The 141,319-nt window shown below is 48.1% G+C and overlaps 4 protein-coding genes across 5 annotated transcripts in view; 2 read left to right on the forward strand and 2 right to left on the reverse strand.

Annotated features, from left to right (window-relative positions):
- The first annotated feature begins 52,367 nt into the window (after window positions 1–52,367).
- On the forward strand, window positions 52,368–56,531 carry CUNH4orf54 (chromosome unknown C4orf54 homolog). Its single transcript, XM_056114303.1, has one exon. The coding sequence runs from the start codon at window positions 52,368–52,370 to the stop codon at window positions 56,529–56,531; it is 4,164 nt and encodes a 1,387-aa protein (XP_055970278.1).
- A 12,149-nt stretch (window positions 56,532–68,680) lies between these two features.
- On the reverse strand, window positions 68,681–100,031 carry MTTP (microsomal triglyceride transfer protein). Its single transcript, XM_056114161.1, has 18 exons — window positions 99,905–100,031; window positions 93,687–93,874; window positions 92,203–92,346; window positions 88,080–88,187; window positions 87,000–87,116; window positions 86,615–86,754; window positions 84,693–84,843; window positions 83,340–83,497; window positions 82,636–82,804; window positions 81,599–81,706; window positions 79,375–79,587; window positions 77,820–78,031; window positions 77,143–77,240; window positions 76,890–77,011; window positions 76,229–76,456; window positions 73,621–73,745; window positions 70,814–70,984; window positions 68,681–69,612 (listed from the first exon to the last, which is right to left on the reverse strand). Exons 1-18 carry the CDS (start codon window positions 99,963–99,965, stop codon window positions 69,435–69,437), a joined length of 2,691 nt encoding a protein of 896 aa, XP_055970136.1. The 5' UTR covers window positions 99,966–100,031; the 3' UTR covers window positions 68,681–69,434.
- An 8,698-nt stretch (window positions 100,032–108,729) lies between these two features.
- TRMT10A (tRNA methyltransferase 10A) lies at window positions 108,730–122,912 on the forward strand. Of its 2 annotated transcripts, XM_056114114.1 has the most exons (8): window positions 108,730–108,865; window positions 112,195–112,389; window positions 112,555–112,717; window positions 113,562–113,633; window positions 114,999–115,073; window positions 117,128–117,277; window positions 119,547–119,652; window positions 120,944–122,912. In XM_056114114.1, exons 2-8 carry the CDS (start codon window positions 112,205–112,207, stop codon window positions 121,162–121,164), a joined length of 972 nt encoding a protein of 323 aa, XP_055970089.1. In that variant the 5' UTR covers window positions 108,730–108,865; window positions 112,195–112,204; the 3' UTR covers window positions 121,165–122,912. The 2 variants fall into 2 exon arrangements, with proteins under 2 accessions (XP_055970089.1, XP_055970088.1); XM_056114113.1 differs by lacking the exon at window positions 114,999–115,073 and having other exon boundaries at window positions 108,742–108,865.
- Window positions 122,913–130,301: 7,389 nt separating this feature from the next.
- The window catches only part of CUNH4orf17 (chromosome unknown C4orf17 homolog), a 22,265-nt gene continuing 11,247 nt past the window's right edge, over window positions 130,302–141,319 (reverse strand). Inside the window, exons 4-8 of the mRNA XM_056114304.1 lie at window positions 139,272–139,415; window positions 136,857–136,938; window positions 133,386–133,530; window positions 131,915–131,958; window positions 130,302–130,504 (exon numbers count right to left, since the gene is read on the reverse strand). Of these exons, the coding sequence (XP_055970279.1) occupies window positions 130,302–130,504; window positions 131,915–131,958; window positions 133,386–133,530; window positions 136,857–136,938; window positions 139,272–139,415 (618 nt within the window). The remainder of the gene's footprint in view (window positions 130,505–131,914; window positions 131,959–133,385; window positions 133,531–136,856; window positions 136,939–139,271; window positions 139,416–141,319) is intronic.

Consider the following 141,319-nt stretch of genomic DNA (forward strand, 5'->3'; position numbering starts at 1 on the left):
GCTCAGCCTCCCCTGCCCTGTGTGAGGTGGGAGCCAGGCAGGGCAGAATGCAGGGCTGCGGCGGGGCGGGCCAGCGCTCTCCCTCTGGGCGTAAAACTTCTCCAGGGCAGAGTTTTTTTGTCACTGACCTTCTTTGGGGTCTCTGCTCCCCAGGGCTAGGAAAGGCAGACTGACCTCGCCTGGGAGATTGAGTAGCCATTTTGGTCACTATGGGACCATTCACCCCAACCTCCTACCACACCCCACCTCTGACAGCTCCCCAAGGAGACTCCCGTTTGGAGGAAAGTTCTCCTAAGTCACTGTCAAGGTTCCTACGCACTATGAGAGAGAGCCTTGGGGAATCATCTCGGGTGACTGGTGACCCTTCTGACCAATCGACCTGGAACTTTGTGTGAAAGCTGGGGAGCATTTCTAGAGAACCCCCTTATCACAGCGCACCCACATGCTGTGGCAGTGGTTTGAGAAAAACACAAGTTATTGTGGGGTAAGAAGAGCACTGTATTTAGGAGTCTCCCAGTTCCCAGAAGGGCACTATGGCTTTCATGTCCAGCCTCTCTGGGGACAGCCGCCTTCCCGGGCTAGGACGACACTTTGGAGGGTCAGTGTGACAGGACTGCTTTTGTTGGTGAAGGGAGGCCTCCCCACCTGGAAATGTCACACTCAGTCTCTTGGCGCTGAGTTTTGGACCCTGAAACTCCGAATCGAAGGGAACCTTGAACACAGTAGCGCTGTCCCCTCAACAAGGCAGCCCCTGCCCAACACGTCAAACTCCACAAGGGCCTCACATGGCTCCTTTGCGTCTCTGAGTGTGTCTTAATTTGAAAGGTCCCTTCTCCTGCCCCTGGGGTGGATGGTCAGCTGGGGCATATTTCGGAGATACTCTAGCTTACTCGACCTGAGACGGGGGCTAGACCAGCTCTGGAAAAAAGGCCGCCTTAGGAGCGCCCGAAATGTGTGCAGCCCAGCGAGCATTCAGAGTGTTTCGGAAGCTAAGCAGTGCAGGAGGTCTGTGGCCTTTCACGAGGCTACAGTCCCCCTGGTGCGGTCGGCTGGGCAGAGGGGCTGGAGAATGACAAGGACTTGCCTGGGCTCTGCGGCTGGTGGTAAGCCTCGCCTTACCACAGGACTCGGCTTCCTGGTCTTTCTGGATGTAGTGATTTGAAACTCAGCACGCTTCAGTGTTTTTTAGAAAATGCTTTTAAAACCAAATGGTGTTTTCTGGCCTTTGATTAAGACCCGGTGAGGCTGGAGCCTCAGGTGCACACTGTCTGTCCCTTGGGAGCTGCGGGGATTTCAGAGACCGCCACAGAGTGAGGACTGGGCTGTGCACATTCTTAATCTGACTCCTTTTGAAGCAGTTTCCACACTCACATGCTCTACAGAAGCCTCTGGAGCCCTGAGCACTGAGGAACAGGAAATGGGCTTGAGTTTCCTGTGGCTGAACAGCTGGCGTGCCCCACCCAGGACTCCCGGCCTGTGCTGCCTCCAGTGGGCATCAGCTGCAGGCTTTTCTTTGAAATTTATTGCTTCTCGGGCAGGCACTTTCTCCTCTCTCTGTCTCTGTCTCCCTCTATCTGTCTCTCTGTCTCTATCCCTCACTCTGTCTTTCTGTCTCTGACTCTGACTCTGTCTCTCTCTGTCTCTGTCCCTCTCTCTGTCTCTCTGTCTCTGTCTCTGACTCTGTCTCTCTCTCTGTCTCTATCCCTCTCTCTGTCTCTGTCTCTGTCTTTCTCTGTCTCTGTCTCTCTCTGTCTCCCTGTCTCTGACTCTGTCTTTCTCTCTGTCTCTGTCTCTCTCCGTCTCTCTCTCTCTGTCTCTCTCTCCCTCCCTCCTTTTGGGCATTATGGTTTGCAATACAGACACTGAGAGGCCATTCGCTTGGTCCTTTATCTACCTTCAGCGCACATCTCCTATCCTGAGCGACCCCTCTAGCCATCACTGTCCTAATGGTCCCTTCTCTATCCCAGCTGCCTCCTCCCCCAGCTCATGAGGCAGGCTTCCAACTGTGGACCATTCATCCTGGCCCTTGTTTCTACTGTCCTTGGGTGTTAGTCTCATGCCATGTTATTTTATATTCCACAAGTGAGTGCACTCATTCTATGTCTCTCCTTCTCCTTCTGACTTGTTTCACTTAGCATGAAACTCTCTATGTCCATCCATTTATATGCGAATTTTCATGACTTAAACTTTTTCCTGGGCTGGAGCGATAGCACAGTGGGTAAGTTGTTTGCCTTGCATGCAACCGGTATGGTCGACCCGGATTCGATTCCTCTGCCCCTCTCAGAGAGCCCAGCAAGCTGCTGAGAGTATCTTGCCCACACGGCAAAGCCTGGAGAGCTCCCCATGACGTATTCAAAATGCCAAAAACAATAACAACAAGTCTCACAATTTTTTGTGAGACGTTACTGGTGCCCACTCGAGCAAATCAATGAACAACGGGAGGACAGCGCTACAGTGCTAATTTTTTCCTAACAGCTGTATAGTATTCCACTGTGTAGATGTACCATAGTTTCTTTAGCCAGTCGTCTGTTCTCTAGCACTTGGGGCACCCTCTGAAACTGCAGTCTTAGCTCTGACTTTAGAGCCAATTAGAATCAGGGTGACCATGTAGCTCTTTATCAAAGATGCCAAATGTGAGCTAGTAATCACACACAATACTTTTTTCATAGAAATGCATTCAAGATGAAATGAACAGGTGATTCAGGTTGAAACCGTCACCTTTCTCATCAAGTTTACTTGGTTCTGTTCTCACTTTCTTTCTCTTGAAAGCGTCAGAGGCTTTGCCAAAAGGATCTGAACATGTAAGATGTCAGTTGAAAACAAATCACTGTATCACGGTCATCCCGTTGTTCATCGATTTAGTCAGGCGAAAACCAGTAACATCTCCATTCATCCCAGCCCTGAGATTTTAGCAGCCTCTCCTTACTCATCTTTCCCAATGGTGCCGCATTGGAGGCTCTTTCAGGGTCAGGGGAATGAGACCGGTTATTGGTACTGTTTTTGGCATATCGAATATGCCACAGGGAGCTTGCTAGGCTCTGTCATGCAGGTGGGATACTCTTGGTAACTTGCCGGGCTCTCCTAGAAGCATAGACATATATTTCCCTCTATGATTTGTTGCCTACAGTCTGAACCCCATAAAATATGGTGTGGTAATTTTGGAGAATGGGTAATGAGTGTCTTATGATGTATCCAGGAATATGTTCACTCATATGTGAGGCTCGGCCTGAGCATGTGGAAAGCGACCTGGAGCATGGCAGCAGTTGGATAGTGGAGGTTGGCTGCTGGGGCTGGGTCCCTTGGGGTCGGGAGGGCTCTCACCCACCCCTTTCTGGGGTGCCCCATGTGAAAGAAAACAGCCTGGTGCGGAGTCCGGTGGCATGGTTATGGGGGCCTCATTTTATTTATTTATTTATTTATTTTTATATAGGAGTATATAGGAGTGGGCTGGAGCGATAGCACAGTGGTAGGGCGTTTGCCTTGCACGCAGCCAACATGGCCAACCTGAGTTCGATTCCTCCAATTCCCTCTCAGAGAGCCAGGCGAGCTACCGAGAGTATCTCGCCCGCACAGCAGAGCCTGGCAAGCTACCCATGATGTATTTGATATGCCAAACACAGTAACAACAAAGTCTCCAATGGAGACGTTACTGGGCCCGCTTGAGCAAATTGATGAACAACGGGAGAACAGTGACAGTGATATATAGGAGTACTGCTACCCATTCAGCCACTGATTAGACTGATTGAATTTTGCATGAACTCCACCTTACTCTTCCCCCCACCCCATTTTTTATAATCTTATTTATTGAATCACCGTGAGAGCAGTTACAAAGTTTTCGGGTTTAAGTCTCGGTCATACAATGAAACACCCGTACCTTCACCAGTGCCCATTCTCCACCTCCAAAAACCCCAGTATACATCCATCCCATACCCTCCCCCTACGTGTGGGCCAGATGATTTCCAATCACTCTCTCTATACTTTGATCACATTCAACATTTCGACACCATACCCACCATTATTATTTGGGATTTTACCCCAACACTCAGATCTGCTGAAAAGGCAACAGTAGACAATTTGTTTTCTATTGCTGGTCATGAATAGTATATGATGTCCTGTGTTTGCAGTAGTGACTGTGCAATTTTGAAATTTGGAAATTTCAACAATAAAATCTGGAGAGATTTTCTGCCAAAACCTGCTAGGTTCCGAGATCTGTTCCTGAGCCTCTGGGATCATGGCTGTTAAGTAGCTTGATCAGGAGCCAGAGAGGTCATTTGTGGGTGGCGACTCAGGGTCTCGTTGGGACGGGGAGGAAAGGGCCGGCTTCACCCCCATCCCATGAGGCCCTGTGTGTCTCGTCACTGCAGACCCAAACCTCACTGTCCACTGGCCTCTGGAAGATGGCGGCCACCGAGCCACCTAGGGGGAGCAGGGGGAGGGACAGCACCCTTTCCCCCCTGGGGTGGCCCGGCAACAGTAACCTACTGTGTGGCCCACACACATTTCTGCCAAAAGCTGCTGGGTTTCAAGATTTGTTTCTGAGTCCCTGGGATCATGACCATTACGCAGCTTGATCAGGAGCCAGAGAGGCTGTTTGTGGATGGTGACTTGGAGTCTCCTTGGCATGGGGAGGAAAAAGCCAGCTCCACCCCCATCCCGTGAGGCCCCGCGTGTCTTATCACTGTGGGCCCAAACCTAACTGTCCAGTGGCCTCTGGAGGATGACGGCCACCGGGCCACCAGGGGGAACAGGCCAAGGCACAAAACCTATTTTCACCTGAGGTGACCCAGCACCAGAAGCCTACTGCAGGGCCGGGCACATTTCTGCCAAAAGCCATTGAGTTTCGAGATTTGTTTCTGAGACTCTGGGATCATGGCTGTTAAGTAGCTTGATCAGGAGCCAGAGAGGCCGTTTGTGGGTGGCGACTCAGTATCTTGTTGGGCTGGGGAGGAAACGGCCGGCTCCACCCCCATCCCATGAGTCCCCACATGTCTCATCACTGCAGGCCCGAACCTCACTGTCCAGTGGCCTCTGGAAGATGGCAGCCACTGAGCCACCTAGGGGTAGGGGTAGCAGGCAGAGGGACAACACCCTTTCCCCACTGGGGTGGCCCGGCAACAGTAACCTACTGCATGGCCCACATGCATTTCTGCCAAAAGCCACTGGGTTTCGAGATTTGTTTCTCAGTCTCTGGGATCATGGTCATTAAGCAGTTTGATCAGGAGCCAGAAAGACTGCTGGTGGGCGGCTTCTCAGGGTCTTGTTGGGACAGGGAGGAAAGGGCCAGCTCCACCCCCATCCCATGGTGGGGTCCTCATTTTATGCTCCCTTCCGGGAGAAGCAGCCGTGAGTTCTGGAGGGTGACTGATGAGATTATCTGGCACCAGTAGGGGGTGGCTTCTGGGTGTGACCCCTGGGTCGCCAGATCCTGGGGGAAGCAGGCAGAGCATCTCTGCTCCTGGGTCCCATTAAGCCAAGGTCACAAAGTTCCGCATTAGCTGGGTTCTGTAGGACTTCACTCATGTGTCAACAAAATCTCCCTGAAAATAGCTCCCAACCTCTGAGGCCCAGGAAGGTGCCCGTCTCTGAGAGATCACTCTCGCCTCCCTGTGCCGCACAGTGGGGACTGTGGGGCACTTGGGAAGGACTCGCTGAAGGGCTGTTTGGGAAAAGACACAAGAGACCTATGAACTCATCTGTGCTCCTCAGCCTGAGGGCCTGTGGCCTGGACTCACTGTTGGGAGTCCCTGAAGGAAAGCTCTCCCTGCACCCCAGTGAAGGCCAGTTTCTCCCTAACCTGCTGTATTTCCTCAGTCTCCCGCCCTCTGAGGCTGGCTCTGATAGTGACTCAGGGTAAGTGGGCCTCTAGCCTTCTATGGAAATGGAGACCCCTGCCCCCATAAATGTCCTTTCTGTGGAAATGGAGACACTCTCACAAGTGTTTTTCCTGTGTGATAGAGACCCTCCAAGTGTATGTCTCGTGGAGACAGAGACCCCCCACAACTGTATCCCCTTGGAGATGGAGACCCCTCATAAGTGACCTTCCTATGGAGGTGAAGGCATTCTGAAAGAGTGGGCTCTCTTCTCTGTGTGTGTGTTTTTTTGGGGGGAGGGGTGCAGAGAGAGAGTCAGTCTGTGAAACTGAGTCGGTGAGGGTGTCCCCAGGAGCTCAGGGAAGAATGGACCTCAGGGTGTCCCTCCTCCAATGGCAGAGGGTGACGAGGGTCAGATTCAATCATCTGAGCAGGAACAGCTTTGTTTGGATACCTGGTCCTTTGGGTCATGAGGTAACTGATAGCTGTGAGCTCCTACGTGCCCAGACAGGCTTCCAGCCCAAAAACCTGACTAAAATTATCCCGGACAGATCTATTTGAATCTGACATTTGTCCATTACGCTTCTCCAAGACATGGTGAAAGGACCCAGGGACACTCGCTGTTGCTCTGGGGGTGGCCTTCCCTGGTTTCTGTCCCTGATTTATACAGGCTTTAGTCTTGTGGTGCCTTCAGGGTACTCCCGCACTATGGAGGGAGGGAGACGACAAAAGCTGAAGACTTTTTATCTTCTGCTGGGAATCATTCAGCAAAAAACACCTCACTTTTGTCTCTGCAACTTCTTTTAGTTACAGCACTGTTTCAGCCTGTCCGCCTAATCCTGGCCACCCCTAAATTTTAATGGAGACACAGCTCCCTTCCCTGCCCCCTCTCTGTGGACACGGACATGCTCCTGTCCCGCCTTTGACCTGCCCCTTCAGCTGTAGAGGTGTTCGGCTCATCCCCTCTGCCAGGAGACAGGCTTTTCAAGGACTGAGATCAGGTGTGTCCGTGGCTCACATGGTAAATCCTTCTTGGAAGCCACTGAAACCAAATTGAAAATATAATGCAATTGCAGCTTCAACTGCTGGAAAGGTCTTTTTACAACACTGAAACGTTCTTTAGATATTGAAAAGTACACCCAATTGCTTTTTATTTTTTGTTTTTATTTATTTATTTATTTATTAAATAACAAGTCCCCATTTGTTTATTTATTTATTTATTTTTGCTTTTTGGGTCACACCTGGCAATGCACAGGGGTTCCTCCTGGCTCTGCACTCAGGAGTTACTCCTGGCGCTGCTCAGGGGACCATATGGGATGCTGGGAATCGAACCCGGGTCGGCCACGTGCAAGGCAAACGCCCTACCCGCTGTGCTATCTCTCCAGCCCCCCAATTGCTTTTTAATAGTGTCGATAGAAAATACTGCAACAAGGGATCTCCCCCTCACCCCCCGCGCCACCCCGACCCCCCCAGCCAGCAGTGCTAGAGGATCAGGTGGTACGGGAGCTTGAACCAAGCTTCTGCCTTCACGGCATGTGTTACAGTCCTTTGAGCTATTCTGCTGGCCCTCAACGAGAAATATTACCCTGTGACTTGTGGGCAGTTTCTATCCAGTATGGGTGATATTCATGAAATCTTGACTAAGTAGTTATAGTCATGCCAACTGTGTGGCATAGATGAAGCAGCAGCAGGGAAGAGAGAGAGAGAGAGAGAGAGAGAGAGAGAGAGAGAGAGAGAGAGAGAGAGAGAGAGAGAGAGAGAGAGAGCGCCCTTTGGAAAGAACCAGACTGGCCCAGAGGTTGTCCTGGGGCACCCTGCAGAGAGATGGAGAGGGGGAGCCTCACTTTCCCCCACTGCAGGCACGGGCAGAGTCAGTCACTTTAAAATGAGATTCTCAGCTGTAGATTCTAGCTCAGCGTTGGGTCACTGAGCTCAGAGAAGACAGTGCTGCAGCTTTGGGACCCTCTGGCTGAGGAAGGAGCTATGAGAAGCCTCCAGCCTTTGCTGTCGATCTTTCTTCTCTTGGGCCAGATGAATAATCAGAAATAAAGCATGTCTTAGAAGAGGGATGTAGGAAGTAAGGGGAAAAATTCTCTGAAGTGATGGCAAAGAAAGAAGTGAGGATAAAAAGGGTAGGGTGCTTGCCTTACATGTGGCTGGCCCGAGTTCAATCATAGACATCCCATATGGTCCCCCAGGAGTAATTCCTGAGTGCAGAACCAGGAATAGCTCCTAAGCATCACCAGGTGAGTGACTCCCCCCCCCCCCCAAAAGGTCTCAATTGGTGTCCCAGAGTGAAGAGCCCAACTAATGGCCCAACTGACAAGTAAGAACAGTAATAAAATGTACAACTCTGTCTCATCCTGAGAAACCTTCATGTATGTAACAGGGACTGGTGCTCACATGTGGAAGTGATAGCCTAGGCCCCAGAGTCTGAGTCCACATGCAGCCTGTCCTGCTCACCATGAGTGTTGGATGTTTACACTTAGGCAAACATGAGAAGACAAATCAGCAGTGAAATCAGTGTCAGAAACAATAGTAGCCCTAATTCTGCAGTTCTGTAGCAAAATAAAACATAGTAGACAAAAATATTAGGATCTATTCAACATTCAGTTGGGTAATTTTTCAGGGTAAGTACAATTTACATATATTTTAAGGTAAGATATACAGCAAAACCCTTTATTTTTATATAAAATTTAATTATGCCATTACTTCAGTAATAAAAATCAGTAAGTTGGCTATTTATAGCCTCTATTTTATTTATTTTGTGGGGGGATATATCTGTATTTCTTCTAAGTGGTATTCAGGAGGTCACGGGCCCCTCTGGTGGTTCTTGGCCAATCAGGCAGTAATTCAATGAAAGTAGTCCTAGGATGTGGTGCTACTTAGCCTCTGTGATATTGGGGCTTAGCTGGGCCACCCTGGCACTGCTCAGGGGCTTCCATTGTTGCAGCCAGAGATTGAACCTAGGTCAGACATATGCTAGCCATGTGATCTAACTATTGTACTATCTTCTAGTTCCTAGATTCTCTAATTTAAACAAACCTTTGTTTTTGTTTTTGGACCACACCTGACAGTGCTCAGGGTTTACTCCTGGCTCTGTGCTCAGGGATCATCCCTGGTGGTATTCAGAGAACCATACGGGGTGCTGGAGATCAAACCTGTGTCCTTTGTGTGCAAAGGCAAACACCCTACCTGCTGTACTCTCTCCACCCCCCAAAAAAACTTTGTAAGGTGAAAAATTAGAGGAGAAAATGATACTGCTGTTAAGACTCCAAGGAGAATCTCTTATAAAAAAAAGTCTGAGGATGAAGGAAGTATTAGTGTAAAGCACCTTAGAAGACAACTATTTGCTAAGAAAATCTGAGAGCAGTCTACTGGTCGTAAAATACCTGGGCAAACTCCAGAATTTTACAAATTTGAAGAATTTTTTTTACAGGATGTAAAGAACTTAAAGAGGATGATATTTGGGCAGAAAAAGCTGATGAGAGAAGTGTTTTGGAGGTAAAAGATGTGTGGAAAACACTTTTGCTTGTTTGTTTTGGAGCCATGACCAAATGTGCTCTGGGCTAATCCTGGCCTCTGATCTCTCCTGACAGTGTTGGGAAAGCCAAATGTGGTACCAGGGATTGAATTTGGGGTATATATGTGCAAGGAAAGAGGAAACTCTCTGAGGAGCAAATTGTGAGGAGTAAAATATTTTGAATTTAAGTACTCTGAGGGGAACACTAACTTGGAAGCAAATTCTGAACTAAGGTATCTGCTAGATGTCAAGAACCTGAATAGAAAACTCTCTCAGGAGAAATTCTGAAGGGAAATGTGCATTGGGTGTAAAGAACTTGAGAAATAAAACACAAAGAGCAAATTTTGAGAAAAAAAATTCTACCAGATGTTTAAAAGTGAGACAAAAATACTCACAGGAGCAAAATCTGAGGGGGCAAATGTCCTTTGGATATAAAAAAAAATGTTAAAAAGTCCCTCAAAAATCAGTTTCTGAGAAAAATATTTATTGGGAATAAAAACCCAAGGAGGAAAATACCTAAGGAATGATTTTGTAACCTAAGGTGAAAATTTTTGGAAGAGCACATTCTTACAGAAAATGTATTTGAGTGTAAAGAATCTAGGGAGAAAGATCTCTGATGAGCAAAATATGAGAAAAATGTTCAGTAGGTATAAATAGCTGAGGAGAGCAGACACCTCAGGAGCAAATCTGTAGAAAATGACGGCTGGTAGTGAAAATATTGAGAAGCAAATATTGAGGGGAAATGTTTTTTTATGTTTAAAGAAACAAAGGCAAAAAATTTAGATTAGTAAATTCTGAGGAAAAGTATCCAAAGGATACAAAGGATCAGAGGAGAAATGTGCCTAGGATCAAATTCTGAGGATAATGTATATTGGATACAAAGAATCTGAGGAGAAAAATCCCCAGGGAGAATATTCTAAATAATTAAGTCCTAGGAGGCACAAAGAATCATCATCATCATCACTGTATCATCACTGTCCTCCCGTTGTTCATCGATTTGCTCAAGCGGGCCCAGTAACGTCTCCATTGGAGACTTTGCTGTTACTGTGTTTGGCATATTGAATACATCACGGGTAGCTTGCCAGGCTCTGCCGTGCAGGAGAGATACTCTCGGTAGCTTGCCGGGCTTTCCGAGAGGGGCGGAGGAATCGAACTCGGGTCGGCCATGTTGGCTGCGTGCAAGGCAAACGCCCTACCACTGTGCTATCAGGCTGGAGCAATAGCACAAAGAATCTAAGAAATAAAATTTCTAGGGAGCAAAATCTGAAGGAGAATGTCTTTTGAGTCATAAGAACCAGGAAAAACTCTGTTGAATAAAATTTTGAGGAAAATTTAAATTAGGAGTAAAAAAAAACTGAGGAGACAACTCTTTGAGGAGTGTATTTAGAAGGAAAATAATAGTTTTCTATAAGAGCATGAACCTGCTTTCCAAGGAGTTAATTCTGAAGAAATATGTCTACTGAGAAAATTCTGAGGAAAATGTCCACGATTGGGTAATAAAACTGAGGAGAGAAAAAAATTTCTAATTCCCAGAAACTTATTCTGAAGAAAAAGAGTTTTGTTTTCTTTTGTTTTGGACTCATACCCAACTGTGCTTGGGACTTACTCCTGGTTCTGTGCTTAAGGATCACTTCTATTGAGGTTCAGGAAACCATTTAGAGCTCTGGGAATTGATCACAGGTCAGTTGCAAGCAAAGCAATGCCCTACCCACTATACCAACACTTTGGTCCTGAAGAAATTTTTTACTAGTGATAAATGTCTGTGGAGAAAACTCTCTGAAGAGAAAATTCTGAAGTAAAAATGTCTATTGAGTGTAAATAAACTGAGAAGAAAACCATGAAGAAGCAAATTCTGGGAGAAAAATATCTTCTGGAATAAAATATTCTGAAAAAATATTTTTGAGTAGCAAATTCTGAGGAAAAGTGTCCTTTGGATATCAAGAACCCATGGAGTAAACCCTCTCAGGAGCAAATTCTTCATAAATATGTCAACTGGGTGTTAAAAGTGAGGAGAAAACCCTTAACCAAAGGGGTCTTTTAGATATAAAGAGCCCAAGGATAAAAGAAGTCTGAACAAAAGGGTCTTTTGATATAAAGAACCCAAGGAGAAAATATGAGTAGACAACTCCCCAGGCAGAAAATTTTGAGAAAAAAATTGTATTTTTGGTATGAAGAACTTGAGAAGAAAGCTTTAAAAAGCAAATATTTTGTTTGGTGGAGAAAGTCTTTCTTGTGTAAAGAACTGGAGGAGAAACCATCTCAGAAATAAATTCTGAGGGGAAAATGTTTATTGGGTGTTAAAAGTTGAGGAGTAAATAAGCCTGAATTTGAGTACATAGGCTGGAGCAAGAGATCACTGGACATAAAGAACCTGAGGAGAAAACTCTGTGAGAAACAAATTCTGAGGAGAAATATGTTGGGTGAAAAGAGAATAAAGAGAAAACTATAAGGAGTAAATTCTTCTCTTTCAAAGTTTATTTCAATGCTATGACTTTAAAATTTATTCGTAATACAATTGTTTTGGACATTCAATGTTCCAATAACAATCCCACCACCAGTTGTGACTGTGACCCACCCACCCTTCAAACCATCCTTCTTAACAGGCACAAAATAATTCATTTTAATTGCTGGTTATAACAAATGACAAATGTAATTATTTTAAAAAATAGTTAAGAAAAAGAAGGTAAAGGTAAAGGTAAAGGCCCTCCCGTTGATCGTCGATTTGCTCGAGCGGGCCCAGTAACGTCTCCATTGGAGACTTTGTTGTTACTGTGTCTGGCATATCGAATACTCTCGGTAGCTTGCCAGGCTCTCCGAGAGGGGCGGAGGAATCGAACTTGGGTCGGCCATGTTGGCCGCGTGCAAGGCAGACGCCCTACCCGCTGTGCTATCGCTCCAGCTGGAGCGAAGAAAAAGAAAATGTATAAAATTGTTATATCTCACAATAGTGTTATTAAATTCATTTATTATCTGATGATTTACAGAGCTGTTTGTTGCTACTTGAGCATTCTGTGTTATCATTTTTGCTTATTGATCTTAATGGGTTTCTACACTGTTTTCCCGTATGATTTGCTGTGCTCCTACTGGGCTGTCAGTATTATGACATCTAGAGGTGTCACTCAGCTATATATATATATGCAGCTGTGCACTCAAGGAGCTGGAGAAGTGGGACAGTTTTTTGACTTAGTGTTTCTTGAGATAGTCATGAAGCTATGAAGGTGGGTCATTTATATGTTGAAGGCTTTGGGGTGTGGAGGGGGCTGTTGGGATTTCAACATGGCGATATAAAGAAACTGAAGAGAAAATTCTCTCTTCAGGAAATTATGAAGAAACTCTATGAAGGGTATTTCTGAGGAAAATGTTACCTGTTAAAACACACTGAGACCCTCTGAAGGAAATTTCTGAGGAGAAATGCATGCTGGGTATAAATAATCTGAAGACAAAATTCTGATTTATTCGTCCATTTGAATCCTATGTCTCACACATGCAAGTCAATTGCTCTGCACTAAGTCCCATCCTGATGCTGAAAAGAATGCTCTTTATATTGGGGTTTTTGTTTGTTTGTTTGTTTAGGGGCAATACACAGGGATGCTCAGGGGTTACTCCTGATTCTGCACTCAGAAATTACTCCATGGCAAATCTTGGAGGACCATATAGGATTCCAGGGTTCTAATCCAGGTCAGCTGTGTGCAAGGCAAACACCCTACCTGCTGTACTATTACTCTGGTCCCTAAAGAGAAAACTCCTTAAAGAGAAAATTCTGAAATAAAAATTCTATTGGGTGTAAAGAACATAGAATAAAACTTTTTAGGAGTAAATCCTGAGATCTTATTGAGTTTAAATAACATAAACAGAAATCTCTCTGAGGAGGATTGAGAAAGAGAAGTGCATTAGGTGTAAAGAGAAACTAAGGAGTTCCCTTTAGGGAAAATGTTTATTGAACATAAACAATTTGAATAGAAAATTCCCTTAGGGTAAATAATGAGGAGAAAAGTCTATTTGTTATAAAGAAACGCTGGAGAAATAGATTTCCTCTAAGGGAATAGTCTAAAAAGAAAAGTCTTCTGGCCATAGAATAAACTATTATTGGGTGTTAAGTATCTGTGGAGAAAACTCTCTGAGAAACATTTCAGAGAAAGAAAAATGACCGTTGGATATAAAGAACCAAAGGCAAAAACTCTCAGGGAAATACCAAGCATAAAAGTCTATTTGGTAAAGAACTTGACGAAAAATCTCTCTGCAGGGAAAATCCTGTAAAGTCTATCTTATGTAAACAATCTAAGAAATCTCTCTGAGGAAAAGGTCTTAAGGGGTGTAATGTACCTGAGGAGAAAATGATTTAAATAGCTTATTGTGAGGATAACTGTGCATTGGGTGTAAAGAATCTAAGCAAAAACACTGAAAGCAATTTCTGAGAAGCTGGAGAAGAAAACTACATACGAAATTCTGAGGAGAAATATACATTGGGTGAAAAGAAACTGAGTAGAAAACTCTTTGGGGAGTAATTTCTGAGGTAAATAACTGTTCTTTGTTGGTAAAGAATCTACGGGGGAAGTCTTTATGGAGAAAATTCAGATGAGAAAACATTATTGGGTGTAAAATAATTTGATAAGTAAACACTCGGTGGAGAAATTTCTTAGAAGACTATTGTGTATGAAAAAACAGGAGAGGAAAATCTGAGAAGGCTGAGAAGAACTGACTATTGAATATGAGTATCTAAGGAGAAAATATTTTAAGTGAACCATTTTGGCAGAAAGAGTCTATTGGGTTTAATAATTCTGAGAAAACACTCTGAGGAACACATTCCAAAGGAAAAAAATCTTTTGGGCATAAAGAACCTGAGGAATAAAACTTTTATGGAACAAATTCTGATGGAAAATGTCTTTACAGAATTTGGGTATAAAGAGCCTAGATGGAAATGTCAGTGAAAAAAGTTGAGGAAAATATAGAGTATAAGTAATCTAAAGTGAAAACTTGAACAATTTATGAGAAGAAATAAATAATCCAAAGAGAAATCTTATTTAGGAGAAAACACTAAGAAAATCCATTTATTGTATATAAACAATCTAAGGGGAAAACTCTTTCATGGGAAAATTTAAAAAAAAATGTCTACTGGGCATAAAGAATCTGAGGATAAAATTCTCTGTGAGAATGTTGAGAGCTTCTGAAAAGTCTACAGAGGGGAGGAGAAGGGGTAAAGAGAGGGAGAGAGGGAGGGAGGGAGGGAAGGAGGGAGGAAGAGAGAAAATTCTATGTGAGGAAAAAACATTAAAGTGGAAATGTATTGGGTGTAAAGATCTCAAGAGAAAATTCTTTAAAAAGAAAATTCTGAGGAGAAAAGACTAGTGAGTGTGAAAAACCTGTTAAGAAAACACACCACGCAGAAAAATTTACAAATCTACTCCTCTACAGATCTGTCTGAGGAGAAAAAGTATCAGATAAATCACTGTTGGATGTACAGAACCTGAAGATAAAACGCTTTGAATAGCTAATTCTGAGGGGAAATTACTACTGTATTTAAAGAATCTGAGGAGAAACTGACTGAGGTGCCAATTCTGAGAGAAAACTTCTTTGGGATATAGTAAAAAGAAATAGAAATATTTCTGATGAGTAAATTCTGCAGGGGTTGGGGTGGGGGGGTGGGAAATATATATATGGTTTGTAAAGAACCTGAGAGGAAAGTTTCTGAGGAAATTTATTTATTTATTTAGTATTTGGAGAAATCTACTGGGTGTAAAGAATCTGAAGTAGAAAACTCTTTTAATTTATATTTGTAAATCTACAACTGTACCTCATGTTGTTTCACTAATAAAAAAGAAAAAAAAAAGTACCGTCAATAAATTTTTCAATCAAATTCAAAAAAAAAAAAAAGAAAACTCTTTTAGGGCAATTTCTTTTCTTTTTTTTCACGGATTTTGGGGTCACACCCAGTGGTGCTCGGGAGACCAAATGGATGCCAGAGATTGAATCCAGGTCAGTGGCAGGCAAGTGAAGAACAATTTTTGTTGGGTATGAAATATCTTATGAGAAAAATATCCAAAAGAGGAAATATATCCAGGTGTAAAGAATCTGAGATGGAAATTCTCAGTGGAGCAAATTGTGGGAGAAAATATCTACTGGGCTTAAAGAATCTAAAGAGAAAACTATTTGGGGCTGGAGAGATAGCACAGCGGATAAGGCGTTTGCCTTGCATGCGGCTGACCCGGGTTCGATTCCCAGCATCCCATATGGTCCCCCAAGCACCACCAGGAGTAATTTCCGAGTGCAGATCCAGGAATAACCCCTGTGCATCGCCGGTGTGACCCAAAAAGAAAAAAAAAAAGAGAGAGAGAGGAAAACTATTTGAGGAGAATCTTCTTTAAAAATGCCTATTGAGGGGCTGGAGTGATAGTACAGCGGGTAGGGCGTTTGCCTTGCATGCGACCAACCCGGGTTCGATTCCCAGTATCCCATATGGTCCCCTAAGCACCCCCAGGAGTAATTCCTGAGTGCATGAGCCAGGAGTAACCCTGTGCATTGCCAGGTGTGACCCAAAAAGAAAAAAAAATGCCTATTGAATCTGAGGAGAAACTGTATGAGGAGCAAATTCTTAGGTAAAAATATATTTGTGAAAAAAAATCTGAAGAGAAATTCTTATGAAGAGAAAGGTCTAAAAATTCAGAGGATAAAACTGAGTAGCAAATTGTGAGGAGAAATATCTATTGTATATAAAAGAACCCAAGAGTATTGAGTAGCAAATTCTTGGGAAAAAATATCTATTTGGTCTACTGGGTGTAAATAACTCAAAAGAGAGATACTGAAGAGGAAATGCTCTTGTGTATAAAGAATCTGAGAAGAAAACTATCTGTGGAGTTTAATTCTGAGGTGAAGTTTATTTGGTATAAAAACTACCAAGGAGAATTTCTCTAAGAAGAGTCTATTTGGTATAAAGTAACTGGAGAGATAACTCTAATGCTCACATTTTGGGGAAAAATGTTATTGTATGTGAAATAACTGAGGAGAAATATCTATTTGGTATAAAGAGCCTGAGGAGAAAACTCTGAGGAAAAATTACATTCATTGTGAAGAACATGAAACAAAATTCCTTAAGGAGCAAATTCTAAGGAATATATATATATATATATATATATATATATATATCATAAAGTATCTGAAGAAAAACTTTGTGGATTGTTTATGAGATAAAATATTCTTTCCTATAAAGAAACTAAAGTTGGACTAATCTCAAAAGAGATGCTAGACTGATGGAACTCCCAGGTATAGCCATCTCAGAACCCTGGAGCCTTCATGGGAGGGGAGTGGGCAGCCTCCCCCAACCCCTATACTGCTAGAAGTCACAGAAACCCACCCATACCTAACAGCATCAAGCATATAAGTGACCCAACTTCACAACTAATTCCAAGAAACACCAAACCAAAAACCTGTCCAGTTCTATACCTCCTGGAGCCTTAAATATAATTGTAAATATAACTGCACAACACCTTCAAATTACACAATACTTGCAGACCAGTAGGAGTATGGCAAATCAGATGGGAAAGTAGCATAGGAGCCCACTAAGCTCAATAAGTGAAAGTAATAACACAGAAGGCTCAACTAGCAACATACAGCTCAGTAAATCCTCAGATAATCCTCAGTAAATCCTGAGTGATTTTGATAACACCACTGTGAGATATGACAATTTTCACAAATTTCCTTTTAGTGAACTATTTTTTTTAATAATCCCATTTGTCATTTGTTGTAAAATCAGGAATGGATAATAAATTATTTTGTGTCTTCTAAGAGGGAAGGCTTGAGGGGTGGGTGGGAAACTTGGGAAAATGGTGGAAGGAAAGTCACAACTGGTGGTGGAATTAATGTAGCAACATAGGATGCCTGAAACAACTGTATTAGGAACAACTTTTAAACCATGGTGTTTAAATAAACTTAGAAGAGAAAAACAAACTAAGATTAAAAACTGAACAAGTCTGAGAAGAGTCTATTGATTGTACAGAACCTGAGAACCCCCTTAGAAAAATATGAGGAAAGATGTAAAAATGATTTAACAATAATTTTAAATCTATTGGTATAAAAAATCTTTCTGAGAAGAAACTCTGCATGGAAAATTCTGAAAATAAATGTCTACTGGGTGTTAAAAAAAAATAAAACAGCAGAAAACCAAGGAGCAGATTTTGAGGAGGAATGTCATGGATGTAAACAACATGAGGAGAAAACTATTTGACTAGCAACTTAAAAAAAATGTCTATTGAGCGTAAAGAACCCAAGGTGAAAACTCTGTGATCAAGTCCCGAGGTGCTTTTACACTTCAAATTAAAAACAACTTGAAGGAAAAACTTTTTTTTTGTAGGAGTACTGCTATTTATTCAGCCACTGATTAGCTGATTGAATTGGGCATGAACTCCACCTTAATTTTTTTTAATTTTTTTATTTTTATATTTATTTATTGAATCACTGTGGAAAAAGTTACTAAGCTTTCAGGTTTAAGTCTCGGTCATACAATGATCAAACACCTTTCCCTTCACCAGCACTCATTTTTCACCACCAAGAACCCCAGTATACCCCCGCACCCCTCCAAATGCCTGTGAGGTAGATGATTTCTACTTAACTCTTTTCTACATTGATTACATTCATTATTTCAACAAAAGATGCACCATTATTGTTTAGAATTTCCCTGCAAACAATCAGAATTGCTGAAAAGGCATTGTGAAATATCTTGTTTTCTATAGCTGGTTATCAGAATCATATAATGTCACGTGGCCACGATTTTGGATTTCTGCAAAGAGCGAGATAATTACGAGATTGGTTTCTGTGTGTCTGGTGTTATGGCTGTGCCGGAGAACCGCTCGTGGAGGGTAACTCATGACCTCGGTAGGGCGTGAAGGACGAACTGGTACCACCCCCCTTCCCATGGGACTGCAGTTGCCCCTTCATCGCTGGTTCATACCTGGCTTTCCCAATAAGCTCTGAGTTGGCGGCTACCTTGCTGCCAAGGGGGAAAAAGGTGGAAGGGAGCAACACCCTTTCCCTCCTGGGGAGGCATGGTGCCGTAGTTTAACGCATGGTCCATTCACTTTTCTGCCGCAAGCTGCCGGGTTCTGGATTAAGTCCTTTTGCCTCTGAAGCCTTGGCCATGCCAGAGAGCCGCTTGTGGGGGGCAACTCGTGATCTCGGTAGGGTGTGAAGGACGAGCTGGTACTGCCCTCCTTCCCATGAGACTGCAGTTGCCCTGTCACTGCCGGCTCATACGTCGCTTTCCAATAAACTCTGAGCTGGCGGCCACCTTGTATGCAGTCCAGATGAGATGCATTTCTGCCAAAAGCCACTGGGTTTCAAGATTTTTTTCTGAGTCTCCGGTATCATGGCTATTAATCAGCTTGATCAGGAGCCAGAGAAGCCGTCTGTAGGCAGCGACTCGGGGTCTCGATGGGATGGGGAGAAAGAGTCGGCTCCACCCCCATGTGGTGAGGCCCCGTGTATCTCATCACTGCAGGCCCAAACCTGACTGTCCAGTGGCCTCTGGAGGATGGTGTTCACCAGGCCGCCAGGGGGAACAGGCCAAGGCATGAAACCTATTCCCACCCGGAGTGGCCCAGCACCAGTAACCTACTGCAGGAACAGGACGCATTTCTGCCAAAAGCCTTTGGGTTCCGAGATTCGTTTCTGAGACTCTGGGATCATGTCCATTAAGCAGTTTGATCAGGAACCAGAGAGGCCTTGCCTCCAATTATATAGCTGAGCCGGAGGTGGTTTGTGGGTGTCTCCCACATACCTAACTTTTGGCCATTTACTTTCTTGGTAAACTTTGCCGCAAGTATTTGGGGTCTAGACAAAGGCACAGCAGCAATTTTGGGGTATCTGAAAGTCTGACGTTGCCATCAGGTTGCTGATGCACTCACCTCACAGGTATAGATTGACCTGAAGGAAAAACTTTCTAATAAGGAAATTCTGTAGGGAGAAGTGTCAATACTTGAAGACTGAGTAGAAAACTCTACAGATAAAATTCTGAGAGGTCTCTCCACTGTTGTCACTGTCACTGTCACTATCCTCCCGTTGTTCATCGATTTGCTCGAGCGGGCCCAGTAACGTCTCCATTGGAGACTTTGTTGTTACTGTGTTTGGCATATCAAATACATCATGGGTAGCTTGCCAGGCTCTGCCATGAGGGCGAGATACTCTCAGTAGCTTGCCGGGCTCTCCGCGAGGGGTGGAGGAATCGAACTCAGGTCGGCCATGTTGGCTGTGTGCAAGGCAAACGCCCTACCGCTGTGCTATCGCTCCACTGTTAGAAACTGAGAAATCTCTCTGGGGAGGAAGACTGAGGGGGAAAAAATACTCTATTGGGTGTAAAAAAGCTCAAGGAGTCAATGATCCAGAGAGATAATCCAGAGAGAGTAGAGTGTTTGCCTTGAATATTGCCAACCCTTGTTCGATTCCCAGCATCTAATGTGGTCCTCCAAGCATTGTCAGGATAATTCCTGCAGAACCAAAAAAATAAAACAACAACAACAAACTCAAGGAGCTAAAAGAAATCTGAAGAAAAAAATCATGGGTGAGAACATGAGAGAAAATGCTGAGTAAAACTTTTTGTGTAAACAACCTGAAGAGAAAACTGAGGAGAAAAGTCTGTTGATAAATATACATTGGACTGAAAGTCTCTGTATAGCAAAATTTAAAGAGAGAAATCTATTGTGTGTAAAGAACTTGAGAGAAACCTGAGGAGGAAAATTATCTGGTGTAAAGAAACTGAGGGAAAAACTCTAGGGAAAGAAATCTATTGTGTGTGAGAAACTTAAGTGGAGAATATCCTAGGAGAAAAATCTGAGGAGACTGGTGTATTTGTTGTAAAGTATCATGAGAAAAAACTCTCTGAGGAAAAAATTTTTATGAGAAAAATTTATTGTGTATAAAGTAGATCATCCACCTTGATGATAAATATCTGAGAACAATGTATTTGCATAAAGAACCTAAGGAGAAAGCTCAGTGAGGATCAATTTCCAAGAAAATATTTTTATTGAATATAACATCATCATCAAAAAATCCTGTGTGGAGCAAAATTTGTATGAATTATGTATATTGTGTACACAGAACCTAAGTAAAATCTCAGACTACAAGTGTATTGTTTGCTAATTGTGTGATAAAAATTTTCTGTAGAATAAAATGAGGTGTTTTTTTTTAACCTGTCTGGTATACCAATCCTGAGAAATATTATTCAGAAGATAATTCTGTTTTGTCTAATTATCCTGATGAGAGAACTTTCTGAGGAAATAATTTGAAGAGTAATATCCACTGGATTTATGGATGCTGAGGATAAAGAGAAGTTTATTGGGTTTAACAACCCTTGGGAGAAATCTCTGTTAGTTATAAAATTTGAGGAGGAAAGTTTGTTTTGTGTAAATTTGATAAACATATTTAAGTAGAAATCTTAATGGGAAATTATTTAAGGAAACTTCTCTGAGAAAAAATACTTGTGAGGAAAAAAAAATAGGAGGAAAAGTCTATGGAAATTTAACCTCTTGGAGAAATTAACTCATTATAGCAATTCTGATCTGGATTTTTGGGTTAAATTAGCAACAGTGCCAGGTAAAAGATACATCCCTTAAAAGATGAACACATATTTTCCTATTGCTGTCCAGTAGGCTGATCTCAAAATAGAGGTGCTTGTAACAAATTGCCAAACATGCCTGGCTACATCTGTTCCCCAACCTTTACAATGTAACTATGATTCATAGCGAGATAAAATTCTACAGTGAATCACTGAAACTCCATCTGGAAAGAGAGGTTGACATTTGTCTTTCCAGAGAGTGATACTGAGAGAAGCAAGTTCAGTTCAGAAGCAAGGGCAGTTCTCAGCTCACCGCAGGCCTAGATGGCTGGTTTCCAAATGTCATAATTTCCCTACAGATTCAAAAGCACACCTGTCTTCTTGTATATTGTCTTGTCGGAACGCCTGTGTGAATGATAGCTGCACTTTCATTAGCCAGATTTCTACATCCTTAACTGAAAGTTAGTTGAGAAGGAAAGCTAGTACCCTGAAAACGTCTTGAGTTAGCTGTCATCCCCAAAAGGGCTCACAGGGCTGAGACTTCCTTAGGGATTACTCACAGCAGAGAAACAGTCAGCTTCATGCATGGAAAGATTGAAAGCTACTAATCTACAGAACTTAATTTAGAAACAATCTGCAAAAGATCGTTAGCAACTAATGAACGTTAACTGAACCCTCTCTGGGGAGGTACTGCTGGCTTAGCTCTGACTGTATCTGTTACACTCAGCTGGCCAGACTGGGGAGGAGGACCACAGGACACAGACCTGCTCTCAGTCCCTCCAGTCACTCTGCTCAGGAGGAGACCAGGACAACCTCAGAGACACTTTCTCAGAGGAATATCCATGGCCATTCTCTCTAGGTAAAATCCTGGAGGTGCAGTCATTAGCAGACTCAATAGCTTTCTTTTTCTTATGAGAAGCCTTGATGTTGGAACATAGCAAGCTATAAAATTAGGTTGGTATTTGGGCCACTTGATTCAGAGTTTTGAAAGAAACTCCTCTATTAGATTACTTTTATAAGTAGAGAATTGGTAGAATTAACATTCCTTTCTCTGTTTGGTTTGGGTTTGGGGCCACACCCAGGACCTCCCACTGTGTTGTTTGTTCTTCCCAATGCAATGGTAACATGATTTGATTATACCACCTGAGAGGTAATCTCTACAGAACTGAGCTGGTCAAAGCCGGAAGGTGTAGGTGGGGGGGGAGGGGGAAAGGAGGCATGGGTGAGGACTCTTAAAACAATGGTGGAGGAAGAGGTCACTGGTAGGTGTGGTATTGGAATCTTGTGTGCATGAAACCCAATCATTAACTGTATTGTAAATCAGGTGCCTCAAGTGAAAAAGAGAGGAAGGAAGGAAGGAAGGAAGGAAGGAAGGAAGGAAGGAAGGAAGGAAGGGAGGGAGGGAGGGAGGGAGGGAGGGAGGAAAGAGGAAGGAAGGAAGGAAGGAAGGAAGGAAGGAAGGAAGGAAGGAAGGAAGGAAAAAGGAAGGAGGAAGGGAGAAAGGGAGGGAGGGAGGGAAATATTCATGTCAAAATACAAGTAGAAAAGAGGACAATGATTTTTTTCCCAGGAACTTACTGGTTCTATCAGCTCCTAGACCCAAATACTCTTTATTTTATTTATTTATTGCTTTTTGGGTTACACCCGGCAATGCACAGAGGTTACTCCTGGGTCTGCACTCAGGAATTACTCCTGGTAGTGCTCAGGGGATCATATGGGATGCTGGGAATAGAACCTGGGTCGGCCGTGCACAAGGCAAAGGCCCTACCCACTGTGCTATCGCTCCAGCCCCCCAAATACTCTTTAAATATATAATACACTCTTTAAAACTAGTCTCTTTGTTGCTTATAGCATTAATCTTCTGGTTTAATGTGTGCACAAAGCAATCAGTGAAATAACTTGTTTGTATTTTCTTTCCCTGATGCTTTGAACTCAGGAGCTAGAGGACTTGAGAGAGCATAAAGTCTTAAATAGCATGCCCCTTTACCGGGTCCCAGCACCTCTTGGCGGAATATAAACGACTCTGATGCAATTAAATTGTATGACGGTGAAGTGTTAAGAGAAACGCCAGTGTCTGCTGCCTGTGATGTCAGGACTGTATTTTCCCGTCATGCTGTTTTCTTCTTGCACAGGGTTCCACATCCCGATCAGATTATTACGAAGACCACAGTGTAACTGAGTAGAGGAGTTCATTTGACAAAACACCATCACACCAGATTATAGGGCAGTCTGGGTTTATTGATATTCTCAACTCCAACACATTCTGTCTGATTCTGATGCCATTTCCTGGGCCCTCTGGACCATACTGACTGTGTTCTGATGGATGGACCTTCTATCTGAAAAGCCATGTAGCAGAAAGGACTTTTTCTTTCAATGTCTCCAAAGAACTTTTCAGAAAAATATCTTGCTAAGGCCAGAAAGAGACCATCTCTATTTAATTCTCTCACTGAGCTCCATCTAATGGCAATGCGGTGTTTCACCAGGCAGGGACGTTCACACTGCAGCAAAGGGCGCCCTCCCCCATCCCCACAGCACCCAGGGAGCTGAGGAGGGACTTTTCTCAGCAGCTGCCATAACCTCAAGGTTAATCATTTGTGGCATCAGGGTTTTACAGATTGGATGAATTGCGCGAAGGTAAACAAAAGGAAAAGCATTAGCTTGTACTTGAACGTACTGCAAAGCAATACCCGCTACCGCCCATGGATGGCTCCGAGCGATACTTGGCAGAGTTTGGAGCCATCCAGCTGTTCTCAACGTCAAGTCAGAGAGCAAGTTGCAGGATGGTGAGTTAAGACAGCAGGAGGCCTCGCCAGCAGGCAAGAAATAATTTGCAACATGATGATTTCATAGTGTGAGAACAGGCAGGCGTGTAAGCGCAAAGGGAGCAGGAGGATGACACCATGGCCCCCGGCTCCCCCAGCAGAGACCTCACCCAGAGCTCCCCAACTCACTCGACTCACTCGTGCTGCTGAGTCACCAGCCTTGGCGCGACACGCAGCCACCTGGTAAGAGGGAGAGAGGAGAAGCCCACTTGGCTCCCTGAGCTAGCGGGCAGCTTCCTAAGAAGGCAGGGGGCAAAGCAACCCTTTCCTCTCGCAGTCTGACGTGGCACCAGTGGGGATCTCACAGAAGCCTCCCCACAAGTTTCTTCCCTCACTTTCCCTTCTTTCCAAACGTACGAGCTACGGGCACACACACTCGCACTCCCGTCCCTGGCTCTGGGCCCAGCTGGCCGGCCTCAGTGGGGGCCAGAGGCTGTCCCAGGAAACTGCAGCCTCCACCAGCACCTTTACAGCAACTTCTTTAAAGGGGCAGAGTTCTCCCTCCCCTGAGCGACCCGATAAACATTTCCGCCAAAAGGCTGTGGAAGGTGGGAACGAAATATCCGGAAGCAGCTGTCTGAGCTCACCATAGGGCCAGCTGGAGGTCCTTGACCATCTCTTTGTTCTGGATGTGTGGTTGCTGCCTACAGAGGCACCTTCAAAGGACTGAACTCTGCGTCTCGCTATATTTACCAGCAGTCAGTGGGGGGGGGGGGGGGGGACCTTCTATCTTCAGTCAGTTGTGTGCGATTATTATAAAGATGCACCAGGGACTGGGGTACTCTGGAGGAGAGGTAGGAAAAGAGGTCAGAGATCTCCCTCGCAGTATCACCCTCACTGGACAAACCAAACACGCCCACTGTAGTGGTGTTGGCCTGCTGTCACATTTGTTTGCTGATAAGGAAATGCATGTTCCACAACGCTATGCTTGTGAGGAAACCTGGATTTACAGAATGGAACGTGTGGTCTGTAGTGGTCAACAGCCCTGTAGGTGCTGACCCATTACTGACCACTTCAGGTCTCCACTACACACACACACACACACACACACACACACACACACACACGCACTTCACACTAACACATACTTCACCCACACATGCATGTGCTCAGACTCAAGTATACTAATACATACTCACATTCACTCACACAGTCACACTCAAGCACACTAACACAAACTCAGATTCACACACAGATTCACACACTCAGTAACTCTCTCTTTCTCTCTCTGCCTCCCCCCAGGGGCTCTACAACCATCACCCAGTTCATCCCAGGTCAACAGTAGCAACACAGGCCCATCCTACTCTTCCTTCCCTAGGCAGAAGGTGTTTCCTCCATTCTTCTCAGTCATCCGCCCACAGAGATCGGTGTAGAGGTAAAAGGCTCAGGATCTCAGGCACAGCCTCTGAGCCCCATCGCCCTCGGCAGACGGCCACTCGCTATGCAACCAGAAACACACTTGGCACCAAAGAACAGAGAACTGGCCCCAAATTGGCTGGAATCCACCGGGCGCCTTTTCCAGAAATCCCCACTTTTCGTCTCATTTTCCACATGCTGTGTTTGTGTCGCTTTGCTGCCACCAGCTCTGGGGGAGGCCAGGAAGAGGACCTCTAGCACGTTGCTGCCTGGGACAAGATCAGTTATGGGGGGTGGGGGGGGCAGGTGACTGTTGAGACCAGGACCACACTCTTCCTGGCCAGAGTGCTTGGCTGACTTTGTGATTAGGGCAGACGGGATTGAGCAGAGGAGGAACACTCACCGGAGAGGATGGCCCTCCCGGGGCTCGGGTGTAAGGACGGAGTGGGGCCCTGAGAGAGGTTCCTACCTTGCCAGTGTGCCCAGCAGAGACCTGGCCGGACTCTCTGGCTCCTGTCTGTTGTAGAGAGGGGGGCATGTGAGCACCCAGGGCTCGGGGACAGAGACATGTGTGCCTCTCTGTGACTGTTCTCCTCCTCGGGGGCCTTGGCAATGCTACTTCCTGTGTGTGGAAGCCACGACCAGTTATGAAAGATAGAAAACTGCTTCCCGTGGGGGCTTAAAAATACAGATAAAGTTTGTGTAATTTCAGCCAATGCCTTTAGAGCCGCCCCCCCCTCCCCGCAATTCTGAGGCATCGGCCAGGTGCTGGCTTCGTATAAGGGCTCTAGGAGGGAAACACTGTGGATGATTGTTCTTATTTGCTTCAAAACCAGACATAGACCTAATGAGGCAACAAGCAACCAATGAGTAGACTGGAGCTTGTTTCTACCTCTATCTTAAGCTGCTAGTTTATTTGGGAGCACTATTCGCAGGGCCCTATAACTGAGTACCACAGACTTAGGCCCCCTAACTGAGCCGGGCCATGCAGTTTGCAGGGGCAAGTGGGAACCTGAAGAGCTGACCTCTCCCGTACCCCTGGGGTGAGTCAGGAACTTCTCCCCGAGGCCTTTCTCAACAGCCCTCAGCCCTGGGGTACTTGACTCTTCTAACAGGAACCTCAGTCCTATTGGGTGGAGACCTACCCTAATGACCTCATCTTCTCGTCATCACCTCTTCAAAGACCCCACTTCCGTTGACCTTCACTCTGAAGTACTGGGGGTTAATACTTCAACCTATGAGTATTATCGTCAGAGTATATCGTCAGAGATGAATAGATTTCTGTCCATGGGAGTCACCGACCAGGAGAACATAGCTACAAAGTACACACGTTCATGAATCATGCTGCACATAGACCTAGAGGAGTTATTATACATACACTATTCCAGGCACTTCTCCCAGTAACTCTAGCAGCTGGCCTGTTTGACTATTGAGAAAATTTGGGCAGCTTTCTCGGAGCTGCCAAAAGAAACTGTGGAGACGGCATCGTGAGTGGTCTCCCGGCCACATTTGCGTCCATCCCAGGAGCTGGGAGGCAGCTCCGACATCTGCGCTCCCTCCTGACTTGTGAATATCACACGACAGTGGTTTCTCACTGCTCCAACTGTGAACAGTGTCACACGGTGGTTGCTTCTCCCTGCTCTGCTCATCACGGATACCCTGAGATGTCCTCCTGCCGGTGTTGGCTTTCTCATGTTTCGAGGCTTTCTAGAGCAGGATGTGCTCTTAAAAAAAAAAATTATTAGCGACAAACCAAGAGGTACAGTTGTACACTTACAAATTTTTGTGCTTGGGTTTCAATTATACAACGATTAAGTACCCATCCCTCTACCAATCCCCATTTTCAACCACCATGGATCCCACTATCCCCCCCCCCCATTCCCCCATCCTATCCTGCCTCTGTGGCAGGGCATTCCCTTAGGATGAGCTCTTAGAAAGCACCAGTGCTTCACTTGTTAACCTGGCGAGCTGGTGATCAGCCTCCTAGGGTTGACCCACACTATGCCACGATGTGGGAGTTTTCTTTTAATCCTGGGATGATCCTGGCTTTAGAAACAAATATTGTTTTCCTGTGCGGAGGTGGGTAAGCGCACTGAGTGGTTACACCTGGCACTGCACTCAGGGTCACTTTGGGCAGACCTCAGAACCATGTGTGGTGCAGGGGTTTATCCAGGGTCTGTCGCGTGCAAGGCAAGCACCTGCCTGCTGTCCTATCACTATGGTCCATAGAAATAAATAGTTAAAAATAGGAAACCACCTAAAAACCACAGAGCTAGTCCTCTGGAGGCGTGTAAGATCGGCTCAGGGACAAGGGTCACAGACGACTGAGGCACTGGGATAGAAATAGACTTGTTCCCGGCCATCAGCAGAAATGAGCCTTTACCCACAACTGCAGTGGCCTCTTAGCTGCAGCCAGTGGCCCAGGACACAGAGCTGGCAGTCCTGGAGGCTAAGGAGGTCTGCAGCAAACAGTCCAGATGGCCGAGGCAAGGCTGAGCCCTGACAGCACCCCTAGTGTTTGTCCTTGCTCCCATCTAAGAATGACCCTCGGTGCATCCCGACATCACACGAGGGCTCACTTCCCTTTGGCCCTCAGCCAGTGTGGGATTGCCTCCACCTTCTCTTGAGGTACTGCCAGACACAGGCCTGGGTGAGCAGCCCTCGCTCGCTCCATGCTGGGCCTTGAGTCAGCTCCACACTCCCTCACAAGGGTCACTGCACGCCAGCTCCCGCCATGGAGACACCTGCTGGTCCCTCGCTGCCCCGGGAACTGCCAGCTCCTCTGCCTGCTGCTATAACCCTGGCTCTGCACTCCCTTCCCCTGAGTTTGGGGAGAAACCCCCAACTGAGCTGCCGTGACCGAGGTGAAGACCCCCCCCCCCCCCCCCCCGTAGTGCAGAGCATGGTGATGTGCGGAAGGACTATTCTCGGGAGGAGCCCATGGACACAGCTTCACTTAGTGTGTGTGTCTGTAAAACCAGCTGGCAGCAGGGAAGGGGCTTCTGAGAGGGCTTGTCTGAAAGGCCTTCCTGAGCCTTGCTGCAGAGCTGAGCCCTGTGTGCGGAGGAAGGCTGCGTTCTCCCCGACCCTTCTAACCAGAGGAAGGCAAAGCTCTAAGGATCGCTCAATCGAATTTTGACTCTAATCATCCTATTACTGGGCTCTTCTGGATAGAAAGTCTTGTTAATTAAATTTCAAGTGAGTCATGATTTGGCTTTCTCCCACCTTATAGCAAAGGCAGCATTTTACTAGAGATTTCCAAACGGTTGGTCCTGTGAGTCCACGCGATTCTTTAACGCTCTCTCAGGGTTTCTCAGCTCCTTCTGAGCTGGATTCCTCCCCTGCTCCCTGCCCCACCCTACTGGTCGTCTCCTAGACTAGCTGGTAAGACCCCCCACTTACACAAATTTTATCTGAGGGCCCATGAAATACCCTGAGGGCCCCTGGTTGAGAACAGCTGCTCTGACAGTACCAGTCTAAGACAAAGAATAATGCCACTCTCCCTCATTTTTCATGGAACATTTTCATGAATCCATTTTTCATGAGACTCCTTGGGATATTTGATTAATTGTTAAGACTTAGTGCCAATCTGTCATGATCTGATTTTCGTTTTCCCTCCGCTTCTCAGACTGTGGGACTGCCTGTCGTGTAGAGAGTCTGATTTCCAAGGTTGGACTGTTGTGTGAAAAGTCCCTGACTGAGCATCTGCATCAGGAGAGGAAGTTCAGAGGCAGTCATTCAAGACCTCACTCCCCTAACCAGTCTTCGGCACATGGCAACCCCAGGTCTTTAGTGCAGTGGGTTCTGGAGGCAAAGCCTTGGGGTCTGTCTCCCAGAATACCACTCATGAGGAGGGATAGTACGGGGTTAGGGCTTGTGCCTCTCACGCACTGACTCTGGTTCGAGTCCCAGCATTACATGGCACCACAACCATCAGCAGGCACCGTCCCGGGGGTCCCCTGAGCACTGCTGGGAAGAGCCCACTGTCACTGCACCCCAAGGCCTGTGCAGCACCACGTCCTCAGCTTCAGCTGAACTGCAGGTCCCGGGGACTGAGGCTCCAGGAGACACCCCGCTCTCAAGCCATCCCTAAACTCCAACATTTTCTTCATTTTTTGGTGCCACTAAGCAAATCATTAGTCATTTTTCCCCAAATATTTTTTTCTAATTAGAAAACAACTTGCTGGGGGTATGGTGCCGCCAGCAGGTTAATCTGTACCTGTGAGGCGAGTGCATCAGCAGCCTGATGGCGCCTTCAGACTTCCAGATACCCCAAAATTGCTGCTGTGCCTTTGGCCAGACCCCAAAAACTTGGGGCAAAGTTTACCAAGAAAGTAAACAGTCAAAAGTTAGGTATGTGGGAAACACCCACAAACCACCTCCAGCTCAGCTATATAATTGGAGGCAAGGCCTCTCTGGTTCCTGATCAAACTGCTTAATGGCCATGGTCCCAGAGACTCAGAAACAAATCTTGGAAACCAGCGGCTTTAGGTAGTAATGTGTCTGGTCCCTGCAGTAGGTTACTGGTGCTGGGCCAACCCAGGTGAAAATAGGTTTCGTGCCTTGGCCTGTTCCCCCTGGCGGTCCAATGGCCGCCATCCTTCAGAGGCCTCTGGATAGCCAGCTTTGGGCCCCCAGTGACGAGACACACAGGGCCTCACGGGATGGGGGTGGAGCCGAGCTTGTCCTCTCCACCCCAATGAGACCCCAAGTCATTGCCCACAAATGGCCTCTCTGGCTCCTGATCCAGCTGCTTAACGGCCATGATCCCAGAGACTCAGAAACAAATCTCAAAACCCAGTGGCTTTTGGCAGAAATGCGTCCGGACCCCATAGTACGTTACTGTTGCCGGGCCACCCCAGGGAGGAAAGGGTGTTGTCACTCCACCTGCTCCTTCTTGGCGGCTCGGTGGCCATCATCCTCCAGAGGCCTCTGGACAGTCAGGCTTGGGCCCACAGTGACGAAACTTGTTGGGCCTCACGGGATGGTGGGGAGCCGGGCCTGTCCTCCCCTCCCCAGTGAGACCCCAAGTCATCGCCCACAAATGGCCTCTCTGGCTCCTGATCAAGCTGCTTAACGGCCTTGATCCCTGAGACTCAGAAACAAATCTTGAAACCCAGCGGCTTTTAGCAGAAATGTGTCCGGACCCTGCAGTAGGTTACTGTTGCCGGGCCACCCCAGGGAGAAAAGGGTGCTGTCCCTCCGCCTGTTTCCCCCTGGTGGCTCGGTGGCTGTCATCCTCCAAAGGCCACTGGACGGTCAAGCTTCGGCTCACAGTGACGAAACTTGTTGGGCTTCACGGGATGGGGTGGAGCCGGGCCTGTCCTCCCCACCCCAATGAGACCACAAGTCATGGCCCACAAATGGCCTCTCTGGCTCCTGATCAAGCAGCTCAACAGCCATGATCCCAGAGACTCAGGAGTAAATCTCGAAACCCAGTGACTTTTGGCAGAAATACCTCCAGATTTAAGTGTTAAAATTTCGGAATTTCAAAATCACATGACCCTACTGCAGCCACGCGACATCATATGTTATTCATAACCAGCAATAGAACACAAATTGTCTATTGTTGCCTTTTCAGCATATCTGAGTGTTAGGGTAAAATCTCAAATAATAATGGTGGGTCTGGTGTCGAAATATTGAATGTGACCAGAGAGAGAGTAATGTGGAAAACATCTGCCCCACAGGTGGAAGGAGGGTGTGGGATGGGGGTGTACTGGGGTTTTTGGTGGTGGAGAATGGGCACTGGTGAAGGTACGGGTGTTTCATTGTATGACTGAGACTTAGATCCAAAAGCTTTGTAACTGCTCTCACGGTGATTCAATAAATAAAATTATAAAAAGTGAAAAAAAAAAGTAAGGTGGAGTTCATGCACAATTCAATCAGCTAATCAGTGGCTGAATAAATAGCAGTACTCCTACAAAAAAAAATTAAAAAAAAAGAAAACAACTTGCAAAACAGTTGAAGAAAGAGCCTCATTGGCCGGCAGCAGGGCTCCCAGTGAGATGGAAGCTGGGTGTCTCCTCCGTCTGCTTTCCCAGACTCACTCTCATGGGAGAGACCTACTGAGCCTCCGAGACAGCTGTGGAGCGCGGGAGGGGGGCGCGCATGTCTCTTTCTTTGTAATATTTTCAATTTAACTAAAGAACAGTGACTTACAAAGTCACTGAGAGTTGAGTTTTAGCCATGTGATATTCCAGCACCAGCCCCACCACCAGTGTCCACTTCACTCCCCCGTGTCCCCCCTTGGAACCAGGCTCCACCTTACCTCTGTGTCCTTCTGGGTCATCCTGCCACACACAGGCAGCCCAGTGACCCTCATTCGCCTCCTGGACTCAGTCCTGGCAGGGGAGGTCTGCCCGCGGAGAGCCAGGCCAGAGCCCTGGGTAACAGGAGGGGCAGGGGCGGGTGTGGAGTGTGGGGCAGGGCCGTGGTGGGCAGGGGAGTCCCTGCAGTTGGAACCGGGCATTGTGCTTGCAACAGTCAGAACCGTGAGGCTGCTTTGGGGAGTCTACTGGAGAAGCCTCATTTTCTTTCTTTCTTTTCTTTCTTCTTTCTTTCTTTCTTTCTTTCTTTCTTTCTTTCTTTCTTTCATCCTTTCTTCTTTCTTTCTTTATTTTTTTAAAATTTTATTGAATCACTGTGAGATAGTTATAAGCTTTCATGTTTGGGTGCAGGGGGACCCGCGGGGTCGCCTCCCCGACCTGCAAGGAGGATTCCGGGTTCCATACGTGCCAGGAGGGATCAACCGAATGAACACGCAGATGCAAGAAGAGACAAGAAGCTATGAGAGAGGATAGGACAGGACAGATTTTATTTAGGGCAGCAGGGGCTTATATACATATCAGTACAGGAAACTATGCATACAAAGCATGAGGTAGTTACACAAAAAGATCATGTCCATACATGGTTAGGAAAGTTACAAAGTCTATACGTTTCACATACATGGTTAATCATTGTCAGTTACTTCTTGTTTTTGCGGACAGTGATGACAGATGTTTCCTCAAGGTAACCATACATAGCACAGGATTTGCCTGCCGCAGGTCACGTAGGCCCTTGGTCAGTTAAATGGCCAGCTTCCCACATTTGGGTTACAATCACACAATGATCAAACACCCGTCCCTCCAACAGTGCACATTCTCCACCACCAATATCCCCGATGTACCTTCCCCCCCTTTCCCACCCTCTCCCTGCCTCCATGGCAGACATGATTCCCCATAGCCTCTCTCTACTTTTGGGCATTATAGTTTGAAATACAGATCCTGAGTGGTTATCATGTTTGGTCCTTTATCTACTTTCTGCACACATCTCCCATCCCAACCGGTTCTTCAAGTCATCATTTTCTTAGTGATCCCAAGAAGCCTCGTTTTCAAAGATGGAATTGGGCAGGTGGGCCGGAGGCCTGGGCCCCGCAGGGTCGCGCTTGCCCTTCTGAGCCAGTCCCCACCCTGCTGGACACTGTCTTCTCTCCAGGCTTGGCTCACAGCTCGGCTGTGTCTAACAGAGGACGAGGAGAGAAGGTTCTGGAAGCACAGCTGTGCTCATGAAGCTGTCGTTTGTCTGAGGGAGGAGGGCAGAGGAGCTTTGGTTCTCCCCCTGGGGGAGAAGGGGTCACCGGGCGGGTGGACGCCTGATGAGGGGTCCAGGGAGTGGCCTCTGCCCTGTTTTGCCTTTGGCTTGGCTGTGACGCTGGTTCTGCCTCCGGACCAGGACAGACGTCACCCTCACACAGCTTCGCTGCCACCAGCTGAGGAAAGTCGCCTCATGGCAGCATCAGAGACGGGCGCAGCTTCTGACTCCTCGTGGAATCAGCTCGTGTCTGACCGACCCTGCTCACACGTGCCTGAGCCCAGACCAGCCTCATGGGTCACCCTCTGTGTGTGGGGGGCTGACCAAACAAGCAAACTTGCAGGTGGGGGGTCGGCACCACCCAGAGCGGCTCCTCACCTGTCTCTGCCCACGTGCTGGCCAGGGAGAACAGCGGCTCCTGTGTCTTGAGGCAGGACCCAGGTGACAACCCCTGCCTGAGCGCTGGGTATGCAGCCACCATGGTGACCAGGGCCTCATTGGTTTCAGCCCACGTGATTCCTGGTGCCTTACAGAGAGAGGGGAGAGGGAGAAAGGGAGAGGGAAAGATAGAGTGGCGAGAGAGAAAGAGAGGGAGAGGGAGAGAGAGAATGGGGAGGGTGTGGAGACAGGGAGAGAGAGGGAGACAGAGAGGGAGAAAGAGAGAGAGGGAGCAAGGGAGAGAGAGAGAGAGGGAGGGGAAAGAAGTGGAGAGGGAGGGAGAGAGAGGGACAGAGGGAGAAAGAAAAGGAGAGAGAGGGAAAGAGGGAGGGGAGAGAGAAGGAGGGAGGGAGAGAGAAGAGAGAGGGAGAAAGGAGAGAGAGTGGAGAGAGAGGGAGAGACAGAGGGAGGGAGAGAGGGAGAGACAGAGAAGGAGAGAGAGGGAGAGACAGAGAAGGAGAGAGAGGGAGAGAGGGAAAGAGGGGGGAAGAGAGAGAGAGAGAGAGAGAGAAGCGCATGCGAGTGCCTTCGTTCCTTCCTCGCCTCCCCTTCAAGCAGCTTCAGGCTGTGAGCAGGATCATCACCCGTTTCCTTTGCTGGCAGGTGTGTCTGGCCCTGAAATGTGGGTCTGTCTTTTTTCATGTATTGGTTCAGGTCCTGCCCAGAGCTGAGCTCCCTGCAGGGACGCTTCTCTCACCCAACACTCTGCCATGACTGCTGGTTCCCAGCACGGCCCCACGCTGGACGCCACGTAAATGCACCACGACGGCTCTGAGCAGGAAAAGGGAGTCAGCAGTGGGGACAGCTAAAGCCACAGTGGGACGTGGGAAGGACCCCACAGCTCTTACCTGACTTTTAAGGTTTTTGTTTGGTTCTCAGGCACAGCCAGGGTACGCAGGGCTTGTTCCTGGCTCTGGGGTCATTCCCAGCAGGGATCACGGACTGCACGTGATGCCGGAGATCCGACTGGAGGTCAGCCATGTGCAAGGCCAGGGCCTGGCTCCCTGTCCTATCTCCCAGCCGTACACATACGGGCAGGAAGCATCTAGGCAGAGAGAAGGATGGGGCAGAGGGGATGACGTGACAGATACTGCTTCACCCCTGGCAGCACAGGGGTGTATCCTGAGCACTGAGCATTGTAGCTGGGCCTGCCCCCACCTGCCCAGGCAAAGTAATTTTCTTATTTATTTATTTATTTATTTATTTATTTTTGCTTTTAGGATCATACCCGGCAATGCACAGGGGCTACTCCTGGCTCATGGACTCAGGAATCACTCTTGGCAGTGCTTGGGGGACCATATGGGGTGCTGGGAATTGAACCTGGGTCAGTCGTGTGCAAGGCAGATGCCCTCCCTGCTGTGCTCTCGCTCCAGCCTCTGCAAAGCAATTTTCTAGGGCTGGAGGGATGGTGCAGGGATTAGGTGCAGGCCTCACGTCCTTCCCTGAGCACCACCAGGGGTCACGCCTGGGAACAGAGCTAGCAACAGTGCCTGAGCACCCCTGGGTGGGGCTCCCAAGCCCAAAACAAAGCAGAAGAGATTCCCTGTAGGCACAAGAGGCCCCAGTTCTTGTCTCTTGCTGTCTGCAGGGAGAGGTAGCATGAGACCAGGAGAGCAGGGTCGGCTGTGGATGTGGGCGTGGCCCTGAAGACGGCTCCGTCCCTGCGTGCATGCAACCACCTCTGTGTGGCTCTGGCTGGACCTCATAAGGCTCTACAGAGCCTCGTAAGGCTCCCGACAACGCTGCCTTGCCCCTCTGGTACAGGCCAGGAGCACCCCTCCCCCCCCCCCCCCCCCCCCCCCCGCCCCGAACGGTTCCTGGCTCTGGCCTCTCCTGCACTGCCCTCAGGCTTGTCTCTGCTGCAGAGGTCAGAGTTGGTCACACACTTCTCTTTCAGAAACCACACGTCCCTTGCAGGCTGGACACACTGGGGCTGCTCCCGTGGTCTGCTGATCATCACACCGGGTGCTGTGGTGTCAGCTGCGTTAGGAAGTCATTGATGAATTCATCGAAGCCAATGAGCCCTGAGGACTTTGAGCTTCCTGTGCCCAGGCCGGGTGACGCTGCCAGCCATCTACAGAGAGCGGCACCTCGTCCTGGGCCCAGGCAGTGCCCGCCTGAGCTGCACGCAGGGCCACTGGCACGGCCACTCTTTTCGGGTCGAGGGTTTTCTCTCTGGGATCCCGCAGCCCCCGAGGCAGGGCGCATTCAGCTGGCTCTGGGCCGGGCACAAGCCGTCCTCCTGTCTCTCCTTGCTCAGAGCCAGATGCAAGGTAGGTCCTGTTCCCCGGTGCCAGCCTTCCTTTCTTCCTTCCCCTGCTGCTCTGGGAGGCTCCAGACAGGCTGAGAGCAGACTTGCAGGCAGAGGCCGTGGGGAGCCAGGAGAGAGAAGTTCATGGAGATTTCCAAATGAAAACAAAGACTTGAATAAAAAATAATTTTTTCTGTAGGTCTTATTTCTCATTCTTGTACACCTGACATTGTGCGGAACAGCAGCTGGAATTATTCGAGACCCTTCGGGGATTGGTTCTGATTTTCACACATCGCTGAGCCTCACTGCCTTGCAGTAGGCAATTTTGGCATACAGCCTGGTAATGAGAGAAGTTCAGGGTCTCTGCAAGGAATCTGGGCAATTTAAAGGTGTCTAAGAAAAGGAAAGAAAAAAACCTCTTCTGTGTGTTTAGCTATCTTTCTCTTAACATATGCTGCCTGCGTTTTAGAAAATATAATTGAAATGATACCACATAGGAAATTTATCCTTCCAGGGCTTGACAACTAACCCTACACAAACAACTTTTGTGATGAAAAAAAATTACTTATATATTAAATTGTGTTTTACTGTAAAATTAAACTATGCTTAGTGCAGAAAAAAATTGAAGCTTTGGAAAGCAAATGGCTCAAGGTAATGAGAGGTAATCACTGATAATATGGTCAGGCCTGAAGCACAAGCCAGGGTTTTATACTGAAAAACTTTGCTTTTTTGATCTTGAAAATGAAGATGACACTGCATCTTTCTACGTCTGATGTCTATGTAAATGCAGGCTGTTTCCACAGTGCCAGCTGTATCACAAGTGTGCATGCATTCCCACACTTGTGCACACACGCAGATGCGCACACAGCGCACACATGCGTGCACACTCATGGACATGCACACACGCATCCACACACATACGCACACACACAATTTAACTCAAACTACTTTATTTATGTATTTAATTATTAGCATAACAAGATCTATTTTTTATATCTGAGCAAACAAATCTGCAATACAGTTTGGATCATAGCAGAGACTTCCCTTCTTTGGACTATGGCACACGTAGAAGACGTTTAGATGCAGGGTTTAGGAGGCTGTATGGTAGCCCAGTTCATAGGTGAACAATAATGCATCTGACTCCTTCTGTAGTCTGTGTGATCCGGCTGCCTGAGGAAAGGAGGTCATGTTAGCAGCAGTAAAATCTAGTTCTCTGTATCTTTTCCAACTTTCTCTTGCTGAGATTCAGGCCCTTTCCTCAAATGCCCAAATGCCACCAGTGCAAAGTTCTGCCCAAAATTCTGAACTGGGGCAAGGGGGTTTCTCACCCATGGAGCTCATGGCAGTTCCCCCAGAGACGTGAGTGGCCTGAACAAGGGACATGCTAACCCGTATTAGACAGGAGTCCTGGGCATCTGCTCCACCGGCAGAGCTCACACTCTCCAACCAGTGCCCGGAGGAGGTCAGCCCGGGACAAGCTGGAGCTGGACACTCCCCCAGCACAAAACGGTTCTGTCCTGCAGGAGCCTGAGCGTGTGTGAGACTTGACAGTGGAACAGCCCAGTTTTAAAGAGATAACTCTTCAGAGTCAGACCTCCCTGGCCGTCTCTGCACTTCCCACGCTGCCAGCCCTAGACCTGTCATATGTGCCTGTTGTGTCTGGCTGTCTCTTCAGGATGTGCCTATTGTATCTGACTGTCTTTTCAGGATGTGCCTATTGTATCTGGCTATCTTTTCAGGATGCGCCTGTTATGTCTGACTGTCTCTTCAGGATGTGCCTGTTGTGCCTGGCTGTCTCTTCAGGATGCACCTGTTGGTCTGACTGTCTCTTCAGGGTGCGCCTGTTGTGTCTGGCTGTCTCTTCAGGATGTTCCTGTTGTACCTGGCTGCCTTTTCAGGATGATCCAGCTATGCCTGACTGTCTTTTCAGGATGTGCCTACAATGCCTGGCTGTCTTTTCAGGATGCGCCTATTGTGCCTGACTGTCTTTTCAGGATGCGCCTGTTGTGCCTGGCTGTCTCTTTAGGATGTGCCTGCTGTGTCAGGCTATCTCTTCAGGATGCGCCTGTTGTGTCTGACTGTCTTTCCAGGATGCGCCTATTGTGTCTGACTGTCTTTCCAGGATGTGCCTGTTGTGTCTGGCTGTCTTTTCAGGTTGCGCCTGTTCTGTCTGACTGTCTCTTCAGGATGTGCCTATAATGCCTGGCTGTCTTTTCAGGATGCGCCTTTTGTGTCTGACTGTCTTTCCAGGATGCGCCTGTTGTGTCTGACTGTCTTTCCAGGATATGCCTGTTGTATCTGGCTGTCTTTTCAGGATGTGCCTTTTGTGTCTGACTGTCTTTCCAGAATGCGCCTGTTGTGTCTGGCTGTCTTTCCAGGATATGCCTGTTGTATCTGGCTGTCTTTCCAGGATGTGCCTGTTGTGTCTGGCTGTCTTTCCAGGATGTGCCTGCTGTGTCTGGCTGTCTCTTCAGGATGCGCCTGTTCTGTCTGGCTGTCTCTTCAGGATGTGCCTATAATGCCTGGCTGTCTTTTCAGGATGCACCTATTGTGTCTGACTGTCTTTCCAGGATGCGCCTGTTGTGTCTGGCTGTCTTTCCAGGATATGCCTGTTGTATCTGGCTGTCTTTCCAGGATGCGCCTGTTGTGTCTGGCTGTCTTTCCAGGATATGCCTGTTGTATCTGGCTGTCTTTCCAGGATGTGCCTGTTGTGTCTGGCTGTCTTTCCAGGATGTGCCTGTTGTGTCTGCTGTCTTTCCAGGATGCCCATATTTTCTCTGTAAAGTAAGACTCGTGTGAGCTCAATATTGCTTATGCACGAAGAAGAACATTGACACAGACTGTCCTGTATGTGGAGTTGTTTACTATGGCACAGCTTAAAGAATAAGATGCTGGAACAGGATGATGGCTCGGAAAGGCTTGTGTGAGCAACACGAGCGTTCATTACCAGCTGACTGAAGAAGGCAACTATGGCATTTACACACAGTGAAACACTATCTGGCTATTTTAAAAAGGGTAAAATCAAGCAATTTGCCACTACACGGATGGGACTGGAGGGAACCATGGAGGGTGAAGTCAGAGGGAGAGGGAGAGACACAGGATGATTCCCATATGTGGAGAGTAAGGAAGTGCAGTCGAGAAATTACAAAAGGCCAAAAGCAACGGAATCCAGGAACTCACCCACAAAACTGAGCAAACCACAGTGGTGAGGTGTGGGGGGACGCAGCAGCTGGGGGTGCTGATATGGGGTGGGGAGGGAAGGGGGCCTGAGGGGACCAGACACTGGTGGGGGTTGTGTGGGCACTATTATAAACCACAGGGACTAAAATTAAATTTAAAGACTCGTGTGGATATGCTTAATAATGTCTGCATATTAGTGTAAGTATTTATATAGAGCCTCTCTCCCTCTGTGTGTGTATGTGTGCGTATGTGTGTATGTGTGTGTATGTGTGTATGTGTATGTGTGTAGGTGTGCGTATGTGTGTATGTGCGTATGTGTGTATGTGTGTATGTGTGTATGTGTGTATGTGTGTATGTGTGCGTATGTGTGTATGTGTGTGTATGTGTGTATGTGTGTGTATGTGTGTATGTGTGCATATGTGTGTATGTGTGCGTATGTGTGTATGTGTGTGTATGTGTATGTGTATGTGTGTACGTGTGTGTATGTGTGTACGTGTGTGTATGTGTGTATGTGTGTGTATGTGTGTGTATGTGTGTGTGTGTGTGTGTGTGTATGTGTGTGTGTGTATGTGTGTAAGTGTGTGTGTCGTTCACAGGGCACAGTTCACAATCTCAGGTGCTGGGCCAGGGAGACGTGCAGAGGAGTGAGGCTCAGGCACCGCACTTTCAGGTCCCAGCCTGAGCCGACACTGCTGCCTCTGTTGTCCCTGGCATTATCTGGTGGCCGAGCGGCTGAGCTCACCTCACTGACCACCAAACCACATGGTCCACACAGATCACACCGAGTGCCGCTGCCTCCCAGGTAGGAGCCCTTCCCAAATCAACACATAAAGATGAAGCCCAGGGCGGGCCAGGAAACCGCTCGAAGCCTATCTTTGAGGGGACGCTTGCTTGCCAGCCCAGGGCCATGCCTGGCCCCTGAGCACTACCAGGCATGGCCCCAAGCCAACAGAGTCAACTTTTAAAAAGATGCGTAAATAGAACATGTGACATAAAATTATGTCATGCCAGAATAAGAATATATTTTAATCTACACAAAATCTACTCAGAAGTGAGAGCGGAGTTACCTGGGGTGGGGTCAGGGGAAACTTGGGGGTGTAGGAGCTGCTGTTTTGAGGTCTAAGAAGCAGGTGGCTGCCCTGGTGGGACCCCACAGGGGCCGGGAGCCCCGGGTGGCCTGAGTGAGACTGTGGGCGTCAGCCATGGAGTGCTTGGCTCTCTGAGGGCCAGGCTTCAGCCGTTCCTCACGGCAGGTCCTCACAGCCCAAATGCTGTCTCTCCACCCTAGGCTGGGCCTAGAAGCCCTCCCCGTGTGGGCCTCCTGGCGCAGGGCCCTGCGCCCTGTCTGCCCGTTCACTTTGCTTCTCTGTTCATTCTGCAGGCTCTGCAGAAACTTAATCACGACAGAGTCCAGGGCCACCTGTTGTCCTCGGGGCCGAGCAGGCCGACCCGTCTGCACGCACAGCCCGGGCACAGGGGCCCTCTGCTCGGGCACGTGCCAGCAGAGACGCTTGGAGGTGAGCTGTCTCTGCAGAGAAACTCCCATTCTCTTTACCAGTGCAGACAGGCCGGCCCTGGCCTAGCAGCTAACTGAGGGACAGAGGCAGAGGGGGGAAACCTGGGCGGGCCCTGGTGTCAGTCGAAATGTGGCTTTTTATTTGCCAACAGAAGAGGGCCAGGAAGTTGCCCTCACCCGTGGCCAGGCGTCACCCATGAGCACACTGTTTCCAGGCAGCTTTGCTGGGGAGGTTCCAGGGCCCGGGGCTTCCAGCGGTGGACAGCAGCTCCCTCTGGCCTTCAGCATCTCACCCTGCTGTGTGTTAGGCCTCGTCTTTGTTTTCCTGCAGTCTTCTCCTTGGTAGTCATAGGAAGAGGGGGAGGGGGAGTCAATTTGTTGCATTTTACAGGCTCTTGGAATTCTCATGTGAAGACTCTCATCAGAATGCTGAGTCCAAATGGCTCTGGTGGTTTGTGGACCACGAGTCACTGAGAGGGGGCAGCATCCAGGCTCGGGTGAGGCCCGGGTGGGTGCTCCTGAGAGAATGACCCCGCCTTGTGATGTGACAAATGCAGGCAAGCAGAACTCAGCTCCCTTTTTTTGCTATTGCCTGCGGGTCCTCCTGCTGCGCCCAGAGCCAGGCAGGCTGCCGTGGGGTCCAAGCCCAAACCCCCTGGCATAGCTTAAAGGTCTGCAACCAGAACCCCTTGGCCTGTGAAGGAGTTTCCAGACGCAATGAGGGGCCCTGCCTTTGCATTAACTCAGCGACTGACGGGAGCTGACATCCGAGCCACATTCGGTGAGGAGCAGGGCAGAGGCGGGACGGGGGCTGCGTATCTCATGCTGGCGGGACATGACTTGGCCCGGGTGTGGGAGCTGAGGAGTTAGAGCCACAAGGCAGGACAGAGCCAGGCAGCTCCTGTGTCAAGCTCTGGAGTTTGGATTTCCTCCCGAAGGCAGTGGAAAGTTTTGACGGGATTCAAATTGGGACCTACATGACCAGACATGTGATTTGTTTGGGATTTGTTTGAGGGGGCCTCCCAGCAGTGCTTAGAGGACCTGGGCCCACTCATAATGATCCCTGAGGGACAAGGCCCATGAGTCCATGCTGAGCCTGGGATGGGGGGCGCTGGTGCCCCCCACCTCACAGTTGGTGCTGGATTGAACTCGGGCCTCACTGGGGGGGGGGGGGGGGAGGGACCAGGTGCAGCGTTGGGTGTTAGCCACCTGGGAAGCCTTCACCCCTAACAGCTCCAGCCTCTGACGTCTGGTCTAGAAGGCCATCTCCAGCAAGGAGCTTGGACAATGGGCGGGGGGACCAGGTTGGAGGTCCAGCCCGAAGAGGGTAAGACAGAGGTCGCAGGGTAGGTAGGAGGAGGCAGGAGGCACACAGGAGGCCTGCAGGAGACACACTGTTCCAGCCAGACACAGAAGGAGGCTGGAGGATTCGGGAGGGAGCAAAGAAAGCCTGGGGCAGTTCCATACGTGACCAGCCTCTGAGTCCAGAGCAGGTCTCCTTGGGGGTTCCGATCGTGCTGCCATGTGGACCCCCACGAGCTCCCACACGGCCCCAAGATGCTTCTGACAGGGGCCACAACGTATGGCGCCCCCTGGAGGTGTGCGGAAGATACCCTGAGGAACAGACTCTGCGATGTCCATAACGGGACAGGACGTTCCTGTGAGAGACAGGACAGTTGAGAGAGGAGGCGCATGTGGCTGCAGCTGGGGGCACACAGGAGCCCTGGAGACTGCACTGGCCATGTTGAGGTGGCGGCTTGGGGGCACAGGACCCCCCAATTCCCCCCCCACACACACCTGCTGGGAAGAATAGCCCTGCATTCTATGCCTCCATACCTAGAGCCTCCTCTGCCTGGAGAAGGACCCCCCGTGTTGTGGAAGTAGCAGGCAGTGTCCACCCTGCGCAGGAGTGAAGGCCCGAGCAGTCAGTGCTGCCCTGAGCCACGGAGCCGTGCTGACCGCCCTTCACAGCCTGGACTACGGGGAAAGTGCTGGTGACAGTGCCCGATTCACAAGGGACATGCCAGGCCAGCCTGGCTCTTCCATACACAAAAGTCCTGCCCACAAAGTGGACACTGTGGTCAGTTTCACAACAGAGAAGGCAGAGACTCCGAAGGGGCACTCGGGGTCAACTGATAAGTGACCTTCGTCCTGTGGACGCACGAACTTCCAGTTTAGCCACATGAAAGAGGAAAAGACAATGCAAAGCAAGCATCGGAAGGCAGACATCCCCCTGTCTCCTCCCTCCGCCCCCCCCCCCCCCCATTACACCTGCTTCTCTCCTGTTTCACCGCCATCATCCAATGTCTGACTCTTCTTCCTCGTGGAGGCTTGTGACTCGCCTAATATCCACATTTCAGGCACTCGTTCACCCGCAGAGAGGCCATGAATGCTGGGTTCTCCCTTCTGGGGCTGGGGGCCACGCCCAGCTCCGCGCCCAGGGCGGCTGCAAGCAACACGGAGATGTGGTGGTCAGGGCTGGAGGGGGACCTGGCTGCCCGCCGGGCAATCCTTCCCACGTGCTCGCTCTGGCCCGTGATGTCTGATTCCTTCTCCCCCAGTAGTGCAGACCCAAGGAAATATTTGCCCCAGCTGGTGGCTGGTTTGTGCGGCTAACAGGACAGATGAGTGAGGAGGAATGTTTGCAGAGGTTGACAGCCTACTCAAGTCACCCATGCTGGGGTCCGGGCCCCTTGGGTGGGGGGGCGCCTGTGGCCCAGCAGAGCCCCTGCCTGCCCCAGGTGGCTGCTCAGGGCCGTGGTCGCAGCTCGGCCTGTGTGGTGACAGCATCAGAGCTCAGCCTAGATTCAGTGACTCTGGCACTGAGTTTGCGCCTGTCGTTCTCTCCTGAGCTGTTCGCAGGTGAGTGAGGACGGGCCCAGGGACACGCGGCTGCCCACAGGGAGTCCCTCAGGCAGAGTGAAGGAAGGAGGAATAAGGTAGTGCTTCCCAGCAGGCCGTTGCCCACTGCTCCCCAGCGCCCGGCTTTGCTATTCTCACCCCTCAGGCGGAGGCCGTCTGTGCCCAGGGATGCCCCCTGTGGCCTGCCAGGCCAAGGCCACAGACTAGCCCGGGGCTTTCAGAAGCGAGCGTTTGCCCTCCTCCCCCAGCCTTCCTGCTCAGAGCCTTTCCCTGTTAGTGATTTACGGCAGTGATCAGAGATGAATGGGAGGACAGTGTCCACTAGGAAAGGACAGCATCCTCATGCAGGCACAGTGGGGCAGCTTGTGCACCATGCCCCTCACGGGCTCTGCTGAGCGGTGCTGATCCGGACCCTCCCCACCTCCTGCTCCCCGGCGAGAGGGCTGAGGTGAGCAGGCAGAGAAACCGCTGCCCCTGGAGATGAAATGCTGCTTTAGCGGCATCCTCACAGGCCTCAGTTTCCCTCTGATTCCACAAACAGACCCCCAAGTGAGCCAGAAGGCAGAAAAAGACCCAGAATCAGCCTGCAATCTCGCACTCCCTTCTCTCCCTCCTGATGTTTCCAGTCCACGGCACTGTGGGTTTAACTGCTTCCTCAGAGCTGCAGGCTTCCTCAGAGCTGCAGGAGCTTGGAACTTAATGACGGATTACCTGAAATTGGCCTGAAATTATTAAAATTGATTATTTTAATAAAATAGAAAATCAAAACAAAAAATCAATTATTTTATACAAAAACTAATCTGCTTTGAAAGATTTTTTTAAATTAAAAAATGGTTTAGAGTTTTTTGATTTCTCCTAACATGTGGCATCGGAGGGGTCTTCCATTGAATGAATGGTTTTGCCTCTGAATCTGGCTTTTAAGTCACATTCTTGTAGGATATGAACATATTAAAAGGTTATACAACCAAATGGGGCTGGAGAGATAGTACAGTGGCAGGATGTTTGCCTTGCAAGCGGCCAACATAGCCGACCCGAGTTCGATTCCTCTGCCCCTCTCGGAGAGCATGGCAAGCTACCCATGATGAATTAAATACACCAAACACAGTAACAATTGTCACAATGGAGACATTACTGGGCCCACTTAAGCAAATCGATGAACAATGGGAGGACAGTGACAAGAGTTTTTTTTGGTGTGTGTCAGCTGCCCCAATCATCAGCATTTCTTCTTGTTTCTTTTTTTTTCAGCATTTCTTCTTCTTCAGGTGGTGGGCCTGGAGCCTGTGTCACCACACAAAAAAACAGGTGTCACGCCACTGGGCCCGACTCCAGTCTCATGTTGCTTCTTAATTGCAGAAACCACGATTCCTTTTCTTTAATTCCAAAAACGCACAATTCCTTTAAGAGGGAGTCATTTGCATGTGTTGCTGCTGTGTTACTTAAGTTAAACTGTTTAAGACAAGACTGTCTGTCCCTTTCTGAAAAGCGATCAACTGGTCGGGTTTTAAAACCTTGCTCCTTGGATCCTCCCAGGATGGGAGAAGCATGCTGAAAGTAGACTATAGACCCAACATGATTGTCACTCAATGCCTCTTTTGCAAACCACAACACCCAAAAGGAAAGAACAAAAGGGAATGCCCTGCCACAGAGGCAGGGTGAGGGAGGGATGGGGGGTGGGAGAGATACTGGGATCCGTGGTGGTGGAAAATGGGCACTGGTGGAGGGATGGGTGTTCGATCATTGTATAACTGAAACCCAAACACAAAAGTTTGTAAGTCTACAACTATACCTCATGGTGTTTCACTAATAAAAATTTAAAAATTAAAAAAATTAAAAAACAAATAAACAAAAACTTTGCTCCTTATTTACTTGCTGCCATTTTCCATGTGCAAGTCTCAGTCTTTGCTTAACTATGCAGACGGAAAGCCCCATGTTGCTCAGGAAGCCACTTCCAGCTGTGACGTGCCAGACCTCTGGGGAGACTGTCGGAGACAGTCCTGACGGCACGATGGGAGCACAGGCAGAGCAGGGTGGCCCTGCGTGGTGACCGGGGCTGGGCTTCACAGAGACAGCAACCCGGGTCGGCCACAGCCCCGTTTCCTGTCCCTGAGCTCACCTGGCCCGGCTCCCACCTGGGCTGGCCTCCACTGTCGCACACACCTTTGCCACAGCCCGTCACACACACAGGGGCCCCTGGTCGTGCCGGGCCACGGTGGACACTGTAGAAATGCAGCCATGGCAGAGCCTGGCTCGGGGCACCTCCCAGGAAGGAGACCACACACTAGGGATCACAGAGATGCAGGAACTGTGAGCTTGGTTTAAGCACTTACCCCAAGGACAGAAATGGTAGCACCATAGAAGCAGACAGGTGAGGCCCGGAGGGTGTGAAATCTCTTCTCAAGAGAGACTCTGGAAATCTGTGCTCAGAGGTTTTCAGCAAGATCGCTGTTACCAAGAAAATGTGTTACTTACGAGCTGCAGGCTTGAGGGGCATCTGACCAATCTCTCTCTCTCTCTCTCTCTCTCTCTCTCCCCCTCCCGCCCTCCCTCCCTCCCTCCTCTTTCTCTCCCTCCCTCCCTCCTCTTTCTCTCCCTCCCTCCCTCCTCTTTCTCTCCCTCCCTCCCTCCCTCCCTCTCTTCCTCCCTCCCTCTCTCCTTCCCTCTCTCTTCTCTCTCTCCCTCCCTCTCTTCTCTCTCCCTCTCCCTCCCTCTCTCACTCCTTTCTCTTCTCTCTCTTCTCTCTCTCTCTCTCTCTCTCTCTCTCTCTCTCTCTCTCTCTCTCTCTCTTTCTACCCCCCCCCCCCTCTGGAAATGTTTTTCTTGATGAAAGACCCTTCTACTTTTGTTTTCACCCAATGCCAATAGGGTTATTCGCGGGTTATTGTGCAGTTACGGCCTTGGCCCCCTTGTCTGCCTCTCTGGCTTCTCTTAGCATGATTTGCTCCAGTTCTGCTCACGCTGCGGTAAATGGCGTGATTTCACCTTTCCTTACAGCTGCCAGCCTTCCCCGGGAGAATGGCTGCCTTCCCCTCTCACCATGGACACTCGGGTGATTCCCGTTTCCCTGCCACAGTGCTCAGCGCATGATGAATGGAGTCATGCTTGTGTCTTTTCCAGCCAGGACTTTGGCATTTTTGAGGTAGATGGGAAGAAGTAGAATGGCCAGACTTTTAAAGCCCAGTTCCAGAGCTCTCCCTTCTCCAGGAAGCCTGCAGCCTGGGGCAGGCCATCTACAGGCCAAAGGCCATGTGAGGCCCGAGCAGTAGCCAGGTTTGGGTGCAGGGACAGGAGACACATGAGGAGGGAAGGGTTAAATTTCCACTCAGCCTGACAATAGCTGGCAGCAAGTCACGTATATCCCAGTCCTTGCGGAGGGCCTGGCCTGTGCTAAGTGCTTTAAATGGATCACCTAATCCCCATAACACTGTGGGCTGAGTGAGCCTTAAATTAATTCAGGGATACAGCTGGGGAAGGCGGATCATGATTCCAACAAGGGCCTGTCACTCCGGGGCTCCAGCTTGGAACGCTCTGGTTCCTGGATATTCTGACCCCGACCATGGCTCCCACCTACTCCAGGATGCTGACCCACAGGGACTCTGCCTTTACTGGTGTGTGAAGGAAGGGGAAGCTGCTTATTTAAAAACAAACAAACAGGGGCTGGAGCAATAGCACAGCGGGTAGGGCGTTTGCCTTGTATGCAGCCAACCCGGGTTCGATTCCCAGCATCCCATATGGTTCCCTGAGCACCGCCAGGGGTAATTCCTGAGCGCAGAGCCAGGAGTAACCCCTGTGCATTGCCGGGTGTGACCCAAAAAGCAAAAAATAAATAAATAAATAAAAACAAACAAACAAACAAACCATTACTTCAAAATTTGAAAAAAAAATATGTGTGAAAATAGGCTTAGAAGGGTGTGAAAATCAGGTGCATGTTCCAGGGGGCAAAGGCTTGCAGACAAGAGACAAATGACAGGCTCAGGCTCACTGGCTGTGTGGGTTCGGCTGTGGCCACTATCTCCAGGCACCCACACCTCTGCCCTAAGGCCACGAGCAGCGGCTAACCTGACTCTGCATTTCAGAGAGTCATTTGGTTGGGGATTTTATATAAAATCTGTAACGGATTTTTATAGAGTGATGTAATAGGGGCCACAGTGATAGTGCAGTGGATGGGCACTTGGCTTGCACGGGGCTGACCAGGGCTGGGTCCAGGGACCCCACATGATCCCCGAGCTTCCCAGGGGTGATTCCTGAGCACTGCAGGGTGTGGTTCCAAAACAAAGATTAATAATAGAATTCTGAATGATATTTTCTTGGTAACTGATATACCACATTAGGGATATTCATTCATGTTACTTCATAGTTTAATTCATGTTCATTTTTGAGATAATACATAATGCCAGGATGAAGCTATTTGGTGTTTGTAGAGATATTTCCTCATTTGGGGGGATACAGTTAGTCTCCTTCCCCTTGGCTTTCTCTGTAATCAAATCTGAGCAACGCGGGAGCAGGCACTGATTTGAGGATTATAAGGGTTCTAGTTCTCCTTCATCATGGCTGTGTGGTCTTAAAGAACTCTCAGCTTCTCTGGACTTTATTTCCTATTTTGATTGAGGGGAAACCAGGACTAAGACTTACCACCGTTTGAATCATTTTTGCATTTACTTAAAGTTGAATGTGCTTAGCGCCAGATGGTTGACAAAGGATGCGAATATTTTCCAAATAAAATCAGATTTGTATATAAGAGGAAATTCATCTGTCACAGTCCAGATGAATCAAACGACGTAAAGAAAACATGATTATTCAATCTTTTTTCTCCGCATACACAAAAGCAGCCTTAGTTTGGTGTTTACACTTCTGACTATGTTCTGGGTTGATAAGACCATGTGTTCGCTTCGGAAGTTTCGTTATTCGTGTTGTGGAATACAGCCACACAGACATGTCTCAGTGGGAACCTTTCTTCCCACGAAAATCCTTTCCAGACTGATTGTGTGTCTCAGCTCGCTCTGGTCTGCAGCCTCTCACCCCTGCTCCAGCCTCTGTGCTCATGACCAATCATCCCTCCTCTCCTGATGGGGACCTAGGGGATTCCCAATCGCCTCTCTAGAAACACTGCAGTCAGCATCTCTGCACAGAAATGGTCAAACCCGACGCTCTCATCCTGTGAGGCACACGGACCTGCCACTTTGTCTCCTGATGTCAATGATCTGCATCTTAATGCTGAAGTCTTGAGCAGATTCGAGTGTGATATTTGAAGCAAAGAAATGAGATCCTAAACCATTTTCATGCTCATTCCAAATGCTCACAGAAAACAGCCAAAAATGAAAACGCTGAATTGATCCTCCAAGACTCATGTTTAAAATGGTCCGGTCTGAAGTCAGACTTGTGGGGAGAAGAAGCAATATGCTACCCCCTCCCAGTGCAATGTCAAGACTGAAAAGGTTTTTAAAAAATCCACTCTGCAACTTCAGAAATAACTGGGATTAAAGTGGGATTCTGTTCACAGGAAACTGTGTCTACTGGTCATTTAAAGTGTTCCGGTACCAACTTGGAACTACTCAGGGTGACCTGTTAGATGATTGGGCAGACACACACAATGCAACACACACACATACACACACACACACATTGCCACATGCTTGCCAGGTGAAGTTCCCTGGCCACATCCCCAGCCCCAGAACCTGCTTCCTGCTCTCCAATGGACCCCAGTCATCGGCCCTGGGCAGGTTGGACAACTGTGGCTCAGGATGCTGCAGCATCAGCCCTGCCCAGGGGAACAACGTCGGGGAACCCTCTGCTCCCGGCCCCACTTAGAGGAAGGACATTAGGGAACCCCAGCCCTGACCCTCTAGAGAAGCCGGGGGGAGTGAGGGGGACGAAGGAGACACACAGAGTGTGACAGAGGTCGGGAAGGGGAGGCTGGCACAGCTGTCCCGGGGGCAGGGCCCAGGAAAGCCGCAGTCCCAGGTCAGGCTGCTCCTCTAGCCGTCTGGTACTACGCCGTCTGTATGTGGGGCCCTAAAGTCCTCGCGGGAATTTGGGGCGAATCCCACCCCTCCCTCACCCTTCCAGGCCACTTCAGGGATAGTCCCTGCATGGGCAGCTGCTGAGGCGGTGGCACTGTCCAGTGGCAGCAACAGACCCAGCTTCCTGCCCACAGGGAGCCCGGCTCAGCAGGTGACCAAGACCTGGAACCAAAGTCCCTCTCTCCTCCACCTCCCAAGTGGGCCGAGTGCCCGGAGTGTGGGGGACACTGACCGGTCACCAACCGACTATGCAGGCTCTCTGTCTTTGGCTGCCAGGACGCCCGGCCACTCGGGTCCAGCCTGGCCCTGAAGAGCTTCTTGAAAGGCAGTGTGTGAGCAGGGCAGTCGTGCAAGGCCCAGAAAACCTTCCAGGCCTGGCAGAGAGGCCCGAGAGCACCTGCCCAGTCCGAGGGATGCCACCTGCAGTGGCCGCACAGACGGTCCTGAAACGGGGAAGCTAGCTCCAGGCCTGGTTTATTGATTTTTAAAATTTTGTTCTTGTTAAATGGAATCACAGTGAGATGCAGTTACAAGCTGCTCATGATCAGGTTTCAGTCACACAATGTTCCAACACCCGTCTTTCTACCAGCACACGTTTCCCACCACCAATGTCCCCAGGTTCCCTGCCACCCTTCCTCCACCTCTATGGCAGGCATTCCTGCCCCACCCCCACCCCCGTCTGTTTCTCTCTGTCTTTCTGCCTCTCCCTCTCTGCTCTCTCTCCCTTCCTCTCTCTCTCTCTCTCTCTCTCTCTCTCTCTCTTTCTCTCTCTCTCTCTCTCTCTCTCTCTCCCCCCTCCCTCTCTCTCTCTTCCTCCCCTCTGTCTCTGTCTCCCTCTCCCCCCTCCCTCTTTCTGTCTCTGTCTCTCTCTCCTTCCCCCTCTCTCCTGTTTTGGGGATTGTGGTTTGCAATACAGACACTAAAAGGTTATCAGGTATATCCCTTCACCTACTTGCAGCACTCAGCTCCTGCCCAAAGTGATCATTTTCAACTCTTCCAACTATTATTGTCATACTGCTCCCTTCTCTAGTCTAACTACCCTCTGTCCCCCTCACACTTGTGATGCCTGATTTATTTAATCATAGTAAATTTTTACAAGCTCTGATGCATCTCACAGGACCTTGAGGGAATGTTAACAGATTCCCTCTCAGAGACAAAAATAATGGCACTGAGTCAGCCCCTGGGTGCCCTGTGAATTTCCATATAAAGTGACCCACGGACCCACCTTCCTGCCGGCCGGCTCACTTGGGGAAAGTGGGGCCTGACTCACAGGCTCTTGCCCAAGAGCTGAGGTCAGAGAGGCAATCTCTGCACTCACCTGTGTGAGGAATGACCCTCAGAGAAGCCATAAAAGGCCCCACGGGGCTATCAGATGACAGCAAGTGAGCCCAGAAGAAAGGGACCATTTTCGTTAGTGACGTGGATGGACTGGAACCTGGAAGGCCAGGGGGACAGTCAAGCTGGGCCTTAGCACGCCCCCTGAAACTTATCCTTATTTCATTTATCTATTTTTCAAAACAAAATAGAGTTTCTTGACTTGTTTTATTTTCATTTATTTTGGTTTTGCATCTGGCAGCGTTCAGGATTGACTCCTGACTCTGCTTAGGAAATACCCCTGGCAGAGCTCAGGGGACCATATGGGATGCTGGGGATTGAACCCGGGTCAGCCGTGTGTAAGGCAAACACCCTGCCTGCGAATTATCACCCCGGCTCGTGATTTTTACAGAGAATACACAGTCTGAATTAAAAGGCTCACTTTTTGGAGACCATACTTTAAAAATATACTTCCCTTTATTTCTCCTGCACTGACGTTCATCTAGAAAGAAACCGAGCCAGGAGGCTCCCTGGAGGTAAGTGCCCTTGGGGTGACCTCGGCTTGGGGGAGCTGGGGGGGGGGGAGGAGTGAGGTGCTGCAGGCCCTACAGCACAGCCAGTCACAGCCTAGCCTTCCCCGCACCCGAGCTCAGTCTGCCCTGTCCCTGGCCGGCCGCAGGAGAAACTCAAAGCCTGTCTGTCCGTCGTGACAGACGAACACAGGCAGCGGGTGGGAAAGAAGGTGCCTCGAGTCGGGTAGCTTGCAGGAAAGGAGGTCCCCCTGGGTGGGCACTCAGTCCTGCAGCACAGCCTCAGTTCCTCCCACAGGTCAGAACCGCCCTTGTGTGCACAGGACTTGTCCCTCTCACCCCGTCTTGGCATGAGGCTCATTTCAGGGAGAGCGAGATCAGCCCTGCAGTCTGGGCCCAGGCCTCGCCACGTGGGCACTGGACTCCCCCTGCGGCCACTGTGCTCGGGAAGAGCTCAGGATCCGCGAGGCTGTGGGTCAGGAGCTGCGGGGCTGGACATCTGTTCCTGGTTGCTTGGGGCCTCGCCCCTTTGTATGAATGCGCCAGGCTCCTGAGGCCTGAGACCAGACGCGTCGCCCCCCACCCCCCAGGGTCCCACAGGGCACCGCCCGATCTGCTGCTCGCTGAGCTATTCCTGCCAGCCTCAAGCCAGGGAGCGGTGGCAGGGCTAGGGCTGGAGGCCCCCTGCACCCACCCAGAGGAAGGACCATTCCCGTGTGTGCCGTTGGCGGGAGCAGGCTGGTGCCGGTTATTTTTGATCCCTACTAATGTGGCTGTCTAAAGTCATGCTTCCTTTGGCAGCCTGGCTGATGGACCGACCATGCTAGGTGGCAGTGGCCAGTGTGGCCAGGCCAGAGCACCCAGCCTGAGCCACGGCTCCAGTGACCACAGCGAGCTGGCAAATGCATGAAGGGTCCCAGTTAGTGACCCCCAGGGGCACCCGCGGGAGGGACCAGCGCGTCCCTGCCCTCTCGGCTGCCTGTAGGCCTGGTTGGAATCCAGTCAGTGAAATTCGGACTATATTTACTCGGAGGGTCACTGTCTGCCATGGCCGGCGGCCCAGTGTACCAGTGTTGTCCTCATGGCTTTTGCTTGCCCTGGGGGTCTGTCGGGGCATGGGCAGGCCTCTCTGGCCTCCCGTGCCCCTCCTTAGTGAGCCCACTGGGCAGGCCACGTCTCTGAGCCCGGGAACTGCCCTCTCACACTTGGAAGCACTCTGGGGAGGGTTATTCCATTTTTAAACCACGAATTTGGGTCCCAGGAGAGCAGCTCGGGGGCCAGGGGAATGGCGGCGAAGCTCTGGTGTGTTCCCGGGCGCTTAGGAGACCTTTCTGGCACGTTTCTCATGCTGTGAAAAGCACAACCGGGCCGGACGGTGCCCAAAAACCAGGGAGAACCGCGGCTGAGACCCGGAGAGGAAGGCGGGGGTGGGGGTACCCGCATCCTGTACCAGGGGGCGCCGGTACCACGTGGTCTGGATTAGCACCCACCTGTCCCCCACCCCCGGCTCTCCCCTGCTTCTCGCCTCCCCCGGCCCGCTTCAGCATAACAGGGAGCCGGCACGAGGAGTATTTCTGGAATGACGTGTCCACCCTCCCCCCCACCCCACAGGAAGGACGCAGCCTCCCCGGGACCCCCACATGCTCTCCCTCTGCTCTCCAGATGCTTCTCTTGCTGTGGCCACGGACCACCACTGCCCAGACGGCCCCGGAAGCTTGGCCACGCTCCCGACCCGAGCCGCGGCCCCCCAGCCTCCCGCCTCCCACGCCAGCCCCCTGGGCCTCACCTGCTCCCGCTGGCAGCTGGCCCCGGGCCCGAGGCTGAGCTGCTGGGAGGTGCGGGGGGCAGCCCGGGGGCTGGCCGGGGCACGTGGGGCCCTGCTCCAGGCGACTCTGCGGGCCCTGCCCAGCCAGGAGGGGTCACAGTGCAGCGCCCACACTCACCTCCGGCTCCTGCTGCAGCTGGAGCCCGGACGCGGGGTTCTGGTGGCAGCTGCTGTCCCCGGGCGGCACTCACCAGTCGGGGGGGCGGAGAGCCAGGAGCCGGGACCACAGCTGCTTCCGGAGCTGCCCGCAGCGTCCCAGGCAGAGGCCGAGAGCATGGAGCTGTGTGCTGCTGCCCGGGCGGGCCCCCGGGGCATGGAGCTCCCCCAGGAGGACGCTGGGGACAAGCCTGGCCGGCCACCGCGCAGTGTCTCCTGCTCCTCCTGCTCATCGTCCTCCCCAGGGGCCAGCAGGGACGACCTTCCCGGCACCGGCGAGGCGGCTGCAGCCACAGCCGCTCTGGGCACCTCATCCTCCTCCTTGGGCTTTGAGACCGACGGCGGGGATGGTGGGGACGGTGTGGCAGGCTGCCAGACTCTTGGAGACGGCGAGCAGGGCCCCAAGCTCCCGGACCTGCTCACCAAGGCCCAGGCCCGCCGGGACCCGCTGAGGGCCGGCCCCGAGGGTGCCCACTACATCACCACCCATGAGATCCAGCTGAGCGAGGTGGAGCAGGACACGGACTTCGACGTGGGGCTGGCCTCCCGCTGGGACTTTGAGGACAATAACGTCATCTACTCACTCGTGGACTACGCGTCCTTTGGGGGCAGCGACGAGACCACGGGGGACGCGACCACCCCAACCGAGGAGGACGAGGAGGGCAGCTGCTACGTCAGCACCACGCCCAGCAGCAACCCCGCCCGCTCGCCCAGCGCCCCCAGCAGCGGGCACAGCACCGAGGCGGAGGCCCCCGGCCAGCCACGCCAGGCCTGGCCCGAGCCCCCGCGGGCAGCCCCAGGGCCGGGCTCGCGCAGCTGCGGGCGCCAGATCCTCCTATCAATCACGCAGGCCGGGGCTATAAATGAGCCTAGCGCGGGGCCAGCCCTGCAGCTGCCCCGAGGCGCCGGCCAGCATGCAGGCGACATGAGCCTCCGGCTGGCCGCCGAGCGCGGCCGCGGCGGGGCCCTGCGCGCCTGGGAACTCGCCGACCGCTCCGGGGGGGCGTCCAGCGGCCTGAGCGAGCTGGACGATGCCGACCAGGAGGTGCGCAGCCTGACCAGCCGCGCCTTCCGCAGCCTGGCCTACCCCTGCTTCGAGGCCCTGCACGTCAGCTCGCGGGAGTCCACGCTGTCCGCACTGTCCGACGGGGGCCTCGGGCGCTGGTCCACGCTGCTGGACCTCAAGTGCGCGGCCGTGGGCGCCCGGGTGGAGCAGAGCCTGCGGAGGGGCAGCGCGGCTTCGGTGGCCGCGGGCCTGCGCAAGGGCGGCGGGGCCGGGCCGGGCGCCGAGCAGCTGCAGGCCCAGGCCAGGAGGGCGCAGAGCAGGGCGCTGGAGTTCGTGGTCAGCAAGGTGGACGGAGAGATCAAGCATGTGGACACCCCGCGCCGCACTCAGGCGCAGCCCGGCCCGCGGGAGCGCAGCGACAGCAAGGCCAGCTCGGCGGCCAGCGAGAGCGGCCAGCCCGCGCCCCAGAAGAAGTCGCGGTTCGCGTCCAGCCTGCTCCAGAACGTCATCTCCAAAAAGATGCAGCGCGAGCATGAGTTCCGCATGGAGCGCGGGGAGGCCGGCGACCCCGGTCCGCGGGAGGCGCCCCCCGCGGCCCTGCAGCGGCAGAGCTCCCGGCACTCGGAGACAGGCTCGGAGGGCACGGCGGGCGGCGCGGCGGAGGCGGACGGCGCAGCAGGCGCCAGGTCCCCCGGGTTCAGGGCCAGCGCGCCCAGGGAGAGCGCCCCGGGCCCCGCGGAGGACGGCGGCGAGGGTGCGAGGGCCGCGGCGGACGCGGCCAGGGGCGCGCTGGCCCGCAGCCAGCACAGCGCCTTCCGGGCCTGGCGGGACCAGGAGGCCGAGCGCGGCCCGGAACCGGCCCCCGGGGGCACGTCCAAGGCCCCCGCAGGGCCCGGCCCCGGGGAGCCCCCCGCGGCAAAGCCCACCCTCAGGTCACGCCTCTTCGTGCCGCACATCCAGCAGACGCCCCGGGACGCGCGGCCGGGTCAGCCGGCCACCTCCACGGCCGTGGTCAGGCCCAAGGCCCCCGAAATCAAGATCCGCCTGGGCAGCGTCCAGCAGCCGGCAGGCGCGGACTTCAGCATCGCGCAGCTGCTGACGCCGCGGCTGGCGGGCGCGGAGGCGGCCCGGGCGCCCCCGAGGCCGCGCGCCGACGGCCCCGACAAGGTGCCGCAGTTCCAGGTGCGCGACGTGCGCGACCGGGGCAGGGCGCAGGGCCCGCTGCACCCCGTGCGCGACGTCAGGAAGCTGCTCAAGGGGCCAGCGGACGGCGACAAGGCCGGCGGGACCCCCGAGCAGGGCCCCAGCCCCCGGCCGCGCCCCGGGCCGCCGTCGCCCGTAGTGGCCACCGGCCCGCCCCCCGCGGGCCGGCGGGAGGACGCGGACCGCGGGGCGCGCGCGGGCTCCCCTGAGGGCACCGTGCTGGTGCACCGCGCGTCCGGCCGCCTGCCCGTGGCCACCATCGCGCCCAACAAGGCCGAGCAGGGCCCCTTCCTGCCCGTGCTGCGCATCGTGTCCACGGCGCCCGGCGGGGCGCGCGGCGAGGGACGCGGCGAGGGGCGCGGTGAGGGGCGCGGCGCGCTGCAGCGGCTGACGGCAGCCGTGCGCTCCATGGACGAGCTCTGCGGCCTCCCTCGCCACGCCTGGAAGCGCCGCAGCGACCCGCTGCCCGCGCTGGCCGGCAGCCACGTGCTCTCCCTCATTGCCCGCGAGGAGCAGGCCGGGTCCGGCCCGGCCGAGGCACTGAGGCGCCGGAACTCCAACCCAGGCCCCGACGGCGCGTCCCCGCGGGCCGCTGAGGGCCAGGCCCGGGAGCGCCCGCGCTCGCTCTGCCTGGCCCCCGCACCCCAGGACCCTCCGAGGAGAGGCGCCGTGGCCGGCAAGTTCCCCCAGGGCTCACCCCCCGACGGCCCGGCCACTCCGCCGGGCGCCCCGCGGCCCCTCAAGGCCTCCCCCCCGGCGGCCAGGGGTCCCTCCGAGGGGCTGCCCGGCCGCAAGGGCGACTGCGAGAGCTGCCTGGTCATCCCCCCGAAGCGCAGGGACAACCCCCCGACGTCCTCGGCTGCCACACTCTGCAGCCTGCCCCCGCTCAGCGCCCGTACTCAGGTGCCCGCCGCGCCCCGGGGCTCGCAGGACACGGCCAGCAGGCCGGCATGGCGCAGCAAGCCGGCCCGGGAGAAGGCGGCCCCCGAGCAGCCCCCTGCGGGCGCCTTCCCGGGCGCGCCCCTTGCCCAGCCCCCTGTGCTTTGCTTCTCCCCGCCCGGCCTGCCAGCCCCGGCCCCGACTGACCCCTTCGCGCCGCCGCGGGCCCCACAGACACAGCGCAAGGTGCTCCTGGACGTGACCACCGGCCAGTACTACCTGGTGGACACGCCGCTGCAGCCAGCCACCCGCAGACTGTTCGACCCCGAGACCGGGCAGTATGTGGATGTGCCCGTGACCGCCCAGCAGCCGGCCGTGGCGCCCGTGTCCCTGCCCGTGGCCCTGAGCCCCGGGGCCTACGCCCCCACCTACATGATCTACCCCGGCTTCCTACCCACCGTGCTGCCCCCGGCCCCGCTCCAGCAGGCACCACGCAGCGCTGCGCCCGGGGAGTCCCCGGGCAAGGAGACCACCTACTTCCTGGGCTCTGGCCCGGCCCCCGCCTCGCCGCCCTCTCCGGCCCCGGCCACTGCCCAGCTCCTGGGCGCGGGGGGCTTCAGCCCCGGGCAGGCCGAGCCTGTCATCAGCATCACCTCGCAGCCGCTGGGGCCGCGGATCGTCGCGCCCCCCTCCTTCGACGGCACCACCATGAGCTTCGTGGTGGAGCACCGATGAGCCTCATCGCCAGGTGAGTGCCCACCCGGGCTCGCGTGGGCTCTGGGTGGCGGGTGCAGAGCAGGAGGGCGCCCCACGGCAGAGACCCGCTCTGTCGCTGACACCTTCTGGCCCCCGACCTGCTCGGCTGTGGGTGGTGCAGGCCTGTCCTGGAGGCTGAAGCAGCAGATGTCAGGGGCAGCTTCCTGCTGTCCCCGCAGACCCCGGGCTGGTCCCCAGAGACGAGGACGGGGCAGGCCACGTTTGCCCTCAGAGAGTCTGTCCTGCTCAGAGGCTTTCTGCAGAGACTCCTCTTGAAATTTCCTCTATAGCCCGGTTTGCCTATTTCCAGTTCCTCAAGGTCTGATTAGCCCTCCAGTCCATGGTATCTCACACTCGCTCACACAGACACATGTGTGCGTGTGCATTCTTACCTGCACACGGGTGCACACATGCCACTTTCCCTCTAGACCCCAAGCACACACAACACACCAAGGCATGCACTCACGCGTGCAGCTCCCAGGCACGCGGCCCACACATGTGGTGGGGTGGGGTGGGGGTCCCTGCTGCGGTCTCCCCTGCTCAGAATGGGCCCGGCTTTCAGCATTGGCCAGTCTGCACTGCCCAGGTGGCCAGCCCTGCTTCCGTACCCATACTCCCTGACTTTGGGAGACACACTTTGGGTCACCCCTGAGGAGAGCTGAGGGGCTTCTCAAGTCCTGGGCCTCCCTGAATGCCTGTGGGGTCAGCTGGGCCATGGGGGCAGCTCGTCCCCACCAGCTCTGGCCCACACGATAGCCTTGAGGGTTCACAGGGGCTCGGCACTGCGGGGAGGTAAGGCTGGGAGACTCCCAGGACTTTACTTGGCAAAGATTAGCCTGAGCCAAGGGGAGAGAGATAAGCCCTATCTCTGCTGCAAGAGATGTGCTGTGTCCCCTCCCTAAGATGGCAGAGCAGTGAGGCCACTCAGTCAGACGGCAGGACCCTCAGGGCGGAGCTCCTTGCCCCATCCCAGCTATGTCCCTGTACCCAGGACACTCCAGGGCTGCCACGGCACTGGAGTTTCAGATAATGACAGCATGCTGCTAGGGACACAGCCTTTCTGTTACTGCTCAAAAAGAGAGAAAAGGAGATAGAAGAAAAGAGAGTTCTAGAGCTTCCCCCTAAAATTAAGAAGGACAGAGAATTTTAATTCTTTCTGTCCAAAACTGTCCCAGGCTCCATGGGAGGACTAAGGATAATTAATGTGCTTTGGTTGCATGCGGCGAGTAGAGAAAAACTCCCCACTTGTAAGAAGTCACTCTGAATTGGAGGACTGGTTTTTCAGAAGAAAGGGAGTTGCTTGTAGACAGACACTTACTTCAGCGTCTGGACAGGCGGCGTGTTTACTGGGGCTGTTCGGAGCAGCTAATCTGCCTGCTGGTGCGGGACGCCACAGGGTGAGCCGCTCTCAGCTCTGCTCCTGACCCCAGCCTGCCTGCAGGGACCGGGAGCCCCAGTAAACATAATCAAGTCAGAGCTTTCAGTAGTCAAGGTTGGGACAGTGGTTAAAACAAAAACGCTTTTCCCTCACTAAAATCTTTGCTTTGAGATGAGAGATGACTGCCCTCGGGATCTCAGGCCGGGCAGGGACCAGGAGTGCTGCACAGCCACAGGCCAGCTCTGGCTGTCCACCGCAGTCAGGATCCCTCGAAATGCAACGGCTGAAAGCTCGCGGCCACTTTCCAAGGAAAAGGCCAAGCACACGCAAAAGAAGAGTGCCGCCCTTTCCTGGCATGGAAAGCTATTTTTAAAACACATGGTATTTGGGGCACATCCCCTGTCACCCCTGCTCAGGACTGAGGTGCACACTCTGGACCATGATCTCTGAAAGCAACCGCAGACTTTTCTGGAGGAAAGGCCTGTGCCTGACTCTACAAAGGAGTCAGGGACGTTATTTGGTCCAGAGAGCATTTGCAGAGAAGAAAGCTGAGGCTCGGGAGGGAGCAGACCCCACAGACAGAGCTGCCAGCCTGCCTGCACAGGGCAGCCCAGAGGAGGTTGCAGGAAGGGGCCCCTGGCCCGCTGTGCCTCTCTGTTTGTAAGGACAATGTCTGCCCAAAATGCACTGACTGATTCCTCCCCCATTCAGCGGTGGGGAGTGACATGTCCACACGCCCAGAGTGCCCTACCCCCATCAGCTACTCTGTCTCTGCCTTTCTAATATTGTGCTCAGATATCAACACCCGCCTCCCGATGTTAAAGACATGTCAATGGGAAAAGTTCTAATAGTTGTCAGAACTTCATAGAGGGCGGAAGGGAAGAGCTAATTGCCAGGAGAACCTGAGCATATTGGTGGGTCCTCGGCAGAGTTTTCTCATGACACAGTTCATTGACTCAGGGCGAATTCTAAGTGTTTCATTGTCTCTCAGTATTGTGATGCTGCATGAGATTAGAGAAACATCATTTGTGGATGGTGTCGATGAAACCAAACATTTAACTCAAACCTATTTGGAAGAGTAGATTGAATTTAATCAAATCTCAAAGAGATACTCCACTCTGGGCACTGCCTGGGTGTTATAGAGTGCGTAGAAGGTTCTAAAAGACTTTTGTCACATATATTTTACAATGTGAACTTCATCATTTTAATGTTTAAATGAGCTAAGCACTGTAGCACTGTAGCACTGTCGTCCCGTTGTTCATCGATTCGCTCCAGAGGGCACCAGTAACGTCTCCATTGTGAGACTTGTTGTTACTGTGTTTGGCATATCGAATACATCATGGGGAGCTTGCCAGGCTTTGCCATGCGGGCAGGATACTCTCGGTAGCTTGCCAGGCTCTCCAAGAGGGGCGGAGGAATCAAACCCGGGTTGGCCTCGTGCAAGGCAAATGCCCTACCCACTGTGCTATCACTCCAGCCCAAATTAGCTAAGCAGTTACATTCAATGTATTCTGATGTATTTCTTTCTTATTTGACATTTAAGTCAGGACTAACAAACCTCTTTAACTTTTTTTTTAATAGGAAGAAGACAGAAAAGTGGACTATTTATAAAAACACTGAGAATCCATCTGAAAAACTTCCTCTACATCATGTTATTCTTAGTTTTGGCTTTTTATAAACTGAGTGTGTAAGTTTCTGTATTTTCCTGAACAACTCTGTTAAGACAGTTTGTGCTATTTTAATTTTACTGGGTTGATTGAATGGTTGAGGTCCTGCCCCTCTGTCAAGCCTTTTCTTTTTATACTTTAATTCAGGATGTCAGCTTTGTGCCCATGGTTCCCATCAGTGGCTAGTGAGCAAACCTGACATGTTCCCGTACCTCAGGGTGCAGGACGGGGCTGGTTGAGGCAGCAACTGGCCACAGGGTGGTTTGCATGGCAAGTCTCCTTCAGGCTCTTGGTGTAGAGGAGCAGCAGGCAGGCGGCTGACCAGGTCAAGGTGGAACAGGCCTCACTCTGTGCCCCAGGCCAGACAGGCCTTGTCTGTCTTGTGGCTCTGTTCTCTGTGTGCTGCCGGTGGCTTCTGCATGCTCCGACGTCTGCTCGTGTGAGGCGTGGTTTTGCCTCTTGTGCTCTGCTTGAACCTTCCCATTGGTACAATGCCAGGCTGGGACCTTTACCCTAAACCATGATGGTTTCCATGCTGGAAGCCAAGACTGCCCTGAAAACAAGACCTTAGCGTCAGGGGTGCAGGGGAGACCCGTCTCCCCCTCAAAACCAAGTGTGGCCAGGTGCAGCCGTTTTCCTCCTTGAATGATTCCCTCCGTGGCTGCACCCTCCCATCTCTCAAAGGCAGTTTGAGTCTAAGCGTGACTTGTCTGTGCAATAAAGTGGGAATTGCTGACCTCAGGCCTCAACCCTGCCTCTCGAAGCTTGTTCCTCGGAAGACTTGTTTCGAACAGACATCAGGATCCCGATTACATTCTGACTTATTTATTACTCATTACTTATCACCAGCAGACCTGGCCCTTAAATTCCCAGCTGAGGTAAAGTAAGACAGTTGGTTCTGCGGGACAGACTATGTCCTTTGAGAAGTCACCAAGGGTACAGGGAAGGTCCAGGTATTTGCAGACACACCTGTACATAATGCCTCTGAGTGCCACCTCATCTGGTGTGACTTTCCTCAGACCCTGTAGCTGCTGTGCTGTGACCGCCTCACATGACAGGAGCACTTCGAGAGACAGGGAAGCCTAAACTCTCATTCCTCTGCATTAAGGTTTCTTGAGGTCACGTTAGTATGTGAATCAAGTGGACTGAAGCTTTCTTTTTTCAATCAGCAGAGAGGCAATACAGAAGGCAAGGCTCTTGCTTGGCAAGTGGCCCACCTGGTCTGGATCCCCCATACCCCACGGGGTTTCCCGATCCCTGCCAGGAGTGATTCCTGAGCACAGAGCCAGGAATAAGGTTTGTGCAGTGCTGAATATGATCAAAAACCAAAACAAAATTAAATGGAAACAAACCAGAGTCTTTGAGACCCCTTGGCCCATAAGCCAACCCCAAGCAGTCCCTCTTTGGCCTCTGAGGTGCTCTATAGACAAGAAACATGTAAGCAAACGTGTACCATTTCTAATTGGTGTCTGGAGCGTGGGTCTACTAGAATCAAACGGTCAGGTTTGGCTATGGGGTAGACCACAGGACTTGTATGTGGAAACCCCCAACCTTCTCCCTCTCTTCCCTCTGGGTCAATTGGCCAGGCTGAAATCTGATCCACATAACTTGATTCTGTAAAACCCGACACAACTGTAACCAATATGAAAATTGAGTTCCTCAGACTATTTTTTTTTTTTAAAGCACTGCAGTTGCTGTCAGGGAAGTCTGGGTATGAGCTTATGACCCTCCATGTTTGTAAGTCTGCAAGTGTCTGTCTGTGTATGTAACTCTCCCATCCCTCTGAGAAGTAGGTCAAACCAGATCAGACTTGGACATCTTTATGATAAAGCTCAAATATTAACACGCATTTAAAATTCATCCTCGTATCTCTAAGAAACATCTAGTGATAGAAGCTTTTCTTTCTTAATTTCACACCAGACTTTTTCATTCTTGCCTCTTGAAGATATTTAATGCATTTGAATTATTTTTATACTTCATAGAAAATCTGTGTTTACTATAAATTAAATACTCATGCTACCTGAAATAATACTTTGGACTGCAGGACAGTATTGATTCCTAAGTATATTGGTTATAATCTTGTGATAAGAATATATATGTGCATGAGAAAGCACATTCAGTAATTGTCTCTGTGTTGAAAAACTACCATGGTATTCATTTTCCTTTGTGGTGCTTCAGGAGCTCATCCTACAGTTTACGAGGTGTGGATTTGCACCCCAAATTCTCAGGGTATGTTGTTTTACCCGAATACTTGAAAAAAAAAGGTGCCCTGTATTTTAGCAGTACTGTTGAAGGGGAAATTATGTGTAAGTTTGTTTTAGAAGACTATTTATAAAAAGCAAATTCATAAGTTATGTTTTTACACACTTTCTAAGGAGGCATGCAGGTAGACAAGATGTATATTTTCAATTTGCTTCATATTCTTAACGACTGGGTCCAATGGAGACCTCGAAGGTACGGGACGTGAGCAGCAGAGCTTGTACACTTGCTGAATGCATCTGGAGCTGGGATCTGTCTGAGCAGAACTGTGGCCTCTGGTCCTCTGTGGGGTGGCTTGTGTGTCGGGGGCAGGTGTTAGAGCCATGAGTGCTTCTGTGCCTCTGTCTCAGAGGAGATGAACTCTCAGGCCAGGCCTGTCAGCATCAGCATTTGTTGTTTCGTGTTGCAAGTAGAACTCGTGACTAGATTATGCCTAGGTGGTTCCTGATGGTGCAGAAGAACAAACACACATCTCATTGGATTTCTTTTTTGATTTTCTCAAGAGCTTCTTAGAAGCCAGTGTAATGGCAGGAAGGCCTTCTCGGGCCCCTAGGGCCCCCTCTCAGGCCAGTCTCTGTTTTCTGGAAGGTGCTCTATGCTTGTCCTGTCGTGCAGACGTGAGGCTGCCATACCAGCACCCACATCACCTTTTTGTGTAGCCTGGATGGTTGTGGTTGGAGGAAGGTGAGGCTGAGGAAGGTCTGTCCAGGGTGGGAGTGTTATTTGTGTGTTTGATGGAGAGAGACATTGGGTAGTGCCGAGTTTCACCCTCGGCTGTTAGAAGACAGCAGGAAATGGAGAGCATGGGAACCTAGCACTGCTCTCAGACCCCAGTCAGTGGATACAGGCCTGTGGGCAGCAAGTGGCTTGGGGGTAGGGTGTGCACTGCGTGGCACAGCCAGGTCTGCCCACCCCGCTGGGTGCTGGTCTTTGTCTCAGACTGTGCCAGCCTGTGTGACAGGATTGTGTTCTGACTCTTGAGAAGTTTCGGGTCTTTTTTAGCCAATAAAACAAACTGCCAAGAAAATAAGCATCCTTTGTCTTTATTTTAACTCAGACAAGTTTTGGGAATTTTCTTTCTCTTTTTTAATTTTTAAATTTTATTTTCCTAAGGTTGTTCACATTAATTGATTACAAGTTTTGGGCATTTTCATTTTCTTCCCTCTTCTAAGTTAGACTCTTGATTTAGCTAAGATGCTTGGCAGTGCCCCCACCCAAGTAGATTGCCCAGGGCAGCCTGTATGCATCTCAGGAAAGGGCTGGCCTGACGACACCCACAGGCAGAGCTGTGGCATGTTCAGAGCCGCAGGGGCATGACCGGGCAGCTGCTGCCATGGCTGTGAACCTTGAGACCAAAGCTATGAAGACCTGAAGCCCTGGCTCACCGAGAGGGACCTGCAAGATCCCCCGGGCTCAGAGCAGCTCTGGGGCAGGAGAGGAAGTCGGTCCTCAGCCCTGTGCACTCCCCAGTCACCGCTGCTGCCCAGTGTAGGACCCAGTGTAGCACAGGGATAGTGGCGCCAGGCACGGGGTCTGAGGTGCCACCCACTGCCCTGACCTTAAGTGGCCTGAGACAGCTCAGAGCTTGAGAGCTCTCTGCACTAGGCCACTCTGTGGGCTGGTCACCAGCTGCCCTCCCCAGGTCACGTCCACCTCTCCTTAGCTTGCTGGCCAGATACTCTCTCATTTCCTGTCCATTCTCCCATGGAGCAACGTTACCCTCACGCAGAGCTAGTGCGTGTCTGGCGAAACCCAGCCAGAAACACAGCTGCGTGTGACTGAGAACAATCTAAACTTAGTGTTCCAAAGGCACAAAAAGTCATTTGCTCTTAGCCCACAAATCTATAGTCTGGCAAGAGCTGAACACAGATCTGCCTCACACCAGCCCTGCAAGGAGGTGTAATCTCCTTCCAGACTGTCCCCAGGGCTGGGGTGGGTCACCGGCTGTCAGCAGCAGGGTGTCAGGCAGCACAGAGCCAGGCCAGCAGGCTTGGCCCCTCACACCTGACTGCCCTGTCCTTTTCCCCAAGGTTCTGCTCAGAAAGTGAGCCCATGTCCCCACACACTGGTGACAAGTCGCTACTCTACCTGGTTCAGTGGGCAGGACACAGACCCTACCTCAGTGGGGAGTCAGGTGACTCAGAGACAGGCTTTTGTGTTTTAGTGGTAATAAAACAATCAAGGCACCATGACTTACCAAGTATGCAGGATCAAGTTTGAGGCAAACCGCATTCCCGCTTCTGCCAGTATATTGCCTCCCACCCACCTCTTCCCATTCCCGCCTCCGTCTTGCTCTTTTTAGGGACAGCTTTTTAAACCACCGTATTCAAGAGGGATTTTAAAACAGTCGTATTCTTTTCAGACCACACCCAGCCATGCTCAAGGCTCACTCCTGGCCCTGAGCTCAGGATCACTCCTGGCGAGGCTCAGGGGACCATATGGAGAGCTGCGGATCAAACTCGGGTTGGGGAGCTGGAGAGATAGCACAGTGGGTAGGGCGTTTGCTTGCACGCAGCCAACCCGGGTTCGATTCCCAGCATCCCATATAGTCCCCTGAGCAACGCCAGGAGTAATTTCTGAGTGCATGAGCCAGGAATAACCCCTGGGCAAAGCCGGGTGTTACCCAAAAAGTAAAGGCCCTCCCGTTGATCATCGATTTGCTCGAGCGGGCCCAGTAACATCTCCATTGGAGACTTTGTTGTTACTGTGTTTGTTATATCGAATACGTCACGGGGAGCTTGCCAGGCTCTGCTGTGCGGGTGAGATACTCTCGGTAGCTTGCCAGGCTCTCCGAGAGGGGCGGAGGAATCAAACTTGGATCAGCCATGTTGGCTGCATGCAAGGCAAACGCCCTACCGCTGTGCTATCGCTCCAGCCCCCAAAAGTAAACGCCCTCCCGTTGATCATTGATTTGCTCGAGTGGGCCAGTAATATCTCCATTGGAGATTTACCTTTACCCCCCCCAAAAAAAACCCTGGTTGCCTGTGAGCAAGACCAGCGCCCCACCTGCTGTACTGTCACTCTGCCCCCCCAAACATTTGTATTTTAAGGTCAGTTTTCAGGTCATACTCAAGAAAGAAACCTCCAGGACTGTCGCTATAGGCTAGAGACTGTGTGTTAGGCAGGGCAACAATGAAGACTGTCCTTGGGAAAGAAGGCTAGCTGCACAGGCCAGGTGTCCTCACCAGGAAGAGGTGAGGCTGTCAGGAGCCGCTGAAACAATGAAGACGGTCAGTCATGGGCGGGCAGAGAGCAGGGGACAGAGGGGGATGAGGACAAGAGACCAGAGGGTCAGGGGCCAGAGGGGGAACGGTTGAGCTGGGGCAGGGGAAATGGAGGGGCTCTGGGGAGCAGCCCGGCCAGGCCCTGGGGAGGAAGAGTCTGGACAGGTCAGCATCACACAGCAAAAACAGGATGTTATTACAGCTCATTGGCACAGTGACTGTGACACAGATGGAGCATGCCATAGGCCTATAGACATGGACAACTGCTAGATACAGAACTGTAGAATCACAGCCTTGTAAGACACACACGGTGTGCCACGTGTGTATATGCATGTGGGCACCTGTGCAATGCAGTTCTGCAGAACTGCAGTCATCAGGCAACTTGGATGAGACAACATGCTTCCATAAACACGTCCTAGTCTAGGATTGCTTGGGTTTTCCCTGGGAACTCCGCAGGGTCTTGCTGCAAGTCCTCAGTCACCTCAGGGCAGAATGTCTGGGAGGGTGACGACCAGTGATTCACAAGCTCCAGGTGAGTCTCAGGCTGGGCACTGAGAATTGCTTCCTGAGTGGGAGAAATGATTCTCACTCACAAAGGCAACCAGGTAATTTAAAGCTAAGCCTATTCTGGAAAGAGAACATCCAAACTTTTACATGTAATCCTAGAAGATTATGGCAGGAATCTTTCTAGTAAAAATAGAAAGATGAAAATAGCTTACAGGTTTATGTGATGTTCCAAGTCAACTGTGAATAAATTAAACTTTTATTAACAGGAGGGCAGCAGAGAATTAGATTCATCCTAAGTTAAGCCAATTCCATTGTAGAGGGTAAATGGTTAGCTAACATATTTCCAGTGTTGGAGATACAATGGCATTTTATTGACCCAAATATTTATATATTTTCTAATATCACCAAATAGAATGTGATATAGACTAGTGTTGTGTCCACTTCCTGCTCTGCACACTGTCCACGGACCAGGGGAACAGCTATGAGAGTAAGTCACTGGTCTCCAACGCTACCTGCGAGCCAGCACTGGCCCCTGAGTATGTGACCAGAATCTCACGGGCGAGAGGGAGATTTCTTCATCTGCTTGCCCAAACCCAAATAAACTTGACTCTGTGGATAGGACACAAATCTGACATACAGAGAAGAGGCGACACTGTTTCCACAGTTGCCAGAATCCAGCCTAGATTTTGCCTTAATGATGGTTTTTCTCCTCATTGTAGCTTCTGTATCACTGTTATCACTGTCCTCCCGTTGTTCATCAATTTGCTCGAGCATGCACCAGTAACGTCTCACAACAAATTGTGAGGCTTGTTGTTACTGTTTTTTGGCATATCGAATACATCACGGGTAGCTTGCCAGGCTTTGCCGTGAGGGCAAGATACTCTTGGCAGCTTGCCAAGCTCTCCAAGAGGGGCAGAGGAATCGAACCCAGGTCAGCCGCATGCAAGCAAAACGCCCTACCCGCTGTGCTATCGCTCCAACCCAGCTTCTGTATATTTTAGGCATATTTCTTCTGCTGCTTGATACCCTTGTAGCAGAGCTACACTCGCATTGCCTTTCCCACCTCACTGAGTTTGTGGCGGCGAGGCCAGCTAGCTCTGTCACTGAGTGTTGCAGGGAAGGGTGTGTCCTCTAAGCTACCATGAAAGCTGGGCCTCTTTCCTTCTCTCCTCCAATATGACCCCACCTTCCACCTAGGTGCATTGTGACCTCTGCCTGTGGTCAGGGCTGGCCTGGGGGACAAGCTGGAGGTCCCAGGAAAGGGAACTGAAGTCAGGGATTCGCTCCCTGGCTCCCCCTCAGAGAGATGATGAGGGCTGCTGGGTCAGTGATGCTCCACGCCCCGGGCCAACCCCCTTCTTTGTCCTCTCCTGCTCACGACCCCTGGACTTAGGAGTGCAACACCTTCTGCTTCCCCCGCATCCTGGTCGGACTTCACAGTCGTGGCGTCCTGTGAACTTCCCTGGCAGGGATGTCTCAGTTTCAGGCAACGAACCTGGTTCCTTCAGGGACCCCGATGAAGAGAAAGCGATACTGAGGGAGAGAGGGCGTGTAGGCGGAGACCCACTGACACGGCATCTGCTGTGTCCCGGGAGGACAGGGAACCTTCCTCCTCAAGAACACAAGTCACTCTCCTGAAGCCTTGTACTCACTTACTATTTTCTCCAAGAACTTCCTACTGGAACTTGCTGATTTTATGGTGAAACTGAACTCATCCTGTGCCTCCCTCTGAAACTCCTTTCACACAATCACATTCACAGAGGTAGAAGACGTTGGTAATGAAACGTGTAAAGTCTAAAGTCAGTTGGGTTGTGTGGAGAAAACAGCTACACTTAGGATATGTGGGAGTGCACTCCTAAAACGTATGTTCCCATGGTAAGAGAAGAAGGAAACCTGGGAGCATCTGTAGGACACAGGGTGCCCGGGAAACAGACGTGCTCCTTGCTGTCAGAACATAAAAACCCTGCATCAGGGCAGGCCACATGAAAAAGGTTTAATATACAGGGTCAGCTCAAAGGGCCAGAGTCCAATTCCTGGCGTCCTCTGAGCACCCCCAGGAGAGACTCCAAGCACTGCCGGGAATGACCCTAACACAAAAACTGAACCCAAAAGCTAGTACCATGACTTCGATGGCGCACTGTCTGTGAGCCCAGCACTGCCCTGCCCTCACCCCACACAGTTCCTCTTGTACGACAGGGAGGAGGCTGAGGGCCAGAGGGAGGCTGAATGGCAGGTACCACCAGGCCCAGGGCGCTGGGTCAGTGCTCCGCAGAGGCCCCGATGCTCACACGGGTCCTGGTGCTGGGCTTCCCACCTGCCACTGCTCCGGACCTGAGCCTCCGAGATGGGGAGGCAGGGGGTGAGCAACACACTGTCGTTCATCTGTTGCAAGTTGAGAGGAAATCATGTGTAAGTAAGTCCTCTTATCCAAGCTGACCCTGCAGAGAAGGAACATTGCCCATCATCGCCCCAATGCTGAAATCCACAGCAGAGACGCCTCCTGTGAGCAGTTGCCCCGAGCTGCCACATTCATGGGTCTCTCCTTCACTTGGACCAGAACAGAGAAATACTGTGCTCGCCGGAATGGAAGACAAAAAAAACTCAGTAAGAATCCACACATTTATTTCCTCACACATCACCCTGAGGCTGCAGTGCTGAGCTGGCTGTGGCCTGTTGTGTGTGAGCCTGAGTGAGACGGACAGACGCGCACCCCCAATCTCTCTGGGTCCAGCACTAGAGGCACGGGATCTTTTCTATGAATAAATGTTTGACATGGCTCTTTGACACAAATAAAGATATTCTTTTCTTGGTGTTTTTCTTGGTCACGTAATGAGATTTAAAGACGACCGTTGGACTAGAGCTGTTACTGATTGGATTCCACGGGATGTCAAGAGACCGCGTGGCCGCCCACCTACCAGATGGTCAGACTTCTTTGTCAAGGTCATGAACGATCGGTTTGAGGCCCTCCATGTTCCCGGAGCGAAGAGATGCCATTGGGCTACACTAGCACGCGACAGGGACAAATGGAGACGTTACTGGCGCCCGCTCGAGCAAATCGACGACTAACGGGAAGTTAAGTGATTTAAGTGGTGTTTTAACATTTAAAAGTCATAGGCATTGGTTTCTCCAAGCAGCCGTCCTTCTCTCAGCCATTCCGGCTTTTGAGCTGGCTTTGGTCAAGCAGCACCACACCAGTGAAAGAAGCACACGAGGGTCTTCACGAAGCCCCACCCATAGCACCCACAGGGCTACAGCACCAGGAGAGTGAAGGGACAGAGACTCTGGCCCTTGTCGGAGTGCAGCGTGGGACTGAGCGGCTCCTTGAGCAACGCGGGGAGGAAAATGGTTTGCTTTCCTTCCGGTGTCTTCCACAATGTTCAGCCAAACAACAACACAAGTGAGAAATACTTGTTCTGGAGTTGGGTGACACATCTTTTGTTCTATCTCCCCACCCCCACCCCCCCAAAAAACAACAATAAGACAAGAAAAAGGATTTCTTGTTTTTTCCTTACTAGGCAACATGCTGCAGAAACAGGCCATGGTCAAAGTTAGAAGGGCTTTCAGAGCAGGGGCTGAATATTGCTGGCACAAAGTGGAACTGTGTTTCAGTCTTTGAAGACAAGTTTCCTCGTAAGGCAGAACAGTTTCCTACCGAATGGGGCTTGAGAGACGCAGAGAGAAGCACGCGCGGGGCTGGGACAAGCAGTGTGGGTCGAAGCGGGGGAGGCCAGGTGTCAGCAGGGGAGCTGCCGTGGCTTTTCACAGACATCTTAAATAAAGGGGCACGTGTAAACACTGCGCTGAGAGCAGGGTGGGCCACTGGGCAGGGCCCAGGAGCAAGGGGTCTTCAGAACCAGCCCCCGCTGGAGCCGCCGCTCTCTGCCTGCTGGGGGAACACCACCTTGCACATGTTGGAGTTCTCCTGGTGCAGCGGGAACTCCGAGCCGGCCAGCACCCGCTGCCTGCTCTTCCGGGAGACGAACCCTTTGCCAGTAGACAGCCGTTCGTACTTGGTCTCCAGTTGCCTGCACAAGAAGACGCCGTCAGAGACCCACGCCAGCCTGCCATTGGGCTGGCCTCCTCACAGGGTTTGGGGGCGGTGGGAGGCCCACCCCGAGCCCACAGCACGAGGCCCACACAGGGACAGGACCATGCCTCACAGCCCTGCGGTCTCATGGGCCTCCTCCCCTGCCCACCAGCACCCCCCAAGCAGGCGAGGAGCAAGTGACACATTTTCACTGTGGAAGCAGACAGTGAAACAGCCTCCGAGCTCTGCTCGCGTGAACTGTGGAGCCACAGTCAGTGCCGGGTTGGCCACTGACCAGCGTGTTCTGAGCATGAGAAGGCTGATTTGTGTAAAATGTGTCTGCACTGCTTCACTCTAGCTGTGTTAGTATTGATCAGCCACTGTTTTATATGCCCGCGCTAACGTGCTCTCCTCTGTCCCCTGGAAATGAGCCTGCAGCTACCCCTGCATCCGAGCATCAGTGAAACGGGGAGTGGGGGACGGTCCCAGACACAACTGCCAGGCGGTGAGAGGCGCGGGGGGACAGCATGTCCCTCAGCCAGTGCCACCCAACCCGCGCTGGAGCCACCAGCACCCAAAGTCATAGCAATGACAGCCTGAGACAGGTGGGAAAGGTGTGCGGCCAAGTACACACACAGTTCCAGAGAGCAAGAATCCCACAGAAAGTCCTTCAAGGAGTCAAGTCCCCTGACTCCTAAGTTAAGGGCCAAGGAGCTGGGGTGGGGATGCCTTAGCACTGAGTCCATTTCGACTCTGCACCCAGCACTTCTGCTGAAATGATGCAGCAACTCTCATAGGTACATCAAATCCCTCCATTTTCCTGTAGTTTATTCCTGGATTAGAACATGAGATCATCTCCGAATCAAATGAAATAATCACCAGTTTCTTGCTTGCATAGAACCTGATTTTTCCATCTTACCAATTACTTTAAAAAAAATTTCAATGAATATGTTCCATTGGGAGGGTCTTACTATTTCCTTTTGATTTCTGATGTGGAATGTTAAGAACTGGGCACCAGTACAGGAGTTCCTGGAATATTCTAATTCTGAGGGAGCTGGGGGTCTGGGCTGCACCCAACAGTGCTTAGTGGTCATTCCTGCCTCTGTCTTTGCTCAAGAGTCACTCCTGCAGGGGAATTAGGGGACGGCCCCCTGCAGTGCCCGGGGGGAAACCAGAGTCACTGCAGACCCACTTCCTACCTGAAGGGAGCCTCCTCCCTGTCCATCTGCATGCAGACCAAGAATGGGTACTGGGAGAATTGCACTGTGGAGATGAAGTCCATGCCCGCCTCAGTCTCTGCGCTGACCTCCAGGCCAGCTTTCATGAAGGAAGAGTCCACGCTGATCTCACCCGTGATGGCCACCGCCAGCCTAGAGACACGGAGGGAAACACCTGTGAGGTGACAGTCCTCTGTGCTCACCTAGGCCACGGGCTGAGCTCCTTGCTGCCAGCCGGGAGGAGGCATGGCTGCCATCCCCGCCTGCAGTTCTGCTGGCCCGGCCTGCAGGGAGCCAGAGGCAGGGAGGAGGAGTTGGCATGGGCAGGAGCTCACCCCCCCCCCCCCCGGCACCCCTCCTGTGTGCAGTCCCCCATGACTGTCTTCATCACCCACAGAGAGCTGTGTGCTCGTGGACCAGACCCAGGATCTGGCAGGCGCCACCCACAGCCCACCGCACAGCACAGACACATAAGTTCCCTCCCGCGTGGATGAAGGCTACAGCCGAGACTGGACTTTCTCCTCAGAAGTCCAGACTGGAAACACGCCCCAGGGACCAGGATGGCAGTGGCCCCCTGACGGCTTCCCAGGAGTGTGGATGGGAACAACCAGGTGACACAGACTTGGGATGGAGCAGAGACCAGCACCAGGGCAGGCGGGGGCAGTTGGGCCCCCGGGGCCTTACTCCACAGCTCTGGTGTGTCCTGCTTTCCAGATGGGGGCGCCAATGTCTGGCCTTGGTGCTGTGATGTGTGAGTCAAGAGGAGCTTGCCTTGCATGCAGTCAACCAAGATTTGATCCCCCTACCCCTCTGATGCCCTGAGCCTGCCAGGAATGAGCCCTGAGCCCAGAGATAGGAGTGAGCCCAGAGCACAGAGGTGGGAATGAGCCCTGAACAAAGAGCCGAGAGTGAGCCCTGAGCACAGAGCCAGGAGTGAGCCCTAAGCACAGAGCTGGGAGTGACCTGAGCACAGAGCTGTGAGTGAGCCCTGAGCACAGAGCCAGGAGTGAGCCCTGAGCACAGAGCCAGGAGTCATCCTGAACACAGAGCCAGGAGTGAGCCCTGAGCACAGAGCTGGGAGTGACCTGAGCACAACGCCAGGAGTGAGCCCTGAGCACAGAGCTGGTAGTGACTTGAGCACAACGCCAGGAGTGAGCCCTGAGCACAGAGCCAGGAGTAAGCCCTGGGCACTGCTGTGTGTGGCCCAAAAAACAAAAGAAAAAAACAAACCTAATACTTGATACAAACTTAAAAAAATGTATCTTAACAAACAACTGAAAACTGGCTGGCCAATTTCTCTGCTGATCTTTTCATTCTTTCAGTAACACAGGATGGCGTCTTCCCTCTGTGCAAAACCCTTCACCCACAGATCAAAATGAACCAAACATTCAATTCTGTTGTTCCTGTCTCATGCATATCCAACTGCATTTGTAATTTACAAAAAGACAAAAAAAAAAACCACCACTGTAACATGCTCTTGCATATTCTACATAAAGTATTTTATTTTATATGGAGCAACGGAGCAATAGCACAGAGGGTAGGGCATTTGCCTTGCACAAGGCTAACCCGGGTTCAATTCCTTCATCGTTCTTGGAGAGCCTGACAAGCCACTGAGAGTATCCTGTCCACATGGCAGAGCCTGGCAAGCTCCCCATTGGCTTCTTTGATATGCCAAAAACAGTAACAAGAAGTATCACAATGGAAACTTACTGGTGCTCGCTTGAGCAAATTGATGAACATTGGGATGACAGTGCTACAGTGTTACATTTTATATGATAGGCAGCTTTAAAAATAAAAGGAATTGCAAACATTTTGCTTAGAAAAATAAATGCTCATGTTACAAAACAAACAAACAAACAAACAAACAAACACTGTCCTCCCGTTGTTCATCAATTTGCTCGAGCAGGCCCAGTAACGTCTCCATTGTGAGACTTCTTGTTACTGTGTTTGGCATATCGAATACATCATGGGTAGCTTGCCAGGCTCTGCCGTGCAGGCGAGATACTCTCGGTAGCTTGCCAGGCTCTCTGAGAGGGGCGGAGGAATCGAACCTGGCTTGGCCAGGCTGGCTGCATGCAAGGCAAACGCCCTGCCGCTGTGCTATCACTCCAGCATGTTACCTAAACTATATTAAAGTTTTTAATTACAAAAATGATCAATGAAAAATAATAGTTTAGCAAAATAAGTAAAAAGAACAAAAACAAAGCAAAAATGTGAATGGATGAAAGAATCACAAGCGAGGGCTGTCTGGGCCTGCACAGAACGGGTCATCGGGGAGAGATTTTACCCCCCACCCCCCAAGATGGAGAAGCTGAGAATTTGGCTCCTAGTGATGTTTCCTGAGCTCTAATGAGGTGCTTGTTGGAGAGAGACACCCTCAGCTCCACCTGACTGATGACCTGGGTTAAAGAGCAGGAAGGTCCACTGAGGTGTGTTCAGCGTCAACCTGCTTCACAGGAAGAATGACTTTCTAGGATCACTTCCAACCCCAGGACTTAGTGATTACAGAGAGAGAGAGACAGAGAGACAGAGAGACAGACTGAGAAAGACAGGGAGAGACGGAGAGACAGAGACGGAGAGGAAGGGAGGAAGATAGAGAGGGAGAGAGAAAGAGACAGGGAGAGAGGGAGAGAGACAGGCAGAGACAGGGTGAGAGAGAGACAGAAAGAGAGGGAGAGGGAGAGACAGAGACACAGAGAGAGACAGAGAGATCCTGAGTTGGAAGGATCAACCATGGAGAAGCAGGTCTCCGCAGTTGTTCGCATGGAGTCTGCCCGGCATGTGCTTACCCATTCTTCACTCGGGTTTTCGACTCACGATACCACAGACTGAACTCCATTGCACCGGAAATGTCAATGGCTAGGCCTCCCTGGACTTCCATGTTGGCCTTTAATCCAGACTGCAGCTGAAGCTCCTGGAAGCAGAAACATCGACCGGTAGACCGGCAGCCGAGGGGGTGGAACCAGAACAGCAGCAGGCCTTAACCGCCTTTCCCAGGGCATGCCCCCTGTGGCAGGTGAGACCTGAGCAGTTAACCCCACGCTGGGTCCTTCTTAGCCCAGAAACACGCTGTCTCCATCCCTGGAAGCAGCCTGGCCAGGGCAGTGGGCAGACGGGATGTCCTGAGTCCTCCCTACTCCCTGCCGCCCGGGGGGAGCACTGCTTCTCAGCGTGCCGGAGACTTGCTCCTGAGGCGCTTGCCTGCGGCGGGAGGGCTCTGCGGGCACGCTCTGAGGGCAGCTGTGGTTCTGTGCCCCCAAGGGAGAGCTGCCAGCCCAGGGACCCGGTTGGTATCTCACGAGACCCAGCGGCAGCCCTGGGGGATGCGAGGGTATGTCAGAGTATCCTGTGGCACTCGGACCTTCATAAGCCTCGAACACGCACACAGGACGGCTGCAGCATACGTGTCCCGGGATGGTCCGGGGGGCACGGGGAGGAAGGCCAGGCACAGCTCACTCCTTCCTGCAGGAGAGGGGCTGAGATTCCCCACATTGGCCCCGCTCCTGAGAAGAGGCTTGTGAGCCAGGAACGCCACGTGGGACACCTCACTTAACTCCCATCTGATCTTCCACGAAGATCGAAGACAGCCGGGCCACGGCACTCTCTCGAGGGCTGGCATTGCTGCCACCCGGTCACGAGCCCCAGCACTGTCTCCCGACCTGCAGGGCAGACAGTTCTGAGAACTGCCGCAGACAGAAGCCTGGCCACGTCCTGGCCTGACCCGGGGCACGCTGACAGTGGGAGCAAGACTCTGGGGCCGTGCGTGTGTAGCTGACGTGACCTCTGTGATCTCTGACCTTTATCCCAGAGCCTTTCTTACAGTTCAGACCCTCTGGCTCACTGCCTCTGTTCGGCAAAACCTGCTCTGAGCTGGAGGGCAGATTCCCACATGAAGCTGAGTTTACCAGACCTCTTTCTCTGAAGGGTAATCCAATTAGCCGGAAAGAGAGAGAAAGTGAGCTCAGAGTAATTCCATCTGCCCCGGTGACTGTGACAGGTGCCCCGCCAACACGCCTCCACGTCAGCGCTTGACCTGGCAAGGTCTTGGGCTGGCCCGATCTGCAGGGCCGGGAGCCACAGCAGCTCACAACAGCCCCCCGGGGACACGCTCCAGCCGCCTCTCAAAGAGGGACCCACACACCTCCCGCCTCAGGAACTGAAAGCCCCTGCGAGAGTGACCTGGAGCGGGAGCTGGCAAACCTCGGCTGCGGGCGGGCCTGGCCCTGCCTGTTTTTATAAATAAAACGGCCTGGAACACCGCGGGCCCATTTGTTACTGTGGCGCTGATGGCTCTCCTCACTCCAGGGCAGAGCCGGGACTTACAGCAGAGGCCGTGTGCCCGCAGGCCTGAATCCCTGCTGCTTGCCCTGTGCCGTCCATAAAAGGCCACCCGGTGGGAATCGGGGTTACCTCGCTCCCAGGCCTGCTGGGCCACCTCTGCCCAGGCCTCCTCCTGAGCCTCCCAGAGAGTGTGAATCTCACAGGGTGCAAGCAAGCGTCATGTGCAACTGAGATTAGGGGTCGTGGGAGCTACTGCTGGTTCCCATGTCCATCCACACCGAGAGGAAATAGTTTGGTTCCTAGTGGCCGTGCCAGTGACTTGCGGCTTCCCTTGTGGTTTGAGACACGTGGGGCATGTGTTTGGTCAATAACTAGGAAATGTCATGGGTAGATGCTCTCTTCTGTAGCAGTAGCTAGGGCTTCAAGGAAAGTTCTGGAAAGGACCCTGCTGCCTGGCCCCTCCCCCCTCTTCCTTCCCGGAAGGAGGAAATTGTGCTGGAAGTGGATGTCAATCAGGGGCCTGCGAAATTGAAAACCAGTCTGGACCTCAGGAAAATTAAAGTAGAGGTCACTTCAGGACAAGGCGGGGGTCAGGGACCAGAAGTCCCCCCATCCCACGATTGCAAGAGTCAGTTCCATGTTGGCGGACTCCACCAATGCCACATATACACGGACCCATGTATATATACCCATATACATGGACCCATGCAGTTCACACCGTGGCATCCTGGGCCCCAACCGTCCTGCTCTTGACCACTGAGAGGGGACTTCCGAGGCTTCGCAACGTGAGGAATGTGGGCAGGGCCACAGGACACGGCTGGGGTCTGTGCTCTCTGTGTCATTTGGTGACCCCGGGATGACCCTCTGGGGTCTTCCTCATCACTGTCCTGAGTCATCCCTGGCACCCAGGGGCCCAGCGCCTGCTTTGAGCCGTCGCACGAAGAGAGCTGAGCACAGAGGCAAGGAGCCTCTGCTCCGGGAGCCTGGGCCTTCCTCGCACAACTTGGTCCCTGAGCATCTTCTTTTCTCTTTCTGCCTCAATAGTGAGGACACTCTTATGAACAGAACTCTGTCTCGTGGAGCTGGAACTGGTGGTGGGTAGGCCGGGGGGCTTACCTGAGAGTGGTCTATGAGCAGGATGAGTCCCTTCACCACACTGACAGGGTCGCCTGATGCCGACAGCATCTTGGACATCAGGTCACTGTACCCATTGAAGAAAGTGACGGGTCTGAGCTGGACGTCAAAGAGGATGGCCGACATGCCAGCAAAGGAGTCCAGGTTCTCTTCCCCCTCGTCCGGAGTGGCTGCAATCAGTGTCTCCAGGCCCTGGGCTTCGATGACCACCTATGGGACAGATGCCGGTACAGACGAGTCAGCCTGACACCGCACAGTGGCCACATCCCACGCAGCCCAAACAGAACCAGAGCTGCCCCCACTGCCAACCACCAGGTCCCGGGTCCCCTTCCTAAGGAGACCCAAGGGAGAGGAGTGGTGGAGGGCAGGGCTCCAGCCCTCCATGGGGCCACTGAGCCCGGCCTCCCCTGCTGTGCTGGCACCAGAGCTGCTGGGCAGCCCAGGGGACAGGCCATCCTGGGGAGGCCTGGAAGGAAACGGAAAGGCCGCTGTGGAGCTTGGGTCATGCATTTCTCTGGAGCTGAGAGACGAGCGGGGCGTGTGAGGAGGATATGCCCAATGCTCCACACTCAGGGACTGCACTCTGTCACGCCACCTCCTGTCTGTTGACTTCCCGTGAGTTGGGGCGGGCAGGAGATCCTACCTGGCTGGCGTGGAGATGGGCCTTCCCGATGTGCTGGAAGACGTTCAGGTTGCTCCTCCTCAGGATGCCAGAGCCAGAGTAGAGGATGTCGAGGCCGTACGTGGAGGCTGAGTGGGAGTCGCCTGGGGGAGGATGTTCCCTTAGTGGCCAGACCTCTCCTGGCCAAGTCACCCCTTAGTGGCCAGTCTTGCCTGGCTAGCTGCCATCTGATCCAGCAGTGCTGGCTAGGGGACTGCTGGGGACCCATACGTACGTTCAATGTAGCCGGTGTAGGCGGAAGAGGACCCGCCCTTGGCGAAACGGTCGTAGTTGTGAACCACCATCTCCTTCAGGACACGACGGACCATTTTGCTGCAATGTGGAGAAGGGGAAGCTACACATTCCTGTGTCAGAGGTTCCAAGGCAGAGCCTCGCCCTCCGAGGAAGGATGGGGGCCCCTTCTCCAGCTGCTGGCACGGGGGGCCAGGGGCCAGCCAAGGTGGGGTCGGGCTTTTCCACATTCCTGGGATTGTGGGACTCAGGTGGTGTCAGAACGACAGCAGGGCAGGGCATCCTGGCGGCTGCACCTGAGCTGGATTCTCTGTGCAGGCAATCTTCAATTCAGAGGACGTCTTGCTAAGACCCACCTCTGACCCTTTCTGCTCTCAGCTCGCCCTCACCCTCTCTCTGTCTGATTGCCACTGTCAGAGTCCAACCAGTCAGACCACTGTAACAGGATCACGATAAACCAGAGGGAGAAACTCCGACACAACTGACTGAGGCAGTCTATGTGATGTGAGTCAGGGAGAAGAGCCCGGGACTGTCTGACCACCCCGTGAGGTAGGACGGAGGGCCCAGAGTACAGGGGACAGCCTGTGCAGAGTGGCTGCTACTGTCCTCACACAGCACACAGTGGGCGGGGAGTGGGCAGGTCAGTGGGGGGATGCCTACCTCGCGGGCATCTCAAAGCGCAGGATATCCTGCACCGTGGCCAGCATGTACTTGTTCATCTCTTTGGGCAACTCCCCGATGGACAGCAGGATGTTCTTCACGTCCATGTAAGAGGGGTTGTTGCTCAGAATGACAGTTGCAGCCGCGGTTCTCACAGTCTTCTCATGGACCTTGCGGTTCTGGTGGTATATCCTGTTCAAAGTCTTCTTGACCTGGCCAGAGAAGAGGGTGTATGTCAAGCACACAGCCACTCTAACAGTTGGCAGTGCACGTGTGAGGATGCAGACACATTTCCACACTCCCAGGGGCCCAGGATCTCAGGTGGAGTGATAGTTCTGGTTACAGACCGTGACTAGGGTCCCCAAGGCAGAGGCTGGCAAGTGAATACAGGACCATGATGTCCTTTCTCTGCAACAGGCAGAGCACACATGAGAACTGCTTTGTTTTTTCTGCTTTTTGGGTCACACCCGGCAGTGCTCAGGGGTTACTCCTAGCTCATGCACTCAAGAATTATTACTGGCAGTGCTTGGGGGACCATTGGGATGCTGGAATCGAGCTTGGGTTGGCTACGTGCAAGGCAAACACCCTGCCTGCTCCAGCCCCGAGAACTGCTTTTGATGAGCTGAGATTCTTGAGTGTAGCCTACCTCCTGCCAACCGATACCATTTTTTAAAGGAGAGTCGAACCTCCGGAATGCGGTTCTGGGTGAGAGGCTGCAGGGACTGACACTTCCCTGACACAGGGCCTTCCTCCTTTCCTTTGCATTAGCTTCCCATCTAGGGAAACTGTAGGTTCACGACCAATCTGTGCAGGAAGCACAGCTTCTATCCCTGCATCTCTCAGCGACCTTGGGGAGAGGGACATTTGTGGCTGTGCTGGCCTCCGCTGACAGGAGGTCGACCCCTCCCAGTGACATTAGGAAATGTGTTTCTTAATAAAACATTTACACCAATGAAAAGTTTCCAAGATAATTGCATTCCATCACAACTAATCACTCCACTGGTTCCCAGGACTGACAAATGCGGTCTGGAGGGCAGCGTTATGCACTAACCAAAGCTTCCTGCAATTTTACTTCCCCCAGCTCCTTCTGACTTCCATCAGTGCTGGCTAAGCTCTCCAGGGCTTGGGAGTTAAGAAACCCATAAAAAACATCAGCGGGGCTAGAGCGATAGTACAGCGGGTAGGGCATTTGCCTTGCACACGGCCAACCTGGGTTCGATTCCCAGCATTTCATATGGTCCTCCACATACTGCCAGGAGCAATTCCTGAGTGCATGAGCCAGTGCATGGGTGCATCACCGGGTGTGACCCCAAAAGAAAAATATCAGCAACTGGGAAGGGACAGAACCAGTTCTTATCGGGAGATCTGCCTGCCCGTGACCCCAACACCCACCCCACACTCAGTAACCATGTGACTGACAAAAAGGTACTTTCAGACTGTGAGGCTCCCTCTGAGTGTGTGGGAGAGAGAAGCTGCTGGCCTGAGAAAGTCCAGGCAACTTCTGAGGGGTCTGTGTGCGGTCCCTCTGAGCAGGCTGTAGGGAGATCAGATTTACCTCGTCCGTGATGAAAGGGACGTCGTATCTCTGGAGGGTGGTGGTGGCCAGGTGGCTGATGGGCCCCTCGCCTGCCTCAGCATACTTGAGGAGGAGGGAGATGCCCTCTGGGAGCAGGGCGTTCTTCATGGCCAGCAGGTACATCATTGTGTCCTCTTTCTTCTCTGGCTTCTCCAGTCCGCTCAGGATCAATTTCTTGGCTTCTACCACCGCCTAAGAAAGGCCAAGCTACCTCAGACGTATGCATGAGCACACACTAAACTCAGCTTCGCGGGGCTGCTTATACCCTTGGACCTGAGAAAGTCACCCAAAGTCACAGCAAGTCTAGCACACACCACCAGAGAGGCGCGTAGTGAAACAACACGTTCTAAAACTCAGCTGTGAATATCTTTGTAAATCACACTGCCTTAATATGAAGGAAAGAAGAAAAGAAAACAAGCAAGCACAGCTCGATGAAGGTGCATGTTCCAAACGTGACCTGAACGTACTCTTAACATGCAAGAAGAGTATGATGAATAGTATAACTACCAGGGGCACATTTACTTTTGAACACACTGCTGGCATACTAATCAACAGACTAGAAGCTTTTTGAGAGCAGAATATCTGAAGCTCTTGTCTCTCATGGGGGAAGCCTAGCACAGAAGCCTAACACAGTGTTTAAGTATCACTGAATATGTGTCTTCAAATGTGAGCTTTGTCTTTAGTCAACATATCTGATATTGACGTGGGAGTAAAAATTAGGGAAGTTGAAAAGTATCAGACAAGTCATAGTTTTTTTATGTGATCAAAATGTGCAAATCTGTTTTTTGAAATTAATAATAAGTTTTTTATTGGGAGGGGTGGGACCAACTGTTTTTCAAGAGCTCGACCCACTGTACTATCACTCTGGCCCCCTCTCTGAATTATTTTTATATTTATTTGTTTATTCATTGGGCCATACCCAGGGGTGCTCAGGGATCACTCTTGGTGGTGACTGTAGGATCACATGGGGTCCAGGGGATTTAACCTAGATAAGCTACATGTAAGGTAAGTGCTTTCTCACTATACTATCTCTCCAGCCCCCGAGGAACTGTTTTTCAAGTATTTTTTTTCATTTTTAGTTTATATTCTTATTATGAGTTGGAGCCATCTGGTTTCAAGAACACTATATGTATTGTTTTTTAATAGAAAATATTCAATAGACAAAATAGCATCTTGATCTTTTGAGATAGAAGCTACATACTGACCCTGTTAAAAACCAGCCCTATAATCAGAGCTGGCAAAGGACTGTTCTCCCACAGCACATATCCTGTCTGCTTCACAGGGTGGGTGGGTGGGGGGTGTGCTACTGCCCATGCTGTGTTTCCCGAGTCAGTTCAGCACACAACGTGCATGTCCTAATTAGTGTATGGTGTGCATGTGTGCAAGCATGACAGCTAACGGGACAGCCCCGGACAAGTATGTGAGCACTGCAAAATGATGCCCAGGCCCAGACAACACCATAACTCAGACATGTGAGCACCACAGCCAGAGGTCCAACTGTCATCCCTATGGTGAAGGCATGGGAGAAGCAATGAGCCCAGAAACAAGACACAGAATGGGTGTTTTCCTAAGAGAAGGATGTTAAAATGAGGGTCTACTCGTTAAAATGAATGAATGATTTAAGAATACAATGTAAAGTTCTAAATACTTGGAAGTAACAAAATTCTCTCTACTGAAAGTCAAGACTGCAAAGCACAGGGATCACAAAAAAATCTGCCCTAAGAAGTAGCCTGAAAGTCTGATGCTTTTCTAGGAATGAGAATGATCCTGCATGCACCACTCAAGGACACAAGGGCAGTCTATAAATACCAGGGATGGAGGACGGCAGGCCAGGCACTTTTTGGGTGAGCACTTGTTGGATACTACCATGCTGTACTACATAATTGTGACTGATTTCATACTTTTATTCCCCCCAAATTAGGCTGCAATCACTAGAGAAAGCCCTTTTTTTTATAGAAAATGTGCCTGTTTCGCTTAAAAGCAGCATGGTGTTGATGTGTTGAAACAGAGTACCTATGCACCTGTTGCTGACCTAATTAACTGGTGCTAACACAACAAAGATCCGTCTCACGTTGCAGTTGGAGACTGAAATAACAGTTGTAAGGGAAGAGCTAAACTCTAAGGCGAGTGCAAGGCGTGTGGGGGCAGACACAGGCAGGGGTCGGCCGCAGGGAGCACCCACGCTAGAGAGGGACACACTTACTTTGAGTTTGCAGCCTTCACCCTGGCACAGCTTCCGGACCAGGGCACCCATGATGATCATGACAGTTTCTCGGATGTCGTTGCTCGCAAAGGAGCCTTTGAACTTCCTCTGTTAGGTCAAGGGATAAGCAGTTAGGAGTAGCCACACACTGCCCTGGCCCCTCTCAATCTAGAGGATGTGCCTGAAACTGAATGTGCCTTCCCGCCTGCTCGTGAGGGCACTGTGCGGAGAATCAGTAAGCCACCCTTCAGCGTGCTGAGCTGGGTCTGTATCTCCCCCATGGGTTATGAACGGGCCACCTGCGGTCAGCGAAGCCCAGAAATGGTCTGTAAATGTATGGGGAAGTGAAAAGGGGCTTTGATGCTTTGATCCAATTCTTAAATTAGCCCAGTTTCCATAAAAAATATGAACTTGTCCAATAGATCATCAGTGGATAAGTGGTCTCTCTTTTTTTAAGGGTTTTTGGGCCACAACCAGTGGTACTCAAGGGCTACTCCTGATTGCTCAAGGGTACTCATGAATTACTTCTGACAGTGTTTGGAGTACCATATGGAATGCCAGGGATTAAACCTGGGTTGGCCGTGTGCAAGGTAAGTGCCCTACCTGCTGTACTTCTCTCTGGCCTTGGATAAGTAGTCCTTAAAAAATACCTTGGACCCAAGAGAAGTCTAACTTCTGCTTATGATATAAAATATTTAAATTTAAAGAACTGTAGTTCTTCTCAATGAACAGTGTATTAAGAATCATTTAGGCTTTTGATGTCAAAAAATCTCTTTAAAAAGCCTTTGAAGCAATACCAAAACTTCTCCCCTTTGAAATTCTGTCGTATGTCACATGATATGATAGGAGAACACAATCGAACACAATCGTCTAATCATTCATGACACAGAGCAAAGAAGACACCATGTGGACAGCCTGACTAGAGTGAGTGAGCACAGGACGAAAACAGTCTGACAGACTGTGAGGATGAACTCTCAGGAGACCAGCCTTCCTCGGGACTTCCTGGGCCCTGACGTGAGCCCTTCTCCCTGACTTACAATGAGGGCATACAGCAGGTCTTCACTGGGGTGAGTGGCAAATCCACAGGCGTAGAGAAACCTCTCCTGAAGGATAATGCTGCTGTCACTTTTGAAATCCAAGAAGTCCAAGATGGCATCCAAGGAGTCTGGTGTCTGGGCGGAGGTGACGGCATCCACCAGCTGTGGTCTGTGGAAAGGGTCAGGGCAGCAGTGCTGAGGGGCTTCCCAGAACTCAGGGTCTGCCCTTTGCACTGTCACTGTCTGACTTTCCTGAAGAAGTAGGTGAAGGAAAAACCAGGGTTTTCCAGAAAGGGCTTCCCGTATTACTTCAAAGCTTCCCCTCAACTCCCTTCTCTCTCATACAATGTACACTTGGAATTCACTAACTCAATACTTAGCCAGCCTCAGCTGAGATACCACCTGAGACCTGAGAATTATGCAAACAAGACAGTGAGGCAAGCGGAGCAGGAGACCACGGTCCCCGCTCACCTGTCAGCCAGATGGAACTTAAAAAGGCCTGTGCCAAATCATTATAGAAAACTTGTATTTCACATCAAGTAACCACTAACTTGGTGCAATGGCATAACTGTTCAATAAGAATTCAAGGCAGCAGAATCAGTGATTTGGAGGTGTGGTCATTAGATCAAAGAAATTTTCCTTTTGTAGCATAAAGCAACCCCCGGACACGTGTTTGCACAGGTGCCCACTGCCCTGGGACTCACAGCACTTCCTTGCTTTCGCCCTTGAGGATCTGCAGGATCTCTTCCCTCTTGGCTGTCCTGAGGTGCTGGATGAAGGCAAGGAAGCTGCGGACAGACTGTGCCTTGTTCAGGTTTTCAGGCTGCAGGTGCTTCCTCACGTCCTTCCAGTGCTCAGAGAGCTGCAAGACAAGGGCAAGGCCCATTCGCATTCCCAACAGCTCCCAGAAAAGCACCTTTTCTCTGGGCTGACCTCCCAGTTGGTGCCTCCCTGCCTCGGTGACACTGGGGTGTGAGGGAGGAGATGGGGTCTCTGGAGGAGGAGATGGGGGCCTTTGAGGAGAGATGGGGGTCTGTAAGAGAGAAGACAGGTGTCTCAGGGAGGAGGAAGTGAGGGTCTCTGACAGGAGTTGGGGTTCTGAGAAGGAGGTGAGGGACTGTGGTCTCTGAGGGAGGAGATGGGGCTGTGAGGGAGGAGATGGGGCTTGTGAGGGAGGAGATGGGGTCTGTGAGGGAGGAGATGGGGGTCTCTGAGGCAGGAGATGGAGGTGTCTCTGGGGAAGATGATGGCTCTGTGGTCTGTGAGAGAGAGATAAGGGGTCTCTCGGGGCAACACAGGGTTCTCTGGCAGAGGAGATGGGGACCTGTGAGGGTGGGATGAGGAAACCTGTGGTCTATGAGCGAGAGCTGTCTGAGCAAGGAAGTGCCCTCACTATACTGTCCCCAGCCTCAGTGACCCACTCTGGACACCAGCACCAGCCAAGGGAGAAGGACCTCTGGTGCTGCAAACTGCAGACCCAAGGCTTGTCTCCTGACGAAGGGCAAGTATTAGGCCATGCTGAACCCTAACTCCAGTTCTGTGGCCATGTATCAAGAAACTTCTCTGGAAAAGAAGTTGACTGGCTGGACTGAAAGTGTACAAGAGGAAGACTATGTAGCCATGGGCTTCTTTCCACTCTCCTGCATAGGAAAGGCCTTCCTGACTGGGGCAGGGCTGGCACCTTCTTTGGTCCCACGGCATTGCTGGAATACAGAGGTCCAAGCACCCGGGGACAGTTCACCTGGGGTACAACATTCTGTTTTTGCTCGTCTAGTGCCATCAGCCCTTCCCCCCAACACTCTAGGGGCTCTTTTCCAGAAGCTGCCCTTAGGTCAAGATGTGACTTACTGGAAATGGGCAGATGGAAGTATTTTTGTGAATTATGGCCTTATTATTCATGGTTTCTGGTGCTCACTAATTCAGTGATGGCTGATAGTTCTTCTTAACTTTCCTTATTAAGATGCTGACACTTCCACGGGAGTCAGGAAAACAAGCATCGAAGCCATGAGTGTGCCCTCACTCAGTCAAAGCACACAGCCGCTCTGTGGCACACTTACCGAAGGGCACCGCTTGCACTCCTTCTGGTAGGCCTGGCCCACAATGGGAAGGGCTGTGTACTTGGAGTCGATGGATTTGATCACAGCTGCGACCTGCTTCCCGGGGACCAGTCTTGGGCCTGCTTCAGTTGTCTTGAGCTCGAGTTTCTGCCTGAGATCCACAGAAAGGACATGTCATGTCATGGGCGTGCTCTCAGCAAATGAGACATTCATTGCTCTAGGGCCAATCTTCCCCACTGTAACATCTCCAAGGTGACTCAAGTGTAAGATAATTATGACATCTCCAAAACACCCATTTTAGTCGAAGATTTGAACACTTACGTCTGGTTTTCTCTGTGGGTCAATATCCTCACCAGGGCCAGACAGGTAAAGGGCAACCTGTGAGCCGCTCTGGCCACGGACTGCCTGCACCCCTTACAGATGCCAATCGTGGCTTACACAGAATCATGAGAGAGAATAATAAAATGATCATTGCTTTTGATACCACTAAATTTGTACTTTGTTATAGAGCAAGGAACACCTGATTTCCTGAAAAGGTATCAAAATGTTTTATTTTATTGAAAAAATTAAAAATATGTAGTACAAAGTAGAATGCAAAATTCTATCACATAACCTGTAAATGTCCAGTGTTTATGCTGTGAGGAACTCCCTCACAAGATTTTGTGTCTACTTGTCTTTGGCATTATAGGGCTGCTGCTGAGAAAGTATTTGAGAAGCAGGGCCTAACATACAATACACACAGTGTTAGAAAATCTTCTGGATGAAGATCTAAAAATAACACACAGACTTAGATTTGAAATTCCAATTCCTTTTGAAGAAGGTGGGCTACACCCATTTGTGCAAGGTTGGGGTCAACCCAGAGTCAGCTGCACGCCAGGGAAGGGTCTTTGTTACCTCGCTGGTCTCCTGAAATTCCAGTTCCTAAACCTATGAAAACTAGTCTGACCAGAAGCACATCCTCAAATTGAAATAACAGCTTTGAAGATATGTTACAAACCATGTAAAAAATTGTCATATCACTTTGACTATGGAACTTGTTATGAGTTTCTTAACAATAATTACACCTTTCCCCCCAAAAAAAATATTAAGAAGAGAACATGCAAAGGTCACTTTTTAATCTTAGCACTGAAAACATTTGACAGTGAAATTAAAAAATGAAGATAACTTAAGTTATATTCAGTGAACAGCTTGTTAAAATACAGCTTTATCTAGCAATACTCCTACATTTAAAAAAAATACAATCTTGATCCACCAATTATTGTTCTATGAAAAAAAAAACAGCCTTTTTTTTTTTTTTTTTTTTACAGATTCTAAAACAGAATCCAGGGGCTGGAGAGATAGTACAGCAGGCAGGACACTTGCCTTGCTATCAGCCTGGGTGTGATCCCAGCACCCTCTATTGTTCCCTGAGCCCACCAGGACTGAGCCCTGAGTGCAGAGCCAGGAGTGAGCCCTGAGCACGTCCAGGTCTGGTCAACAGCAAAAGCAACAAAGCAGTATCTAATACACACACTATATTATCACACATGCTCTGAGAAGTACAAAATGAATAGATATAATCATCACTGTCACTGTCACTGTCCTCCCATTGTTCATCGATGTGCTCGAGCAGGCACCAGTAACGCCTCCATTGTGAGACTTGTTGTTACTGTGTTTGGCATATCGAATACATCATGGGTAGCTTGCCGGCTTTGCCGTGGGGGCGAGATACTCTCAGTAACTTGCCAGGCTCTCCGAGAGGGGTGGAGGAATTGAACCTGGGTCGGTCGGGTTGGCCGCATGCAAGGCAAACGCCCTACCATAGTCCAAAAAATTCAAAATGAAAATGAAGACCACCCCACCTCCACACACAGACACACAGATAAAGCCTAGAAATATATCAAAGAATAATCAAGGAAATAAAAATTTCAGTGCTATCTTACTTTGATACGATTTTGCCTGTGATGCTTCGTAGAAAATTCAACCCAAAAGCATGAATCTCTTCTGCAAGCACGGCTATGACAAAACTGTCTTCTATCTTATACGTGGTGACTGAAGTGCTCTTCGTAGTGACACCCAAGACCTCAATAAAAAAAGAAATGGAATTGTTGTAACAAGTGTCCCCTTCAGCCCTCCCCACCCAACTCCCAAACCGATAGCATATGAAAGTAGTTTCACACATAAAGAATAAGTAGTTTCTTTATGTGTGAAACTACACCGTAAACTGAAAATAATCAACATTCCCAAATGACACTGCTCTAGATTTTAAATTCACCTCTACAAAATGCAACTATCCAAATGCTGAAGAGGCAATGGGTCCAGGCCTACCTGGTTGAGGGTTTTGAATCCAGGCCTTTCTATTTTGCAGGAGTCCAAGGCCTTCACTTTGATCACTTTGTCTTGTTGAGCTTGGTAGGTCACTTTACAATCCCCGGAGACGTCCACCTGAGAAGAGCAATGAAAGGGCAACCTCCCATGAACTGTTTGAATCTGGAGGGAAGTTGGGGTCCCTGATAGGTAAGTGAGGGGAGACTCAGCTTCCCAGGCGGCAGGCTCCTCCCTCCTCTTCCTGTGAGGTGAGCCTGACTCGTGCCTTCTCTTGCCTCAGCAATAACAAGGGGCTTCTTACTTCTCTCTAATGGCCTGGCCACAATTGAAACCTCTGATGAACAGGGATTACATAGTGAAGAGGGATGTGCTGTAATGCCGTTTGTGGACATAAGTGTGCAGGTAAAGCAGATCCTTAAAATCCCATGGATCGATTCAATTCTGTATGTGACATAGTCACACTTTTGGAGCACCTGGGCCTTCCTGCCAGCCTCACACAGCCTCTGTCTAAGCCAAACCTCCCTCCAAGACTCTTCCCCCTTGGGAATAGCTCAATTCCCACCAAGAAACTCTCTGTCTTCGACTCTGGGTGTGACGGGGAGGGTTGGGGACTTCTCAGGTTTAACCTCAGCTTCTCTGTTCTGAAGGGAGTGGCCATACAGACCAGGGGTTCCCTAAGCTGGACAACACATCCCTGGCATCTCAGAAGTCTGGGAAAATACAGCTTCTCCTTTCTAAGCTCTGGGGCCAGAACCTCTCTGAAACCACGTCCCCCATGTGCTACTGACGCTCAGTGGGACTGAGTTTCTGTATCTCTGATAGCCTCTCACAGACGCCTACATGTCTCCTCATATGACATGTTCTAATTCCCTCAACAGTCTCTTCCTTGGGGTACATAACAATTTGTTTCCTACACAGACGAGAGCTGATGATGCAACTCACTTTTTCTGAGCATTACCAGAGTAGCAACTTTTTTTTTTTTGGTCTAAACTGAACTTATACAAATAGAAATCCACATAAAAATTCTAGTAACTCCACTTACTAATGTGATTCTGAATCCTTAAAGACATTAGTTAGTACCTCATTGGCATTTCCAGAGCTTAACTGCATCTGAAAAAGGCTAGCCAGGCCTCTCTTGAAATTTTCAATGGCCACTGGTTCATCTTGGTAGGAGTAGAATTCTTTGACCTAGCAGGGAAGAAGGACAAACATAAATGAAACAAAATCCTTTCTTGAAAATCAAAACTCTGCATTTCCATCCATGTGCTACCACTGCAATCACATCAAAGTCATGATTTCACAATAGGAACTAAGTTTTATTGTATTCAGGAGGCCATAAAGCTGATTGCTTCATGTGTGCTGAAGTGAGTTCTGAACCCCCATGAACACTCTTATCTAGAGTCACAGTCCTCAGGGCAGGACACAAGCTAGTTGGAAACTAAAGCCCTCACTTAAGCCCAAGGACACCAGGAGGGGACAAGAAAGGCTGTCAGGAAGGAGATCCAGAGCCTCCTCCCGACAAATTCTAGGGCCAAGTTACCCCTGGATCTGCAGGGTGTATTTTTTCCGTCAGGAGAAAAAACTTCTCTATATTCCATTTATTCTATATTATTAATGACTAAAAGAGAGCAAAATCCCATCAGCTGGTGAAATAGCAAAGACAGTGGGTTGTCACCTGTCTGGAGCTGTCTCCTGACGTGTCTCTTCTATGTACTTAAAACTGAGCTGAGCTATGGCAGCAGGAAAGCAGCAAGCGAGGCAGTAAGGAAGAGTGAGCTGTCAGGGCCTGGTTCCCTCAGACACTGTGCACTCAGGGGTCATACTCAGTGAGTCGCCGCAAGAAAGGAGAGTCCAGTTCAGCGGCCACACAGCCAACGTGTCAGGACTGAAACCCAGACACGGAGACCTGGTCACTACCCAGAGGTGGATCAGCATTCCCAGCCCCCAGAGAACCCATGCCCAAATGCGAGGCATGTGTTGCTTGACAGTTTAATCAAGTGACACAGGAAATTACCGTACGTCCAACTCCGTGTAAGATATAGGCAAAACCAGAGTTACGCCCAAACATTGGTGAGGGAAGAATGGCATAAAGGAGAAAGAAAAAAATATGTATGTGCCAGACTATGCTAAGCGCCTCCCTTTATGTGGAAACAAGAACTAAAGTGCAGTGCTCAGCAATGACCACACACTCTGAAGTCCCGGGAACCACAGGGCTAAGGCTTCACACGAACCCCGGGGAGAAAACAGTTGGAAGAAACTGCACTCAGCAGCTTGGCCTCGGCAGCCACTTGCTCCTGGAAGGCCTGGCACACTCGTTCCAACAGTGCTCCCTGGCACTGGTGTGGCTCCGTCTCAGGCCACGTCTTTTCCCACAAGTCCTTTATCGCATCACTGAAAGATACCAGGGAGCACTTTGACCTGCGCCTACAGGAAGTCATGACAAGTCCGGGCTCCTGGGCCAGGCATCACTGATGTGGCAGCTCAGTTGACAGCCTTTGGACAGCAGAGCCACCGGGTGCTCGTGTGTAACAGGACTTTGTACCCACTGCTACCTGGGGGCTATAAAGTGATTGGCTGTCATTAAGATTATAAATGCAATTAATATTTTATGGACTCAAGTGTCTTACCACATTGGAAGGCCAGAGAAGAAGAATGATATTGTGCGTTAACTAAGCTGTGTCCTGTGTAAATCAAGTCAGTTAAGAACTGCAGTGGAGGAGGAAGGAGGCACAGTCAAACCAGGATGTGCTTTGCAGAGGCTTTCCTGCAGGGAGATGGGCACGTGCGTTTCCCACACAGAACCTGAGTGCAGACCTTCTCTTTAGTCCCAGCTCCACCTCCTGCCTGTTGCCTGCCTGGTCATAGCAAGAAGTTTGCTTTGAAGATTGCTTCTCTGGCATTCGGTTAAATCATCTACCACAAGAGGAAGCAAGGCCTGCTTCTAAGGCCTTTCATGGGAACTAAGATACCCCATGCACGGCCTTCAAGTCAGAGCTGGAACACTTGTAGCGACTGTGGAGCAAACAGTAAGCAAAGCCTTTCCCACCTGCAGTTCAGTTTAGCCTCCTATCACCTTATTTCTTTTTTTGGGGGGTGGGAGGGACATTGATTTATTTATTCAGAGACTAGAATCTTTTACAACAGACTCACCTGGAACCCACTAAGTCTCTGTAATTCTAGGATTTTCCACCAGTGAATCATCTTTGCTAGCTAATTAAGCAGAAAACTATAGAATGGAGACAAAGTTGGTGCCATCATTTTGGGTATTAGCTTCCATAAATCACTAATAGGAGGAACAATTTCTCTTGTTTACAACAAGTCATTGAGTCTCCATAGCAATAAAGCACTGAAGACAAAGAGATAGACACCAGGGCTCAGAAAAGCTTCCCCTAAGGGTGAACACTGGACACTGAAAGGAAAGCCACACATCAGGGGACAGCGCCTTGCTTAAAGCTGTGGGGATGTGGGCTGTAGAGGTGTCGAGAAGGGCCTCCTGGCCCACCAGGACATGAGGGCTGGTCTGGTCCTGTAGGCTCTGTGGAAGAAGTGGACGTGTGGGAAAGGAAGCAGAGGGAGACTAAACAGAGATGGTTGAGCATTCCTGTGGAAACCCTTGTGGAGCAGTGAATGAGAGAGAACTCAGAGGACAGAATGTTCTAGGCAGCCTGGAGGTCAGGGCCGGGCAGAAAGAGCACAGCAAGACTTTGACCCACAGAGAAGGAAGGAAAGCAGCATTCTTGAGACAGCCACTCACATATGGGAGAGGGAAAGAGACAACAGGAGCCCTTGTGACTTCCTTTCTAATACTTTATGCTAAAGTATTAAACGTTTAATAGTATGCATCACAATATAGTGTATAGAATGTATGCTGTATATTACACATATAAAACTTAGATTTTAAAATTTTGTCATCTTTACTTTAAATCTGGGGAAATTTCAGAGATGTGTAGAATTTAGCTATACTGGCCCCTTAATGTTTTCCACTTTGGTTCTTAAAATTGAGCTCTCACCTTTGCTGAGACAGCATTGTACGTAAGACTATAAAATCTTACTATTTTATAAGCCACATATGTAATACTTCAGTGTAACAACAGTTTCTCAATTCTAAACATAGTAAGACTATTTTAATAAGCTAGAAGCAAAATATAAGTCATGTACACTGAGAAGAATGTTCTGAGCAAATTCTACCTGAGCAATATAGAACATGAGCACACAGACAACAGATACCATGCACATCTGTGTCATATGCTCCACATGTCCTACCTATGTTCTACAAATCTACATAGAACATATAGATTAAGAATTTCAAAGTCAAAGTCTTAAACTCTCTAAGTGCCTTTTCAAAGTTCAACTCTGTTGGGACCAGGAGGTAGTAGAGCGGATGGGGTACGTGTTTGCCCCAAACACTGGCCGCTGCGGCTCTCAGAGCGCTGAGTCTTGGCCTACTGTTGGACTTCCTGGTGAGCTAGGAAGCGCTGGAATGCTCAGGCCCCCCCAGCATTGCTTGGGATGCCTCCCTAAAAGACTCAGTTTTGCCTTCGAGACACCACAGTCTTTCAAGAGATTCAATTCTGTACTTTAGCCAGATATGAGTATCCTTATATCAAGTTAAAGTCACTTTCCATCACACACAATGATTCTCTGCTTTTATGAATTTATCTGATCATTCTCTGATGACCTGTTATGTTATACTATCTATAGTTTTTCCTAATTTGGTAATAAATGCATCTTTCAAGAATGCCTTGTAATAACAAACAAGTACTAGATTCTATCAAAGATTTTAATTAAAATGTGGAGTGTTGAAATAAGAGAGAGAGAAAACAAAAGGGAATGCCCTGCCACAGAGACAGGGTGGGATTGGGGGATGGGGGGTGGGAGGGATACTGGGATCCGTGGTGGTGGGAAATGGGTACTGGTGGAGGGATGGGTGTTTGATCATTGTATAATTGAAACCCAAGCACAAAAATTTGTAAGTCTACAACTGTACCTCATGATGTCTCACTAATAAAAAATAAAAATAAATAAATAAATAAAATTTTTTTAAAAAGTTGAAAAAAATGTGGAGTGTTGATGGCTAGAAAATATAAGTAAAGGCAATGCCTTGATTTACTTCAGAAACACTTGATTTGAAAACTTTGCATATTAATTCTTGAAAAAAATCCACTTGCCATAAAGATGACCCCCACGATCACCTCATCATTACCTTCCCGTGGACCAGGTGCAGCAGCATGGGCCTCTGCAGAGCTTCCAAGTTGCCCTTTCCTATGATTTTAGGTGTCGTTTTTCCTTTGAAAACACTCTTCTCTCCTCTCTGCTGATTCACATTTTCGACATTCACATCCTTTATCTGGAACAAGAAAAGAAAAGTATGAGAGAAACTGCCTGTGTCTGCTTCCATCCGTCTCCAAAAAGACAGATGGACACATAGCTCAGTGGTGGAGAGTGTGCCTTGCACACAGGAGTCCTGGGTTCCTTCCCCAGCACTGAAAAATTCTTTATTAAGAAATAAATGAGAAGGAAAAGAAAATGGTAAAGCAAGAAGTAGAGTTGGCCATAATTCCTTCTGTTGTTTTTTGATTCGTGCTGCACAGAATCTGGAATGGAGAAGCTGTTCCAAAATCAGGTCTTTAAATTAGGTAAAAATGCTGATCCTTAAAGAAGTCAATGATCTCTGATCTATAGTAACAATGACAGCAAGACTATTCTCTGTCTCTGTGCCCCTCGCTCATTTTGCACTATGGCTTCCTACTCAGCCCACTTCATTTCTCATGCCATTGGTTTGAAAAGAAGCCTGCTGTTCTGGTCTGGTCTTTATGTGTCTGTGCTGAATTAAAGATGAACAACCTCATTACTGAAGAGGTCTAATGCTTTATGCAAAGTAGTTTATTGTTCTATTGAGACATGACTTAGATGGATGATGAGGTTTTGACCTAACCTGGAGCACACAACAGGTACTAGAGACATCTAAAGAAGCAAAGAAGATTTTATCAATGTGTTATAATGAAATCTCATTATAAAGTATGTCAACAATTACTTATTAGTTACAATCAAACAAATCTTGACTTTGTACATGTGATTCACACTAATATGTAGAAAAATCCCCCTTGATTAAAGAAATATTTGGAATCTTTATCAAAGAAATTGTCTTTAGGTTCTAGAAAAGCAAATGTGGAGTTATATATATTGAATCTGTACTTGCCGTATATTAAAAAGGGAGAGCCCCAAGTCATCTAACTGACTTCCTGTCTCCAGATATAAGTAAACAAGTACCACTGATCAAAACTGCCTCACAGGGGCAACTGGTACCTCTCTCAGGAAGAACCCTGAGTGGGTTTGTTCCATCATATCAAGGAACTCAGACAAACTAGGAGGTTCCATTAAAATCCTCTTTAGCCAGAGTGGTCTCGTGATTCTTCCCATGACCTGCCATGGTCTCCCTCAGACATTTCAGATGGAGTCTAGCTTAATGGGCCCATTACCATGACACAAGGAACCAGCCATCCTCTGCTTCAACCCTTGGCAAGATTACATGGATCACTTTGATCCCCTCCGAAAAGGGGATCTACTAATCTCAGCGGAAAACCAACCCAGGATCTCCAACTAAGAGCACAAGTTGTGCTGCTGCCTGAGCCTGTCTCTGGGGCCTGGCTGGCACCAGTCTCTGGCCTTGAAAGAGAGAATGCCTACCGCAATTTGGATCAGTTGGTCGTCATCGCCGTCGGGATTCCTCCACAGTAAGACCACGTCGACACTGGATGAAATTCTGTAGCCCACGCTGTCTTGGAGTTTTCCTTTGGCCCCATCAAGAAAAACTTCAGTGGAGTAACTGAGTTTATATAGCCTGTCATTATTTAGTGAGAGACCAGTCGTGTGACCTGCGGAGAAACAGTGACAAAGTAAGAGTTGATCAGGAGGCAATGCCACCTGAGACGGTGCCACCTTATACCAGGATACCTGCCGTCTGCAGAGCAGTGCCCAGAAAGAGCTCAGCAAGTTTCTGCTAATTGAAAGATGCTCTACTTTTCCATCTACTAAGCTTGAAAATAAATAACTAACAAGTCTCTATTCCCAGAAACTTCAGTTAACATCCCTAGTCAATTAGGTTATCAAAATATTAATAGGAAACTTTTACAAGAAATGTCATTTTAGTTATATGAATGTGATCTCTTTCCCATCCTAGATTATTGATGTATATAATGAGCATAATTTTAAGTAGAATTCTGTCAGGAAATTATTTATGAAAATAAGCAAATTCATTGTATTCATTGTATTCATTGTGATCATTTAAAAGTAATAACCAATGCCAAAGTAATTTGGGGAAGTAGAAGACAGTCCCTTACTTTGAAGGTTTTGAATCCCTTAAAAACCCAATGCAATAGTATATTGCTCTATTAATATAAATAAGCAACCTTATTTATTTATGTATATAAATAAACATACAAAAGTATGTTCCAAGGTATAAATATGTAAATTTAAATGAGTTGTTCTAAGGCCATAAAGATTGCTCAAGTGGTAGAGCGTGTGCTCATCATATATGTGGACACAGGTGTGAGCACACTGAGCACACACTGAGAGTGTGTGCTCAGGCAAATGTGAAGACGTAAGTGTGAGCACAGACACTGTTTCCCTGAGGTCCTTCCCAGCAGCCCTGAGCAGTGAATTCGTACACTGTCGGCTCAAATATCTCTGGGAAAAGCTGCCTAGTCCCAAGAAACAAAATGATATTTTACTATATCAAATATCAGGAAGAGCCATAATTGGATAGGGGCATTCCATGCCGAATAGTAAAAAGACCAGCGCTGTGAGCCAAACATTTGATACATGGAGAGGCTGTACTCTTTCAGTTCATTTTAACTCAGTCAAAGAAATGAAAATGAGTAGGATCTGGGGTCAGGAAGATGGTACAGTGGGTAAGTACTTGCCTTACTTATTGTCCATCTCCCCTTTATCTAAATGCAAAATTTGGAAAGGCAGTAATTGTGTGTCTGTTAAGTGGTGTAGCCCAGCTCCCTAGAGAGACACTGCACTGGTAGAAGCATGGTCCTTCCTGTGAGTGGATGGATGGGTGACTTCCTAACTCACTCAGGGACGGGAAGGTGGGTGCCTTCCTGGCTCTCTGAGGAATTGGGCAGGGGGGATTCCACCTAAGGTTTTCGATGTGCTCAGCCGACCCAGGACAAGATATTGCTGACCCAGGGTCAATCCCTAGTACCCGAGCCCCACCAAGAATGACTCCTGAGCACATGAGTAAGCCCTGAGCAGTGCTGGGCGTGCCCTCTCTGTCCTTCCTCCCTATCCCCAGCTCCTACTGCCCAAAAAAGAAAGACGTAGGATCGAATGATGTCCAGAGATGACTTGACGTTTTAGGTGGTGCCAACTATTTTTCATATGTCTGTTCTCCTGGATCTCGGGAGACAGAGATCTCAGTACCTTCCTCCAAGCTATTGATGCTACACTGTTGGCTCAGCTTCTTGCCTTCAGGAAATTTGCACAGTGGGGCCTGGTGGAGAGAACTGTGACAGAGCAGGAGAAAACTGCACAGGGCGAGGCCTCTTGGAGAGGGAGTGAAATTACTTTCCGAAGTCAACAAGTTAGGGAAATCTCCAAAAGTCTTTGCTGTTACTGCCGTATTACCTACTGCCCAGAGCTGTGTACTGCCGTATTACTTACTGCCCAGGACTTCAATGACATGTTGCCTCTCCCAGGTATTATATATGAGTTAATTTAGGAGGTATCAGAATAACCCAATGGGACAGGCATGGTCATTAGTCTCCTTTTCCAAAGAAGGAAAGCAAGGAACACTCAACTGTCTTGTTTATCTGAGATTTCCCAGGCAAGACTTGGACCCAGGCTGCCATTCTGCAGAGGCCACACTCTCACCTCAGCTGTGCACATTGAAAACCTTAGGTGGAACCCCCTGCCCCATTTCTCAGTGAGCCAGGCGGGCACCAACCTTCCCGTCCCTGAGTGAATTAGAAGTCACCCATCCATCCACTCACAAGGAAGGATGTCTACCTAGTGCAGTGTCTCCCAGCTGGGCTATACCAGACACACACAGGTACTGCCTTTCCAAAGTTTGCATTTATTATTAATAAGGGGAAGACGGGCAGTCAGAAAGACTATGTTATATAGCATCTAGCAGTGCTAAGGGAAAAAAAACCCAAAAAACGGAAAGGGAATGTGAAAGTTGAGGAAATTGTGGGCCAGCATGGCTTCTGGGGAAAAACCCCTCCCCTGCAGATCACCTCTGTCCCCCTGGAGCCAGCAGAGAGTTTGGGGTGGCAGAGACACGTGAGTTGACAACTGATCAAAGAGAGGGGCCGGGAGTGAGGTCGGAATCAAGAGAAGCCAACGTGGAGGTGCACCCCGTGTCAACACAGAAGCCGACTGTGTCCAAGCACAGGCCGGCAATGCCTCAGATGTGAGGTGCAGAGGCAGAAACAGTTCAGTGAGCTCGGAGGAGAGAGCGTCTCCCCTGACCTCCTCACGCCTCCACCTGCACAGCTCAGCCCTGGTCCATGGTCAGGGAGGGTATGAAGGCCACAGGCTTTCCTTTTATGGCACCTATCAAATTCCACATAGGGCATAAAGGAAATACAGGCTGCCTTATCTAATCCTCACAGCAATTCTGAAAGGGCCGCATTCTCGGGGGCTCAGAAAGCTGACTGCCGCAGACAGGAGAGTGGGAACTCCAGCTGGGGGCCCAGGCCGTCCCAGCAGAGGTGACTAGGCCTCTCTTAAACACCAAGGCTGCCTGTGATCAAGAGAATATGCAAAGAAACATCCGATAGGTCAGTTCTTTACTCTGACTTGGTAGAGAAAAAGCATAGCACAGAGAGAAACTGTCCTAGAATTTCTTTCTACCTTCATCAGTGGAAAAGAAGTGCAAGCGGGTAGGACCCAGTGGTGGAACTGTCAAGCGGTTGGTCCCTGCTCATCTCTGGGGAGTGGCCTGAGGCCCGGCAGCTCTGGCCATGTTCTGAAGGCTGCTTTGGGGAAACTAATGTTAAATCACATTAGAAGATAAATTAATTTCAGTCCCCAAAAGAGTTGGTATCTCTTCAACATGCCCCTTCCAGAATATTTAAGTGACTAAAGTGACAAACTCTTAGATGTGAGCCTTTTGAGAAATGCCTTCAAATACTCGTCAGTGTTTGACGGTGGTGCTGTGAAGTAGCTTCAGCAGAAGACCAAGATAAGATGCATTAAAGGTAAGGCTTGGAGAAACATCCCCCACCACAAAGGACCACAGGTAGCCTGGGAACGGCAAGGCTGAAAGGAAGCATGGGATGAGCTCTAAGGGGAGTGGGCTGGAAGGTGATTGATGTCAGCAGAGGTAAGACTGAGGGGTTGGGAGCAAAGGGTGAGAGGTGAGGAGTCAGCCTAGAAGACTAAGGAGAGGGAAGGAACCCTGAAGAGGGCACCGGAAACATCCCCACCATTGAGATTGCAGCTCAAAGGGTGGAGCCACCCTTACCAGCCTGTCTCTTTGTGCTAACCCCCAGCATGCTTCATTTTCTCCTGTTTAACCTGAGCTTGGGCTGGAGCAATAGCACAGCGGTAGGGCATTTGCCTTGCACGCAGCCAACCCGGGTTTGATTCTTCCGTACCTCTCAGAGCCCGGCAAGCTACTGAGAGTGTCCCACCCGCATGGCAGAGCCTTCCCCGTGGCATATTCGATATGCCAAAAACAGTAACAACAAGTCTCACAATGGAGATGTTACTGGTGCCCGCTCAAGCAAATCGATGAACAACAGGAGGACAGTGCTACAGTGCTACAGTGCTAACCTGAGCTCACACCTGTCCAAATCCGGGACTTTGCTAAAGAGATTTGTTAGCAGTTAGTATGGAAATAAACTTTGCCGTGGTGCCTGGCGCATCCTGAGTGGTAATGGCTAGATTCTACGCCAGCTGTTTGCTTATTAAAAGCCAGTCATCACCAAACGTAGGGCCCAGGGGAGCAGGTGGCTGCGTCTGCAGAGAGAGGGCTGCCCTTCACGGCTGGCTTACAGTGGGCACCAGCAAAACCTGAAGCTAAGGACACTTTGGCTTTGGGGCCCAAGTTATTGGAACGCGTCCTAACAGTATGACACATGCCACATCTTATCTTTCCCTATAATACTTATAAAATATTTAAAGATATTTCTTTAAAGATATCCCTAAAAATCCGGACTTGCAACTGACCTCATTTACAACAAACTGAAGCTACTTGCTGTGATCTAAACCATATTTCCCTAGTACTTAGCGTGTGTGAAAGCATGTGGCATACAGGTTTAGATCTTTAGAAGAGTGTATATTTGAAAACAACAAGCTATCCAAACTTCTCATTTATAAGATGGACTGGAGGAGCAGAGAAGTCCTATGGAACTATTATATCTCAATTATTTTTCTCAAAAGTTCATGGTACTGATTTTGATATAAAAATCACTTGTTTCAAATATTCAATAGTTACCTGGCAGGTAATAAAAATTGTAGTTATTTTTATAACAATTCTTAGACATGATTTACTTTTCTTCTTCATTAAAATTTTGTTCAAGGCTAGAGACATAGTATAGCAGTTAAAGTATTTGCCATGCATACATTTAACATGGGTTAGATCCCTGGGACCACAGGGTCCCCCACGCCCCACCAGGAGTGATTCCTAAGCACAGAGTCAAGAGTAAGCCCTAAGAACTGCCAGCAGTGATCCCTGAGCACCATTAGGTGTGGCAAAAAATAAAACAAAATATAATAATCATTTTTAAAATCTAAGTAATGACTATCTCTTTAAATACCAAACAATTTCAGAAACGGATAAAAATATTAACTTTAGTTGATACCTAAAAATGTAAATTTTCTTTGGGAAAATAATTTAAAATTGTTTCTCTTTATTGTTCAAATAAAATAGATACAACTCAGAAAGGATGGGAATCACTTAGACCTTTTTTCTCACATGAAAACCTTACCAAACTGATAAAAATCTTGCCAACTTTCATTCATGACCAAAAGCCACAGTTATCCCATAGGAGTTTACTTAATTGCCAAGTGATTTCTTTTGTATTAGAATATGTATCGTTGGAATTGGCTTCTTTGTGCTGCTACATGTTAAATCCATTAGCTTTGACAGTGTATGTGATCAAGAGACTCTAAAGAGTGATCATTTTGTAGACAAGGTTTAGACAATCCAAGGAATGTACAAACTCTAGAGATCAAAGACAATATTTCACTTTAACATATTTCATAAAACTTTCTGAAACCACTGTTTAACACACACTTTCTCTGAAAGGTATAAGTTCATTTCTAAAAATAAAACCAACCATATCTTAAAATAGAAGCCATAACTAGCAATTTACCTAATAAAATGCATCTGTATCATGGAGTTTTAATTTCTGTAATTTTTTAACTTTTGAGTGGTAATAGAATAAAAAAGCACGCACTAACATTTCACTCCTAATTTTTTTTTTACAAATCAAATGTTTGGGTCTAATTCCTTTTGATGTCACATTGCTTAACAACTAGAAGGAAATCGTAAAACTGTCTTTAAAAAAATTCCCTTTTACAATTCTAAAGTGACATTCAGTGAGTAAACTACAGATAACAACAGCTGGCCCTGAGCACTCCCACTTTTTAAGAGACCCTGAATGAAAAATGGAAGGCACAGGTATAGGGGTCGCGGGACTGAATGAAATAGAGCCTCTGTTTCTTACATCTGTAGGAATTGAATTAATTTGGTTCATTCTAGCTTAGTTTTATTTTCACAAACACTCCAGAGTTACAAGGTTCTGAAGATGGTTTCTTGTGCAGACACCTGCACACAGACACACACATGCACACCCTTTGGCTTTGGAGATGGTTACACACACACACACACACCTCCTTAAAGGTTAAAATTGAAGTTTAGCAAGCGGCAACACACACTTACTTACCTTTCACAGAAGCTGAGTAGGAGGAAATGAAGCAGAGAAAGAGCACAGCCAGAAGAATCATGCTGCCTGGCTCTCCGCTCCTGCATCCAGGGCCCAGGCAGGAGTCGCTGAGAAGTGGCCGCTCTGGAGGCCGCCTGGGAGTGAGCCTCCTCAGAACCTGCAACAATAATGCTTATCTTGGGGGAGGTCAGATTCCAAACTCCAAAATCAGGACCTAAGTTCACCAGAGGGCTCACTATTAATGATTAAACCCAGGTGGGCTATAGCTTTCCGTCTCACTCCATCACGTTCTTTCCTCAGTAAGGAAAACCCGGGCAATTGTCACTCTTCAGGGCTGAGCTGAAGCAGTCTACCTCTCTATGAGCTCAGAAGTACTGCGCCATGCAAGAAGCAGTGGGTGGTGCTGAAGTTTTCTGCATGATACAGGGCAGTTCTGTGCCTGCGATTACATACCTGTCTTCAGCGTCATCATCTTGAGCTGGAGGGCAAAGGAACCTCAAATTTAACTACACTTCATTGAATTTTGAATTTTGTCTTTCCTGGTCATATTTGAAATGTTTACATTATGTGGATACTATTATTTAACAAAATTACTCAAACTTTAAGTTCAGCTTTTAAAATGCTGTTACTTCTAAAAACTGTTAAAGTAAATGAAACGTTGATTTTTGAAACCGAGGTCTTCTCCTTATGTATGAGAATTCTTGAGGTTGAAGCAGATGAGTGTTGTCAGTTGGTAAGAAGCAAGCAGGCCAACTGAGGTGCACAGCAGATTTCAGCTGGGCCTCTGACAAAGAGCACTGTGAGTCCTGGTCAGACACAATGACATCGCACTGCTCTCTGAGGCCCATTGCTAGGAGGAGATTCAGAGGGGGAACTCCAGCCTGTAGCATTTATCAGGAAACAGCTCTCATGAAGACAAATGTCCTAGTTTGGAGAGGTCGATGCTTATTAATTCAACCTTGTCCTCAGACATTCCTGAAAGAGACCTGCTGTAAAGAAAAATCTACTAAAATGCACAGTTCACACTTCGTGTGCAGGTGGGAAGAGGATGGTGGGATATTTGGGCAAAGGAAGGAATAAATGCTTGTGAAGGGCTATTGGAATGAACTAAACTTAATCGTGTCCTCTAGACAAGTAGAAAAAAACCAATTTGATAGGGTTATTTTTAAATCTGAGGTTACGCATATGTTCACTTGAAATATAGCTATGTAAAGAAAAAAAGATGAACACTGTCTTTATTCTATATTGAGATTGGAACTTTACTTGCTGTGTGTTTTATATGCAAATAGCTAAAGTACTTATTAAAAAATAAAGTGTTTTGCATGACTATAAACAGTAAGTATGCCTGAGATTAAACAAAAAAGGTCATTCTTGGATAAAATAATTTTGTTGAATAAATGTTTTCTGAACAGTAGGCATTATCAATGCATGTGAAAGCACTTCACTGATTTATGTTTGAATAGTTTTCTATATGTTCACCCAATTTCTGCCTTCTATCTTGATGCGAGCCACGTCAACTTTCTTTAGTGAAGGACTGATCTGAGCCCGGTCTGCTTCTTTGGCATTACACCTGAGCCTGCAGTTACACAGAACCTGAGCTTGTGCTCAGACTATGAGGTGTATGATACGTGTCTCTTCGGGTAAAGTACCACTTGTTGTGAGGTGTCTGCCAGAGTCCAGCCAATAAAAAGCATATCATGATTGCCTCATGCAAGAAGTGCTGTTTCACCTGAGCATGTGCTTCCCCAAAGGAAGCACCAGTGAATCACTGCACTGAGCAGGACTCTCTGCTCTGCTGGGGAAGAAAAAACATCTTCAGTTTGGTTTGCTTCTAACTCTTGTTGCTTGCAAAAGCATTCCAATGACTTTCTGAAATTGTTTTGCCATAGATGAAAGGAGAATGCCAAACAAATTCCATAGTCAGTGAATACTGTGTAGTAAAAGAAGAGGCCTATTCTCTGTTGCTCTGTTGATTAAGCAAACACCATACAGTATATAGGAGAGATGTACCCCCAAGCTTATGAGTTATCTGACACACCTTTGAAGTAGGACATCATTATAGCACAATATCAAAATGAAACATGCTATTGTGCATGAATCCACTGTGATGTGCTCCACATAAGGGTGTGGGCCTTAACAGCCACATTATTAGAAAAATGAGGTTCAATTTCTTGTATCAGTTGTATCACTTGTCATCCCGTTGATCCCATTGATTTGCTCGAGCGGGCACCAGTAATGTCTCTGTTCGTCCTGTCGCGGCCTACTGTAGTCCAATGGCATCTGCTCACTCCAGGAACCGAAGAGCCTCAAACCGTTTGTTCAGGGTTTTGATGAAGTATGACCATCTCGTAGGTGGGCGGCCACATGTCCTTTTGACGTGCCGTGGAATCCAGTCGGTAACAGCTCTAGTCCAGCAGTCATCTCTAAATCGCATTACGTGTCTGGCCCATCTGATTTTTGATGCCTTGGCAAAAGAGACAGATTCCCTGATTCTCGATCGTCGACGAAAGTCAGAACTCTGGATTCCTTCTCTTACCTTGAGTGAAATGTGATATTCCAAGCATAGTTCTTTTGATTCCTCTTTGGGATACCCGAATAGTGTGCTCGTCCTATTTTCGTAGGGCCCAGGTCTCTGAAGCATACTTTAGTGCAGGAAGAACAGTGGAATCGAAAAGATGTGCCCAGAGCTGGAGGTTCTTTGTCCTCTTAACAACTTCTTCGACGCTCTTGGATGCGTTCCACGTCACCCTCTTTCTCCTGCGCAGTTCTGGCACCAAGTCGTTCCTCATGTTGAGTTCTTGAGCCAGGTACAACATAGCTGCTGCATCTGAAGATGTTTGTTCCATTAACAGCAAATGGAATATCAGGGACTAGTTCGTGTTTCATGCACAAAGACTCAATTTAGAAAAATGATTTAAGGGATACAGAAAAGTGAACCTGGAAACCTACATCCAATATTCTCTTTACTTAAAAAAATACTAGCAATAGGATATAGAAAACTAATTTCCTACAAATGGCACAGAATAATTATTTGTGAATTACCATTATTAAGAGTGCCATTATTTTGAAATGAGACTATTGAAGCACTTGTTCATTGTGGTTAGTCATCCCAGGCTGAACATATGGGTTGGGGGTAGTTCTGATCTGTACCAGGCAGCTCAAATTCAACAGACTTTTAAGACAAAGCTACTGTAATAAAATTCCACTGGTAGTGGAGACACTGGAACATTTGCTATACTACCATTTTGCAGCAATAAATAAGAGATCATGAAGTAAAGATGGATGACTCATTCCAAAGTACAACCAGATTTCTGTTGAATATCAGAGGTTGTTAGCAATTGACTCATTTTCTTTGATTAGAAGATACACGAACTTCACCCCACTAAGGGTTGGGAGGAAATGCATTACCAAACTAGATACAGGAAGTCAGGATATATGATAGCTATAGAGAAAAAAATTCTTACAACATCAGAACACTTTACACTGTTCTTAGAAAGTAACATAAAATTATATTTAAACCTTTTAGAGGAATACTTGAATATATCCCTAAGTGGTCACAATAAAGTCTTAGCATTTTCAGCGAGAGAAGGGGCAGAGAGAGAGAGAGAGCCCAGCAGAGAGTGTGCCTCAGCAGCCCTGGCTGTAGCCTGGGAGACCCAGAGACTCGTGACACCTGCTAGGTGGCGTGGCTGGTTCCCAGCACGGTGGGTCTGAGACACTCCACACCCTCATCCATGGTCCAGCACTGCGATGGCCTGAAGCCTCTGGACACTTCGGGACATAACCCCAACAATGCTGCCGAATGCAATGGCACCTTTTATGCCAGGGCAGAATCATAGAAGAATCAAGTATGCTATTTTATAAGATGCTAAGAATCTTTTCAGAAACTAACTCATTTTTAATGCTTTCTGGAAAAGAATAAACTTAAGACTTAAATTTTAAACGTTTACAAACTAAAACTCTCCACAAATGACAGTGATTTTAACTCTATGTGGTACTGGGAACTGAACCCAGGTCAGCCATGTGCAAGGCTATTGCTCTACCCACTGTACAATAGCTCTGGCACTATATTTCCCCCCCCCATCCTTATATTTATTTTCTTACATCCTGTAAGAATAATTTTATGGTTTAAGGTGATTTTATATTTTCAGAAGAAATAAGGTACAGAGATTTCCCATACTGACTATATTGGCTTCCTTATCATTAATACTGCACACTAGTGTGATATCTAAATTCTTTCCTTTATTTACATTTCTTAGCTGTTATCTACAACAGTCCTTCCAACATGCAATTAGTTGCCATGTATTCTTCAATCCCTGCTAACAGCATCAGTCGCTGATTTTCCTCATTTTGATGGTGCTGGCAGTTCAGAGCATGGTTGGCATGATTGTCCTCTACTGGAATCTGAAGCAAGTTTCTCTCAAGCTGATTGGGGGTTACAGACTGGGGAAAGAGAGAATACAGGTGTCAGGTTCATTACACCGTATCAAAGGTACATACTATCACCATGATGTGTCACTTTGATGTTGAACTTCATCACCTGAGTGAGCTGTGCTGCCACGGCTCTCCCTTGGAAAGCCACTCTCAGAGCCAGCATGATAGCACCTGCATGCAGTCAATCAGGATTAGAACCTCGGCACCCAATACAGTCCCCTGAACACTGCCAGGAGTAATTCCTGAATGAAGAACCAGGAGTAACCCCCGAGCACTGCAAAAAATCAAAAATCCACTCTCTCCCTTGTCTATCCTGCACACATTAGTAGTACTGTGTGCAGGACTTAAGCAGTGAGGAGTTAGGTTCCTCTTCCTTGGAGGAACTCAGCATCACTTAAAGTTGTCCCAACTTTAACCACTGGGAGACTTTTCAACTGGCTCTTCTGTTCTTTTGACATGCCCCAACCATCTGTGAGTTATTTAAACATTTCCCTACCTTCTGGCACTATAAGATGAGCCAGGCATCCCGGTGGTGATTTTTGCTTTATGAGGATTCTTTTACACTTGATCTGGATTTGTTAATATTGTCTGAATATCCTAGATTCTTTATCTGATTTACGTAGACTTTTAGATTACCCTGGTTCCACAGTCATTTTCTAGCATATTGTATTTTTTATACTGTAGCACTGTCCTCCCGGTATTCATCAAATTGCTCGAGCGGGGCCAGTAACATTGTGAGAGTTGTTACTGTGTTTGGCATATCGAATAAATCATGGGTAGCTTGCCAAGCTTTGCCATGAGGGCGAGATACTCTCGGTAGCTTGCCAGGCTCTTCGAGAGGGGTGGAGGAATCGAACCTGGGCCAACCGGGTCGGCTGGGTGCAAGGCAACGCCTTACCCGCTGTGCTATTGCTCCCATTATTATATTAGAGGGAAAAGTGATAAGGTATTCTTTTGAGTCTTTTAAAATTTGGGGTGGGGTAGTACACCTGGCAGTGCTGAGGGTTACTCCTGGCTCTGCACTCAGGTAGGGGGCAAGCACCCTATCCACTATACTCTGTCCCTCTTTTTATATTTTAAAAATGAATCACAATGTAAATTTAAATAATTACAGATGATAGTTTACTTCCGCTTTTTAGATACCTTTCAAGCTGTTTATAAGATCTAGTTTTGTTGGGGCTTTCTTAGCCTGAAATGAATGTATTCATAAATACTACTCTATTCCTACAACTCTCCATTCCCAACTCAGTGAAAAACACTTTCATATTTAATGGAAAATCAAATCTTAACTGAGAACAACATATTTGGGACAATTATCCAATGTTTTTAGGCTAAACATTCAGAGGAGTTCAAAAGTTCATTTATTACAATGCTTTTGTATTGAATTTCTGGTTTTCTCCTTAGCTCCTCTCTTGATAATTTATTTTTTTTTCTTTTTATTAGTGAAACACCATGAAGTACAGTTGTAGATTTACTATTTTTTGTGCTTGGGTTTCGATTATACAATGATCAAATACCCATCCCTCCATCAGTGCCCACTTTCCACCACCATGGATAATATCCCTCCCACCCCCACCCCCCCCATCCCACCCTGCCTCTGTGGCAGGGCATTCCCTTTTGTTCTCTCTCTCCTTTTGGGTGTTGTGGTCTGCAAAAGAGGCATTGAGTGGCAAACATGTTCAGTCCATAGTCTACTTTCAACATGCATCTCCCCTCCTGGGAGGATCCTCCAAACACCCTTTATTTGGTGCTCCCTTCTCTATCTGAGCTGCCCTTCCCCCTAGAATGCCCGGCTGGCCTCTAAGCTATGGAGTAATCCTCCTGGTGCTGATCTCAGCTATTCTTGGGTATTAATCTCATATTTTGTTACTTTATATCCCCCAGATGAATGCAATCTATGTCTATCCCTCTTTCTGACTCATTTCGCTTAGCATGATACTTTCTATGTTGTACCACTTGTATGTAAATTCTATGACTTCATCTTTTCTAACAGCTACATAGTACTCCATTGTGTAGATGTACCAAAGTTGCTTTAACCAGTCATCTGTTCTTGGGCATTCAGGTTTCTTCCAGTTTCTGGCTATTGTAAAGAGTGCTGCAATGAACAAACAAATATAGATGTCACTTTGACTATACATTTTTGCCTTTCTGGGATATATTCCCAGGAGTGCTATTGCTGGTTCAAATGGGAGCTCAATTTCTAATTTTTTGAGAATTGTCCATACTGTTTTCCAGAAGGGCTGAACCAGTTGGCATTCCCACCAACAGTGAAGGAGTGTCCCTTTCTCGCCACATCTGCACCAGCATCGGTTGCTTTTGTTCTTTTGCATGTGGGCCAGTCTCTGAGGTGTGAGATAGTATCTCATTGTGGTTTTGATCTGCATCTCCCTGATGATTAATGATGTAGAGCATTTTCTTATGTGCTTTTTTGCCATTCGGATTTCTTCTTTGAGAAAGTTTCTGTTCATTTCATTGCCCCATTTTTGGATGGGGTTGGATGTTTTCTTCTTGTGGAGTTTAACCAGTACTTTGTATATCCTTGATATCAACCCCTTGTCAGATGAGTATTCGGCGAATATCCTTTCCCATTCTGTAGGCTGTGATAATTTATTTTCAATTTAACAACTTGGCTGCCAATTTTCTGAAAGTGGTCCTCAGATATGTTTTATCATATCCCTCAGTATTTTATACAAATAGCTGCCAACACTTAAAAACCACATTTCATATAATGTAGTAAAGTGGGGGTGCGTAGATCACCCTTGACCTTAGAGTTTAGGAAGAAGGACAGAGAAGGAAAGAAATCAAGGGAGAAAAAAAAAATTTATGGCTACTCTTTGGAAAATTGGGGTTCACATCCTTACTTGGAACCTGTACCCTGATTAAACAGAATGCCTTCAGGTGTCTGAAGGCATTCTCACCACTCTCTCACCACTAGACAGCTTCTTTTCCTTTGCTTCCTTTCAGCACACTCACAGGCATCATAGGTCTGTGACCAGGGACTAGCATGTTTTAGAATTTAGCTTCTTATGTTGGTTTACTGCCCAGTATTTGCTGATGATATACAGTCCAGTTCACAAGATCAAAATCAAACTTTCTTTTCAAAACCTAATTTTCTTTCACTATTTCTGAATGGCTCATTTAACAGAATTTTACTGACCCAGAATGACAGTTGTCCAAATTAGAACTCCTTTAGGCTTGTTCTTTCCCCTTCTTCCTTATCCTATCTGTATTTCAGTCATAAGCTAAAATATGGTAAGTCTTTGCTTTCACTATACTTAAATATCTTTCCCCTCCTGATATCTGGGAAACTGCTACTTAGTTTGTAAGATGGTGCAACACCATTTTAATAAGTCTTTAAAATCTGCTCCCAAGAGCATGTATTTGCTTCTTTTCTTACAGGGGGAACTCACAAAGGTGTGTGGTGTTTACTCACTGCTTTATGCCCACTAGACTAGGGATTTTTAGGACAGAAACCATGCTTAACCATTTTAGACAAAATACGGGACACAATAACGTCAAATGAAGAAAAAAGTTAAATCAAAAAAGACTGTATCTGATTTTATCTTCCAGTGTTTCTATCTTTGGTTACACCGTTCTTTTGGGCACTTAAATTGCCGGTCCTTCTTTAGTGTCTGCTTTCGACTGACACCAAGTAATCAAAAATTTCGCATCACAAGATTACCATGTTAAATGGATACACCAAAATACGTATCCGGAAGACGCAACGACCCGCGGCACTGGGGCGGCCGACCGAGTTTTTAAGATGAGGATTCAGCCTTGTGCCAAATCGGAGGCTTTTGGAAAACTCAAGTTCTGGTGTTAATCTCCTGTTCATTGCAATCCTTAAACACGTACTAATGTTTTCAGAATGAAAAATAATTCCCTCTGCAGTCCTTCCTGCTTGAGATGGTGACTCCCGTCTTCACGGATGCAAACGCGCTCCAAGTCTGCGATGACGGGCCGCCACGAGTGGGACCGAGCAAACGGGCTGCCTAGCGGGCGACCCGCGGGGCCGGCCGGCTCCACCGTGGGGGCCTCTATACGGCGGCGAGACCACCCGAGGTCAGCCCCGTAAACAAGGAGATGCCATCGATGCTCTGCAAAACAGCCCCACGGGCGAACGGCGGGGCTCGGAACCCGGCCCGCGCCCACAGGGAGAAGCCCGCCCGCCTGCACCTAAACGCCTAAACGGACGTGGACCGTTTTTCCAACGCGACTTCCGGGCTGTGTGAAATGACTGACTCCGGGCCGCCTCCTGCCGCACGGCCCGGCAGCACAAGCCGCGGCCGCGCCCGCCGCGCCCGCCCCGCGGCCCCGCGGCCCCGCGAGCCTAGCCCGGCCCGGCCCTCCCGCCCGCACGCGGCGCGCCCTGATGACGTAGAGCGGCCGCCGCCCGCCCCACGTGTCCTCCGCGGGCCACCGTCCTGCAGCCGGCACTCGGGCTTCCGGGGTCCGCGTGAGCGCTAGCCGGCGCGCTCCCGAGGTCTTCCTTCGCGCGCTCTCTACTAGCGACAGCTCTGCGGCTCGGTACGTCTCCTGGCAACGCAGCGGGCGCTCCCCTGCGCCCTGGGGCCCTCCGGCTCGAAGGCGGCCGAACCTACACCCCGAGCGGGGTGAGGGTGGGCCTTGGCGAAGCCGCCGAGCGCGCACGGGCCCGCGGAAGTGACGTCAGCGCGCGCCGGCTTCCAGGCTGCTCTGTGATTGGCGGGATGCCGCGGGCTGTCTCCGGACCGCTCCGTGATTGGCGGGCTGCCGCGGGGCGCGGACTGCGTGCGTCGGGCGCTTAGGCTGAGGGGAAGCGTTTGCCTAGAAGGAAGGGCGGGAACGCCGCATGTCTCTGGGGCTCGCACCGGGAGCCCGGGTTACTCGCTCGATGCCGCCGCACCTTCTTTACAACGACGAGTCCCTGCCCAGCCTGGGCGCAGTCGGGCGCGCCGGGCGCCTCCGGGGGCGCTGAAGTCCCACCGCGTCCCTGCACCCAGAGGCAGCTTTTGCCCTGCTCAGGTCTCGCCGCAGCGGCACGCGGTCGCCCATGCAAGCGGGAGGCACTTGCCCTGCGCGCCAGCCCGGGCCCATCCCCGGGCACCACCGGGAGTGACCCCAAAACAGTGGCCACACTCTCTGCGGGGCGCCTCTCCCTAAACGCCAAGTCCCTGACAGACCTGCCCAGTCTCCTCAGGACTGTGTCGCCCTAAACGCCAAGTCCCTGACAGACCTGCCCAGTCTCCTCAGGACTGTGTCGCCCTAAACGCCAAGTCCCTGACAGACCTGCCCAGTCTCCTCAGGACTGTGTCGCCCTAAACGCCAAGTCCCTGACAGACCTGCCCAGTCTCCTCAGGACTGTGTCGCGCTAAACGCCAAATCCCTGAGACAGACCTGCCCAGTCTCCTCAGGACTGTGTCGCGCTAAACGCCAAGTCCCTGAGACAGGCCTGCCCAGTCTCCTCAGGACTCTGTCGCCCTAAACGCCAAGTCCCTGACAGACCTGCCCAGTCTCCTCAGGACTGTGTCGCGCTAAACGCCAAGTCCCTGACAGACCTGCCCAGTCTCCTCAGGACTCTGTCGCCTTAACCGCCAAGTCCCTGACAGACCTTCCCAGTCTCCTCAGAACTCTGTCTCCCTAATCCCAAGTCTCTGACAGACGTTCTTCAGGCCACTTCTACTTTGCGCTCGGCCAGAGGCAGCCCTCGGAGGAGGATCCGCGTCTGCTCCTCTGGTTTCTTTCGCACGTGCCCGTCCCGCGTGCCCAGGCCACCGGGCAGCACGGCCCTGTCACGGACCCCCGTACCGCGGAAATGCGCTTCAGTGGCCGCGAGGTGTTCCCCCCCCTCACGTGTGGAGGGGCTGTGAGCGGCGCCCTGACGCGCGGGGGCCTGTGGCGCGGCCGGCAGGCCCCGGCGGGCTGCCGAGCGGGCGTTCCCGCGACACTTGGCGCCCTTGTCTGCCTCGAGCTGCGGCTGACCGACCAGATCAGCGCGTTTCAACGAGAACGGCTTCAGTGGGCGCGTCGGCGTGTGCGGCATGAGTTGTGCTGAAAGTGCTTCTCTGCCGGGTCGCGGACGGCTCGGCGAGGGCGGGCGAGCGCCCTCTAGCGTCAGCGAGCTGGGAGCGCGCGCGTGTGGAGCTGCAGGACCCCCGGCCGGCGCCCCCTGCAGGCAGCCTTCCGGCACGCGCAGCTACTGCTGAACACGGGCCGTGCTCTTCGCCCGCAGAGTTAGGCGTTCCCCCAGCCCTCTGTCCTTTTCTGTGCACAGTGCTCCCTATTTTCTTGTGTTCCTTCTCTAGTTTCTCAGAGCATGAGATTTTGTTTTGGGGTCCAAACCTGGCTGAACTCAGGGTTTATCCCTGACTGCCTCCGGGATCATTCCTGGTGAGCTCCAGGGACCCTGTGGGTGCCCGGAATGATCCCTGTCAGTGTGTCCGAGCATCTCACCTCCTATATAGCTCTCCAGCCAGAGGTTTACCTTACTTTTTTAAGAAAGTAAGAACTAGTCAATAAAACTAATGCTTAAACTATGTTCAGTAAAGGTTTTGTCCCGTTACCTAAGTTGTGGGGTATTTTAAATATTTTCAGATATCTTTTAGCTATTCTTTTATCTTCACTGTATGTACTAGAGTCTGGCAAACTTCCTGTGTAGTACTTAATATGCCAAATACCAGTAACAATGATGGGTCCCATTCTCCTAACCCTGAAAGAGCATTGAAATGGCTCTTTTAAAATCTCAGGGCTAGGAAGGAGGAGATGTTACTGGTGCCTGCTCGAGGCAATCGACGAACAATGGGATGATGGTGATCGTATGTACTAGTTAGTTGTCTGAAAGAAGGAAGAATAAAATTATTTTTGGGTTTTTTAAAATTTTTTTTGAACAGACCAATGGAACATGTGTAAGCTTCATGCTTAATCTTAGAGGTGTCAAATACAATCTTAAGTTTTGGTGTTAATAACCTGTTAAAAAAAATCTCGGTAGTTCAAGCCCTGTAAATGAATTTTTAAAAGTTTTAATTTTTTAAAAACTAAATTTTTTTGTTTTTACCTAAGTTTTCATTGTTAAAAATATCAGTGCAGTACTTACAGCCTATTGTATTAATCCCATGTACATTTCTGACTTTTTTGTAGTGTTTTATCCCAAAGAAATAAATTGCTGAAACAAAGGCTATCAACATGTCATTTCAATTTTTGGTTTTGGGGCCACACTTAGCTGTGCTTACGGGTCATTTCTGGTGATGCTCACTGCATCGTATGTGGTTCTGGAGATACTAGTCTATTGGCTGCATTCACCTCTAGTATCTTATCTGACCACCCATTATCAGCATTTGACTTTTTGAGTGTTGCTTTTTTTTTTTTTACTGTTTCTATTGATGTGCTGTGATTTACAACTCTGTTAGTTATATCTCCATGCATATATCATTTTTTTTAGGGGCCGGGGAGGGTCATACCCAGTGATGCTCAGGTAGCATATACTCCTGGCTCAGCACTGAAGAGTTACTCTTGGCACTGCTTGGGGGACCATGTGGGATAGTGAAGATTGGACCAGGTCAGCCTCGTGCAAGGAAAACAGCCTCCCTGCTGTGCTATCACTCCTACCCCATGCATATATCTGTTCCCTCATCATACCCCTCACTTGTGTCAACTTCCCTCCGTCAGTGTCCCGAGGGCTCCTTCCAGCCTGTCTCCCACTCCCTATACCCCAGCAATAGTTTAAAATAGTTTTAAACATCTTGAAACATCCGTGTTTAGCCTTCTGGAAGAATTTTGCCATGATAGGTTTGATTTTAATTGCACCATTTGTTTTTTCACTTTTTGTGGATTTGTGAGTCATCTACTCTTGTCAAATGTTGCTTTTCACTTTTTTATAGGTACCAAAAAATGTCATCTGAAATGTTGCCAGAATTTGTCGAGACTGCTAACACTGAAAGAAAGCAAGACTTAAGTGAATATCCAGAGGAAAACCAGAAGCCAAAATTAGACGAAGGGCTAGAACCAATGTCAAAACGGCAAATGAAGAAATTAATTAAACAGAAGCAGTGGGAAGAACAACGAGAACTCCGCAAGTACGTTTCACAATGCTTAAATGTATGCCTATTCATAAATATGGCATGTTGAACCAGCCTGCTGGTTTAAAAAAAGTAATTAATTTTTGTCTGTGTAGAAGAATTTTACAAATTTCTGGAGATACAAATAACAAAAAAAAAAAGCATCTTAATTACTAATTTTAGACAAAAGCGGAAAGAAAAACGCAAGAGAAAGAAATTGGAACGACAGTGTCAACTGGACTCAAACTCAGATGGAAGTGACAGGAAACGTATCCGGAGAGATGCTTCTCACAGCACTCTTCGCCTGATCATCGACTGCAGTTTTGACAGCTTGATGGCATTAAAGGTATCATGAATACTGCTAGATAAATCCAGTGGGTAAATGAGGCTGAACAGTCTGACTCTAACTTGTACTAAATGCATCTTAAATCAAATTTTTAAATCTGTGCTAAGTTAAACTAGTTAACAAGTTCCCTCTATGTTATGTATAGGCAGAGAAAAGAGAAACACAGTAATAATAAAGCACAATAATTGCATGTTAATAAAGATCTATGTTTTACTTAATAGTTATAATACACTGTAGCACTGTCCTCCCATTGTTCATCGATTTGCTTGAGTGGGCCAGGTAACGTGTCCATTGTGAGACTTATTATTACTGTGTTTGGTGTATCGAATATGTCATGGGTAGCTTGCCAGGCTTTGCCGTGCGGGCGGAAATACTCTTGGTAGCTTGCTGGGCTCTCCGAGAGGGGCAGAGGAATCTAACGTGGGTCAGCCAGGTTGGCCGCATCAGCCGTGTGCAAGGCAAACACCCTATCCACTGTGCTATCGCTCCAGCCCCCATAGTTAGGTTTTTGATATAAAGTGTTCCATCACCAATACTACCACTGGTGTCTACTTTCCTCCACCAGTGTTCCCAAAGTCCCTCTCCTACCTCCTACTTTTAAAATGAATTTTTATCTATTTAGAAGAGTTTTATAAATATCTGGAAGATACAAATTTTAAAAAGTATTTTAATTGCTAAGTTTAGACAAAAGCAGAAAGAAAAATGCAAAAGAAGGTATAAAATGGTTTTATTTCAAAAGAAAAAATGCATATCAGTTATCTCTTCTGTTAATTGTGCTTCACGAAGATGGTGGGCTGGCCATAGATGATTTTGATGTCTGTTTTTGAAATGCAATCTTTCCTAGGACATTAAGAAACTCCATAAGCAGATTCAACGATGTTATGCAGAAAACCGTCGAGCATCACATCCTGTGCAGGTGTGTTGAAGAGTTTATGACAGATTTCTTTCCTATTCTGTCTTCTACAGGAAAGGCATAGACAATCTTGATTGCCTTTACAAGAAACTTAACTATGGTCTTCCTTAGAGAACAAAACACTTCCTTGAAAAAAATCTTTTTTTTTTCCCTCAAAAATAACACAAACATTTAAACATCACACTCATGTCAGTCTGTACACAGACAGCTTACTGCTGAGACCTCAGGAAGGATATACACAACTTCTCGTACCAGTTTCTCAACTCTTAAATCCTCACCTTCTGGGCCATACCTTCTGCCCTTGCTGGTGTGTTCTCTGGTGCCTGTTATATGGGTTCTTTCTGTGTAAGGGATATTGGATTTTGTATTGTTCATTCTGATTTTGTTTTGGTGTGGTTTTGGCCCACACTCAGCAGTGGCTACTCTCGGGGCCTATTCCTGACTGTTGAGGAGCTATAGTGACCCCTGGTCATACCTGTTACTTGGGATGAACCAGCATTGGCCACATGCAAGGCAAGTCACCTTCTATACATCCCTCCAGCCCACTGATAATTTTAAAAGTTTCTTATTTCCTTACTTTTACTTATTTCCTCTGAGTGAGGGAATGATTTATAACACTGTTAGCTGCTGTTAAAAAGGATTCTTAGGGGGCAGGGTTGGGAGTATGGGGCCACACCCTGTAGTGCTCAGGGCTTACTCCTGGCTCATATTCAGGGGTCACTCCTGGCAGGCTCTGAGGACTGTATGGGGTGCTGGGGATTGAACCCAGGTCAGCCTCTGCAAGAAAAGCTCTCGACCTGCTGTGCCATCTCTGCAGCCCCAACAGAATTTTTTTTCAACTGAAGTCTGGGTGACTGAAAATCAGCACTGGCTCACTGATATTAAGAATCAGAAACTTTAAATATATTTTTGATTATTTTTTATCAAGTTTTAGTAATTTAGTATTTTTATATTTTATATTTATGCTGTATTTAAATTTGAAAAATAATTACCACTTTATAATTAAAGAAAAAATATAAAGGAATCAAAGAATTTAGTTTAGTAAAAATATCAGTAGTAGCAAAAGGAAGGTAATGGAAACTTGATATAGAAGCAGGGAATTTAGAAAAGTAATCATTATAAAAGAGGAAATCTATACCTGCTTAGAAGATGTGATGAAAATGCAGAAGGAATATGAAATAAGTAGGTTATAAGATATATAGAACAGGTCAGTTCTATCACATATTCCTTACATGTGTGAAGCATGCCACAGACTTTTTTCTTAAATGAGAATATTTTGAGTTTCATAATGATCAGGTAAGTATATCAGGGATGTGTGATATTGACTTGGGTAGTCATTATTTTCTATGCCTGCCAATCTCTTACCAGTTTTACCTGACAAGTCATGGAGGTCAATTGAAAAAGAACATGGATGAAAATGACAAAGGATGGGTCAATTGGAAGGTAATCAAAATTAATTCTCATAGTTCCAAGTATGTTTACATTGAAAAGTCTACAATTTCTAGACATATGCTACCTAACATAATTACAGGTGTCAGCAGTTCCAAATCCGGTATGTCTCACCGTAGGCAAAGCCAGAATTATGAATGGGAGAGCTCAAGAGAATGAAATGTTTCATAGTAATTTGTACTTCATCTAATTAAATCTTATCTGCTACTTCACCATCAAATTTTAAACATGTTTGAAAAAAGGGAACAGTCATTATATAATCTCTCCCTAGAAACTGACTATCCATAAGTGAAGTCACTCTTAAACTTGAAAGTGTACTTATATTTTGTGTCTTCTCTGTCTCTCCTTCCCATATCATTTTTCCTATCTATGTGTGGCTGTTTTTGAGCTTTTTGAGATGTGTCTGGTTTGAATTCAAGATTTGTATCCAATATATGATTAGTGCAAAGAGAATGTAAAATGGCTCCTTGAAATCAAGGGAAACACTTATATGTTGAAATGATAACATTTTGGGTATGCGTTGAACGTATTGTTGAATACAATATATTTATGTTGACTGTTTTATTAAAATTATGTTTCCCTATCTTACATCTTTAATATAGCTACTAGGTTTAATTAAGTATATATCTAAAACTTTATTTCTGTTGGACTAAACCAGTGGATTAATCACAGGTATATGTACTAGTCAGTCTCCAGGTGTAAAACAGATGGAAAAATCACTGGACAGAATCTATTCTTGGTCATTCGCAGATTTGGCCAATAGGTTGACGTCAGTATCTTCCTTGAAGAACCATTCCCTATTCAAGGAGCTACTCCATTCTTCCTGTACTCTTTTTCTCAGACCCTGTTCACAGCTGCACAAACTCTCCCTCCCAAAGTAATGAGTGCATTTGTTTTTCACTCAACCTATGTTGACTGCATTCATGTTAGTAATAGCCCATAAAGTGAAACATAGGCTAGTATTGTTTACTAGGGCTTTTTAACTTTTTATTTATTTATTTATTTATTTTAACTTTTAAAAAGTATAATTCACAAGGTCTGTTTAGACCTTTTTTTCTTAAGTAATGGGATTAGGCATAGTTATATTGTAGCTTGTTGAATTTATTATCTGGTCTATATTGGTCTCTATTATTTGGGATCCTTATTAAATTTAGGAACTAAACTTTACCATTTCCCAGAAAAATGACTCATTATTAATTGTTTAGGTGAGATGTCTCCTGTTTCATTTCTTTCTTTTCTTTCTTCTTTTGTTGATGGGACATGGACATGTTTGGACCACAGCCGGCTTACTCCTGGCTCTGTGCCTAGGAATCTCTCCTGGTGCTGTGTGGGGGACCACATGTGATACCCGGGACCAAACCAGGCGCCATTGCAGTGCTAGTGCCTTACTGTCTGGGACTGTCTCCAGCCCCATCTGATTCATTGGTTTCCTTCCTTAAACATTGGGTAGATTCCACAAGAGCCTGGCCATGAGCCTCTCTTACACAGTGTGTGAATCCAGATGCCAGCTGTTGTTTGAATCTTCTGCCTCTGACCATGCAGTCTTGGTGAGGAAGACTCAGATTTGTATCTTGGTAGAAACAAGTACATGGGATTTGTTAGCTCTGTTGAAGAAAAAACATTCTTTGGCCAAGAACATTGGGAGCAGACATATGACAAAATTGTGTCTGTTTTATTAGAGATAAAGTGAGAAAAGTAGGTTAATGCCACATTTTGGAAAAAGTTATTAAGTTAAGGATTTTGAATATTATTATACAGATAAAGATAAAACTAAAAGCAGTATTTTTAGAAAACAAGCCCACCTTTAGGAAGTGAGTTGGAAGTATCTGAGGCAAATCCAGAAATAGCATTAAGAAGTAACCAAAGTGTGAGGTAATAAGACTAGTAGTCAGTTCTAAATAATGCTATGCAGTTCTAAGTGATCATTGTTATGTTGTTCTTTCAAACTTTGTGTGGTTTTAGGATGGACTTGTCTAGGGAAAAGGAAACAATCATTTTTAGCCAATTTTTAAAAAATGTTGCTAATAATTTTTTATTATGTCTCAAAGGATATCCACATCAACCCAGAGCACTATAGTGAATTCATAAAGAAAGAAGACCTGATTTACCTTACATCAGACTCACCTAATGTTCTGCAGGAATTAGACGAATCAAAGGCCTATGTGATTGGAGGATTAGTAGATCACAACCATCATAAGGTACTAATACGTTTTATTACTGCTTTTGCTCATACTTAAAATGGATATATCAGTTTTCTCAGTAGTAACAGCAGGACACATAATCACTGACCTTTATTGAGTGTCTAGTATATTTGATGACCTTCTTTGCCAAGCAAAACATTGTGCATATAGTAGAATCTTAATTCTCACTGCAACTTAATGAATGATGTCAGGGCTATTATAAATCTGTATTTTACAGATGAGGAATTAGAGGCAAAGAGAAATGAAGTCTATAAATAGTAGTATGGAGTAAAGCAGATTTGAAACCAGACAGAAAACAATCTAAGCCCATATATATTTTTTTTATTTTTTATTTTTTGGCTTTTTGGGTCACACCTGACAATGCTCAGGGGTTACTCCTGGCTCTGCACTCAGGAATTACCCCTGGCGGTGCTCAGGGGATCGTATGGGATGCTGGGAATTGAACCCGGGTTGGCCGTGTGCAAGGCAAACGCCCTACCCGCTGTGCTATTGCTCCAGCTTCAGCCCATATATTTAAATATTATGCTATATTGGTATAATATGATGATGCTAATCAATTTTTAGGTCATTGATAAATGCCGTTCCAACTTGCAACAAAATTATAGCAAAACTGGTAAATTCATAGTAATTTTAAATTTGTGATATTTGTGGTATGTGTTTTCTCTTTACTTTCTATTTGTACTTTTGTCTTTTCCCTCCTCTATACTCCTCTTCTAATGAAAAATTACAGATAAACTTTCTAAAAAAAAAACATCACTTTGTATTCTGGCAGCTACTTTGCAGCTTGCTAAATTTAGCCCAACTTAAAAAAAAATATGTTTACTAAGTGTCAGGAATTGTCAGCATTATAAAATGAAGTCACTTATTATTCTTGTGCAGTAAAGCTATCTGCAGTATTGGAAGTGTGTACATTATCTTGTTCAGTGTGTGGTAGCTATGTGACTTTAGCATTTGAATTATGAGTAACTAAAAACGTATTTTTTAAAAATTTGTAGTGTAAAGTAGTTACATGAGGCTGCTCTTGGGCAGCATAGTTTTGTGGCATCAAGAAACTCTCAGGGGCTGGAGCAATAGCACAGTGGGTAGGGCGTTTACCTTGCACGCGGCCGACCTGGGTTCGATTCCCAGCATCCCATATGGTCCCCTGAGTGCCGCCAGGGGTGATTCCTGAGTCCTGAGTACAGAGCCAGGAGTAACCCTTGTGCATCGCTGTGTGTGACCCAAAAAGCAAAAAAAAAAAAAAAAAAAAAAAAAAAAAAAAACTCTCAGAGTGATTTTTAGCCTTTGTATTTTTTTTTCTTAGTAAAAAAATACCTACTTTGTTGCTTGCAGAAAGCCACTTCTCACATACTGTATTTCTCTGAACTAAAATTTTATTTTTGTAGTACCTTACTCAATCTAATATTTATTTACAATGATATAAACTGGTATTTAGGCCCTAAAATAAACAACTAGTTGAAAAATTTATATCTCTTCTTTTTCTGTCTTTTGGCTGGACTCAGGGCTTAAGGACTTTAGTTCTATAAAGAGAAAAAACTTATATTCAAGGAGCCAGAGTGACAGTACAGTGGGTAAGGCACTTGCCTTACACGTGGCCAACCCCATGTTTGATCCCCAGTATCCCATATGTTTCCCAGGAGTGATCCCTGAGTACACGGCCAGGAGTAAGCCCTGAGCACTGCCATGTATGATCACCACTGCCCACCCCTAGGGGGGGGAAAAAGAATCAGAAAATTTATATTCATTCATCTAATTGACAAGAAAAGGACAATGAAACTTATATGAAATGTTAAGTGTTTTAATTTATCTTTGCATTTGAGCCTCTGTGTTATATAATGGAAATTTTGTTTTATCTTTAATTTGTACATTCATGGGAACACTGATGGTGCTTCTCTAGGACTTTGAGTCTTTGTAACTGAGGAGGCCCTGTGGAAGGTGATCTTAAGAGTCATCTGGAGGTGTGCACTGGGCTTCCTATGCGTTTCCAAGAGGTTATGATGGGGCAGGGAACAGAAATGTCTTCTGTGTGCATAAGCATGCACACATGCACACAGAGGCAAAGGTCTCAGCTTCTCACACACAGACACTTTCAGCTAATACTCTCTTACACACACACACACACACACACACACACACACACACACACACACCCCTACCTTGAGCTAATAGTCTCTGAACTAAAGTCTTTTTAAAGTATTATTCTAGCATAGACTTTAAGTTAAAATAATTTAATGTTCTGGTCCAAGTTGCAATTTCTTTGTTTAAGGGACTCACATATAAACAAGCCTCAGATCATGGAATTGATCATGCACAGCTCCCCCTTGGAAATTTTGTGAAGATGAATAGTAGAAAAGTTTTGGCAATTAATCATGGTAAGCTATAAAGGTGGTATACTGAAAATGTACCTGATTGAACATTTTGAATAATAATGTTACATTTAAGTTTGGGACAAGTAGAAAATATACCTTGATTAAACAAACTTACAAAATGTAACTTTGTAATTTACTAATAGAAATATGTATATTTTTTAAACTTGGGAATATAGAATGGTTTAAAGAAAAAGTTAAGATGTCTTTTCATGTGTTAATTAAAGATGGGAATATGTTCTGAGAAATGCATTGTTAGGTGATTTCATTGCCGTGTAACTGCCATAGAGAATAATTGCAAACACCTAGAAGGTCCAGCTTTCTGTACATGGATGGGGCTCTCTGACAGCCTGGCTGTTTATTATTGACTGAAAGGTCATTAGCCATCCTTGGCCATAACTGTACTTACTTCTCAGAGGTACTTGGTGAATTTTGGTATGGTTTCTTCTAATTCTGTTCTTATACTTATGTATATGATTTGTTACAGAATTGGATTCATACATTTCTCCCATGTACCTTTTTTCTTTATTGCAGAATGATTATTACTAATGGCTATGTAATCTTCTACCATCTGAATATATAATTTAACCACCCTCATGTTACTAATTTTTTAAAAATTATTGTTACATTGAAATAAGACATTTTTGGATATGAATCTTTGCCTGGAGACTTTGCTTTTCAAGAAGAAATTTAGTAGATTTTTGTTAGAATCTATTTATTGGGTTGTTTCTATGTTCTAAAGACTTTACAGCAGACTCTAGAGTTAAATATGTAAGATTATTGATTGAAGGAATGATATTCTGAGACCTTTGATAGTGGATACTAGTTTTCTATGAGGTAATCCAAATTACCCCCATGTATAGATGGTGAGAGTACCTTGAAGACAGTGAAGACACTCTTAAGTTAAAAACAAAACAAATCAGGCTAAGTTCTCCCCAGAGGCATGGCTCATTATAGGAAAATTAGGAGAAATTCAAATACATGATAACTTTTCCTCCCTCATTTTATGATAGTTTGTTAATAATGAAGAAAGCAAAGGAAAAGTTAAAGGTTTTTAGAATATTGTAATAGTAAATGTCCAAATGCTTTCTAGCTGAGTTGGGGAAACCAGAGAAAGTGGAAACCAGAGAAAGAGTTTGGGGTTGTGGTCAGTAGGCAGGCAGGCTGGCCATGAGAAGAGGATGTGTGTTTACTGAGAGGTGCTGCCTCTCGTGACCCAGACACAGTGTATTGTAAATGCAGCATCAACAGTGAAGTGAATTGGCTAAGAAATCTATGGAGTCTGTCTTTGTTGCAGTGTTTGAGATTATTCTGGAATACCTGAAAACAAGAGACTGGCAAGAAGCCTTTTGTGCTATCTTACCCCAGCGGAAAGGAGCTGTTCCTGCAGACAAAGCTTGTGGAAGTTCTTCTAATAACAAGAAATTGGCGAGTGCCGAGTGTAAATTGGACAGTGATTCCAGTGAAGAGGAAAAGAGTGGGAATGAACAAGATCTATCACATGAAGAAGAGAAATAGAATAAAGAAAATGGCTTTAGACCTATATTGAATTCTGTTCCACACTGCTGTTATCTGGATTTTTTGCTTTTTTTAATTTAATTTTTTTTTTCCTTTTTGGGTCACCCCTGGCAGTACTCAGGGGTTACTCCGGGCTCTGCACTCAGGAATCACTCCTGGTGGTGCTCAGGGGACCATATGGGATGCTGGGAATCGAACCAGACTCAGCTGTGTACAAGGCAAACGCCCTACCCGCTGAACTATTGCTCCAGCCCTGCTATTTTTTTATTTTTGTTGAAGAAAAAAAAATAGAAAATAGGTGCTTTATAGAATATTTAAATGGGAAGAAAATTTCATCTACTTTCTCATGTGAATCTTAAAAATATTACATTTTAAGCTAAGTGATAAAAAGCCTTATAAGAAATTCTTTTTTGTTTTGTATAAGACTTCCTTAAACCTCCATTCTTTTGATTATGGAGTTGTGTTCTTCAGAATGTGCCTCTGGCCTTTCAATTTCATCTTTGTGTCATCGTCATTCTGATTTATTGCTTACATATATGTGAAAGCAGATCAGTCATATTGTACTGTAAGTCATCCAGAATGTTCTGTATGAGAAGCTGCCTTCTACATGCAGCTTTTATGTTCTATTACTCCAAAGAAGATAATGATTATAAGTAAACATTTTGGATTGATAAAATCAACTTGTGTTTGGACAGCCAAGCCTCTCTCCATTGTCTTTGTGATGCCTTTGTAGTTCTAAAACAGTCACTGAAGAATTAATAATCCCTTTAACATATTTTCTTAATTCCAATAATAGTGATGTTATTTCAGTTAAAACATTTAGTGATTACAGGGTAGATAATTTGTTTAAACAATTGAAGGATCAATTTTGTCTTTACCAAATTTAAAAAGAAAGCGTGTAAAGTCAGGAGGTAGTATAGTAGTTAGGCACTTGGTAGTGCCACACCCAGGCCTGACCTCCATCACCAAATGGTCTCCTGAGTACCCCAGGTATCACCTTGAGACCTCTCAGCACCCCTGGGTTGCCCCTGATGGTCGCCAGTGCCACAGGGCTAAAACAGTATTGCACCCTTGGCCCTAATAATGAATTTTTAACTGGAGCCCCAGCCTCACATCCGAGGCCTGTGCTCTACCACTGAACTACATCCCCAGTCCAAAATACATTTTTTCGATGTCAAAAATTCATTGGTCCTTACAATGAATAAAGTTTAGTGCATATGTGTATATCTTTGTATGATCACATAATATTAAGTGAAGAGATGTATGTGTCTGTGAATAATATACGCATATATGAAAAGTGCATATATCTGTAAACATCATGTAAAGTTCTCGGTTACTAATTGATGATAATAGGATTGAGTTAACATGTATCTTTTTGTGGGGACGATTGTGTTGAATAACATGAAATAATTAGAATTTTATCAAGTGCAAAAATCTATAAACATTTGTGTGCAGACTTTGGCTGGGGAAGGTGGGTCTAACGGGAGATGCTGTACATCTTCCAGTAAATGTGGGGCAGTTCTCATGAGGTGAGAATTGTTTGTCGCAGCTGACAGGATTGCAGGAACCCTTGCTGAGTTTGGCTAATCAGGTTTCTGCTTTTTTTACTTACTGGCATCTCACATTATATACATATTTAGTAATATTTACTGGATTCAGTATTGATGTTCTCTGTTATTTGTTGCATTGGTCTTAATTCTTATAGTTATCCATTAATTAAGAACTGTGAACAAGGTTTACAAATAAAAAAAAAAAGCCCCTGTAATTCTAGAACAAGCTTATGTCCTGTATTTATTTTTCTGAGTAAATGCAGTTTAGCAACTTGAAATAGCCCCATTACTTAAATTATTTTCTATGGAAGCAAGGCACAAATTAATGTGAAATGTGGAACAAATCGTTGCTACTACTAATCATTACTACTACATATCATATAGTTTATTATGGGGGCTGGGGGGTGCATTTTTGTTTTGTTTTTTGTTTTGGCACCTCATCCGTGATGCTCAGGGTTTATTCCTGGCTCTGCACTCGGGAATTACTCTAGGCAATGCTCAGGGGACCATACGGGGTTTCAGGGATCAAACCAGGGCCAGCTGTGTGTAAGGCAGCCAGCTGCTGTACTGTCAATCCAGCCCCTATATCATAATTTACTTTTCCTAATTATAGAGGCCTTTGACTCATTTTCTAGGGCCACCATTACAAATTACTACAAACTGTGGGGTCTGAAACAACAGAAATAAATTCTTGAATAGGGGTTTTTAATGCCGGCCATGGACTTGCATTGTTCTAAGATGTGAAGAAATTGAAAACTGTTGCTGAATATCCTGGGGACTAAAAAATCCAGTTTTGATGCTGATCGGGTTCTGAACTCTCTGACTCTGGAAAGAACCTGCCTTACCTCTCTGTAGCATTTGGTGGCATCCAGCAGGCCCCGTGCCCAATGGCTTATACCTGTTACGGTGGTCTGTTGTCATTTCAGGACTGTCCCCTTTGTCTTTTTTTTGGGGGGGGGTCACACCAACCCAGTAATGCACAGGGGTTACTCCTGGCTCATGCACTCAGAAATTACTCCTGGCAGTGCTCGGGGACCATATGGAATGCTGGGAATCAAACCGGGGTCGGCTGCATGCAAGGCAAATGCCCTCCCCACTGTGCTATCGCTTCAGCCCCCACATCCCGTTTGTCTTTTCTGCCTGAGTCTGGTCCTTGTAAGGACACCAATCATTGGACTAGAAGCACCTTGTCTAGTGTGACCTTGCCTTCACTCGACTACCTCACAAGACCCTGTTTCCAAATAAGGTCACATCCAAAGGACCTGGGCAGCATGGCCTGAGCATAGGGACAGACACCATTTTTGCCACTAAAAGTCCATGTTAAGGCTAAAGGCTATTGATGACAGACTCTTCCCAGCCCCCTTTATTTTATTGACTTATCCTTACAATTTTAGAACTTCAGGCACAGAGTTTACTGTTTGTATATGTATATTAAGTTCACCACTCTCATCACCAAAGTTCCACTGCCAAAAAGACTCCTCTCATGTTACCTAAACTATTAGAATTTAAAATAAAAAGAGGAGAGATCCCCTCTACCTATTTCACACTACCTTATTCTTCTGGTATCACCATAGTTTTCACCAAATCGAGGAGTTAATTTTGCTGGTGTGTGTTTGTGTGTGTGTGTGTGTGTGTGTGTGTGTGTGTTTCTAACCAGTTTGATTTATTTATATTTTCATGAGAGAAACTATGTTCTTTGCATTTTGCTTTATTTTATTTAGCATAATCAACTTAAGTTCAAATGCCACAAATTCATTTTTAATGGAAGAGTGGTATTTCTATATCTTGAGATTACCACAGCTGTATTATTCCAGCCACTTGTCTATGGGCATTTAGCTTAATTCTATGGTTTGGCTCTTGTTATAAACATAGGGGTGCACATTTTCAATGCCTTATGTTCATGGGAGTGGTATCGCTGGATTATTTAAAACTTCCATTTTTTGTTTTGGTACCATACCTCATGGTGGTCAGGGTTTACTCCTGGCTCTGCTCAGGGATCACTCTGGCCAGGCTCGGGGGACTATATGGGATGTCGGGGATTGACCCTAGATCAGCCATGTGCAAGGCAAGTACTTTACCTGCTATACTATCTCTTGGATCCTCCATTTTATATTTTAAGAAATCTCCATACTGATTTCCCAGCAGCTCCAATTTACATGCTTAGCCATGTGCCTCAGTTTCTTTGTTTCCACATCATAGCCAATATTTCACATTTCTAGCCTTAAATACAAACCAGTCTCACCGATGTGACTTTATTGCTTATGGTTTGGGTTGACATTCTCCAAATAGTGTGGCTGGTTTGTTTTCATGTCTGTGTGGGTTATCTGTAGCCTTTGGAAGAATGTCATCTCAGATCTTTTGCCCGTTTTTTAAAATAGAGTTGCTTGCTTTTCTAGATGTTTTCCTTTCTCAACAATGTTTTGGTTCAATCATGTGCCTTATTTAGTACTGCTAATCTTAAAGCTGTTGTTATTGAAATGTAATAATGGTAGAAAAGCAAACACTTAAATGAATGCACTAAAAGGAAACAAATCTGTTTAAATAATAGGAGCTTCTCTCATTTCTTATCTTTAAAAACCTGTGTTTTTCATAAAGCTCATTATTTTTTGGGGGGTCACACCTGGAGATGCTCAGGGGTTACACCTGGCTCTGCACTTGGGAATCACTCCTGGCTGTGCTAAGGGACCATATGAGATGCCAAGGATCGAACCCAGGTAGGCTATGTGCAAGTCAAATACCCTACCCGCTGTGCTATCACTCAAGCCCCAAAGCTCATTCTTTTTTTTTTAATTTTTATTAGTGGAACACCATGAGGTAGAGTTGTAGACTTACAATTTTTTGTGCTTGGGTTTCAGTTATACAATGATCGCTCATTCTTTTTTTTTTTCTTTTTTATTAGTGAAACACCATGAGGTACAGTTGTAGATTTACAAATTTTTGTGCTTGGATCTCGGTCATACCACGATCAAATACCCATCCCTCCACCAGTGCCCATTTTCCACCACCAGGATAATATCCCTCCCCCCCCCATCCTCCCATCCCCCCATCCCCCCCTGCCACTGTGGCAGGGCATTCCCCCCTGTTCTCTCTCTCCTCCTGGGCACTGTGATCAGGATCGCTCATTCTTAAGGGGAAAGATTTTCTTCTCACCAGTTCTCTAGAGGTCAGCATGCTGTCACCTTCGGAGCATTTGGGAACATTCAGAATGGGAACGCAAAAAAGGAAAAAAATTCTGAAGGCTTGTCTTTCCATAAATGAATATGAAACACCATTACAATCACCAAGTAAAGTGATAGTTCAGCCTGATTGCTGCTAGTGGCCACTGAGTGAAATAGCAGAAAAGAATTGCCCTGTGGAAGGCAGGAACTAGTGAGTTAGTGAAAAGCAAAAGCAGAGAAAATAGGAATGCGAGCAGTGGCCTTGTGGAGTTCCCTGAACTTCTGTCTCAGTGTAGAAATGCTTCCCTGCAGTTCTGTTCCCTTGACTTCCCCAGCAGCAGGTTCTGTTTCCTTGACTTCCCTCGGACCCTCTTGTTGAACCACAGGCGCAGTCAGCCAAGATTAACTGGGCCTCAGGCCTCCTCACCACACTTGGGAGCCCCAACCCCTGCCAGGCCCCCGCAAGAAGAAAACCAGCAGAATGTTAGACAGCCAGAGACAGAATAGAGTGGAAAGCAGAGACCTTATCAGGCTTGTTTCTTGTGTGGCTTTGGCACGTGATTCAAACTTTGCAAGTCTCGGAGTCTGCCTCCTAGGGCTGAGCCTGAGAGGCAACGGCCTTGATACACTTTCTTAGACTGACGTTTCTTCATTTCTTGCCTTATTCCTATGTCTTGCTCTTTTTGTCATTGCCTATTTGATAGTAGTATCCAAACCTTTGTCTCGGTCTCCACCTTCTAAAGAATTTGGGCTTACACAGGGTTTTTTTAAAAAGCAACTTTCAGGCCAGAGCTATCGTACAGCCAGTAGGACGCTTGCCTTGTATGTGGCCAACCAGGATTCAATCCCTGGCATTTCATAGTCCCCCAAGCAATGCCAGGGTGATTCCTGAGTGTCGGAATAACCACTGAGCATTGTCAGGTGTGCTACCCTCAAAAGAAGACAACTTCCTAAGTAACTGAAATGAAACCATAAATATACAAAGCACACCATTTAGTGAAATGTTTCAGAAAGCAATAAAAACAGTGCTGGGTTCAGAGAGTATAGTGGTAGACACTTACCTTCCTGCATGCGACTAACCTGGATTCTGCCCTGGGCAACACATATGATACTCCAAGTTCTGCCCCAGTCTGTTGGGGAGGGGGGTTGGACAACTGTGTAACAATTTTGAAATTTCTGTCCTACTGGGAAATAAAATGGGGAAAAGTGCTCAAATTGTATTTAAAACATTGAAATACAGCTCCTCAGCAATGTTGAATATAAAAGAATAGAGAAAGGCATGGCAAGCTGCAGGAGGAAAGGCAGAGTTGAAACAGCGAGTCAACCCTGCCAACACATCAGTTTTAGCCCAGTGTCACCCACTTGGGACTTCTGCCCCAGATTTGGCAAGAGATTAAATTTGTGTGGGTTTCTACCACTGAATCTGCAGTGATTATTTTTTTGATGTATTTTTTAACTGCTTTTTATTCAGCCATTGATTATGCTGATTGAATTGGACATGAACTCCACGTTACTTTTTTTTAATTAAAAAATTTAATTAAATATCTGTGAGATAGACCATTACAAAACTATTCACAATTGGGTTTCAGTCATAAAATGATCCAGCACCCATCCCTCCTCCAGTGCACATCTCCTGACACCAATGTTCCCTGTTTCCCTACCACCATCCCCCAAACCCCAGCCCCCGACCCTCCTTCTATGGGAGGCACTTTCCTTATTGCTCTCTCTATCCTTTTTCTTTTGTGCATTATGATATGCAATACAGGTGCTAAGAGGTCATGGTGTTTGTTTGGGGCATTCAGTATTATTATCGGGATGGGTAAGGCTAGAATAGCTTTTCAGTTGTGTGACCTCTTTGGGGTGTGGATGTGACTGCCGAGGCTTCCGGAAGTACAGGGAGGTGGGGGGATGTAACCCATCCTAACCCCGAGAAAGCCTGGAGATTTCAGTCACAAAACTCGCATACCAGAATTTTCAGCAGAGATTATATCTTGGTGAGGTCCATCCTGAGATGGTGGAGTCAGGCTGGAGCTATGGCAGCGATTTTGTATTGTGGAAGCAAGTGGCTGCAGGGGTTCTGCTTGGGGAGGCCCCTGGACAACCTACCTCACTCCAATTTACCCCAGTCTGTTCAGCCATGCACAGGTTTGAGATTAACTGCAGCTTTTGATCTCTTTCAAAAGAGATTTACGGGTCTCTGAAACAAGGTGGGTAGTGGAGCTTGCACGATGGTGCTGGAGTTAGTTCCTAGGGGTGACTGCCAGTGCTTCCAGGAGTATTGGGAAGTGGGGGGAGCTAGCCCATCCCAACTCTAAGAAAACCTGGAGATTTCGATCATAAAACCCGCATACCTGAGTTTTCAGCCGATTTTATGTTGGTGAGGTTTGTCCTGAAACGGTGGAGTCAGGCTGGGGTATGGCGGTGATTATGGATTGTGGAAGCAAGCAGCCCCGGGGGCTCTGGTTGGGCGGGCACTAGCCCAACCCATCCCCTCCAATTTACCCCAGTCTGTTCAACCACGTGTGGGTCTGAGATTAACTGCAGCTTTTGATCTCTTTCGAGATTTATTTATGGGTCTCTGAAATAAGACCATAATTGAGCGTCTATAGCTGAGCTGGAGGTGGTTTGTGGGCGTGGCTCCCACTTACCTAACTTTGGCAGTTTAATATTTTTGTAAACTTGGCCCCAAGTTGTTGGGGTCTGGGCAATGGCACAGCGGCAGTTTGGGGATATCAGGAAGCCTGCTGATGCACTCGCCCCGCAGGTACAGGTTGACCTGCTGGCAGCACCATACCTGCTGTAGTGATTTCTTACTGCAGCTCTAGGAATGGAATCTTCCCTCAGTCTCTGGAGGTGATTCCCAAGTCCAGATGATGGCTGAGCCTTCATCCCTCACACATGGAAGAAACTGGGCCTATGAGTCACTGCTGCCTGAGAACAGGCACGGCAGACTTTGCGGTGAAAAATAAAACAGATGTATTTGAAAGAAAACATTTGTTTCAGCTGCTTCTCCCTCTAGTCCTCAGTTTTATTTTTAAAAATGAAAATGACTCCAAAAGCTACTGCTAATACTAAATCATTTACCCTTTCTGAGGTATTAATCTCGATTCCTGACTAGAGAGTACAGTGTGTATGTTAAGACTCCTTTCACACATGCACACATATACACATCATCTATACTTTCACTTTTGAATATCACTGCGGATGTTCCAAATAAAGATGGGCTAATTGGCCAGTAGAGCACAGCAATATATTCAAAGAATAATAGCTGAGGCTGGAGCAATAGCACAGCGGGTAGGGTGTTTGCCTTGCATGCAGCCGACCTGGGTTCGATCCCCAGCATCCCATATGGTCCTCGAGCACTGCCAGGAATAATTCCTGAGTGCATGAGCCAAGAGTAACCCCTGTGCATTGCCAGGTGTGACCAAAAAAGCAGCAGCAACAGCAACAATAATAAAAGCTATGACTCCAAAGTGGTTTGTTTTTAAAAATCAAAATATCTCCAAAGGTCTGCTTTGGCTTGCTATTTTTATCTTCTATATATGAGAAGTCATGCAATAACTATCTAAATTCCTGACTTGACTTAGCATAATCTCTCATTCCCTCTATCATCTCAAATGAACTGGATTTCACCTTTTTATAGCTGAGCGGTGGTAGTCACATATACCATATCTTCTGACCAGCCATCTGTCAGCCACTTAGGTTATAGCTGCTGTATCTCATGGTAACCAGAGGAGAAGTTGGGTGGGGGCAAGAAGCAGGGTAGAGGTTGATTCAATCATAGTAAAAGTTACTAGAGCTTTGGTGGTGGCTGTGGTATGGGATTGTACATTTATGAAGCTGTAATCTTAGAGAGTATGGTATGCAATAGCCAATGTTACCTCAACAACAGCAACAAAAATACAGAAGGTTCAATACTAGTTTATCTGCTAGCATTTCTAAGTAGCAGTGATAGAAACTTGCTCCTTTTGCCTCATCTTTTCAAGGAAGGTAAGCATTTTTTCATAGCAGTTCAACAACATTGAAACACCGTAGATTGTGATTGTGAAATTAACTCAGGACTTAAAAATTCTCATTGTTTTCCCCTAACAGTTTGGGAGAGCTTTTGAATTTTAAATGCCTAACTCTGATTGTGGAGCTCTTATTAGTCTTAGATCAACCCAGTGTTTATGAATTCATACTTGAAGTGTAACATCAAAATGAGCACATATATTTCTTTTACATGTGAAATTAAATGTAACTGCAAACAGAAAAGTCTCAGTTAATATTTATTTAGTAGCATCACACACAGGCGCATCGAGACTCATGTGTGCCATCAGAGAAGAGGAACTATTGATTCCCCAACACTGAAATATTCTTTAAAAAATGATTTGCTGGTGTAAAAATATTGAAGCTTCAATTGCAGAGGAATTAACTCAGTCTTGCACTTCTACCTTTGGTATGTTACAGAATTAAATGCTCTTTGAGGAGAAAGATTTTGTCCTTGCTGTGTATTCCTTGATGCTGCTGATTTTCCTGATGTGCTCTCTTGAGTTTTAGGCCTGAGAAGAGACACTGGTTTGCTGAAATATTCTATAACTGGAATTTTTACATTATTTCTTCTTATAAACAATGGAGTCTTGTGCCCAGCCTCTGAAACAGAAAAAAAAAAATAAGACCATAATAGATACACTGAATATAACTGTTGCCGTGTCTATTTTTTTTTTCTTTTTGGGTCACACCTGGCGATGCTCAGGGGTTCTCCTGGTTCATGTACTCAGGAACTACTCCTGGACATGCTCAGGGGACCATATGGGATGCTGGGGATCGAACCCGGGTGGGGCCGCGTACAAGGAAAACGCCCTACTCGCTGTGCTATCACTCCAGCCCCAACTGCTGCCCTGTCTTGATGGCAAACAAATAGAAAATGATTTTATGTTCCTAGACTAGAGAATTTGGTTGAAAACCTTCTTTGTGGATTTGGCTGTTTGTTTTTATTTGTTTGTTTGTTTGTTTGGGTCACACCCAGCAATGCTCAGGGGTTACTCCTGGCTTTGCACTCAGGAATTACTCCTGGTGGTGCTTGGGATACTGGAGATTGAACCTGGGTTAGCCGCGTGCAAGGCAAACGCCCTACCCGTTGTACTATCACTCTGGCCCGGGTTTGGATGTTTTAATGTCTCCACTAGACCTGGCAGGTCTGTCTCCAATGAGAAGACCATATTTGGAAGGTCAGAATATTGGAGTACTCTCGGAGACCTAAACTATGCTTGTTCTTGTTCTTGGAGTGTAGGCATTTTTGTTCGGTGTTGCTAGAATTACCACCCAGGGCCTCACACCTGAAAGGCAAGCATGATCTCTTGCCTGTGGTCTGACTAATCAGTGGAGCTGGCTGTCGTCTGCAGGCTAGCACTGACCACAGACCAGCAGCTAGAAACCACTGGTGTAGAGAGACCTCATGGAACTCTCATTAGTGCCCATATGATTTTCAGTGTAAAAGGAAGTGTGTGTGGGTAACAGAAGACTGATTAGGGCTAGTTCATGGACGCCACTTCAAAGCCAGGGTCTGCCTGACCCATGGAAACACTTCCAGTTGGCTCTCAACACCCCAAGACTTTCCATGTGTCTTAATTCTTGGTCCGAATTGTCACCTAGGGCTGGCTTCTGGGGGCAGATGGGATGGGGGACACACAGGATTCCTCTCTGGGTCTCATTGGATATCTATCTGTGGTGCACTACATTTCACGCTTTCCTCGGTTGGCAGTTTGAGGAGAGATCATGTAGCTCAGTGATTTGCAGGGCTCATGCTCCCCTCACTGGATAAATGGAGGGGTCGCTGTCACGCTGTCACAGGGTGGGCAGAGCCTATAGTACTGCTGCCGTGCTGTCTGGCTTGCAGAATGTGTTCGTCCCCGATGAGCCACTTGGACTTAAAAAAGTAAAATAAAATTTATGTTCGATTTCCTCCTAGGAGCAGTTCAGCAGCTGTAAGTGACTGCTGGGCATGGCTGGGCATGGCTGCCAGAGAATGCAACTCAGCACTTGTCACAAAATGTACTTAACCTTTTGATGCTTCCTTATCCTCTTCAGATTCACAAGTTGATGCTCTAAATAAATCAGAGAAAGAGAAGTTCATGGACTCAGATACATATTCCCCATCAGTGAATGTTACAAGAAAGCTGTGTGCATACGCACGCATCTTAAACACACTAAAAGGTAAAGGTAAAGGCCCTCCCGTTGATCGTCGATTTGCTCGAGCAGGCCCAGTAACGTCTCCATTGGAGACTTTTGTTGTTACTGTGTCTGGCATATCGAATACTCTTGGTAGCTTGCCGGGCTCTCCGAGAGGGGCGGAGGAATCGAACTCGGGTCGGCCATGTTGGCCGCTTGTAAGGCGAACGCCCTACCCACTGTGCTATCGCGCCACCTGCATTGACAAATAAAAACACACTATGCCAGGTTTTTATTTGTCAATGCAGGTGGCAGCATTAAGATTTTTTTCAACAAAGAAGTCATCTGCCTTTGAGTAAAACTCTATTATGTGTCTCTTAGGGGAGAAACGCCCTGATTACCTCCCAGTTTCTGATCTTCTGGAAACATGAAGGTGGAGACAGATTGCAATGCCAGATCCTCCATTGCTTTCATGCTGTGTAAGTGACGTTGTTTGCTTTGAATATCTTCTCTGAACTTAGGCTTTACCAGCTTTTAATTTTAATGGCATAACATGTTCCCTTCCCTTTTAAGTAGAATATCAGCACAGCCTCTTGCCATAATGTTATATATAAATGTATAGTTTTTCTTCTGTTATTGAAATGACGAGATTCAAGAAAATATACTAATTTCCAGTTCCCTTAATGGTTAATCTTCCCATTGACAACCCCCAGGAGTATCTCAGAGAAAATTAAATGAGCAATTAACTTTAATCTTGCATTACTTTCCACCAATAATGTGATAACTGTGGGCCCCGGGCAATAGGATAATGTCTAGGGCTTTTGTCTTGTATGTGCTCACCTGGATTTGATCTCTGTCACCTATATGGCCCCCCGAACCTGCCAGGAGTGATCCCTGAGCAGAGAGCCAGGAGTAAGCCCTGAGCACTGCCAAGTGTAGCCCAAAACTAAAAAAATTTTAAGGTGATAACCCTGTGCTACACATTTGACAATATATAATAATAATATAGTTTTGGTTTTCCTTGCTTTTCCCTTTTTAGTTGAGTTGGAAGCTCTGCAGTCCCTTTGATTTAGGGTGACTCTTCTCACTTTGCACTCATTGCAGAGTGAGCTTTTTTGCACAAAGGAAGGGCTTCAGCAAGAGGCTGCCAATGGTGAGCTGCAGGACAGCCAGCGTCAGTGCAGCTCCATGTCACTCAGAGGCGACAAACACCCCGTGCCCCAGCCTGAGCAGAGGAAAACCTGCACAGACTTAGTATTCCGCAAGATAGGAGAGAGAGAACACAAAAGGTTTGGTGCCGTCTTGCTTGTCTAACTACCTGCTCACTCGATGTCCTTCCCTGCATCTGCTCAGCGCTTTTAACTTTGCCAGTGAATTTGGGGGTGCCTTAGCTGTGGGTGGTATCCCGTTCTGTGCCGCTCTGCCAGCTGAGGCATTTCTTCGGAGATGAGTCAGCAAATTTATCTCGGACAGCTCAGCGTGGATCAGAGCCGAGATCCACTCTTTCTCTAGTTGGAGAAAGGAAAAGGCAGGAAAATTGCTGTTAATGCTAGAAGTTTAAGGTTGGTTCTGTGACCAGCACTCTGCAGTGAAGGTGGGTTTGGGGCATACGCTTGTGCGTGAGGCAAGGTTTCTGCAGAAAAGCTGGTTCCTAGGCCTGTTCCTCTGGATCTCTGATGGTGCCCAGAGTGGCTTAATCCCGGGACTGCCTGTCTCTCACTGAGACATTGTCCTGGAATGAAACTGCAAGAATATCAATTTTTTTTTATTTTCTGCCTTCTTTTTTTTTCTTTTCTTTTCTTTTTTTCTATTTTTATTTTTAAATGAATCGCCATGAGGTACAGTTACAGACTTACAAACTTTCATGCTTATGTTTCAGTCATACAATGATCGAGTACCCATTCTCTACCACCAATGATCCCAGTATTCTTCCCACCACCCCCACCCCATCTTCCCCACCCCAACCCACCTCTGTGGCAGGGCATTCCCTTTTGGGTGTTGTGGTTTGTAATGTAGGTATTGAGTGGCCATCATGTTCAGTCTATAGTCTGCTTTTAGCCCGTATCTCCCATCCCGAGCGGGTCCTCCTAGCACCCTTTACTTGGTGGTCCCTTCTCTATCTGAGCTGCCTTTTTCCCCAGCCTGTGAGGCCAGCTTCCAAACCGTGGAACAATCCTCCTGGTACTCATCTCTACTAAGGAATCTCAAATATTGACCTTAATATTCAGCCAAATGAAAAACAGGATGCCTGTGCAAAATAAGTTCAAAATGATTTCATAAAGTACAGATTGTATCCACCATTATATGAGCATATCTAGAAACACACGCTGAAGTACTTTATTAGTTCCCATTTGTGGCCTCCCACCAGCAAGTCTTATCCCTTCTGCAATGTTTTAAAGCCACAGTATTAAAGGGTGAGGTGGGTGGTGGCCATAGAGAACCTTGGAAGATTTCTTACTCCCAGGTACTTCTCAGTTGCCTCCCAAGTTGCTGTGAATTCTCGGCTTGAACATCGTTTCCCAAATGCACTCACTGAGACGACGTTGTAGTGTCCTGCCTCATATGCCCGGGGATGTGAGCTCTGTCACATCCAGGGGAACTTGTAAGCAATGCATATGGCCAGGCCTGCCTGCTAGGAGCTACTGCCTTGCTCTCTTACGGCTGTGTGAGGCTGTCACTCTTGGGGACAGCCAGGGAAGGCCCAGAGGAAGCTGCCCAGTGGCCAGGCTTCTGGTCCTGGTGGGAATGTGCCAGAGCTACTGGAACCTGGAACTTGGAAGACTGGCATCTGCCCTAGAGAGGAAGGAGACTGACTCAGGGACATCCTGAACCAGAGTGCTCAGGGGAAGGCCCAGGTGTATAGCCTCGGGGAGAAATGCAGCCAGCCCTGGACACACATGCCTATGTGTCCCCATGCAGTCACGACGTGGCACAGTAGAATTTGGCCATTGAATGAATTTGCATGCAGTTGGAATCATAACAATTACCCAAATACAGGGAAACAGATTAAAAATCGCTTGTAAAACCCTCCACAACATTGAAGCTAAAAGTGTCTTCAAAGATGACACGTCACTGACCCAACAGCGGAAAAAGAGATAAACAAATGGGACTCTCTTAAACTAAGAAGCTTCTGCACCTCAAAAGAAACAGTGACCAGAATACAAAGACAATCTACAGAATGGGAAAGGATATTCGCCCAATACCCATCAGATAAGGGGTTGATATCAAGGATATGCAAAGAACTGGTTGAACTCTACAAGAAGAAAACATCCAACCCCAGCAGAAAATGGGGCAATGAAATGAACAGAAACTTTCTCAAAAAAGAATTCCAAATGGCCAAAAGGCACATGAGAAAATGCTCTTCATCATTAATCATCAGGGAGAAGCAGATCAAAACAACAATGAGATATCATCTCACACCACAGAGAACTGGCACACATACAAAAGGACAAAAGCAACTGCGGATGTGCGGAGAAAGGGACTCTCCTTCACTGCTGGTGGGAATGCCAACTGGTTCGGTCCTTTTGGAAAACAGTATGGATGATTCTCAAAAAATTAGAAATTGAGCTCCCATTTGACCCAGCAGTACCACTTCTGGGAATGTATCCCAGAGATACAAAAAAGTATAGTAGAAATGACATCTGCAGTTATATGTACATTTCAGCACTGTTTACAATAGCCAGAATCTGGAAAAAAACCCAAGTGCCTGTGAACAGATGACTGGTTAAAGAAACTTTGGTATATCTACACAATGGAATACTATACAGCTGTTGGAAAAGATGAAGTCATGAAATTTGCATATAAGTGGATCAACATGGAGAGTGTCATGCTAAGTCAAATGAGTCAGTAAGAGAGGGACAGACATAAAAGGACTGCACTCATTTGTGGAATATAAAGTAAAGAATGAAAAAACTAACACCTAAGGATAGTAGCCGTAAGGACCAGGAGGATTACTCCACAGCTTAGAAAGCGGCCTCACATGCTGGGGGAAAGGCAGCTCAGACAGAGAAGAGAACACCAAGTAAAGGATGCTTGGAGGCCCTCTCGGGGTGGGAGATGCGGGCTGAAAGTAGACTCTAGACCAAATATAATGGCCACTTAATACCTGCACTGCAAACCACAACACCCTAAAGGAGAGAGAGAGTAAAAGGGAATGACCTGCCACAGAGGTGGAGGAGGGGATGACTGGGGGGAGGGGTACTGGAGACATTGGTGGTGGAGAGTGGGCACTGGTGGAGGGAGGGGTATTCAATCATTGTATGACTGAAATGTGAGCATGAAAGTTGTTGGGAGGATCCTCCCAGGGTGGGAGAAGCATGCTGAAAGTAGACTATAGACCAAACATGATTGTCACCCATTGTCTCTTTTGCAAACCACAACACCTAATAAGAGAGAGAGAACCAAAGGGAATGCCCTGCCACAGAGTCAGGGTGGGATGGGGAGGATGGGGGGGTGGGAGGGATACTGGAATCCGTGGTGGTGGGAAATGGGCACTGGTGGAGGGATGGGTATTTGATCATTGTATAATTGAAACCCAAGCACAAAAATGTGTAAGTCTGCAACTGTACCCCATGATGTCTCACTATTAAGAAATTTTAATAAATAAATAAATAAAAATAATAAATAAATAAATTAAGATGTAATCCACCTTGAAAAAAATAAAATGAATAAATATTGACAAAAAAAAAGAAAGCCTGTAAGTCTATAACTGTTCCTCACAGTGATTCATTAAAAAATTTTTAAAATTTTTAAAAATCGTTTGCAGATTGAGGCTATAAATGGCAGCTATTGGACAACCCAACTCAGTGCTTACAGGTGCTTGTTTTACTCTCACCTTTCGGACTTGCATGAAGCAGCCACTGTATGACATCTGCCAGAGAATCTGTGTGTAAAATGCCACAGAGCTTTGCCAGGATCTGATGGAGAGAGAAAGAAGAACAGTAAGTGAGGTTCCTTGTACCTTCTCTGGGTCCCCAGACCTGCCCCGCTGGACTGAGGATTGCAGGGAGTGGCCCTTTGCCCTGTGAGCCCTGCACGGGAGGAGGCAACCTCCAAGACAAAAAACAAAAACAAAAAAACAGTGAGTCTGTGAGTCCAGTAGATTTTGGTTTTGGTTAGCACAGCGGTAGGGCATTTGTCTTGCAAGCTGCCGGCCTGGCCGAGCTGGATTTGATTCCTCTGCCCCTCTCAGAGAGCCCGGCAAGCTACCGAGAGTATCTCGCCTGCACGGCAAAAGCCTGGCAAGCTACCTGTGATGTATTGGATATGCCAAACACAATAACAAGTCTCACAATGGAGACGTTACTGGTTTGCTCGAGCAAACCAATGAATGACGGGAGGACAGTGCTTTTTCAGGAAGAGTGATGAGCACAGAGCAGTCAGGATGAACACAGGACAGATTTTCTTGTCCAGCCAGTTTAGTATCAGTTGTCAGTCTCTGTCCAGTTAAGGGGATACTCACCCGACCCCACCCCTTGGGTCATGTGCTCTGTCAGCGTGCCCAAAACAAGAAGGCCTTCCAGAAGCCTCGGTGGCTTAGGGCTGGTCATGTGGAGGTCAGCTGACTTTCTGCAATTAGCTTTGATCTTGTTAATATTCTTCTATTTAACTTAGTTGACCTTTAAGAAATGCCATGTCCTTATATGTGACAGTTATTAGGTATCTAGCACTGTGTCAGCCCTGAAGGTAAAAGAGGAACCAAAACATAACAACAACAGGACCTTATGGAACTTCAGGGCCACTGAGTGGGAGGGGAGACAGATGATACTGAAACAGTGAATGTGAATAAAACAGATGTGGCAGGGAACAGTGAAGTGTAGCAGGACTGTGTGCCTGAGTGATGCCTTGGGCCAGGAGGTGAGGGCAGTGGACCTAAGGAGAAGAAGACACAGCAGGGTCAAGGGGAGGAGGTGAAAATAAGCGGCCTGGGAGAGGTCGGGGTAGCCTCATCGGCCCTAAAGCCTGGGTGTGCACAGCCACCTGCTCCTTCTTGATCTATAGCAGGAGCTGCCTGGCAGTGCCCTGGTCGGCTTCACTCTGGAGGCAGTGCTCAGGGGACATGCAGGCCCAGCCTTGGAAACAGACCTCCTGCGTGCAGAGCAGTGCCCAACCCACAGAGCTCCCTGGCCCGAGGCTTCACTTTCTTGTTTGTTCCAGGACATGCCCAGCAGCTCTCTGGGCTCACTCCTGGCCCTGCCGCATCAGGCCCGTGGGGCTCAGGGTTCCATATGCAGGGCCAGGAATCAAACCCAAGGCAAGCTCCTGAGCCCCTGCACTGTCTCTGGCACAACTATGCTTCAGTTTTCAAATAGTCTTATCAGTATTATTCAGGAGCAGCCCTCCCAGGGTGCTTGGAAATGTTTCGTTCCCACCACATGTGCCCATTATCTAAAACTACAATGGACATTTTGACCCTTAGTTCACTGTCACAGGTCTTAAAGTGAGATAATGTGGAAGAGAATGGCCCACGTTAGCTGATTATTACTGATTAAATGTCATTTCCAGGAATAACTGGAGAGAGAACCTTCTGGAAGCCTGATTTGACATCTTACTATTGATGGGACCAAGTGTGTAACCACAGGTAGGAAACGTTTAAAGAAGCAAATCTCTACAGATGAGAGTAAGATGAATATTGATTGGCTGAAGCTCTGTCCTCAAGCAGGTAAAGGAGCTAGAGATGGTGGAGAAGGCAAGTTGGAGGGCACTGTGGGAAGATGGTCAGGGCCAGGCTGGGGTTGCTGTTAGGCAAGCACCATGTTCATTCTGTTGACACCAAGGTTGTGTTTATGTAAGAAGCCGGAACTTCAGGGAAGATCGGAACTGAAGTGAAAATAGAAGCAGTTCTTGGATTTCAGTTTGGGGGTAGCAAAGCACTTAAGATGGCAATGGCTAAGCTTTGTTTTTGTTTATTTGGGGGGCATTTCCAGCTGAGCTCAGGGCTTACTCCGGCTCTGTGCTCAAGGATCACTCCTGGTGGGGCTTGGGGGATCTTATGTGGTGCTGGGGACCAAGCCCAGGTGGGCCGCATGCAAGGGGAGTGTCCCACCTGCTGTACTCTGAGAAATTTAAAGCTTTAAGAATGTCAGTGAGGTGCACTTTGACAAAAGCATCTGGTTTTTCTGCTTTTCTTGTTCCTGGAAGAAGCCTAAGTCACTCGGAGCCTGTCATTGCAGTTCTCCAGCTAGGCAGGTCCTATGGGCATACTCATATGCTTTTCTCAAGTTAGGGATTTAATCAGTCTGCCTCTTACTTTGATTTCCTGATCCAGATAGTTGGGTATGCAGAAAGTGTTCTGTCTGGCGGCTGCCTTGGTGCTCAGCACTTCTGAAGAGCAGGACCCAGCGGTGGAGCTTGCCTTGGGAGGCGACAGACTATGTTGGACCTTACTTTCCTCCTAAGTCAAAGGTAACATAATCAGTAACTTGCAGACATTTATCATTTCTATGAAAATTAAAAGAAAATGAATGACAAATAGTATAGTTAGATGAAATACATGCAAGAAATTAAAAAGAGTGTAGTTTTAGGTTTTTTTCTTTAAATGCACTAATCAGGGATATTGAGATGGCGCTGTGGGTTGGAGCACATGCTTTGCATTTAGGAGTTCCAGGATCAATCCCCAGCACTGCATAAAATGAGAGGCTCTCTCCTTCCTGCAGAGTCCTCTGAGCACCACAGAAATGAGGCTTGAGCCACTGATGCAGGAGTTGCCCCCGAGGACTGGGCCTCCCTCCCCTCTCACAGGCGTTCTAGATATCAAGCATTTGCACTTGAATATATGATACACACTGATTATTCATTTTTGTGAAGCTTTTTCAAACCACTGATAAGACAAGGTGATTTATAATTTTTTCTGCGGAACTTTTATAGTTGCTCCAGGTAGCAACCAACTTACAGTCTTAGGACCCGCCTAGCTGGAGAACTGCAATGACAGGCTCCGAGTGACTTCGGTTTCTTCCAGGAACAAGAAAAGCAGAAAAACCAGATGCTTTTGTCAAAGATTACATCCCAGAATGAGATTAGGTCTCCGGAATGTAACTGTCAGGGAATGGGCTGGATGTTGCGGGCCAAAACAACAACAACAAAAATATATGTACTCAGGTGGGGGGGGTGGGGGGGCATACTGGGGTTCTTGGTGGTGGAAAATGTGCACTGGTGAAGGGATGGGTGTTTGATCATTGTATGACCGACCGAGAATTAACTGAAAGGCTTTGTGACTGTTCTCACAGTGATTCAATAAAAAAAAAGAAAAGAAAAGAAAATGTGTACTCTGTAGAATAGAAATTTGCTAAGAAATGCTTACTTGCCAAAATGAAAGTTTAAGAACTTGCTGAACCTCCCATTTGACCCAGCACTACCACTCCTGGGAATATATCCCAGAGAGGCAAAATAGTCAAAGTGACATCTGCAATTGTTTGTTCATTGCAGCACTCTTTACAATAGCCAGAATCTGGAAAAAACCTGAGTGCCCGAGAACAGATGAGTGGTTAAAGAAACTTTGGTACATTTACACAATGGAGTACTGTGTAGCTGTTAGAAAAGACGAAGTCACGAAATTTACATACAAGTGGTACTACATGGAAAGGATCATGTTAAGCGAAATGACTCAGAAAGAAAGGGATAGACATAGAAAGATTGCATTCATCTGGGGAACATAAAGTAACAAAATAGGAGACTAATACCCAAGAATGGCCAAGATTAGTACCAGGAATTTTACTCCATGTCTTGGAGGGCAGCCACACATGCTAGAGGAAAAGGGAGCTCAGATAGAGAAGGGAGCACCAAATAAAGGGTGTTGGGAGGATCCTCCCAGGGTGGGAGAAGCATGCTGAAAGTAGACTATAGACCAAACATGATTGTCACCCATTGTCTCTTTTGCAAACCACAACACCTAAAAAGAGAGAGAGAACCAAAGGGAATGCCCTGCCACAGAGGCAGGGTGGGATGGGGAGGATGGGGGGTGGGAGGGATACTAGGATCCGTGGTTGTGGGAAATGGGCACTGGTGGAGGGATGGGTATTTGATCATTGTATAATTGAAACCCAAGCACAAAAATGTGTAAGTCTACAACTGTACCTCATGGTGTCTCACTAATACAAATTAAAAAAAAAAAAAGAAGAACTTGCTGAACCTAGTGCTCGGGGTCCTTGTTGAAACCCGCTGTGCCGGGTGGGTATTTGGACCCCAGTTTGCTGGAACAATAAACTTCGCTATGTTGTGATTTGCATTATCAGCTCTGTTCTCTGTCCTTGAGTGAGGGATGGTCGACCCCGGACTCTAACAACAGCATGTGAGATTTTC

Source organism: Sorex fumeus, unplaced genomic scaffold (genome assembly GCF_029834395.1).
Source record: "Sorex fumeus unplaced genomic scaffold, SorFum_2.1 ptg000024l, whole genome shotgun sequence".
NCBI lineage: Eukaryota > Metazoa > Chordata > Mammalia > Eulipotyphla > Soricidae > Sorex > Sorex fumeus.

Bases quoted from the DNA above. Each gene is read 5' to 3' on its own strand.
- CUNH4orf54 (XM_056114303.1), top strand. From the start codon at position 52,368: ATGCTCTCCCTCTGCTCTCCAGATGCTTCTCTTGCTGTGGCCACGGAC.
- TRMT10A (XM_056114114.1), top strand. From the start codon at position 112,205: ATGTCATCTGAAATGTTGCCAGAATTTGTCGAGACTGCTAACACTGAA. The intron at 112,718-113,561 runs GTATCATGAATA...AATCTTTCCTAG, and splicing joins ACAGCTTGATGGCATTAAAG to GACATTAAGAAACTCCATAA. The intron at 115,074-117,127 runs GTAATCAAAATT...TATGTCTCAAAG, and splicing joins AAGGATGGGTCAATTGGAAG to GATATCCACATCAACCCAGA.
- MTTP (XM_056114161.1), bottom strand. From the start codon at position 99,965: ATGATTCTTCTGGCTGTGCTCTTTCTCTGCTTCATTTCCTCCTACTCA. The intron at 86,755-86,999 runs GTAGGCCTGGAC...TTTTTTATTGAG, and splicing joins GATTCAAAACCCTCAACCAG to GTCTTGGGTGTCACTACGAA. The intron at 82,805-83,339 runs GTGAGTCCCAGG...CCCTTTCCACAG, and splicing joins GGCGAAAGCAAGGAAGTGCT to ACCACAGCTGGTGGATGCCG.